Genomic DNA, 144,179 nt, shown 5'->3' with positions numbered 1-144,179 from the left:
TTGTATAAGTTTTGAAAGTCATGTTGCATTTACTGTTATTATTTACTATTTAACTGAGATTGTGATGTAAAAAATAAAATTCCAGTAGGTACTTATGGAACTGATGGTTAAGAAGAAAGATTCTAATTATTGCATAAGGAACAGAATATTTTTTTAAACTTGCATGCAAGTTGCAGCAAAGAAGTATATGGAACCGATCGCTGCTCTTTGTGGCCAATGGGCCATGTGAAGATATTGCTTTTGTAACCTGTACGGGGATATGGCGGGTAGTGCTCGTGAAATCTATCTTTTGAATTATTGTAATATTTATTTTTGTTAATACCTAATTATAGTTTAACATCATTTTTTGTTTTTCGCTTTATTGCCTGCAGAAGTGAATTCTTCAGAGCTGTTGCTTTGCAATTTTTTATTTGCCTGCTCAGACGATCAGCTGATCGGGAACTAAACAAGTAAAAGGAATCGACTCTACGATTGTGGCTGTGATGAAGTCGAGTTTACTTGATTTGTTTGAAGATAATTATTTATTGTTAATTCTAATATAAATTATTATGTATTAATCTCAATAGTGTGTGTCTTAGCTCACCAGAAGTCTTGTAGGATATCGCATTACCATGACAGTTACGCTGACAGGTTAGTTGTTATGTCGGCTAATGTAGTGCTATGTTAGCAGGCCAGTCCTAAGATGCACAACCAAGCTGCTAATTCTGCTAGTTTCCTTTGCGCTGCTATTTGCAATAGTGAGTTATGATGAATCTTTTCTGCATCTTTGGAGTTCATAAATGATATAATTCAATATCATTCTCCCTCAGAGGAGAACTTTTGATGCGTGTCTGTATTTTTTGATCCGGGAAACCACGAACAAATGATTAGAAATTATAATAATTGTTCAAGTGCCAGCGCAATCTCGGCCGCCATCGTAAGAGTAGAGATTAGTTCTTGTGTGTCTAGCTTACGATTATTTTACTTGTATACATTATACCATGACGATGAAAATCACCTTAATTAAGTGAAGATAGATTAATATCACACTCTACTATAAAAACATGCTCCGATATAATATCGACGGAATATTATGACATAAGAATATACATTAATTGCAGGTAACCGTGTATTTATGTTTATGAGCTACCTACTACAATAGGTAGGTAGGATAAACGATGGACATAACCTTGCATTAATCTATACGTCTCCTACGTATTCCTTTCATGTAATGATGAATTTTACATCTTGTTCGTGGTACATTTTTTACATTTTTTATCATGCAAAAACAATAGAACGCATCAGATCCGTCTCTTTTGACTGCAATGCAAAATAATTCCAACGATAAAAGTATTAAATAAGAAATAATTATCAGCCACATATTGTGAGCTCATGCATTACAAAAGTGTTTTGAGCCATCAGAGCTACCAACACACATCTTAGCAGGCTTTTCATTGATCAGCAATTCCTTGTTCGTGAGGTTCTGGCATGCCAACTTGTTTTAATTTACACACGATCGTTATCAATTTTACTCAACTGAACGGTGGATGTTGGGAACAAACTTCCATGAGTGATCATGTAATAACTGATCAAATTACAAAGCATTTAACGTCTTCTATGTGCTTCTTTCATGCTTATTCATATCTAAAACTACTCGCTCGTCGAATCTTACGTGCCATCATGAAATTTTGTCCCCGGCTTGAATCATGCTAGTCTTCAACCACGTATGAATCATGAATCATCGTGAGTTCTTCAAACTCGCATCAACTCATTAGTCTGAGCTCTATTCAAATTCCGAACGAGTCATCGTCAGAATCTTCATCCGAGGACGATGAAATCGTTTCATCAGGTTGTTGGTCTTCAGCGATGTCAGCGATATACGCCAGGAGTATAGTCATCAGGAACAGCCCCACGAACAGATCAAAAGGCAGGAAAAGACGACTCGCAGAACTCAAAGAACGACTTTCAGCCTGTGAAGAAGTTCCGCCAAACACGGTAATTTAAGAATATATAATATTCAGAAGCGGTTAAGATCAGTCAAAAGCATGACAGACATTTTCCTGTTCATAAGAAAATTTGGGCTAGCTGGTCAAATAATAAAATACTTTTTGCTAGCCAACGTGATAATGTTAATTCAATGTAGTTTAAGGACAACGCGCGCTTAGATTTCAATGAGAATTGCGTAAATTTAAAATCATCAACAAGCTAGTACAACTTGAACTGTTAGAATAACTTCGAGTTAATGTCATGACAAATCTAAATCATCTTCAGAATAAAATTACCATAACTGCGAAATATTGTTTTTGTAGAAAATAATAGCTGAAAGCCTTCAAATCTTTTGTATTCTGATTGCAAAAGAAGTCGCTCAAAACTCACTTTCAGTATAGAGATGAAAGAACCCTCGAGAGTGAGCAGCGCAAGCGTTTCATCGTCGGTGATGGAGTAAAGGAGAGTCGACATGGCGAATATGCCAAGCAAAACGAGCGCCAACACCTGAACAGATGGGCAATGCTCAATTGCGCTGCACGGTGCATAGTCCTATATGCCTACGGTCCAAATAAATGTCATTGTAAACGATAATAATAAATAACGCTAATCAGTACTGAACGTCTGCCAGACATGAAGGACCTCAAGGCTCCGTTTCATGAACTTTTTGGCTTGCGGTCATGGCTGACTTCAACCGCGCCTCTTAGATACACCATCAGCCACGTTACCTTGCATCTATACCTGCTGTCTTTATACATGAACGTAAATCTTATCTAGTTATAGACAACCATGAACAATTATGTGCTGCAGCCGGTATAATTCAACATTTTATTGTTTTGAACTGCCCAGTGGACATAGGTACATTCGAATGATTAATTTCACTTTAATATTGAACTCTAAGGCCGGGTTCACAACATACTGCTGGACACGTGCCAGGCATATGCCAGTCCATGGTGAGAATGATTCGATATGAATGCATTAAAGAATATTAGACTGGACCTCGACTGGCAAATGCTTGACAAAGCTGGCAAATACCTTGCATGTGCTCGACAGATGGTGTGAACCCGGGCCAATGTAGCCACTTGCCTGCCACAGCCTCTGCAGCGTGAGCCTCAGGCTCCTGATGAGGGACGTGAGGGTAGAATGCAAGAACGAGGGCATCACGACGCTCTTCGCCATCAGCAGCAACACCTTGAACAACCAAACAAAATTTATAATGATATTATCATCACAACGAAGGTGTCAGAGATCATATAATGAACAGGAACATCATTACAGAAGTAAGCGGATAGAATATCGATACGTCGAGGACAATGTGAAGCAACTTGCAGCAAATTGGGCAGCATTGGTACAAATGCTTTATTATAAATGCTTTATATTATATATTTAATTAAAAGCAATAACGAAAAGCTTGGATGAGTTGTTTAAATTTCATATTTGACATTTTCGAAACAATATCAAAATCTGTAGCGGAAATACGCTAAAATGTAATACGGAATTAATTACCCATCTTCTCCCAACCTTCGTCAAGAAAGAGACGTCAATACCATTACCTGCAATATATAAACTTAAAAACCTGCTTTGAAAAGCGATCGAAAAGAAACAAGCTCATTCGCTAGATGGCAAAACATTTATTAAAAACATTTAAAATATGTGTCTCTGTCATGAGCGACCGTTAGGTTAGTGTTTTCTTCCGAAGTTAGGTAACTACATTAACAAAAAAGTGGAGATGCTTCTGCAAATTGTATCATTTAAGTTTAGATTTTTGATAATTTTTTAATTTTGGAGCAGAACAAAAACCAAATTCAATCACTTAAGCATGCTCATTAACAAGTAAACACACAGGCTTAGTTTGTAACACATACAGTACGTATCGTTTTAACCCTCAACCGCCGTACGTCAATCTCCGTGAACATAACTTTCAACTTAAACGGACGTTTGTACGCAACAGAGAACATTTTAAAGTTGTCGTACGTGGCGGCAAATTATACGTGAACTATTGAGTGTAGCAACCTGAGGACGTTTGTACGCAACAGAGAACATTTTAAAGTTGTCGTACGTGGCGGCAACCATTCGTGCAAGTCTTTTTGCGCTCACTAGAACGTATCCTTTTTGGGAAGTAGGTTTGTGACAATACGGTATAGATCCGGTTACTCATGTCAGGCGGTAGAGGGATAAGACAAAAATTCTTAATTAATTTGACTGGCTGAAAGATAGCTGACGAGGGCCTGAAGTCTTATCTCCACCACCTGCGAGTAACAACAATAGGATGGAGACATCATGGAGTGGGATAGCATATGGGCCTCAAGGGCATTGTTTTCAACACAAAAAAAATTCTTATTTCTACCACCTGGAGGGACAACAGATAGCTGACGAGAGCCTGGCGGTAGAACTGATGTCTGATGTCGTTAGCCATGCTGAAGAGATTCCCTGCCGAGTCCTCGACGGCGTTCCTGAGCTCCCAGCCGAGCAGCATCAATGCCCGCACCACCAAACTCTGCGTCACCGCCAGCATTATGTTGATGAGAAACACTAACTTTCCCGGCGCCCGGAACCTACCAACCAGATAAATAAATGATTGTAAAAGGTAAATTTTCTGCTAAGCAAATATCAGGTGAATGGTTAGGATTTAGGAACGATAAAAAATTAATTTTACGAATTTCATTTTTAAAGAATTTTTAAGGTTTTCATCCCCTAAAGGAGCATGGGAAATTTGGATTTCAAATTTCAATCAGTATCAGACGAATACGGAAAATAAATTTCATAAGGATGCCGTACTAAGAACTGGGAATTGGATTGACTGAGAAATACACTAACAAATATTCATGATTTAACACGTATTTGAGACATTAGACATGCACGACACATAACCGATATGTAAGGCATAACTTATATTTCAGACACAACTCATATGAAATACCGATAAAATATATATGTAAACATAACACACATCGAAGATGAAACGTACCTAACGCCTGTCGTTGACTTTGATTGCCAACTTTTGAAATTGCCATAGAGAACGCCTTTGCCCACTAATTGTACTTGGGTTATATGCCTACAATTGCAACGCATTAATTAAATGTTATGCTGCAAGCTTCAATCAACAATATCATTCGGTATCAAAGTTGTCGAAAATCATTGCCAACGACTCGAGTTTGACTAATGATAGCTTCACCAGAATTTGGGACATGTTTCAACTTCATACAACGCACTCACTTGAAGGAACAAAGTCCTATATGTGGAGTCTCCATCACTGCAAGTATGATATACATCATAAGGAGCAGTATAGAGAGAACGAAGATCTCACTAACGTCATCATCGGTGAAAACGTTGCCAGAAATCCCAGCATTTTGTCCTACGCTGTCTTCATCAACGACTAAAAAGCACGTGGTGACCCGGCTGGTCCGGGCATATACATCGAACCGGAAAGTATTGTCCATAGTTTTGCTGAAAACGGCTTCCAGTTCCGAGAACGTATTGGTGGAAAGTGAATGCACGATACAGTTCAAAGAAACCTCATCCATGATTTGAAAATTGTTCCAGAACTGTGCGTTGCTAGCAAGGAAGTGTTGAATGGTTCTGATTGAGTTTTCCTTTGCATCGAGTGACAGTCGCTCGAGTTCTTCAGATTTTGCGAAGACAGTTACAGTCACCGGCCATAAGAAGGCAAGAGATTTCTTCACGTAAGGTTCAGAATAGGTTGCCATCTCTTTCAATACGGCAGCAACGCTCAGAGGCAGAACGTCGCGGACAAACTGCAAATGTTTATTTCATTTATCAAAATACCCTAAGGGTGATGCATGAATAAGCTGTGGCCTTAAATTACGAAGTTTCATGAGCATTTTAAAGCAAATCAGGTTAGTATTTCAGCATAATTTTTCAGAGCATAAGATAAATCTACAAATAAAACGTTTTCAATAGAGAAATGCTGAATTTTTGTGGAGTTTTCTTCGCTTTTAAATTTCTAGTGAATCTGCGATTCAAGCAAACTAGTGACATTATTACTTGTGTTCGATAAATCTACAATGTTTACTTTCATTCTCTCAAAGTATTACATAATTGAGAGCTTTTTATAATCTTAAATATTCTCACCTCGTCGCCGGGCCATATGTGGTTGCCCATTATAAATTCTTCACCTTCACACCGCTCGAGCTCGTCACATGGACTCAGCAGGAGCACGTCCATGATCAGGTCAAAGGAAATGTCATAAGGAAACTCTGGTTTATGGATTAGGTGGCATTTCCTGAAGAGTATCGTCACACAAGCCCCGAAGCAGAGCGGGAAGATGAACTTTCCGAAGATGTCTACACCAGACTGACGGCGAAACGCTCGTCGGATCCGCGCTATTGGCTGAAATTCGGTAATCATCTTCCAAAATCCAAAGACTGAAAGAGTTCATAAGTGTATTCTACGCAAAATCTTTATTATCTCTGTTCAATTTTTGATAAAACGTCTAGTTTTTGTTATTTATCTGGAACAAACACTTATTTATTGATCCATGTACTTGTAGCGACGGAAGTGACCTTTGTCTACAAATAAATTTTTTATTCTCTGCATAGACGGTTCGAAATTTTGTTTCGAAAATCAATATTTTAGAGTTTCGATCTTATTCATTTTATAAGAAAACATATCTGATAAAGTTCTTATTCAACAACTTGATCGCCATATAACTCGGATATTAGAAACGTACAGACGTCTCAAACATGTGCGTAAAACCTACCTATGTATATTGGAGTCTCGCTCTAACGTTTCACGTTCTCCTTGAGCGTAACGGAAAACATTTTCACCCAAATAATGCGTTGAACTTGGATCATGATAACTCATATACAAGTTTTGAGCAACACAAAGGCAAGCTAATATCACGTATTTAAAGAGAATAACCTATTTATGCTCGAGCTAACAAATTCATAACCAACAATTTTCTCTCTAAAACTAAATCTAGAGTGACTGACAATTTTAATTAGGTATCATGGTTGTAGGCTAACCTGTAATTTTGTCACAATTCTGAACATGAACCGTAGTGCTATATATTTGTCATCAAATGCATATATTTCCAGTTAATCTCCGAATCTACCTTACCTATGATGCTGAATCTGATTCATTTTACTCATGCCTTACTTGCATTTTTGCCCAAGCAAGTAATTAATGATTAAATTTCCTCTTTAAAATATATATTACATAAAAATCAGAATGCATTCGGTAAATATACAATTTACATTTTAGTAACTTTTCCAGATAAAATGGACTCTCAATTTAATCAATGCATATAATTTATTCAATGGCTGTTTTCAACACATTTACTCTGAGATGATAGAATGAAAACAATGCGATTGCGAATGTACGGATGTAACCGCTTTCACCTAAATTACGTTACTCATGGTTAAATTAATATTCAACCAACTTAGGGTTAAATAAATATTCAGTCACGAGTCCAACATGGATAAAACCTAATGCCCCGCCTCGAGCATTTTCAGAATGAATGCAACGATTGCTGCGTTATTAAGAATGTAACATGCCAATTCTTTATAGATGAGCGAAGTCATCGAATTTATTAACTGATTAAGGAGCTGTTGTCCAAAAAAAATTTCATTAAAAATATGGTGGTTATTCGTAGCCTTTTATTTGCTATTAATTCTTACTTAATCGTAATGACTTGCGTAATAATTTGACCTTAATAATCTCAAGTCACGCGCCATGACTTGAGATTATTAAGCCATCATTTTAACTTACACTATCTTATCACTCTAAATCATTAATTTATTTGTCCCAGACCAGAAACGAAACCAGTGAAAATAAGCTTGGACAAAGTCGTAACGATAGCCTCCATTGAACTATAAAGCTACATTGATAAAAGGTACATAATACTTATCTATTTAAGCGAGTCACGGTGATTGTCCTGAACACTGATATCACCTGCACATTGCGTGGTCATTCAAGCAGGTCAGACCTGCACTCAAAGAAATGTGTGAGACAAGCCAAATTGCAATGCCCTTTTTGCCCTTGTTTGGGACATCCGAAACCAGGTTACCGTGAAAAAAGACGAAGCAGTGCTACGTGCAGAAATTTCTTCACTATTTGGATCCCCATTAATTTATCCGAGTGTCGATATCCAAATGAAAGAAATATTTCAGAGTACAATACTTGACCTACACTTTCAACCATTCAAACTTGTATGTTTGTGCACTTTTTCATCTCTACCAATAATTTTTACAGTGTATTTCGCGGAAAGGTAATTTCCAACGAATTTCAGTGACTGATTAAACCAGTAATTTCTTATACGTACATTCATTTTGTTAGTGAATTAACTTTAGTGTTCAAACGTTCGACTGCAAGCACTGTGCGATGCTGATGCTTTGTGATATGTGGCTGGCTCAGACAAGGCACCGTTGATAGCAATCTTAGTACGGCATCTCGCTGAATAAAAAAAAGCCTTGCATTCAGGGTCACACTCTGCAGTGCGGCGCAGAAGCGATCTTAGCAAGCAAATCGCTTCTCAAACTCGTCCCGTAACCGCACAACAACCGGTGAACTGGAATGCTAATCTAGTTTATGTTAATATGCCATTATGTTAATATTGTGGTTAGGACCTAAAACTTGAACTACAGGCAGTAGAATTGTTTTAACGTTTAATTGTGAGGCCCTGGCTTCTTTTTAAAACTCGTGAAATACAACTGTTCGGTTAATTTTTTTGATACCATGACACAGCTCTCAAGGGCGAGGGTCTTAAAATTCTACCCGTGCTGAAACAACTATTGTTAAGTTTTAACATTTTCTGGTGTTATGTTGAATATTCCTGATTACCGGTCGCTCGGCTCCAAAATCCACACAAATAACTCAGTTGTGAGCTCCGCGTAGTGAGGCAAAGTCGACAATCTCAATCCAGACGGCCCCACTGACCTTTGTACCGAGCAATTGGCTTGAAACGGCTAGATAATTGAGGTGCTTTTCATGCAGAATCAGCTCAGTTCAAAAACTCCCAGGCAACAAAATTGCAGTATTATTTTAAAATTCGATTAATCCATTATTAGGAGCTCAAGTTCACTCAGGTTCAATTTACCAGATTTAATAACTTTCAATAAGATTGGTGTCTATTGGGAAATTTCAAGCCAAAAAAATGACCAAAGGATCGCCAGTTGAGTTTGGGTTTCGCTAATGTTGGTGGGTGGAATTTTTAATATGATTGAGTTGGCTAGGTTCTTCCTAATAAAAGGTCCCTACAGTGTGAATTCACTGACATAAATACAGGGTGAATTCAGTTAACTATGATTTTATAAGTTGCACTGTGTTGTTACTAGCCGATCAGAAAATTATCCCTCGTACCACACCACGTCGATTGAGAATACCAGACTTCCAGTTTATCATATAATATTGCCCGTTTAATGCAGACAAATAACTTATGTAGCTACAATCTTTCAGTTACACAATGTCGCTCCCAACCGGCCACAAAATCCTGCCGCTGACGAAGCGTCAGGCTGAGATCGACAAGTTGTTCAAGGGACATCTTGCGGGAGCCCACACCTTGCAGCCCGACGGCTGGTTCTTCCCCACCACGCAGAAGAAATATTGCCAGGAAATTCTGGATTTCGAGGTATACTGTATACATTTAAAATCAGCCTTATTGAAAGAACATAACTTACTTTTATTGTTCGGGCTTGAATATTCTTTGTATAATGTTTCGTTATCGTACATTTTTTAACTCACGTGTATTACGCCTTATTGTAATAACATAACATAACATATTGATTTCGGCGCTTAAGTGTAGGCCTGATGTGGCCTGTCGCCTATTCTTTTCCTTTTCGTGCCTTGTTCACAGAAGATCTAGTATCGTTTCATTTGACCGGATCTTTTCATGACTGACAATAGTTTGAAGTACTACTCGACTTCCACCGAGTTCGATATGGTGCTAGGCATTTCAAATCTGAACATATATTTTTCCATAGCTTTATCTAGTCTGTTCTTGAACGCGTTCATACTTGTGGCGCCAACGATGTCATTGGGGAGGTTGTTCCACATGTCGGTGATTCGAAGCGAGAAGATTTTTTGTCGCGTGGAGAAGTTGCAGCGCAATTTTTAATGAGAAGTGCTTGACGGTAATGATGAAGTTGGGTTATAATTTCTTATTCTACTCCAATAAAAAGGTTTAATTACTTTGATCAGTATGAAGAAAATGACGTGGTCGTGATGACGATGCCCAAGAGCGGCACCACCTGGACCCAGGAGGTCGTATGGACCATGCGCAAGAACCCCAACCTCGACAACCCCGACGCCAACCAACCTCTCCACGTCAGGTCCCCCGTACTCGAGTGAGTCACTGAGATTTGGATTCGAATACTATTTTATTTTTATTTAATCTTCCTCACAGAATTGGTATTTTCTCTTGATTTTGAAAGGAAGAGTTGCACTTCCACTCATTGATGCTGAGTCGCCGGTGCATGTGAAATCACCTTTTAGTTGATCGTAAACCAGCCTTGATACACTTGCTCTCGACCACATGAGACACAAAACGCTAGTCTTTATATTTCCTTCAGTCCACTGCCATCAGTTTGAAGCCGTATATCCCCTCGTTATTTCCTTTGCTCTCATAAGACGTGTTCGATTACCTCAGAGCGGACTTTCTCATTGACGGTCTGGAAGACAAGGGCGGCTTCGCTAATTTAACCAAGGAGCAAGGCAAAGATCCCGACAAAAGCGTCTGGTTGAACTTCGTTCGGTCCGCACACAGACCCAGAATTATTAAGACCCATCTGTCCTTTCCCTTCATCAATGAGACGGCACTTTCCAAAGCCAAGGTGAGACAATATTTTAAGAAGCAGAACTCTATCGTATGCGTTAAACAAAATTTATTGGTAGTTGCAATTCAACAGCTAAATACGGGGCTTATAAGTGAATTAGTTTCTAGTAAGTAACTTAAAACGATTTGATCTCATGAACAAATCATGCTCAAAGAACTTATCGCTTCTGGTAAATAACTGACCAGCACGTAATTTCTCACGAAATCATCAACAACGAATCGGGAAAACTTATTAAATGTTTCGTGTAGCACCACACAATTTGGGATTGTGTATTGAGGAGCCAACTGACGCTTACGGTACTTAACAATAATTTATTTTAAATCGTTCATGTATTTATTTCTTTGTCATAACAGTTGTGAGGTTTTCTCTTTTAGCAATATAACATTTAAAATAAATTCGTGGACAGATCGTTTACACCATCCGAGATCCTCGCGACGTGTGCATCTCCTACCACCACCACTCGCGCCTCTTCAAGTACGAGGGCTTCACGTGCAATTATGCATTTCAATAAGATCTGCATGAGAAACAGGCAGATGAAAGAGCATTATTTCGCAATGTTCACGTAACTGCAATTACGCTTTCCAAAATATAAGAATGTCATTATATTCTCATGAGTTTGCGTGCGACTTTTCAACGTAAATTTGTTATCTTACGATAATAATTATCGCATCCTAATATCCTTCATTTTTAGATCGTCCATTACACAAGCTTCTCGGAGATGAAGAAACGTGACGATCACATCATCAATAAGAGTGACGAAGAGGCCTTCCTGGACACCGCGCTAGCCAAGAACGAAGGGGGCTTCTTCAGATCTGGTAATTGATCATAATTATTTTTTATCTTAATCTCATTCGCTCGAAAGATCATCGAATCTGCCTAAATTATTTTTAGATTGATCAGCTTGGGCAAGGCAAAACTAAAGCAAGTGTCTTTTTTGTGTATACGACATTTCGTCCTGTTTGGCCATGATTTGATTTTCCTCCAAATTTAATCCTTCCACCAAATGAATATAGAACTTAGTTTACAAAAATTTTAATTAAAATGTGATATCAAGAACTTTCGTATTTGTTAAGGGGCTTCCGGTGGATGGAAGAAGGTCTTGACCCAAGAACAGAAGGACAAATTTGAGGCTTGGATCGAGAAGAACTGCCCCGACAAAGAGATCATGGAGACCATCCTCAACCCTTGATGAAGGAGCCCATTGAAACGGTCATGCTGATTATCACAAATATGGTATCATACTTATGAAATTATTGTGATTCGAATTAATACGAAATTTTAGGGCTTTTTTGTGTTTGAGACCAACAAATGTGATTATAATTACACCGAGAAATAGTTTGGCGTTGAATATGTACCTTTTAATTAAGATGTAATCCGCCCGAAGAAGAATTACACCTTAGAACGTGTTCTAGAGAAACGTGTCACAAATAATTACTATTCGATGTTTTTCTAAACGAAACATATGTCCAGAGTTTTATTTGATATTTACACCGCATATTAACATGATATCGACTCATATGATATATACGCCCCGCATCAACATAACATATGACGGAGAAATATAATATAAAGTTGATATATACGCCCCATACAAACAAAATTAATGATGCGATTCTTTCCTGCATTTCATGCAATTGACTGGACGAATGCAATGCTGTGATGAAGCATAGTCCTAACTACAACTATCCGTGTTCTCATATTATTTGCTTCAAACTGATTCTAATTTAAGTATTAGAGACGATTAATTCATTGTGTACTGAATACATATTTGGCCACATGCGAGACTTTTTCCTATCGTATGAAGTCTAATAAAGAAGAGTTTACAATGAGTCTGACTTCACTGTACTTGAATTTATGTTATTCAAGTCTAAATTAGGTAATTCTGAAATCATCTCTTTTCGTAGCTTTCCTCAACTATAAACCCGGACAACAGACCGAACAAAAAACAGAACGAAATTTTCGGTCTGTTTTTTTGGTAGGAAAATAAATTAGCCCTTAATTGACCTACATATCATAAATGATACTAACTAGATTTCTGCTTATAAATGATTTGGTAATCAGGCTATTCGTCTGCAGCGCTCCTTGTATTAAGTACGGTTATTACTACGATATATATATCAAGTAAAACGAGAACGAAACGTGTTACATCGCTGTTGTGTGGCTCGGTAAACATAAACTCCACTGAGCGATTTAATTTTAATGCACCAATGAGATTAAATGCGGGCATTTACGGGTTAAATATCTCCCAATCTGCAGCTATTTCCGGCACTAATGAGGCAATAATGCTTGTTATTTTTAGGGCTCACTGGAAACAAATGCAATACTCCATAATCTACATTACATTGTTATATTTTTAGTTCTTCTATTCACGGTATAACGGTGCACCCCTGAGCGGTCGGTGCACCTGCACTACTTTATCTTTCATCAAATTTGTGGCAAATATTCCCGTTGTTTTTGATTCATACTTAAACTAACATCTGATACTGTGGTCCATATTATATTCAAACGCGTGCGTTAGTTTGAAGCTCCGAAAAAATACAAAACGATATAAATTATAACGTTGCATAAAAAAATAGAAACACCAGCAAGCCAATTCACGGCTGTCACGGCTATTCAAAATCTTAAGTGGTCAGGGCTGCAGATCCCAGTTATAATGGGCACCAGATAGAGGACTGGACATATTGATAACGAAATGAACATGTGGAGCTTGAGGTGCATGTTGAGATCAAGGTAAATGGTCTCATAAAATTAATCATGAAATTTACAGGTAATTTAAAGAATGTTGACAGCCAAATTATTTCAGTTTTTGCTATAATAATCCTGCAGGAGACAAAACTCCCCACTAACTTAGCCAGTACAGGAATTAATTATATCTGAAGTCAATTGAATGAGTCTATTCTGAATGATGAAATCTGACCACCTTATTCAGAACGTGGTAACCAATTGAAATCAAACTACCGTATTGTATCGTATTTTAGATTGAATTTATGAACTATTGTATCATTAACAATTTTAATTGTATCAACTATTGCATTATCAGCTATTTTTTTCAATACTTATTTTAGCTTGATCCTATCAGTAGATTTGCTGTGCTCAGTGCAAGCCACTTGTGGATGACGTGCTCAGTTTACTAAAGCAAACAATGACGCAATAAAAACATGAGACTATAAACGGGACTTGCATCCATTGAGATGAGGGAGGCCTTGTGAAGGCTGGCTGCTAGACCTCGTAGAGGTGATGGATGACATTATAGAAACGGATTTGGGAGTGAGTGATTCGAAAAAAGTACGCTACACTTGTAAACTAGTGATTAAAGTTAAAACCAGCAGTGAAAATGACAGTTTGGAGTGAAATTGAGGAGTACTTTTAAGTAGAGGTGTGGAAATGAGTTTAAAAGAAGGAAATTTGAAAATTGTTTGTATTTCGAAATATCAGAAGCAAATGGCTATTTACAAGTACGATTTGAGAAAGAGGTCATAATTCAGATAAAAATGTAATCTAAGAAGCAACATTTTGAAGGCCGTATCCTGTGCTCCCAAGTGGCAACACTGGCAACACTGCACCACACTTGACATCAGGGAACCGCTATCTAGACCGAGATTGTAAGACTAGTCGTCACCGGGGTCGGACGTAAGGCCGCCTCCTAGTATAAGTAGCGTAGCAGTCTTTTAATGTTGTTTGTGCAGTTAATTATTCTGATATTCTTCCCTTCACAGATAAGAAAAACGCTTGTCATATCGTACGCTCGGGATTACCTTTGAGTGGCAACTATTTGGAGAATAATGTAAAACTTCATTAACATTTATACTGACAAGAAATTTTATCAACACCGAAAGAAAAGTTTGAAATAAATGCTAATGCCTTGCGATATGAGGCTAGCTCAGACAAGGGACTGTTGTTAGTTTATGTAGTGTGCCATATCGCTGTATAAAAGCTTTGCATTCAAAGTCTCACTGTGCAGTGCAGCGCAGGAGCGACCATAGCAAGCAATTCACTTCTCAAACTCGTCCCGTAACCGCACGACAACCGGTGAGTTGGAAATTATATGCGCATCGAGTTAATGCGTAATGTTAATGTAATAGTTAGTCAAGCCCACAAATGAACTATGGACCGCCAACCGAATTTGATTTTGCTAACATTGGCGGGTAGAATCTTCCATATAGTCGAGTTGGCAAGGTTATTTTTTCATTTCATGCAATTTACTGGACGATTCCATTGCTGTGATTATTCATAGTCGGTTTTTCGGTTTTAGATGCTGCTTATCCTGTTGTCGAGCAAAGAGACAAGTAATACATTTTATATGTTTAACTAATCACAATTAAAGGCAAGGCAATTCAGTTAATAGCATTGAAAATATGTACAAAATAAATATTTGACCATACGTGTGCCTTTTTTCTATCGTCTGAAACCAAATGAATAAGATTTTACAACAAGTCTGACTTTATAGAAACTAAATGCGATATCATTCAACTAGAAATGAATAAATTCTGAACTCATTTTCTCTCGTAGCTCTCCTCAACTCCATACCCAACTTGATACTCTAAAAATTTCGCTCAGTTTTTTGCCAAGAAAATATATTATGTATCCCTTGATCTGCAGCTAATTCCGGCACAAATGAGGGTATAATGCTCGTTATTTTTTGCACTCATTGGAAATAAATTGAATACAATATTTTTATAAATTACTTTGTTATTTTTTTTTTTTGTTCTTCTATTGGAGCGCGGGCAGTTCTCAAATCTCTCGTCAAATTTGTGCCAAATACTATGATTGATTTTAATTTAGGCTTGCACTAACATCTGGTATCGTAGTTTATATAATATTCTCGTGAATATTAATTTGAAGCTTCCATTTTTATAACAGATAACATCGACGTACATCACAGATTTCTCTTAGGAGCAGATACTTGTATAACGTCAAAATTCATTCGGCGCTATCGCATTCGAACGGTATTTTCCTAAATTATTTACACATTCTTGGCTTGTTCTTCGCACATTCAGCCCGTTTTTTACAAATTCGTCGTGCAATCTTCTCACAATTTGAATAAATTTTCTGACTTTCTTTAGCCAGTAATTGTGTTCAGTTATTGTGCTCTGAATCATTTTATTCCTTCTCTCTGTCTTTTCAAACTAAAAATCTCTGTCTTTTCAAACTGCCATTGTAACCAACTACTCGATCCACGTAACCTTCCGAGGTACGCTAAGTTAAACTTCCATTATTTTCTTAATTTATATTTACGTAATTGTTTATGCAAGCGGGACATGACAATTTCAACATTCCCTGGTAGGTAATAGCCAAAGAATTTGTCTACCACTGTTCTTTAATTTTATGGATTCACCCTCGAAACCGGGCTATGTCGTACGATAACGATGATCAGATAACAAACTATCAGATTCATCGAAAATAAATTATCGGTATGATTCATTTGAAAATTGAAACACATTACCAGTGTATAGTGAAAGTTCTCTTAATCTGTGTCCGATAAATGTTTAATATAAGTAAAATAATTAGAATAGTCAACCATTATGAAAACGAACACATTTTGTCCGAGACCTTGAGAACCGCTCAAGTGGAGGACAGCCTTGCATTGAAGTGCCTCATGCGGGCTTGTCAAGGGGGAGGGGCGCTCTGGGCGAGACTGGCAGGGATGACTGAGAGACTGTAACGCATATGATCTGCATGTAAAGGACATTCTGTAACGTACACTGTACGGCAGCACAGTCGTGGGATAGATTGTAATGCATACACTCTGTATGTAACGGACATTCTGTAACGTACACTCAACGGCGGCAAAGTCGTATGATAGATTGTAATGTACGCTCTGTGACGTACACTGCCGAAGTGACACAACAACAACAACAACAAAAAAAAGATACTCAGGCAGCAAACTCCGATGGGGCATTGCGTCCTGATAAGGAGACAGTTTTCCCCATCTCAGATATAGAAAAGCATGTCAGCGTGATTATTTTGTGAGTCACTGTGACTGGCGACTATAAAGTCAATATTAATTGATTCTTAAATCGCGTGTTGTTAGGGAATATTGAAGTCATCAGAATCCTTAGGTGCTGGTATAACTGAAATGTCATTGCAGTATCTTTTATCGACCAACTCAATGGAATATACATGATAGCCGTATTATTAATTATATCAGTACGTACAGTGGATGTAGTAAATGTCCTAAATCGATGGAATTACCTTAGTGTAAATCAAACAAATTACGATGCCTAGTTCAGGTCTTGTAAACTACGCAGAATTACGCTAGAGTTACATTAAGACTTAGCGCACTGCATGACTTCATAACTAAATATAATTAGCTTAAGCAATATTAAGACCGTCCCGACTACATACATAAAATTACGATAAACTAAAGACCTTCCTAACTTCTTGGAATTAACTAATTAAGTATATTAACTACTTGGAAAATTAACTAAAGACCAAGCCATTACAAAGGATTGCGCTTGGGTAACATTATAACCTAACCATAAGTAATATTATGACCTTAGATTTACGCTGGAGCAGCCTAATATTAAGACCAAGCCACTAATTCANCAGTCGTCCCGTTCATTTGACTCTTGTTTCGTTCGTGTTAGATCTAGATACGGATGCTTGCTGGACCCAAGGAACTCAGCTATTCGGTTCCTTTGATTTATCTTTAAGTCGATTGATTACCCTGTCCCTGTTTTATCATAATTTCTTATCTTGGTTCAGATATTGTCATAATATCGTGTTTTTCCTTATACAATTTGATGTGCATCTCTAGTCGTTTTTCAGAAACCGTATATGTCTTGAAACATTCATTTCATATTCTGCCTTGGTGGCGCATGGAAGAAAAGTACGAAAAGACTTCCGTCAATTCCGATAATCGAAGCCTTTAAGTCGCCGGCTATTTTATATAAAATACTGAGCCAAATCTTTAAAACGCAATCGAAACAGTTTTGTAGTTATAATGTAGTAATTGAACCTTACATATCGTAGTTCTGACCTGTTTATATGCTTTTTAGTAACGAACTGCGAAATACGTGCATTGTGCAGTGTCTGCTAAGTGGCATTGGTAATTTATTAGATAGTCATTTACAAAAGAGACGTAGAAAACTACTTAGAATTATACTTAAGGGTAATACTTTAGATTAAGTGCATCCAAAAAAGGGTGTTTTTTTCTTTAATTATATGTTTTTTTTGGGGTGTAGATTAAGAATCTGAAATCCGTTTTTGGCGGTCGGCATCGGAAATTTTTAATGCAACCGGTTCCTAACTGGACCTAACCTGCGAGGTTCTCGTTGATTGGCTAGGTTTTTCCGGCCGCCGGACGGACTCCAAACATAGAAAAAACCTAGCCGATCAACGAAAACCTCGCAGGTTAGGTCCAGTTAGGAACAGGTTCCATTAAAAATTTCCGATGCCGACCGCCAAAAACGGATTTTAGATTCTTAATCTACACCCCAAAAAAACGTATAATTAAAGAAAAAAATACCCTTTTTTGGATGCACTTAATCCAAAGTAATACCTACTTGAGTAACAAAGAGGCCTACCTAATAAGCCAACTACACAGAATTGAGCTAAATTAACAAAGCTTGCGACTAGATGCTTAGAATTGCGCTGAAGATATAAATAGACCTAACTAACAACTTAGAATTATGCTATAGCAACTTGGAGACCTTGCTTTTGTGGCTCGTATGCGTTTGCTTACGTATCTCCAATCATCCCCGCAATCGTGTTTTGAATGAGTTACCATGTTTACTGAAGGCACAAGCGAAGACGGTAAATCAGACATCGAGACACACGCACTTAATTGCTGCTTGAATCCATCCATATACAGGCGAGGCCTCGCATAAGTAGGCATCTACTTTGCGGAGTCTGGCAGAGATGTGCTGGTACAAGATACGCATTGAGGGATCTGTAGTGCATCTAAAAAATGATGCGCATTTGTAAGTTCATAGTATCACATTGAGTGAAATTTTTCTCACGATAGTAATCAATTTAATCTGAGATTGTTCTCTTTAGTCATTTTTCTTATTGCCAATTGTTCTTCAGGAGTTTAAAACTAAACCAAGGCAATTGCCTAGATGGGGCGCTAATACCTTCGTCGGTGCTGCGCCGTATCTTAACCAAGTAACCAAGTAAGTATTGCCTAGATGCAGATGAAACTATCGTCAGTCATGAAAATATCCGGTCAAATGAAACGATATTAGATCTTCTGTGAACAAGGCACGAAAAGGAAAAGAATCGGCGACTGGCCACATCAGGCCTACACTTCAGCGCCGAAATCACTATGTTATGTTATGTTTAATTGATGCATACGATCACTCGCCTATTAAAAATTGGAAAATCAAGCGCATTTCGTTGCCAAATAAAAAAAGCGTAGTGCGATGACGATGCGTGACACTGCAGTGCGATATGATGAAAGCCAAGACACGTGTATTTTAATGTCATGCTCGCACGTCATCTCGCTCTACATATAAAAGCCTTATACCCAGGGTCATAATCTTCAGTGCTGAATCAGAGCTTTCATAGTGAAGAAAACTCGTCTCGCTGCTTCGTGAGAATAGAATATAGATTGACTATTCGAACAATCGACTGGAATAAGGCAGAACATTTGTGACATACTGCAATCAAAAATGCAATTCTGAAAGATTTTATTCTGAAGTATCATATCCATTATTTCAGTTGCACTACGGCGCTACTCGCCACTCGGCGTTAAGTTTATTATTCTTCTAGCCACACGTCCTGTTTTTTGAGATTGTCAGACTTGAATTTCAGGGTAATATTGAATGGTTTATTTATAAAATTAATGATGTAACCTCATTATTTCAGTTACACGATGTCACTTCCAACCGGACACAAAATCCTGCCGCTGACGAAGCGTCAGGCTGAGATCGAAAGGTTGTTCAAGGGACATCTTGCGGGGGCCCACACCCTGCACCCCGACGGCTGGTTCTTTACAACCGCGCAGAAGAAATATTGCCAGGAAATACGGGATTTTGAGGTAAGTATGCCAATTTAGTCTCTTCAGGGAAGAATTCATGCAAATGTTTTTCGGGTATCTGGAATTCCGTCGTGAGTTTCAAATTTACAGAAACAGATGAAGCACCAAAGATGATTTCCCTGCTGGGTTTTAGTAAGCATGAAGCTGGATTTCAACATCAAATCAAATTTTTTGTCAAGCACTCACAAAATACATATTTCGATTTGAAAATTCAACAGGATTCGCTATCAACTCAGTTAACATGAATTTGTTGTATATATCATATCGACGCGCATAAGAAATCATGATAGAGAAAATTAATTTTTTACTTGAAACCCGAGGTAAAGATTTTTCTTCTAAGTCTCAGTTTAACGAAAACAGCATGATAGCGATGCTGTAATTTCTAGTTCTTTTATTTTACTTAGTTTGAAGAAAACGAAGTGGTCGTTATGACGATGCCCAAGAGCGGCACCACCTGGACCCAGGAGGTCGTGTGGACTATGCGCAAGAACCCCAACCTCGACAACCCCGACGCCAACCAACCCCTCCACGTCAGATCCCCCATACTCGAGTGAGCCTCCGATGGGATTGATTCTTGTAAAGTTCCTATCAGCTTCTGTTTTCTTAGACCCCGCAGTCTTGAGCCTCTTCAAAAATAATTAAAATGCTTTCACTTGTTAATTTCTCGTCAGGGATTAGAAAGTCGGCAATTTCGGAATGTCAGCGTTAATCCTGTTCCTAAATACTGAAAAAGCGATTCAGCCCTCAAATTTCCTGCATATAAACCCGATTGTTATCATTATCTTGATTTTTCATGATTTCCCTTCTATTAATGACGTGTCGGATACTTCAGAGCTGATTTCGTCGCCGACGGCTTGGAAGACAAGGGCACTTTCGCTAAGTTTACGAAGGAGCAGGGCAAGGACCCCGACAAAGGGGTCTTCCTAGACATTGTGCGCGCTGCAAAAAAGCCTAGAGTTATTAAAACTCATCTGTCCTTCGACTTCCTTAATGAGACGGCACTTTCTAAGGCCAAGGTGGGGCAATGTTCTAAGAAGGTGACGTTTATCGTGTAGGAGTGACCTGATTTCAACCAATTCTATCTTGCACCGCAATTATATATACGATATCTGTTGCTCGAAATATTGTTCCTGCTGTGTCTGCATTCTTTCACACTTTGCAACACATTCCGTACATCACATTCTTGAATGATCGGTTGAATATTTTCTTTGACAGATCGTTTACACCATCCGAGATCCTCGCGACGTGTGCATCTCCTACCACCACCATTCGCGCCTATTCAAGTACGAGGGCTTTACGGGAACCTTCGACGAGTACGTCGATGCTTTCATCGAAGGCGCAGGTAATCACGTACATCTTAGCTTTGTTGACTTGCTCATAATAACTCTTCTGTAAACCTTCAGTGTAAATAAGGGATGAAAGTGAGACGAGGCTAAACGTCACAGTCAACATTAGCTGGAGCTTATCAATTCCCGCTCGTACCTAACTCGTGTAAATTTATACCGGTTTTTGATAGACGTGAGAGCGTCTCATACAGATCTTTGATATCTGTCTTACGTTCCGTAACATGCAAAAATTAATTATTAAATACTATGCCAAAATCATTATCCCGATTGAAACATTTATACCGGAAATATTTTTTCCTTTGTTTCGATATTTTTTCCGGATTACTTATCGTCATGTTATGGTGGTCCGATTCATTTCTTAATAAAACAATTCCGGGACGCAAATCTTCTCAAAACAGACATTCGTCACGCTTGGCTCCAAGCTCTCTTGCAAGCTCTAAAGTAGGGTGAGCATCAATTATTGGTTATCGTTCAGTCCCTATAATTTTGGGCTCCTTGGACTCTTACTTATGAGCTAAGTACAGTAAGTGACAGATTCACGCTCGACGTTTCTAGTAGAAATTTCGCCTCCCATTACGGCCCTTGGAAAATACATTAATTTTGTCCAAATGATAGTTCCCAGAAAAATGGTCAGTCAGCTGATTTAAAAAGTTAAGTTTATTGATATGTGCACAATAATTATTTGGTCACATTTAAGAGATAATATATTTTTAATGACATCGATATTTTCAGTGTTGAACGGTCCGTACTGGGCTCACGTGAAAGCCGCGTGGGATCGCCGCCACCTGCCCAACCTTCACATTCTTTTCTACGAGAAGATGAAGAAAAACCCCAAGGAGGAGTTCACGAAACTCAGCCAATTCCTGGGCGCCAACCTCACCGAACAACAAATTGACAATGTATGCATGGATGATTAATTGAGTATTTGTGCTAATGTATGGGCAAAATAATTCACGCTTAAGATTTGTATGAGCTGGGCAGGGTCGCCCAGTGGTGGGGCAGGGTGGCCCAGTGGTTAAAGTTCAGAGTACCAGGATTGGAGCAGAGAGGCGCGGGTTCGATCCCAGCTCTGTGAGCCAGTTTCTGGTCATAATCGGCGAGGAGGCCGGGCGGTCAAGCACAGCAGAATTGTAGCAGTGAGTTGCGAGTTCGAGACCGCAAAATGCTGGGAATGTTCTGCAATGATAAAAATCGGCGACAGGCCTACGGCCTAATAAACGCTGAAACCACTATTATAATTTATTATGAGATTCTTGAATACTTACTGTAATACAGCTTACATGAAGTGATGCGTATCGTAAGGAAATCTTCCAAAAAATATAACTCTGTACTCACTGCAGTGAGTGACAGAGAGCGCATTTTCTCGTCGACGAAAATTTGAGGTCACGGACAGACGAACGGACAGACGGACAGACTATTGTTGAAGGAATTTCGGACGAAGTAGATTTGTAAAAACTGCTACAACGTACTAGGTCAGTAAATTTATCATGGAGTATTGAGAAAATTGCATCCATACGAGTAGCGAAATTTTTCTGAAGTTAATAGAACTAACCCTCCCGATAGAAAAACGTGTATGACTCAATTGAAAAGTTATGTAGCAAAATTACGATTTAGATGAGACACATATTTTCAAAACAAAAGGGAATCATACGACAATACCTGAAAATTACGTCACACCTCGAACAAAAGTCGATGTAGTCGTTTATTGGATCTAAAAAAAGCATTGTAACCCGAAATTGAAACTCCCATAACTCAGTTCTAATGTAAATTTGGGCAAATGAGTTTTCGAAATGAATTTCCTACACCTAATACAATCTTACGTCAGGCCATGTGAACATTCGTGCGGAAACAGCAATGTAATTCATTACGTCTTCCTATAGACTCTCTTGCAACAATGTACGCCTTCATCGGAACTGTTAGTATTCGGGATTTGCACTCCCCATATTTGCATCTTCATTGATAACTTGTTATTTTTGGCGACGAATATCTACAACATTGAGGTGGATGCAGATATACCTAGTATATCGATCAGTACAGAATATTTTTAACAACTAATATTGATCGCAAAACGGTATACTAGGTGCGTAATTCATGAACATTAATGTGATCAAATTTTCCTCATAATGACTATTGTAATACAAACTATTCTTCGATATTTAACATGCCTTTATAACAAATACATTTCTGCCCAAAATTGAAAAAAATTGAAATGGTATCTTATATACAAGTGGAGTTGGAGCGAACCTACTTAGTGCGAGAAGGATTACATTAGTAGCCAGCCTTTTTAATTCTCGCGGTTATTTGAATTGAGGCCTTAAATTTCAAACCACTTTGGTAAAGTTATTTGATTACTGAAATTCAGAACTGGAGACAACTAGTTCGTTTATCCGATGATAGATCACACGACTTCTTGTATTCCAATTAAAGGCATCCGCCATCGACGATTCTTATGACCAAAAAAGTTGTATAAAAATTAAACATCAGATCGTTCGTTGACGATCGCTTGTTTCGCAAGGAAAAGCTTCGAATTCTACCCACCATGAATGTACAGTTCGATGCAATCTTTAATTGTTGAAGGAATTTCGGACGAAGTAGATTTGTAAAAACTGCTTCAACGCACTAGGTCAGTAAATTTATCATGGAGTATTGAGAAAATTGCATCAATACGAGTAGCAAAATTTTTATAAAATTTATTGAGTTGGAGCGAACCTACTTAGTGCGAGAAGGATTACATTAGTAGCCAGCCTTTTTAATTCTCGCGGTTATTTGAATTGAGGCCTTAAATTTCAAACCACTTTGGTAAAGTTATTTGATTACTGTTATGGTGACAATTTAATTCAGTAAATACCTTAATTAGCTCATTTCAAATAAAATGTCACAGAGGCATTATAAGATAATTTTATTGACATATAACTCAACAATCGCTTTGTATTAACGAGTTTAACATGATCGATCCCATGACTCGGAAGAAAAAATATCGTCCTATTTTAAAATTTTTGCCAAGTCAAAATAATCATGTAATCTTACTTAGGTTTTAGATGTTACGTTCAAGTAATACATAATTCATAATAAAAAATAAATCATAAATCTTGATTGTCACGTTGAATTTATCCTGTCGCTACACATATTTTTATTTGATTTCAGACAGATGAGTGAACAAAAAATATTCAGAGGGAGTCAAGTGCCTTCCTATCTTACGCATGTTATCGAAAAATGACTCGAGTTTTCTTATCAGTTCAGTATTGTCAAAACCATATGCCTCGTATACAAAAATCACGTGATATGTGGTTACTGAGTTTAACTATACCACGTGACGTTTCTTTGCTGAGCCGGGTATAGCTATACAATGTGATGTGTGTACAGAATCTGGTATAACTATACCATGTGATGTTTGTGTACGGAATTTAATATCGCTGTAACAGGTGAAGATTGTGTCCGGAATCTGGTATAACTGTACCAGGTGATGTTTGTGTACGGAGTCTGGTATAATTATACCGTGTGATGTTTATGTACGGAGTCTGAAATAACTATTACATGTGACGTTTGTGTACGGAGTCTGGAATAACTGTACCATGAGAAGTTTGTGTGTTGACGAATGTCGGGTCTCAAAGAGGAGAGTTCGACTGATCCATCGAACAGACGCTACAATCCTGCTGCTGTGGCCTCCACCTGGTTAGCGGCTAGGTTCCATCCGGCCCGTCGAGGATATCTCGTAGTTCACCATAATGTGTATAGAAATCGAGCGTGGCGTTTATTTCTGGTTACGCATTAACTAAAAACAGTAAATGGGCGTGACCGGCCCGCGAAGGTTTCAGAAAGCTTGCTCTTAGCCCTTGGTGAAAAAAGTTTGGTGGCCCCTGAATTCTAAAAGAAAGTCGCCAGAGTTAGCGCAATAGAAGTCGCCACAGAGTCGACGCCCAACGAGGCGACCTTCGAGCGCTGTGGCGTTTGCTGGATAAACTTGAGGGAAGAGGTCATAGAGATGCTTCGGGTGACGTAAGAGTGGAGGAATTCATTGCGGTTTAACAAAATTTCTGCACTGCGAGCGTCGTGAGTCGATGCTCCGTCCTTAACATTTAGGCCATGCCCATTCGAGTGCGTGTATCCAAGAAATCACTTGCGTCACAGCTGACGATGTAATCGCTGCAGTGCGTGAGCTGCCCAACAAGCTGTATGCCTGCAATTCACTGCCTACGTCGTTAATTAAAGGAAGTGTCCTAAGCCTAGCAACTTTTCTGGTCGCCCTTTTCAACTGCTGCTTCACTGACGGTGCTGTTCCAGAAAACTTCAAATCAGCATACATTACGCCTCCATTGAAAAACCAGACCTTGACGCTTCTGATCCCAAATCATATTGAGCCATCTCCAACCAGTCGATTTTGACGAAACTCCTGGAACGCGTTGTGGCCCGCCATCTTCAGCAGTCCGGTCTCATGCTTCGCCACCAGTCTGCATACTGTAACCCCCCACTCGACGGAAACCGCAGTGCTGAAGGTGCTTTCTGATATTTTGTGAGCAGTAAACCACGGCGACCTTGCGACGCTGGCTTTACTCCACACGATGACACACAAATTTATGGCTTCTGGGCACCGGCTGACGATGTCACGATGCATTGACGCCGTTTCAGACGCCGTTTTGACGGCGTCGCTCTAACCGGCTACAGCTCGATACATCATAAACCGACATCAGTCTGTGGCTATAGTCTGTGACTAAGAAACGATGAAGACCAATTTAAAAAAATGCATTGTACTCAGCTAAAAAAAAAAGAAAAAAAACACGATAACAACGAGAAAAAGATCCTCTGCCAGCAAACTCCAGATGGGGTTTTGAGTACTGATATGATATGGAGACAGCTGTCCTCATCTCAGATACAAAAAAGCATGTCAGCGTGATTATTTTAAAAGTCACGATGACTGGCGACAATAAAGTCAATATTAATTGATTCTTTAATCGCATGTTGATTGGGAATGTAGAAGCCATCAGAATCTATAGGTGCTGGCATAACTGAAATGTCATTGCTGTCTCTATTATCACCCAACTCAAGTGAATGTACATGATAGCCGTATTATTAATTATGTTCGTACAGTGAATGCAGTACATATCCAAGGTCGATGGGATTACCTGAATGTCAATCAGACAAATTACGATGCCTAGTTCAGGTCTGGGAAACTACGCAGAATTACGCTAGAGTTTAAGTAAGACTTAGCGCACTGCATGACTTCATAACTAAATATAATTATCTTAAGCAATATTAAGACCGTCCCGACTACATAAAATTACGCTAAACTGTAGACCTTCCTAACTTCTTGGAATTAACTAATTAACTATATTGACTACTTCGAAAATTAAATAAAGACCAAGCCATTGCAAAGAATTACGCTTGAGTAGCATTATGCCCTAACCATAAGTAATATTATTACCTTAGATTCACGCTGGATCAATATTAAGACCAAGCCAATAATTTAGAATTACGATTGAGTAACATTTAAAGTTTAAACCAAGCCGACTACATAGAACTGCGCTACAGTAACAAAGATGTTGCCGCCGCTATTTCAACGTTCTTTTCAGTTACATGTTTAGTGGAATTTGTCCTGCGAGAAAGAGTGCATTCGACGCAGTTCACTTCTCTGACTCCTGTTTCAATTTCATTTGTAATTTGTATAGATCTAGATGCGGATGCCTGCAGTACACGCGGAACTCGGCTTTTCCCGCGCATCTAGACCTGCGGAACTCGACTCAACATCCGTTTTATTATAATTTGTTATCTTGGTTCATGTATTGTCATTATATCGTACCTTTTCCTTATATATTTTTATATGTATTTTCAGTCGTTGTTTTTCAGAAACCGAAAGTCATGAAACATTCATTTCAGATCCTGCCATGGCGGCGCATGAAGAAAAGTGCAAGATCCTAAAAAATTTCGTTACTAACTTCGTTAACTCAGCACTAAAGTCACCGGCCATTTTTTATAAAAACTGAACCACATCTTTCTAACGCAATCGAAACAGTTTTTAGTTACTATGTGGCTTTGTGCAGCGTCTTCAAAATGGCGACTTGTGTAGCATTAAATGTAATTTATTGCGTAGTCATTTACAAAAGAGATCTAGTGAACTGCTTAGAATTATGCTTACGTAAAAAAGGGACCAACCAAGTTTCCAACTACATAGAATTGCACTAAATTAACAAAGCTACCGACTAGATGTTTTGGAATGCGCTTAAGATATAAATAGACTTGACCAAAGACTTGGAATTATGCTATAGCAACTTGGAGACCTTGCTTTTGTGGCTCGTATGCGTTTGCTTACGTATCTCCAATCATCACCGCAATCGTGTTTTGAATGAGTTACCATGTTTACTGAAAGCACAAGAGAAGACGGTAAATCAGACATCGAGACACACTTAATTGCTGCTTGAATCCATCCATATACGGGCGAGGCCTCTCCAAAGTGGGCATCTGAGGGCGTGAGTCTGGCAGAGATGTGCTAGTAGAAAATACGCATTGAGAGATCGGTAATGCATCTAAAAAATGATGCGCATATGTAAGTTCATAGTATTAAATTGAATAAAAATTTTCTTAACATAGGAATCAATTTTTTCAGGGTTTTTTCATCTTACTTCAAACTCGAGTGAATGTTATTCTAACAGTGAACGTAATTGTGATGTATGATGTATCGTTTTAATTTTTTTCGAATTATGAAGCTTAATAATGATTAAACATTGTTAAATTGAAATTCAGTTTATCAAACACTAGTTATTACTACGAAGATCAGCGCAGGCCTTGGGCAGCCTTAACCCTCTACCGCCGGTAACATAACTTTCAAATGAAATTATACGTAAACTATTGGAGAGTAGCAACCTGAGGACGTTTGTACGCAACGGAGAACATTTTAAAGTTGTCGTACGTGGCGGCAACCATCAATGCAAGTCATTTTGCGCTCACTAAAACGTATTCTTTTTGGGAAATAGGCGTGTGACAACAGTGACAATATTGCTCCAGTTACTCGTGTCAGGCGGTAGAGGCGGTAGGTTACTCGTGTCACCAATTTGAAAATATATCCCATTTCCTGGTTTAGATAGAAAATAGTGCTTCAAGTTTGTTCAAGAATACATTGACAGACTATTCGAACAATCGACTGGAATAATGCAGAACATTTGTGACATCCTGCAATCAACCATGGAATTCAGAAAGATTTGATTCACGAGTGTCTTATCCATTATTTCTGTTGCAATACGTCGCTACTCGGCGTTACGTATTTTCTTCTTCTAGCCACATGTCATCTTGTTTGAGGTTGTCAGACTTGAATTTTCGGGTAATATTGCATTGCTTATTTATAAAATTAATGATGTATACTCATTATTTCAGTTACACGATGTCACTACCAACCGGCCACAAAATCCTGCCGCTGACGAAGCGTCAGGCTGAGATCGAAAGGTTGTTCAAGGGACATATTGCGGGGGCCCACACACTGCAGCCCGACGGCTGGTTCTACCCTACCGCGCAGAAGAAATATTGCCAGGAAATTCTGGATTTCGAGGTACTTGGAAAATACCTCCAGGTTTTCTGGGCGACTCATAACTATATTTGTATAGTATCATAATTTCATCGTGAGCATTATGAAGTATTCATATTGCAATTACATCTAACAAATTTTCTTGAAGAGTTTAAGCTTTCCGAAATTATTTTTTGCAATAGTATGCCTTGAAATATACCTACGTAATTTTGTGAGTGAAAAACTTTTATTGCAAGGGACATGCGTGATAAATTTCAGAATTCTTTTCGTCTGCTTCAAACAATAAATCTCATTGAAATTAACAGAGGAGTTCAATGCATCTTCGAAAAGTATTCAACATATTTGAGAAGAAAAGTATACGAGCAAATGATCACTCGAATTCCTCATTTTGTTCTTCATCCTAAGTATTTTTAGTAACAGACAAATCTTAGGCTCTTCACGATCTTTGATGCTATTCCTCTACGCATACATAATTTGTAGTAGATTTGAAAGCGCCTTCAAATCTTGCTGAAACACTTCAACAGTTCAACTACTTCAAGTTACACCAGTGGTTCCCAAACTTTTGCAGGCTTGCGCCCCATTGGCTCCCCAGTGAATTTCCAACGGCCAACCCACAGACGCATATGAATTCCTAGCGCCCCCCAGATTTTGAATATTTTTTTAAAATTTACACTAGAAACCCAAGAGAGGTTCAAAAAACCCAGATCTGGGTGGAAAAACCAATCGCTGGGAGCCGTGTACTGCTCGCTGTGTGTACAAATCGTCGAACAAATGTTCCATCTTCTTACTTCGACTTTGAACTGCCACCCCCCTACCGCCCCCTTCTTCCTCAACCCCCACCCCTCGATCACCCCCCTCTTTGGGAACCACTGAGTTAGACAAACGATTGACATTTAATTAAACGTCATTAAAATCTGACGGAAGATGATCAAGTCCTGTATGATCATCTTCCGTCCTATTTTTTTGCCTACCTAGGTGAAAAACAAGTGAATATAAACATATAATATATAAGCAATAAAGCTATGGTTTTGACTTCTGAACTAATGCGACTTTGCAAAATATAAAAATTTACAGATGTTCTATAGGAATTTTCAATGGAATAGTAATGTAGATAAAGACAAACAGTGAGAGTTTGTGCCCAACTCGGAAGCTCGCTTATTCAAATAAGGCAACTGTGATATCGGGTAACATTCTACTATCAGACACTAGATAACGCATGTGTTTTTATTTCACACACTTGATTCACTCATAAAATAAGTTATTTTCTTCTAGGAGGACGCCAGTGATATTTTTACCTCCAATTCTTAACATGTTCATGCATTTAGACGAAAGAAATTTGCTGGAAATTTACCCATCAGTGAGGGAATATTTCTAGTATTTCTTGGTTCAAATTAACAAAGAAGTATGAATGGTGATAAAGAGGTGGTATAAACCTATTAGCTTTGTTTTATTTTTTAAGCCATTTCTTTCTCTTTGGAAGCTGTCGGGCTTCATTCTAGATTTTTAATTTTGACTCCTCACCTCCAAGCCAGGTTTCTCTTTCGTTATTCACGTACAGTGTTTTGGATTACTCAGAGCGGATTTTCTCGCCGACGGGCTGGAAGACAAAGGCGCTTTCGCGAATTTAACGAAGCAGCAGGGCAAGGACCCCGACAAAGGAGTCTTCCTAGACATCGCTCGCGCTGCAAAAAAACCTAGAGTTATTAAAACTCATCTGTCCTTCGACTTCCTTAATGAGACGGCACTTTCCAAGGCAAAGGTGGGGCCATGTTTTGTGAAAGTGACATTTAGCGTGTGGGATTGACTGTTGATTTCAACCAATACTATATTATTTTTTGATACTGATTAATGATTTGATATCATCATCATCATATACTGCATCTTATTCTTCATTGATCGGTTGAATAATTTCGTGGAAAGATCGTTTACACCATCCGAGATCCTCGCGACGTGTGCATCTCCTACCACCACCACTCGCGCCTCTTCAAGTACGAGGGCTTCACGGGAACCTTCGACGAGTACGTCGATGCCTTCGTTGAAGACTCCGGTGAGCACATAACTGAGATTTGTTGAGTCGAACAAAATATTCGTAGGCGCAATGCAAGGGCAGTTTAACTGTATAATTACTAGTTCGTTTGGAATGAATAAAGACATATATTATTTAACGACATTTTTGTAGATATTCTCGGCGAGTTCTACACTTCGCCCTAGACTTTTTTCGGAAAAAAACTTTCAAATAAGATTAAATAATCGCCTTCATTTTTAATTCTATTTTTAGTGCTCATACCCTTAACTATTTTTTATCATTACAAAAAAGTCCATCGTTATTTGGATATTTGATACATGATACCATCCATTTGAATTTGATGATGCATTTTGCAAATTATGGCTTCGAATTGTCCATGAGGGTTGAAGTATTCATTCATTGCATCACTTAACGGAAAATTTTTTTAGTAGTCTTTTCACTCTCTATATTTTCATTTTTTTTTGTTAGCCTTAAGTTATGGACTCTCTAGCTTGGTAATTAAAGTATATGAAGGCAAATTCATTACTTGCATGGAAAATTTTTCAGTTACGTACGGTCCGTATTGGCCCCACGTGAAAGCCGCGTGGGATCGCCGCCACCTGCCCAACCTTTACATTCTTTTCTACGAGAAGATGAAGAAGAACCCCAAGGAGGAGTTCACGAAACTCAACCAATTCCTGGGCGCCAACCTCACCGAACAACAAATCGACAAAGTACTCATATGCAATTAATTGTGAATGAACATGTGGTCACGTTAAAGCACAGCTTTCCAAGCTGTTACAATATTGAACAAAACAGCTTATGAACAACAGCTTATCTAGTTTCATTCTTCAATTACGCTCATTGTCCATTATAGATTGGATCATGAGAAATATTTCACACGACACCTGAGAATCTGCTTGAAATTGTACTAATCTTTACTGAGCATATTCATTGTGCAGATCGTTCATTACACCAGCTTTTCGGAGATGAAGAAGCGCGATGATCACGTCATCAACAAGGGCGACGAGGAGGTCTTCCTTGATACGGTGCTGGCCAAGAACGAAGGGGGCTTCTTCAAAACAGGTTAGTATTTATGCTCCTTCAGTCCTCTCTTATTTGTGAGCTTCATCGTTGGATATTTCTAAATTAATACTTAATTCCCCTCCAGCATAAATTTTCTGGAACACATTATGCGAAATTTTATGAGCTGTAGGTCTTGATTGGTGTTACATTAAGAAAAAGTCACTGGCATATATATTCATGACGCTTTTCACTCAAAGTTCATGGTTTAAATTCATTTCAATATAAGTTTCGTTTGTGTAAAGGGACATCCGGTGGATGGAAGAAGGTCTTGACCCAGGAACAGAAGGACAAATTTGAGGCTTGGATCGAGAAGAACTGCCCCGACAAAGAGATCATGGAGACCATCCTCAACCCTTGATGACGGAGCCCATTGAAACGGTCATGTTGATAATGACGAATAGGTTTTCATCTCTATTTAGTTTTTGAGATTTGAATTCCTATGATTGATTATATTGTTTGTGGAACGGAGATAATCTGACGTGGTTTTAATTCCTACCCTAAGGATTATTATTCAAATTTTCTAGAAACTGTTATTCATTTTTAGCTTGTGTTTCTTTTGCCGTAAAATGAGGATTGTTATTGTGACGTGATGTGTTATTTCAGCTTATTTCACATTTTATTTGTGAGTTGATTCAGAGCCCATTTCTAACATTTATTTAAATTACTATTCTGCCTACACTAAAAAATATTTGTTTTGATATTTTTAATAGCGGCGTGCTAGGTTATCAACTTAGTCATGATTGACGATTTCCCTCCTTCATTTCTATTTTGTTACTCTAACAGCAAATAGGCAAAATATAATTTAATTAAAAATACGTAAGCCTTATCTAACATATTTATTTTCCTCCGTCCGCCGAGTCTCTGCATGGATGTCATCTCGATTATCTTGGAGATACACAGATAACAGATGCTGAAGATACTTACGCACTCGAACGAGTGGCGTCAGTTTCGAGTGTTTTGGACGACCATTCTACCTTGAGACTTTAATATCAGCTAACAATATCTGTTATCTATTTCTTGATAAATTTTCGTTTATCTGTTTATTCATGAAATTGCCCTATTTCATAGTTTACGTCCAATGATCGAAAGAGGATCCAGGACTGTGTCCTGGATCCTCTTCTTCTATTAAATCTTCTTCTAAACTTCTATTTAATAATAAATTCTTTCGAATAGCCATTTAAATTTCTCTTGAATAATAAATTCCTTTTATTAGCTGGTTTCGATTTCGTAGTCATGTAGGTCATCGTATTCTTTACAAGATTCCGTTGTTAGGTTATGACAAAACATGAGCATACGGGTGACGTGCTAAAAAAAATAGCTTCATTGTATTTGTAAACGTCATATAATGTGACAAGGGGTCCGCCGGGTTAACTCCATTAAATTGCTGAATCAAAATGGTTTTCGGTTACATCAACGAAGCTTCCTGAAGACTTGAAATTAACTTCAATCGTTCTAGGACAAAGTTACTTCATATAAACATACTTTATATTATGTTGTTACGCCAAGTCATTGCACTGGTTGTGAGAATAAGGCTTGTTGAGTGGCCTTGGCTGTAGGACCACAAGTGTGGTATAGGCCACAAGTGTGGTGTAGGCTGCAAGTGTGGTATAGGTCACAAGTGTGGTGTAGGACCACACGTGTGGGGCCCTCGTGGTGACCTTTGATTGCGTCGTCACATGATAATGTAGGCATGCAGAGCTACGCTACCTGCGCAGTTGTAATTTGTTCAAAGCCTGCATATTATGTACCACAAAATATCCGGAACTTTCTTACTCTTGTACTGCGAATTTAATACAGTAATTTGAAGCAATGACACATTAATTGATCTCATTTAATATAATCTTTGCTCGTAGTTATTTCACTTAAAGCAGCTGTTGTCGTGCTTGCGTATCATGCGAAGAATACATAATACATACATTGAGACAGTCTCGTTATAATATTTTAATAAAGTATTGTAACGAAATGCTTATTGTAGATAATATTTAACATCCCAAGCAACGATATAAGTCTAAGACGCGTGAACAATTTTTTAATAATGCGTAATCATTATTGCGTACTTCCAAAATAGATCAGGCAAACGTCTACTAAAAACTTGTAAGAACTGCTTCATGGCTATTCAACTATATTGCTCATGAATTTATTCAAAATTCGAAATTAAATTTGTGAGGCCATCACGATATCCCGCCTCATCATATTTTCGGAATCACGAGAACTTTTTTTGCAAAATGCTATCCTGCAGCAAGCGCAGTGATACAACTTTTTAAATCAAAATTAGCAAGGACTTCGCGAAGAAAAAATTATGCAGAACATTTCTAATCATTTACATGTAGAACCAATGGAACACCTTATCAACTAACAACCAGGGTTGAAATAATCGTCTGTTTCTGATCGAATCGCAACGTAACCTGGGCATTTCAGAATGCGAAACAACGAACAATATATTTAATATTAACATTGTTATATCGTATTGAACGAATAAAGACGGATATTAATTGAAATATAGGCTACAAGCTAAAGTGAGTCGCAGTCAGCGAGACCGGGAGCGTATAAACTGAACTCTATAAAAGATTAGAGGAAGTATTCTTAGATATCAGGTGAGTAGACATAGCTCGATGCAGGGTGTGTTGATAGAACTCTAAAGTTTAAACGATGAACTTTTACTACAATTGTAGTTGTTATGTGCGTAAACACAGCTCGATGCAATGTATGAGGACTTGTCCGAGACATTTGAAAGATATCGTTGAGTGGCCAACCAACCCAGCAACTATGGCCATATCAATAATTATTGGATAGCATTAACAATTCGCACAGATTTTTAACTCTGTAATTGAAAAATATAAATTAATTTATTTTATCTGATCGCTGAAGGCTATTCACACTTGATAAAATGAATGGATCAGGTCACAGAAATATCATTTTCGAATGAAATTCGGTAGTAAATATAATTTCTTCTATAGAGTATAGAAGATAAAAGTTACTTTAAAACGATACGGAACATTGTAAATAAATTAATACACATTAATAAGAAAGTTATAGAGGTTCAATCGGCGGTTAACTATATTGAAACGAATTAACAGTGAGCGACGAACATGCGACGGCTGTTGGTTGAACCTTGTAAATAAGTTTTAAAGCATTTCCCAATTTTATTTTAAATTTATTTTATCGTGTAATTTTTTAGAAGTATTTCAAAGATCTTGAGGTACTTCAAATTGAACAAAACGTAAACCGTAAAAGTAGGTCGGTCGGACCTAGAAGTTACAGCACGTCGGACCCAGTGACTTTAGCTTTGTTTAAAAGTTGTTATGTATTGCGACCTACATTAAGATCACGACCAGCATAAATGCACGGAAGTTATCTTTACAGTTACGTGATGATAACCTGAAAATTATTGCTGGGGAATACGTTCATCTTGGAAATTTTTATCTCGACAGCCCAACGTGTGACGAGAATCACATGCTGAGAAGCGGGAGATGTGGAGCAGTGTGGTCATGCTTATCGCTCGGTAACAGATAACATTTCCGACGAATTTAAATTAAAACAAATTGCCATTACCTTTGACTAGCTGGAAGCGAAATCTTTTACTTCTCCATTGTCTTCAACATAGGCAAAAGATTTGATCACTGCAGTTTATTTAATCCCATAATGAATGATAATTTTTTATTTCATCCATTCCAGCCATTCTCTATAAGTAGTACGTGGTTTATCTTTATTATGACACTGATGATAAAAATGCTGAGAATTCCTACCGAGAATATCCCTTGCAGTGAATAATTCTAAACAAGAAAGTATTTATGCGCTTCATCCTTGAAAAATAAGTAGCCTCAGCATGTAAGTAAAATGAGTTATTATTTTATTTAACATCCCGGCATCATTCATGCTTGTATCCTTAAGCATCTTCCTGCCTGCGTTGAAAAGACAGGCTAGTGGAAATTGAATAATGCGCTAATCAAGGAATGTATTTCATTTATTAACCGCTGAAGCCCCAGTTATGTCAAAAAAGATATTTAGCAAGACGCAATAACAACCTTTCGAAAGCACTGAAAATCTGAATGACGGCACGGCTAGGTGCTGCACTAAGTTTAAGACTTAGGGATGTAGCATTAATTAAAGACAAATGTCTTTAATGGGCTAATGCTCTCTAGGTCCAACGCTAGAGCTAATGCTAGGACAAATTAGGGCTTCCAATAAACTTCAAGTTATTAAATTAACAATGATAGTTCTACCCTCCAATGGAAGGACATGACATCATGCATAAGCGTACGAGCACAGCGCATTAGTCCCGCATCTAAAGTCCAAGATTGCATAAGCAGTTCATTGACGCTGCATGATAGCTGGTCCTCCAATACCGAGAGCCATATGGTATTGCATATCCCGCGCTGACTGGATGTTAAATTTTTTGGGTCCAAGTCCCGAAATCGTAGAACGATATCGACCAGACATCAACTGCAGTACCAGTGTTGCCCGTTGTTGGAAACAAAGTTGCTTGAAGCCATCTTGACGAGTTGAAGTATAAATGTCACCGATAAGATTGGAGAAATGCCAGTGATGACCTGTGTGCTTGCTCAGAGATAATTAGCACTGGACTCCATGCTGAGATTGCGAGAAGTAGACTGCTTGCAGCGTGACGTTGAGCATTAGACCAGTAGGAATGAACTCCTTGCGGACTGCGGATCGAGTGATGGTCAGTGAAAGACTCCTTGCGTAGAGGCGGATAACGATCGATAGACTACCTGCTTGAGAGCGACCACGTGACAGATGATGATGATGATGAAACCACGTGACAGTGGTGATGATGATGATGACGAGACCACGTGACAGTGGTGACAGACTGACAGACTAAGTTTGACAGTGGCAGGCAGGACTTTTCTTTGTAGTCGTTACTCAAGAAAAACAGGGTGAAGCTACGTAACCACTGCTTGTGCTCTTATGAGTGAGAATTAATCGAAGCTAGATTAATAATGACATTCAGTTAGAAAAACAATGGGACGTCCCGTCAGAAATACTAAGGAACTGAATAAACTATAAAAATATCCGGGTGAAGGTAACATGGTATCTTCAGACTTGTACAGCCTGCTATGTAACCGACCACAAAGTAACCGACCTCGGCATAAGATTGGCATCAGGATACACGTATCCTCAGCATGCAATTATTTTCAACAAGCAAGTATCTTTAGCATACCAGTATCCTCACACAAGCATCCATAGCAAGAAAGTAGCATGGCATAAACATGCGAGAGTTCATTAGAGAAAGCAAAATTCAAAACATCAAGTATCCTTGCCTTAATTGCATGTATTCACAGCGACACATTATTCTTAGGGTATAAGTTTTTTCATTGTGTCTAAAACGGTCCTAATATATGAATCGATTCTCATACCCAAAACTGCCGTCATCCCATATGTTGGAGACTTACTATTCATTTGCCCCACTTCACTTCAGTCTCCCACCAATACGGAATCTATAACATTTAATTTAGCCTCCTATTAGAACCGAGAAGGGACCTCGTAATAGTGAATCAGAAATGACCCTGCTCCGCGTGCGAACAGCGAATAAGTAACACGGATCTCTGTATGAGCATCTCTTCATGACCAAAGTACATTTTAGTCAAATTCGGATTAAAAACAACAGGCGAAAAAATCATAGCGATCACGACTGATGCTGGAGAAGGCTTTAAATACCTCAATTTTCTAGTTTGGAGGAACAATTTGTGAGGTAGGAAATGCACGTTGAGAGAATAGTTATCTGAGTAACTGAACAATGCATAATCTTCAAGCCTTATCCTAGTCCTCTTAGTTAAGTCCTTTCCTACTCGTCAAAAGGCTTCCTAAGTCTTTGAAATCCCCTAGTCCTTGAAAGTTTCTACAGACATCTCCTAGTTCTCACAAGTCTCAAGTCATCTCCACGAATATAATTTATTGAAAAATTTGTCCATTTACGACAGTATAGATTTTGGCATTATTTTCATATATTGTTACGTATTGCTGAAGCAATCCTCCTCGGAAACACAATAGGAACCCAGTGAAAAGGCAGCATAGAGTTGCCATCTATTGCATTCAATTATAGACATGCAAGGTCAAAAAAACGATAAAGGATATAACTTGTAGTCATGTTGTCGAAAGAATAAACTCTATGTTAATATGATTTTATTAGGTGAAAATACTTTTCATTGTATTTGATAATGCTTAGTCAGTGTTCATTTGTCTAGTCTATTAACGAACTGGTATCGACTCACGCGCTCGCAAGTTAATTATCCTCGAGAGTTATTCTATCTCACATCAACTTTCATTTACCATTATTTGACCAAAGGAATATATTATGATTCTATTTTATTGTGATATATTATAATTTATAATATATATTTTTTGCATATAGACGCTTTTATCAGCCTATTTCTTGTACATTGTAAACGGGGGTGTTGAGGCAAGCTCATTTTAGCTGAGTTGCCCCTCGCGGGTAAGTTGTGTGTACTCAGTGTTACTGGGTTGGGGGTGCAAATGTTTCGATTGGAATGCAAAGAGCCCGATCTGGGCTTGCAAGAATAATTTCCACCGTATTTCTGGAAATAACTCGTAAAGAGTTCCACTAACTAATATCGGCGTAGGTGGAGTTCTTGGTTAGTTCCAGTTGCTGGTAGCGCTCCGGTACGGCTAGTTCCTGTGACGAGCACTTCTCGTGTTGTGGGGGCTAGCAACTTCTGCACTCGAGTATATTTGTCAGCGTTCTGGTACAGCTTCTGCAGTACCGTTCGCGCCTCTCGTGTCGTGGGAGTTAACACCTTCCGCGCTGGAGATTAATCGGAACTTTGCAGTGCATTAGGGCTAGAACCCCTAGTCTCTGCGGTAGGTTGTCGGCATCTCGGTGCGGTTAGTTCCCGTACCATTTGCTGTTCATCTTTGTGATTCTCGCGGTGCATTAGGGCTAGAACCCCTAGTCTCTGCGGCTGGTTGTTGGCATCTCGGTGCGGCTAGTTCCCGAACCATTTGCTCTCCATTTTGTTATTTTCAGCTGTGTATTGCGTAACCATCTGTGGTTTCTCGGCTGTTTGTATTCCTGGAGTGTCAAGCCTTTTTCCGTGAACTTTTGGACTTAGACGAATAATAAATTGTGCGTCTCGTGTGAAGAACCTTGTAATTTGCCTGAAGTTCCTTGCGTTTATTCCTCCTCTCTCCAACGCAAGGGAATTTAGAGCCGGACCAAAGAGCGACTCTTAGCCCTTGTGTTTAGGATCAGTATTAAATTCTATACTGACTCGGCACGCTACCCGTAATTATTTCAACTTCGTGGCGGTGTTTCCGGTTACACATGTAATCCCTCACCTACCGCGGGTGTTACGTTCCAGAGCTCGGCCGCGATGAGTGAATTCCGTGATGGAATTACAATTTAGAAACTCTTCCCTCCCTCATTCTGCCGATCGAGCTTTGCAGGCTGTTTAAATCAGCCGATCAACTTCCTGAAAACCTCGAACCGGCGAAGAGTCGTCAATGATTCTTCTCATTAATATTTTTTGACAACCTGCGATGCAGTGAAGATGCGGTATATGTGATGTGCGAAATAGCACGGAATTAGAGTACGTATAATCATGACGGGTAAGCAATAACATTGTTGTTGCCAATACCCTGTAAGTTTTACCTGATTAAGTTTCTAAGGAACTGTCGCCTAATTTCTTCTATGCTGGGGTGACAAATTATTCTCCTTGAAATAGCTCAGTGCATCATGGAATTTTTCGAGGTTAACCTAAATTGGTGTTCTGGGTAAATTTCACTTAAATTTCCTGGGTGAGTCCGGTAATTATTTGTTGCAAAATGTTCTCATACTCGATTTCAGCGAAATTCCTGTCAGTTCAGATCAGATCAAAACTGTTCATTTAAAATTTGAGATATTTTCGAGCTGAAGCTAAGGACGAACCCAACTGCAGATTATCTTTCATACCTTGTAAGCTATTTCTGGCAGACTTTTTGTAAATAATGCGATATAATCTACCATATTGCATTTTTGGCTAAAATATAAAAATATTAAATATATCATCAGCATGATTTCTCGACCAGCGCTTCAACACTGAAGAACTGTACGTACCATCTTGAGATATACGCTTATACTTATCTCTGATCGACGTTCTACTTATCTATTTACTGCGTGAGAGAGCTATGGCTCCCAATGTTAACCTATTTAACTGTAGCCATGCTAATACATCTCTATCAGTTGTTCAGTATCTACCATTATAGTTACCTGTCCTCACAGCGTTGCCTTTATTATTTAACCTGAAAATTCGATAAAAAAAGATTGCCATTTTTATGTAAAACTTCTTTACTGATTATTATTAATGAGTATGTGATGCCACTTTACTTTTTTCGAGTAAGTCACTCGTAAATCCTCGCATTTATAGTCAGGAACTGCTTCAAATCTTCGAAAATATACGCAATACTCAATTGCCCGAAACATTTTATGTCTAATCCATATCGTGAAGATTTTTAATTCATTTATCGCAGTTCGAAATCACTAAGGAATCAAATAGTTTTAATGATGACTGGCAGGGTGGCAGGTGGCAGAGTGGCCCAGTGGTGGGGCAGGGTGGCCCAGTGGGTACAGTTCAGAGTACCAAGATTGGTGCAGAGAGGCGCGGGTTCGATCCCAGCTCTGTGCGCCAGTTTCTGATCAGAATCGGCAAGGAGGCCGGGCGGATAAGCACAGCATAATTGTTGCAGTGAGTTGCGAGTTCGAGACCGCAACAAGCTGTGAATGTTCTGCGATGTAAGGAATCGGCGACATGCCTGCGGCCTAATAACGCTGAAACCGCTATTATATTATGACTAGATTTCTGAAGTCAACTCATTTTGAAAGTTATTCTTGCTGTGAATGTTCTGCGATGTAAGGAATCGGCGACAGGCCTGCGGCCTAATAACGCTGAAACCGCTACTATATTATGACTAGATTTCTGAAGTCAACTCATTTTGAAAGTTATTCTTTCTATGTGAGGCGCTAATTTGATATTTGTTTCAGAATAAACAAACCAGAATATTTAGAATGTCAATCGTGTCAAATCACAATGTAGTGAAGATGTCCCCAAGAGTGGAGGATCTTGCCAAACTGTTCAAGGGGAAGCCTGGCATGATCCAGCTCCAGCCCAAGGGCTGGGCACTTCCCCTTGCTTTCGAGCGCTACTCCAAAGACATCAAAGAATTTCCTGTAAGCTGAGATACGAATGTATTCATGAAAAAATGAACAATTATTCTGTGATGCATTACTCATCCGCGTGAGAATTTTCTTTTTAACTATGTTGAACTATATTAAAATAATTTATGCCATCGAACAACATGAAATAAATTAAGCCGACAGTCAAAAAGTAATTTAAATAAGTATCCATTAAGTTTGCAAGTGAAAAAACACGCATGAATTGAGGAACATGTGTTAAATAAGCACTTTTCATTATAGTTGAAAAAAAAAACATTAATTAGTTTAAGATTAAATGAACTGTTCAGAAATTATATTCGATGTAAATCTTCGCTTTCCCATTGACAAATATTCCTTTTACAGAAGGTCTTATAAATCTTTATAAATCAGTATTTCGTAACAGGAACCACAAGTCGGATTATTAAAGTTTTAGCAAGAGAAACTTTCAAATTTAAACCATATTACTTTCCTACGATTGTCAAACGAATGAGTCGATTGAAGAGTTCAACCACCATAACCTCAGTTCGAAAAACGATACTTATTCTCATCCACACAGTGTTCTTTCTTGGCTAAGTATATAAGTGATATTTCAGATAAATGATGCTTCCGTTAAATAAACTTCAAATGAAATTATTTAATTCAGTTATTGCTTAAGAATAATTCTATTAGCAGCATTAAATTTTAGTTACGTTACGAATGGGCAGCATTCGTCATCCATAACATGAATTTGTGCCTCATTGCGCAGTTGGCCCGAATTCCGAACATTGTTAATGAAATATTCTATTGCAGTTCTACGAGGATGATACCATCTTGATGACGATGCCCAAAAGCGGCACCACCTGGATCCAGGAAATCTTATGGACCATGAAAAATAATGCTAAACTCGACCACCCCATGGCAAGCGTTCCGCTCAACCGCCGATCTCCCTTTCTAGAGTGAGAACTTCAACAAATTATATATATATTATTTAGAACGGTATTGAAAGAAGACATTGGTTTGAATATAATGTAATTGGAGTAGTTAAAATTTCTTACATGGTTATTATTCTTTTATTCGAAATTTACCTAGTCAATCAGAGCAGTGAAAATTTGGATGCCATGTTGAATCTGAGATCGGCCATTTTTCAGAGGAAGGTGATCCTCTTATCGACGGATACCTAAACAGACTTTAATGTTATACGTATTTAAATGGCTTGTAATTATAGTCACAATGAGAAGCAAAAAATGCTGAGTTCCATTACTCACCAGCACATTTTGTGTCAGAATGGGAGCTCCAGATCTAGTCTGGTAATTATTGAGTTACCATCAGAAGTAAAAGAGTCGAGTTCCGCTACTTGAAAGCACGTTTCGTTTCAGAGTGGACATTCTGGTTGAGCAGATACAGCACAGAGGCACGATTGCAGAGATGTTCTCGCAGCAGTACCCCGACTTCGACCAATCCTACGGAATGGGCCTGCACGTGGCGCGTAAAGCCCCTCGACCTCGCGTCATCAAGACCCACTTGTCCTTCTCTCTCATCTCCGACTCAGCTCTCTCCAATACCAAAGTTCTGATCGATAAGATGAGGAAGTCGAATCAGTTAACTAACTCATAAAGCTTAGCGTTTTTCCTCTTGAATTTTTTTAGGGATGGATATGGATAGTCACTAATTACATTCAAATTAATCAATATCTATGAGAAGAAGTCTTCACTCCCTCTCACAAGGCAGAGCAGTCAACTCTATTCTACATATTCGTGAATCGAATTGGTACACGTGATCGGTTTAATCGCAGTACAAGCTCAAAATGCTAGTACAAGCTAGATATAAATTTCAAATCTGGGGCATCGCAAGGATATTGGACGCAATGAAAGATTACTTTTATTTACGTTATAATGCGCACGATGCCGCACAATATTTTATCCCGAAGGAAAATTTCTTCGCAATTGAGTTCTGGATTGTGTTTTAAGAGACATTATTTTTAATGTTTCTCCAGATTGTGTACGTGATACGCGACCCCAGGGACGTGTGTATCTCCTACCATCATCATTGCAGAATTTTCAAGTACGAAGATTTCCAGGGCACCTTTGACCAGTTCGTTGACGCTTTCATTGAAGGAGCAGGTTTGGCAAGTGAATGAGTTATGTGGAACAGAATTATAAAAGCTTCCAAAATATTACATACACGGTGTTAAATGATTAAAACTGTGCATAAAACTTTGTTTCGATCTAGCGAAAATTATATTTTCACTACAGTGACCTACGCCCCCTACTGGGCACACGTGAAAGCCGCTTGGGAGCGGCGCAACCACCCCAACCTGCACATTCTGTTCTACGAGAAGATGAAGAAAAACACAAAAGAAGAGTTTATGAAACTCAGCAAGTTTCTCGGTCTTGATATTTCTGATGCCCAAATGGATAAGGTCCGACATCTTATATATGATTCAATTGATATATCGTTTACTGATCAATTCATCAAGAAATCAAAATATTTATAGATAACATTACCTTTTTAAATAACAGTAATTGGATTGGTAAGAATGATCGTTAGAGGACAAGCTTATTTTGAACAATAGAATAATTGAAACACATCGAGTTTGTACCATGAAATATCTGTTCCCAATTGAAATAAATTACATATTCGCTGAAACTCGCTTATTCTGTGGCACTTAATAAACATAATTTTTAGATCATCGAGTACACGAGTTTCTCAGAGATGAAGAAGCGGGACATCCACGTGATCTCTCCACGCGACGCCCACGTGATGCTTAACCTCGTGCGCGCGAATGAAGAAGGAGGCTTCTTCCGACAAGGTCTTTCTTTATTCCTACCTATTAATATATTTATTTATATATAATTATGTTGTCTTCATTGTCTGATTACAAGAACTAGCCATTCATATATGCCAAAAATCCCATACTACTATTATTAAACAGTTAATATTCTTTAAAATTTTCGAAATTGGGGCTTAAGTGATACTTTACCAGTCGGTATAACATTCAATTGTTTCATGATGCAGCTTCACGCAATATTATTTAACAGGGACATCTGGTAGCTGGAAATCCACGCTCAATGAAGATCAAAAAGAAAAATTCAATGTTTGGATCGAAAAGAACTGCTTCGACAAGGTTATCATGGAGAACATAACGAATTTATGAAATATCAACATATTTGGCTCAATCATCGATAGTCAGTATGTTTTTTTAGGATTTATGCGATTGACTGACATTTCTGATCAATTTTGAACGATTCGTGTAATGTAGAGATGTAATGTAATGTTAATGGCATCGTTGATGGGAGAAACTATTACTTTTGTAGTAACATACATTTGTCACAATCTGTATTGGTGAACCTAGGTCCCGATTATTTATTAAACATTAGACGTGGTTTAATAAGTTCTTGCCATTAACCACAATCTTGAATGTTGGATGAAAATCTAAATGGTCTAAGTTGTCTGAACGGTCCCTCCTATTCTATTATGTACATATTTGAGTGCGAATCATTTGTCAACCGTCCATCAAATTGTGATTCGAGCTATTAAGTTCGATTTATTAATTAATTTCTCTAACAATTGCGCTAATCGAAAAAATTATTTCAAGATTCCACGCGTGAGCGGCAGAATAGTTTCATAAAATACCTTCGCATTTGTTTATAAAACGCACTAAAGCCTTATATCCAAAAGGGATAATAAAACACTCAGAAACTAATTTCCATTTTTAAAACGTGTACAGCACGTGTAACATTCATGCAAGTACCGCCGTTATTCTTAGTTCAAAGTACATTATCAGTCGGAACGATCAGACGAGGCTTTTTCACAACAGGAAAAATTTGGAAAGAAGTGATGTAGTGTACCAAATACATTTTATTTTATTCTCATTTCTCCATTTCATTCAGACGAATCAGAAAGGAATTTAATCTTGCCAACAATATTCAGGTTAAACGTTTTTCCAGACGTAGTGACTACCGCTTTACCCTTCAACATTCTCGATCAATGTCGTTGCATCCATCAAGGCTAGTTCTTTGGGTGACTTGCGCAATTTTAACGCATTCACCAAGTTGAAAATTTATCCTCTCAAAATTGCCGCTTGTTGGCTAAAAGTTTCATCACAGAAATTAGTATCGAACGAAAATAGAAACTTGAGTTTCAGAATGAGGCTTTCGACAAAACTAATATTGAAGCCAGCGCTGCCGTCCAATTTTTCTAGGAGTTCAGTTGCGAGTTCCTCATCGAACGGGTGGTCCGCTCCTGGACATGAGATCCATTCAAACTGAAACTTCCTTATGGATCCAAAAAACTAACGAGGAAACGTTAATGCATTATCGATAGCGGCAATTTTTATTGTAAACTGTTCTGTGCCTTTGCGCTCGAATTTGTCAAGGAGATGTGAATAAATGCTGCTGCTGATTTCGAGCGGGCGCAGTTTTGACTAATGTGTAACTTTAACCAACCAATTCTCTCCGTGCCGATCGCAATTTCTGGTGATGAAGTCTAGCACGACCATTCTTTGAAATTCTGTCCGGTATTGACGATAAACCACTTCATCGATCAATAAAATTTCTGCATTCGATATAAACTTGGTCGCACTCACGTAATCATTCAGGAATAACTGGAAGGATCCAACTTTAGATCGAGTTGGTCGCGAACATTCGTCTTCATGTATTGTTAACTAAGCAATGCAAGTAGCGGGTACTACACCAAGATCAAGGAAGCGATCTACGGTATAAGATGCGATCTCATTAAGGTGACTCTGGGTCCACACCACACAGCCTTTCCTCCAACTCTCTGGTACAAAATGGCGCATTAAGAAACTCACAAACTTGGGATTATTTTCGCCGTACGCATGCTCATCATAAGGTTTGAAAATCCCGACAACTTGGCCGAGTGAGTCGCAAGTTGTGTAAGCCCCAGAACATCCTTCATCAACTAGTTTCACCGGAGATCCTGCAACGATTGCTTGCCGCACATCTTGAACCAAGTTGAAGAGAGACTCGTCCTCACTAAGCACCAGACCTCCGTTCAAATCAGATAGCATTGAAGCTTTTGTGAGCGAATTTTGTACACTCATCGTCTCCTTTCTCAGAAAATTGCATACAGGAATAGTTGTCAATGCCCAGTGCGGCATTTTCCATCAATATTATTATCCACTATGAGATCTGAGAATCATTTATTCATTACTATTTTTTCAGATAACTGATTTCGAAGGATTTTATATCTTTTGCGAATTTACAATATCAGTGTATCGTGTATCTTGAATACGGCCCCACGAGATTTTTCAATGATTCATTCTTGCTCTCGTACAATTCTTAACAAGAAATTATGTTGTTAGGTGCTGACGTGATGTTGCTGCGAAACAGAGCTATATTAATTTTGAACACACGATTCAAGTTGGGAAGTAAGCAAGTTATCACGCGAGCTTAAGGCATGGCAAAATCGACTAACACTGCAGAACCTTGCACTGTCTCCAGATTCATCTATTACGGCTACACTACACTGAGCACAACTGAAGACAAGGGCAATCCTATAAAGGCAATGTTTCTAAGTTAGGGAGCTTGCCACGATCCTACAGGAGCGGCTGCGCTCCCGGCTGCTGGAATAGAGGTGAGCTCTGATTTGGAAGAAGTGAGCTGTGATAGACCTACTGGGAATGAATATTGCTTACGGAAGCAGTGATTCACTAGCATGAATTCTCTCTAAACTATTTTCTTAAATATGTAGTGAGATCTGCTACACATTGACAAACTAATGACAATATATGTAGGTATATTTAACTTTGGGTATGATAGGTTAACACGTAGCACTTATCTCCGCTGTGAGTCGTTGTTCTGCGGGCTGCCAGTCATTCTGCTGTATTACAACGGTTTTGATTCGTCGTCGCCTCATTCTAAAAGTAACCGTAGTGCCACCTGATTTTCGATTGACTTCATATGTCTCTTCTTTTCTTAGTTCAAGATCTTTGAAATCTGAATGCTATCTATGTTGAAATTTTAAAGGTTTGAACGCTGGACCTTGAATCGTTAGGCTTGAAGTGAACTAGGTTAGAGTTTTAATACTATTTTAACTTTGGATTGGGAAGTAATTATAGCAGCAATTAAGTGTGTATCGTAACGACTCATGCATGAACGTGCAAGGCATTAGTTTAGAAAATTTGTAGGATGAATGTAATACAGCTCGACTGCATGAGATTTGTACGGCGCAGTTACAGCGCTAATAGAAGTAATTGTTTTTTAGCGATATTCTTCACTTCAGGTTGCTGCGGACGGCATTGTGACTAAAATTGTCAACTCTTGTAGGTGGCCACTTACTAGTAGGAATTTTTCTTGAGAATGTGGCGCTACTGATAGTCTTGGCGCTACTGATAGACATCTATACCAATCGCGCTCACCTGTGTTAGGTTTCTTAATGTGTTACGACCTTCATAATCGTAGCTCAGTGATCATTTCTTGATATAAATACTCGTCATTCGTCTTTAGGATCCTGGCGAATAAATGTATTGCTAGTGGTCACTCGTCAGGTCGTTGATGATCACCTGAAACGAATGAAAGTCGTAGTCTTGATTGAAATACAGCCTCTCTTATATTTCGCCTTCTAATGCATGATGTCGGTTGACTCCTGTCTTGGATTAGCATCTGAACTGACGAGAGAGTACTTCTCTACACTATGCCGCTAATAGCGCTCAATGGACTTGAAGCATTTTTACAGCATGCACTGAGCAAAATTGAATATATTCAAGCAAATAACCATTTTTCGGAACCTCGGCGAGAGGGTGACATTTTTGCTACAAAGCCGATCGTCTGTTCAAGAAAGAACTTCTTCACGATTTGACTTCAGCCTGCAACTGTACAAGAGGTGCAGCTCCACAATCTAAAAAATTGTCAGTCAGACTGACAATTGACCCAGTCGACTGGGTCTTGTTGGGGTTAGTTCATATCTTCGTTTTGGCACGGCTAAAGCCCCTCAAAATGGTCCTAATGCGCCAAAACCTAATGTCGTCACTGGCATAAAAACGTTGTAACGTGTTCCTGGAAAGGTATAAAAATTTATTCAAATACCACTATAACAATTTGCTCTCATATATAGGTGCACATGACTTCCTTATTCGCTTCGCTCTGGGTAATCGTGTGTTTATTAAGATCATCAGCCGCGAATCAGCAAGTTTGAAGCCTTTAGCAAACTTAAAGTTTTGGTCGAAATCGATGACGTGACAGCAGCCACCGCATTAAATTTCAGTGATGTTCAAAAACGGCGACAGGACTGATGACATAATCTTCAACGCTGCCACCTCGAATATCACTTGTTTACTTATCGAAATGAATATTATCCGTTTATGTTTTTTTTTTATCAGTGGGCTTCGCTCCACCAATAAAATTTTTCAATTATGCTAAGAACGTTATCAAGTTGAACGAATGCATTCACTTTATGCAAAACAATATCGTATGTGATGAATGCAAAATTGCAAACCGTTGCGGAAGAATAAAAATCTCTAGTCAAAATATTGTATATTGCCAGGCCTGTGGCGGACGTTAAAAACCTATTTGTATTGGGAGCGCTGCCGGTGCCGACTGCCGGGCCTCCAAACAAACACCGGGCAGCACTAGCAAAGTAGCTAGTGAGTAGTGAGGCGCAATTCAAGTACGGTAACCCAATTTGCCCAAGCCCAAGAATCTCATATTTTTGGGACCGTGTCCAGTAAGAGTAAATGAATAATCAAATTTATTTGTCCTTATTAATATTATCGTCATTATTATACACGCATAAAGTTTTGAACTTCTTAAAGGTCGAATTTTAATCCTGCTGTGAAGTGTGATCTTGTCTTCACACTTCACAGCGATCTTGTCGTTATGAATTGTGTTTAGTGAAGAGTTATAGACTGACTTTCCTAGTCAGTCACAGTGTTAGTTCTTTGGGAAAATAAAGACCTACTAAGACTTAGTGACAAACCAGAGATTTTTTAGAATCAGTTCATTTTTAATTTCCTCATTTACCCAAGATTTAAATCAATTTCTTATGTATTATGATGCTAGTATCCAGGATACTTTACTGGTCTACTTATAGTACTCAAAAATGAACTTGAGGGAGAGTCTAAAAAACTCTCTGCTTTGCCACTATAACCTACTTTCAGTTTTTGCTTTTACCATCTACCATTGCCAACAAAAAATATTGTTTTAACTTTTAACTCTGAAAATAAGAAATTTGTTTATAAGACCCCTTCTCTGGTCTTGGTCTAAGAAATAATGTAAATAGCTGATATGGGTTGGCCTTGCCGGCTAAATACCTGGCTTGATAAGATACCTATTCCTATAATCTTAATCGTATGTGAGCTACCAGCTACCTATGTCATGAATATTGATGCTTGTAGAATCATAGAATGTAATGCCATTATTATTTACTGTCCTTGTAGGCATAGTGCCATAGTCATGATAGGTGTCCCGTGTCATCACTGTCTGACTGTCATGTGTGCCAAGGCAGCCAAGCCTGCCAACTGCCAACCCTCTAGAAGTAGAACATAGTGGTAAAGCAGAGAGTTTTTTAGACTCTCCCTCAAGGCTCAAGTTCAGTTTTGAGTCCTATAAGTAGACCAGTAAAGTATCCCGGATACCATCATCATCATACTACTGCATACATAATAAATTGGTTTAAATCTTGGGTAAATGGGGAATTAAAAATGAACTGATTCCAAAAAATCTCTGGTTTGTCACTATGCTCTAGAATTCTACACACTTGAAGTTGTCACTCTGTCTTTATTCTCTCACTATATGGACACTGGAGACTGGACTCAGTGGACTCTGGACTGTCACAGTGTCACTGTATCCTGCATTTTTATTTGTTAGTGTGATAGTGTCGNAACTTTTAACTCTGAAAATGAGAAATTTGTTTATAAGACCCCTTTTCTGGTCTTGGTCTAAGAAATAATGTAAATAGCTGATATGGGTTGGCCTTGCCGGCTAAATACCTGGCTTGATAAGATACCTATTCCTATAATCTTAATCGTATGTGAGCTACCAGCTACCTATGTCATGAATATTGATGCTTGTAGAATCATAGAATGTAATGCCATTATTATTTACTGGCATAGTGGCATACTGGCATTGATTAGGTACTGCCATAGTAAGCTGATACTAATAGGTGAATGGTGATAGCCTAGACTAGGTCGGACTGACTGTAACTACCGTAGCCTTGTAGGCATAGTGCCATTATTTACTGCCATAGTGATAGTGGTGTCATGTGTGCCAAGCAACAAGCCTGCCAACTGCCAAAGCCAAACCTCTAGAATTGAGAATTCCACACACTTGAAGTTGTCACTCTCAGTCTCAGACTCAGTCTCTACTCTCTCACTATTTGGACACTGGAGACTGGACTCAGACACTCAGTGGACTGTCACTCTCACTGTATCGGCACTATCGGGTATCCTGCATTTTTATTTGTTAGTGTGATAGTGTCGTTACTGTCATAGTGTGTTATTGACTTATTGGCCAATGGCCAAAGAAAGAACAATAAAAATCCTCATACTTTTACTTGCAGCTCTCTAAGAGACTAAGCCTAAGGTGACACCGTCACTGTCACAGTGCCCCAGTCATTGTACCCAGGCATGGATGATGGAATATATCTTCTAGGCAAGCCACAGCTGGATTTTTCAAGCTGTGGTTTTATGAGCTTTCCAGCCGTGATTCCATTTCTTTGAGCCATGATACCATTCTTTAAGCTGTGAATTTACAAGCCTCAAACTTATTTTCAAAGTCCTATGCACGGTTTACCTCAAATCTCTAATTTTACTCCAAAGACAGTCATCAAATAGCAACACTAACATTTGTCTTCACATAAGTGTCAACTGAACACATGATATTGCAATCTGACCGCTCTGACGTGACTGTAACTATGCAATCTTCAAGGAAACATTTTGGATGTTGAAATGACATGTTTGCAAAGTGCAAACTGCGATTTTTTTCAATCAAGTAAAAATACATGACATTAGAGCCGCAAGATTTCATACCTACTGGAAATTTTTTTATGATATTAGAGCTGTAATATTAAAAAAATAGGACATTTCCCACCCTGACTGGACCTGCTCAGCTGCTCCCACTGTCCCATGGAGCACAGACCATGAGGGCTAAGGAATGAGAATTTGTGATGTGAGTAGAAGTGTTGAATTACCAATACCATACTATTCAACTATAGCCTCAAATAAGCCTGCAAGGGCAGGATTCTCATGCTATTTGCTATTTAAATCCAAACAAGAAAAATAAGGCAGAATCCACCTGACACCTGTTAATGAGACAAAAATGCTTGTGACTGTAACTCACAGTGTCTGTGTCTCTGTGAGGTTCAGAGGTTGTGCTTGACTGCTTGTAGTCCATTTTTCCCAACCCTATGGTTGTGTGGAATTCTAGAGGGATATTAAATTAACCATTACAGGTAGCATATTGGAAAGTAGGATCTGAAAGCTTGGAAAGGGCGAAAGGCCAGGAATTTTCCAATTTCAGTCCATTATATGATGGACTGCCACACTCCTCATCAACATCGCCTGCAACTATCAGAAACCGAAAAAGCCAGCGCGACCAAACTTTCTCAAAGCAGACTACAGCCGGATGAGGGAGGACCTCAACCGCATTATCTGGGATGAGGAGCTGGGAGAGAAGGATGTAAACAAGGCATGGACTGTTTTCAGGACCCACCTGGAAAACATGATCGAGAGATTTGAACCAAAAGTCCGAAACTCGGGGGTACAGAAGAAGAAATGGCTTGACTGTGGAACCTTGACCTCTGTCCGCAAAAAAAAAACACAAGTTGTACTCGAGTTTTACCGTGTTGAGCAAAACCGCGCTAATCAAACTTGAGAATATATGGGAATAATTATAATGAATCCTCAAAAATAGCAAAGTTACATAATAATTTTTTTTCACTAAAATTCATCATCTCGGGAAACCCTAGGTCTTCACCGATCTTTGTTTTCGTTTCACCATTATCAAAACACTTAATTATTTCAAGCTTAGTCTCCAAAGTGATATTTTTACGTTTAAGCGTTCCCTTTTTGTCCATACAGTAATTATGACGGGAATTTATCAAGGAAAATTATGTAGTTTGATAAAAGTGAGCAGTAGATATGGCAGCGATCTTGACCAGTTGAAGGCTAACGAGTAACTACTGTAGAGCGCCGGCATGGCGCACTTACTGGCGAACGTTGCCGAACTCGACCATTCGAGTTATGAACGAGACAAGACGCGGTTAAACCGACTCTGTAGTCAGCACAAGTGCCTACGGAACGGGACCTTATTTAAAGAATTATTGGCTGAAATTCATAAAGTAACAACATTTGGCGAATTTTTCCAAAAGTCGTAACAAAAGTAACAACATAAGATCTAATAAGCAAAAAGTAACACTTTTGTTATGACTTACGAATGTAACACCTCTGGCTAGAGGCGGGAAAATGATGCGTTGTGAAAAAAAGTCGCGCTAATCAAAACTGGCACCGCGTAGATTAAGGGTAGGTCGCAACATTTTTTTCCGCGTTAATCAAAACCGCAGTATTCAAAACCGTGCTAATCAAGGGATTGCTGTAGATGAGTACGCTCTGCATGCTTCAAATGTTTTAATATGAAGTTTTATTCCAAGTGTCCCGAGTAGCCCCGTCGAACGGGGCTACTCGTGACATTCTTTTTTTTGCTTCTGGCACCCTACAAATAGCATATGGAATTTTTTTGACAATGCCATTCGATAGCCCTCGCAAAGAGCTATAAAATGAGCCTAAACTTGTTTATGAAATATTTCATTGTAAGAAGTTATTAACAAAAAAACGCTCAAAACTGTCCCGAGTAGCCCCGGCTGACAGCAATGACATACTTTCCAGCTGTGATTGATTGATGGGATTGCAATGTCATCCTTTCCAGCTGTGATTGGTTGATGGGATTGTGATGTCATCCTTTCCAGCTGTGTTGTGCCCAAAAGCCCCGCTATTAAATATGGTTAGCTCACTTAGCTGAACCACTGATTAACTTAATACTTAGACTTACTTGACTTAATACTTAACTTGCTTAATCATTATTCATTACTGTATAAACAAAGGGCCTGGAAAAATGTTTGAAAAATACATTAAATAAGAGAAGAATAAAATATAGTAATCAAGCAAGGGACACCTAAACAATTCAATGACAAGTCTGATGTACCTGGCACTACACAATTGAAACAATTTGCCAACTTTTGATCCTCCCTTTCCTTTATAGTCAGTCACCTACCACCTGGCAGAGCGATGTATCTAAGGAAAGCTTTCCATCTTGGGTGAAAAGCTTTTTTATAAGTGAACTTCCTTCTTAGAATTTGTCCTGCCTATTGCTCTTGGCTAATTTTTCGAACTAAATTCTAACAATGTAAACCAGAAACCAGGCAAAAAATGTCTCGTTTATTACATATATTATAAATATTTACTAAAGAAATGGATTAAATTATCTGCCTGCATTGCAGTTTTAAATAGTTTATATTTTCTTGAAAAATCTTTCCAATTACAAAAAAAATGTTTTGTATGTATTTTTATAATGTTCATTATGCTATCTTAATAAAAAATTATTTTCATGCTTTTCTGGTTTTCAAGGTGATTTGCAAGACCTGTAAATGCCAAGATAACTGTTCTAAACATTTCACCTGACTGACTTGAGAGCGTAAATTTTAAAATTGCCATCATCAATTTGCCAATAAAATTAGCTAATGCACAATAATGGTTGGTAAACGGAAGAAAATAAGCCAGCCAGACAGTATTATGGAAGGATCAAGCTCAGATATATGCACTTTTTATTTGAACCACAAGAAACGATTCTGCAGGATGCTTGCATCCAAAGGCAAGAAATATTGCGGACAACACATGGTAGCAGAGTCATCTCCTGATGTAAGTTGCTTGGATGTTCCCAGTCACAATATATATATATATATATATAGTAGTTGTTGTTTTGCCTTTTTCAAAAAGGAATAATTTCTCATGTTATTTGTCAACTGCATTTATATATATGCTATTATACTTCTTGGATGTGTAGCCCAGGATGTTAGAAATTGGGATGTAGGTATTTTTCATAGCTCTAATTATTTTTCCTAAATGATAGACAGTGATTTCAAATCTTGCTATGACTTCTAAAAGTTCTAAAGAAGTAAAATTTTTCTATTTTCCCTCACAGGAAGAAGGACGAATACGAGTACCTTGTCCATTGGATCCCAAGCAGTAAGTTTAATACTATAAGATATGGAATTTTGTGAAACTCATCATTTCTGGTTGTAGAATTTAAATTCTTTAGATTAGTTACCTAACCTCACCTGATGGCTCTTCAAGATATTTATGTATATAATTATGTATCACTTCATGTTTAGGAAATGTTTATAAATTGTGCCTGTCTGAAGTCTTAATACAATGATTATAATATAATAATAATATAATGAATGAACATGTAGGTAACTCTAATGTGATGTTAATCAATATATATGTAGTGAGATTCATGTGATTTCTTCAATTGTCATTTTGAATTATTGAATCAGTTTAGGACTATTGAACTAATTTCTTTATTTTCATGTCAATTGTGAGAGTAATTTATTCATGATTTGCAGCTCTGTATACTCTCATATCATGGACCAACACCTTAAAGTCTGCAATGCCCGAGCTCCTGTTGACCTCCCTTACTACTGTAAAGATGTTAATGCCCAGCCTCCTGATGTGGATAATGAAAATTATACAAATGCAGCTGAAAATCCTGAAGCAATAAAACAACATATCTCCTTAGGTGGCAGAACTCTGGCTGAGCTTAGTGATGCAGAGCTCATGCAGCTCATTGCACATGTTAAGAATCATGCTCAAAGTAAGTGAATATAAAATTTATAGATAAAACATATCTATTATATATTTATATTTCTTGTTTGGTTCTAATTATTTCAGCATCATCGGGCTGATTTATTCAGTAATTTTTTGAGATTGTTATACATGTCCATAATTGCCATTAAAAAATTCCCTTGTGCATGTTGCATCATTCTGGGTGATAAAATGTTGAAATTATATCACAAAATACTCGTAGTCATTATTATTTTGTACCTTCAAGTGGTTAAGACAGTTTTGTCAGACATTTTTTTTTCACTTTAATGGAATCATAGTTCTCTTAGTTAGTTTATGATAGCAAAAAATTTTTTATTTATTCTAATGAGTGCATTCTTTGAGTTGTCAAAGTTTTTCTTCTTATCATAAGCTATTGCTTTGTCAATACTGTTTGTGTTTAATTCAAACTTAATTTCATTGTTGTTGTACAGGCCATGCAGATCCAGTGCAAGATGCTGACCTAAGTCACTCATCTGTAGTTCCTGAGACTGAGATCTCTCCTCTGAGTGGACCAAGCTACCAGAAGCATTTCCTACAGAATAGGTCCTTGGTGGCTCGTCTTGGTGCCATTGGTGGTCTGGGTGGTTCCAAACAGCTCGGTGCTGAGGCTCCTAATGGCGTGGAGAGAATGGTTGATGGAAGCTTGCCCCAGCATGACAAAATGGGCTCACAGTTGTGCTTCTTGGAGTTTGGTGCTGGCAGAGGTGATGATATGGTCTTGACATCTTTAAAAGCATCCATACCATCGTATCAGGCATTTGTACAATCTTATTAGGCATCCATGCCATCTTATAATGCTTCTTTGCCATCTCTAGTACCCTAGTCCTGCCCCTGCCTATTGATCATAGGTGCAGACTCCATGTATCATTCCACTATTAAAGGGATTTCTAGGAATAAACACTTGCTCTTTCTATATTTCTAGAAGAAAAACCGTCCTCTATAACTACGAGTTTTTCCCCTAACATCACTTGTTTCAATCAGGAAAGTCATGACACTTTGCTAGGTATGTTATTTTCCTGCCACCTAATATTAGATTGTTTTACAGGTGAATTGTCACATCATGTGGTGAGGGCGTGTGACAGCTCACAGCAGGTCCAGGTGGTGCTCATAGACCGCGGTGCTCAGCGCTACAAGTTTGATACCAAAATAAGAGAAGGGTTGGTTATTTTTTATAGTTACTATTTTCTTTTGAAGTGTGCTATATATATTATCAAGAACCATGCTTTTATTGAGTGATGCATGCTTGAATGGTTCTCAGCTATGATCTTGCCAGCATGGCCATGACCTCATTGATGAGAAAATAAGATAGTTTATTTATTGCTTTCATACAATCAATTTCTTTTGGCCCTTTGAAACATTTATAACCTAAATTTGTATTGATAGTGTATTTATACAAGTTACTCTCATATGATCAGGAGTAACGTGAGCACAAAGCGCCTGCGCCTTGACATTGCTGACCTAGCCCTGGAGCGTGTGCCAGGGCTGATGCTGGGAGGGAGAGTGTATGCAGGGGGCAAGCATCTCTGTGGAGCTGCTACTGGTAAGGTATTGGTACTGTAATCACCTTTGTAGTGGTACTTTCACCACATTCTTGGTGGTGCAAAGATGGTACCTATCTACTACGTATTTCCCTATTGTTACATTACTTATGCTTGTCAAGGCTACAAATAAGCGATAAAACTGTAAATAACCAATATACTCTCTTACATCAAAAGAAAACTGACTATTATTTTATAATTTTGGCAGTAGTATTTCTACCCTCACACTTAGAATTTTAGCATCAATTAATGGTACATTTAAAACTAATAATAATATTTTTGTTATAATTATTTTTATGAGCTAAGAATGCTCTTCGCCCTCTACTGAAATCATGAAAATTGTGTAATCAAGTTAAAAGTTTTATCTTTCACTGCCTTTTACTCACACAAAGTGTACCAACATCAAATCAAATAACCTAGAGACAAGATATTGTCTGTTTTTTTCAGATTTGACTCTGCGCTGCCTCAATCGGCTGCAACTTTTCCAAGCAAGAAGTCAAAATGATGCTCAAGACCAAAAAAACTTGGCTCACCAGAACATTAATTCAACTACATTTAGCGGAAACTGCAATGCTCAAGAAATCCATAACTTAAAGGTTGATATAAGTGGTTCAAATTCAGTTTCTAATCTTGTCATTAAATCTGACCAACATTTTGCAGACAATCTTGCGAGCAGTAGTCTATTTGAACTCCATGACAATGCATTATCTATTGACCAGACCTCTACTCGTGAAGTTACAAGTAAGGCATCTGATATGGAAATGAAATGCCTGTGTAGGAAAAATAATTGGGAAGCTCCAGAGAACGAAAATTTATCAAGCCATTGTTGTTGTAAAGACAGCCTTGCTAATGCGTCTGTTGCATCTTGTGGTCTGGTCATCGCTCTCTGCTGTCATCACAAATGCTCTTGGCAGCACTACACTGGGAAACGTTTCTTCAAGGTGAGCGCAGGAAAAAAAAACAATATTTTATGGAGTGATTCTGTTAAACTCACGTAAAGCCTTTTGCCATTCACAAAATAACAGCAGGCCAACTATATTTGCATAGGTATTAGTGGTATCTCACTAACTTCGTTTTTTTCATGATTAGGATATTGGGATTTGATAACCAAATCATCTGATTCAGTTTTTAAGGTTTTAAATTATTGTCTTCTATGCAAATTTTGCGGAATAGCGAAATTGATGCTTGTATTTATTTTCTTTGAGGACATTTTTTTTTTCATGTTACATTGGCTATAATTCCTGTATTATATTTCAAAATATCATCTTCCTTTTTATGTTTCATCAACAATGCAGTTAAAGCTTACCTTATTAATATGATACATGAAAATTAATGTTGTCTTCTTGCTGCATGTGCACTTATTGAGTGAAATATTCCAGAGAATTGGGCTAAGTGGAGCAGAATTTACTGCCGTGATGGGCCTCACCAGCTGGGCCGTGTGTGCTGCTCGTCCTCCTGCAGCAGATTCTTCAGTTCCTGCAGCTACAGCAGATGCCAATAGAGTGCATGTCGATAGTTCAGACGTTTATTACAAAGCCTCTTTTGCAACAATGGACGCCGACGAAGTAACTGTAGTTAGTTCAGACGTTAATAGCAAAGTCTCTTATATGCTACTGGATGATATAAAAGTGCACCATGATTGTCAAAACATTAAAAACAAAGCCTCTTCCACACCAACATACGAAGAGCACGACGCCGTGACTGAAGGGTCTGGCGCTCGCAACCGCTACGAGAGGCTGGGTCTTAGCATTGGGGAGCGTGAAGCAATTGGCCGCGCTGCTAAGCTCCTAATAGACCACGGCAGGGTCGAGTTCTTGCGAGAATGTGGTCTGCAGGCCAAGCTAGTGCGCTACGTAGACCAGCAAGTTACGCTCGAAAATGTAGCACTTGTAGCGTACCTCCCATTATAAATAGGGTTGTATTTTTTTAATTCAATTTTTTTTCACGAAATAATATAATAATAGCTTATGGTTTTTTATTAACCAATAGGATCTGGGAGTATTGGAGTATTTTTTTTTTTCAGAAAATAATATAATAATAGCTTATTGGTTTTTAAAAATAAATACCGTAGGATCTGGGAGTATGAGAAATAATCCACATCCAGTGGCATTGGAAAGAGAAGTAAGAGGGGATGAAATGCTACATATTGATTGCCAGAGTACCTCATGTTTTGACTGTTAGCTCTGTTTCTTCCTGTTATGAGATTTGTTATCAAAATGTAGCCTAAATTAGGCTGGTTCATTTTCCACTATAAATATTTTTAAAAATTTTAACCTATTTGAACATTATATGCGCAATGATGATCTCTGTAATTATTCTGCAATCTCCATCGATTTCTATGAGCTTAAATTATTAGTCACGATCACTGGTTGCATGATTATCTGTAATACTGTAATATTTTCACATGACTCGATGTTTTCAATGCAAGTGCAAGGTCTATGTAATTTTTATGAACTTCTGACTGTTAATTACCAATATTCTAACATCATTCATGGTGACAACTTACCAAAATGATTACAGATCATCTGTCGAATGCTTCCCTCATGGTTACAGCAACCTTCCTCTCGCTCCTCCCGTGCTGGCTTTGTTCACATTTACTTTATATTTTGTGTTAACATTTACTACATTACTTTGAAGTTTACATTACAAACTTACATTTTCAGGGAAGTGTTCTAGTTTGTTGAAGAAATTTATCTTGTGCACTTTTGACATTATAGCTTTTTGTCTTTTAATGAAATGTTCTATAATTTTTCAGATACTCTTAAGAAATCTTCAATAGTTTCCTTGATGCTAAATGGTGACCGAGAGGAAGGTTGAAAGGATGTGCAATCCTTGCCGCTGGAGCTTCAGTTTCATTTAATTTAATTGCAAGTTATTGAATACTTTTACTATTGAAACTCAAATAACACGAGTTTTTAAATACTTGATACTGTGTTTAAAGAAATTTATTTTTACTCAGAACCATAACACTTTAATTTAGAAGCGCATCTTTTGATGGGATTTCAAGTTGTACATATGACGCATTAAACCTTATTCAATATCACTATATATTTTATCTGCTTGATCACTTACATTGAATTTATTGTGACCCACATCGTTCTCAAGTGTGGGTCTGAATCATGACTTGAGCAGGATAAGTAATATGTGAATATTACTATTATCTCTCGCATGAACTATAATAACTATATAACAACACAAATAATTGTAATCTTATTTAACACCTATTTATTATCTTAGCGTGAACATTGTTATCATAATTCTTGATCCACTATAAATATTATTGTCCCCCTTTCAAGGTAATATGCATGCAAAATAGCAATCAATCAAACTGAAGTATCCTAGTACAGTAGCGGTGTAGGAATGCACAGCTGTTGGCTGAGTGCATAGCCATATTAGAGCACAGCAGCTGGAACTGAGCCGTACAGCAGCTGGAACTGAGCTGCACAGCAGCTGTACAGGATGCGTGGCATGGTGCTGCTGTACGCTGTGGCTGCGCTGTTGCGGCTGTGGCTCATGAACAGTGCCACGCTCGCCACAGCCATCAGTAGCCGTGTGGAGGTGTCCACGCCACTCAACAGCTGGCTGAGAGGTGAACATGCTGTGCTGCACAGCTGGCTTACAGATTTGAAATTCCAACAGAAATGTTGAATTTCATTCAATTCGATTGAAATTCTATTTATTTTTCTTCTAAAAGTTTAGTTTGACTGTATTGAAATAAGTTGAAGTGTTGAGCTGTGCTGTGGTTGATCACTGTGCGCTGTGCAGTGAAGGAGGGAGTGTACCTGCAGAGTCAGGGCGTGGCCGTGTACAGCGGCGGCGTCTTCCACGAGTCCCCCATAACTCTCTTCCTTGGGGGCATCTTCATCAGGTGCCTTCACCTCTTATTCTTCTTGAAAATGTCTCAATTTAATGTCTTGAACATTGAAAATGTGTACTAATTTCTTTGCAGCTTTTTCAATTCAAATCGTAATTAAAATAAGAATTTCCCCCTATCATATTGTTTTAATACATCTAAAGTTGTAACAGTTGTAAAAAAAATTTTCTGTAATAGATGAATTTCCAATTTAATTGTGTAACTGAAATAAATCAGAATATGTCCATACCTCAACATGAAGTTTGTTTTATTTGGTTTGAAGTTTGCTAGAATGTTAAGATACTAGCTCATTCATAACTCAATTACCATAATAGTGTGATAACGTAGGTGTGCATTAGTATGCAAAAAGCGTACTGTAATTGTGCTAATCGTGCCCTGAAATTTTGTGCAATTGTGCATTGGTCTGATGTAGGTAGCCTGCAGGTCGTGGGGCTGGTGGGTTCAGGTCGTGGGGCTGATGGGTTCAGGTCGTGGGGCTGATGGGTTCAGGTCGTGGGGCTGGTGGGTTCAGGTCGTGAGGCTGGTGGGTGCAGGTCGTGGGGCTGGTGGGTGCAGGTCGTGGGACTGCAGGGTGCAGGTCGTGGGACTGCAGGGTGCAGGTCGTGGGCCTGGTTGGTGCAGGTCGTGCTCATAACTTGTAACGTGCAGGTCGTGTTCATAACTTGTAACTTGCAGGTCGTGGGGCTGGTGGGTGCAGGTCGTGCTCATAACTTGTAACTTGCAAGTCGTGGGGCTGGAGGGTGCAGGTCGTGTTCATAACTTGTAACGTGCAGGTCGTGGGGCTGGAGGGTGCAGGTCGTGCTCATAACTTGTAACGTGCAGGTCGTGTTCATAACCTGTAACTTGCAGGTCGTGGGGCTGGTGGGTGCAGGTCGTCTTCATAACTTGTGATCTGCTCACGGTGGGGCTGGTGGGTGCAGGTCGTCTTCATAACTTGTGATCTGCTCACGGCCTTCCTGCTAAGTCGGGCTGCTATGGCCTACGCTAATAAGTTGGTGGGTCAATTATACTAATTACACCTGAGTTATGTAACTTATACAGGGTGGGGTAGAACCGATTGGGCAGTGTTGAGGCGAAATAAAAGAGTAATGGAGAAACATAATAAAGAAAGTTTATTTTCCTCAAGGTTAGCATAACATACCATTTAAATTACTTATGTTTTGACTTTTGAAAATAATATCAGGAAGATGGTGTCCGTTAGCTGCAACACACTGTTGGAGTCGTTCTCGGAAGTTCCCTACAGCACGTTCACGCACATGGCGAGGTATGGCCATAACCTCTGCTGCAATAATCCATCCCCTTAGCTGTGGTAGGGTGTGGGGGCGACTTCTGAACGCCTTCTCTTTTAGATGTCCCCAAAGAAAGAAATCGCAAATGCTCAAATCAGGTGACCTCGCAGGCCACTGTAAATCACCCCTCAGAGACACCAGACGTCCGGGAAACATGCGTTTCAAAACATTCAGTGACATTCGGGCTATGTGAGCTGTAGCCCCATCCTGCTGCAACCAGAAGTCGCCCTCACACCCTACCGCAGCTAAGGGAACGGATTATTGCAGAGGTTATGGCCATACCTCGCCATATGTGTGAACGTGCTGTAGGAAACTTCCGAGAACGACTCCAACAGTGTGTTGCAGCTAACGGCCACCATCTTCCTGATAATGTTTTCAAAACCTAAGTATTCTAAATGGTATGTTATGCAAACCTCGAGGAGAATAAACTTTCTTCTTTATGTACCTCCATTTCTCTTTTATTTTGCCTCAAAACTGCCCAATCGGTTCTGCCCCACCCTGTATTTACCTGTACTTATATTTTCTTACTTATATTCACCACTAGTGAGACTTCTAAAGAGTATTTATACACACACATCGGTTCTTCCATTTGGTTTTCGTTATCTATGACTTCCTGATTATTAGTCATTTCTTCCGACCTTAATTCTATTAAGTGGTAATGATGCTATTTTCGTGCTGGCTTCAATGCTTGGGCAAACCTTATCTTTATTTAAATTTGCTGTTTACGGTTTCTAGAGTATAGGTTGATGAAGCACTGTTAGATTTGTCTACCTAAAACAATCATCATTCAACTTGATTATATGAATTATGATCATCATAGCTGAAATTGGGAACAGCACTCATCCAGTGCTTTATAATTATATTATTATACATTACTCATGAACTGCTAAATGTGTGGTGAGGAAACTATGTGTGCTAATTCACCTTCACATTTGTTAGTAGCAAACGCTACCAGTTGTTGTTAGAATTAATTGTGGAGTTCAAAATATTATTGTGTGTAATTATGTAAAGTTTGTTGGTGACTTTAAAACCAATGAAATCTTAGTGACCTACGAACCACTGTCATTGTAGTGACCTAAGAACCACTGACATCATAGTGACCAAACAGCTACCAATATTCTAGTGACCCAACAGCTACCAATATAGTAGTAACCTAACAGCTACCAATACACTAGTAACCTAACAGCTACCAATATACTAGTAACCTAGCAGCTACCAATACACTAGTAACCTAACAGCTACCAGTATACTAGTAACCTAACAGCTACCAGTACACTAGTAACCTAACAGCTACCAATACACTAGTAACCTAACAGCTACCAATACAATAGTAACCTAACAGCTACCAGTACACGAGTAACCTAACAGCTACCAGTACACTAGTAACCTAAGTCCCGCTGTGCAGTTGGGGGAGCAGCACACTGAGGCCCCGCGCTACGCCCCAGACTCGCGTCCGCTGCTGCTGAGCGCCGCGTCGCTCGCCGGCGCCACCAAGGACGTGGCGGCGGCCTACCTCCTCTGCCCCTACACGGTGCTGTCCTGCACTGCCCTCACCACCACAACCTTGCACAACCTTGTACTGGCCAGCCTACTGCTCGCTATGCTTAAAGGTACGTAGTCCTTACCACCACAACCTTGTACTAGCCAGCCTGCTGCTCGCTATGCTTAAAGTTACGTAGTCCTTACCACCACAACCTTGCACAACCTTGTACTAGCCAGCCTACTGCTCGCTATGCTTAAATGTAGGTAGTCTTTACCACCACAAACTGGCTCTTACCACCACAACCTCAACCTCAACACCACAACCTTGCATGTCCCCCGCTGTAACAGTAATTATGATTTTGATTTATCTGACTATCTAATTCCTGTTTTGAATATCTGACTATTTTTGAAAGGTAATTATAAAAATTACTAATAAATTACCCACTAATTACATTGTGTGTTCAGGCCGGGCCGTGCTGTTCGGTGCCCTGGTAGCACTTGCTACCTACCAAGCTGTGTACCCCGTGGTGCTGCTGGTGCCTGGTCTCATAGCGCTCTACCAGTACCATGCCGACCCCTACCATCACAACTGCGCCTCTGCTCCTCCACTACCTGGTCAGACATTTACTTCTTCTTTTCTTGACTTCAAATTTACTTTTAATTAATTAATTTAATTTAATTTTAATCATTTTTAATATTCTATTCTATTTTTTTTTTTATTCATCCAAGTATTTTTTCAGATTGGCAATATGTACGCCACTCGCAATTTGGTGTGCTGTTGTCTCATTTTTTATGTGCTACCTGTTTTAATTTCTTCATTAATTCAGGTCAAGGTTGCAGTATGTCATGTTTTGTTTATAAGGCTAGTGTATAGCATGTGTAGCAACACACGTACACAACGCACGGTCCTCACACAAATGTTTTTTTGTATAACGGTAACCGAGTTGTTTTCTTCCTTCTCTCATTCATATATTGAATTAATTTTTTATATATTCTGAAGCTAATAAGCATCCAAAATTGTTACTGCTGACCCCGGCAAGGAAATAGTGATATTTTTTACCTAGTGCAATTTATATTACTTTAATATTTGACATCAAATTATTTAAATGATAATTCATGTTCTGGAATTCTTTACACAGACTCCAGCAAGGAGGTGAGGTCGGGGGCACTGCGCCCCGCGTTACAGGACCATTGCGTCAGGATCCTGTGCAGGAGCCTTGTGTCCTTCGTCGTCACCGCCGCCCTCCTGCTGCTCGTGTCTGCTGAGATCGCAGGAGGCTGGGACTTCCTTGAGGCCACCTACGGCTTTATGTGCGTTATTTGTAGCTTTGAAACAAAGAGATAAACTTGATAAATGACCTGCAAATTGAATATTTGTAGTAATACATATATAACGTGCAATTAAATATTTGTAGTAATAAATGACTTGCAAGCAAAGCTATAAATTTATAGTAACTTGCATGTGTGGTCATCATTACTAAAAAATTTTGGTCAAATAAAATTAATGTGCAGCATTGAAATAAATTATTTGCAGGGTTTATCTTTTACTTGGTCAACTCTGATGATGTTACGATGTGGTAGCTAGATACTTGACCCTGCCTATTAATTTGCGTCAACTAAATTCTTTGGTTTATTTAGTTATTTGTTTAATAATTGTGTTAATTGCTATCATGAATTATTTCTGTGCAGATTATCAGCCCCAGACCTGACCCCGAACATCGGGCTTTTCTGGTACTTCTTCACCGAGATGTTCGAACACTTCCGCCTCTTCTTCCTGGCCGTGTTCCAGCTCAACGCTGTGGTCAGAACTTGTCAACTGCCTACCCATGATAATACAAACTATGTTCACCTCCAATGCTTTCATATTTTTTATTAGTTCTCATTTATCTTCGTAATTTCTTGCCGTGTTCCAGCGCAACGCTGTGGTCAGAACACCTCAACTGCCAACCCATGATGCTACAAACTATATTCATCTCCAATGATTTCATATTTTTTATTAGTTTTTATTTATATTTATAATTCCTGGACTTGTTCCAACTAAACTCTGTGGTCTCGTCAAGCACATACAATACATGCAAAAAGTGACATGTATTCGCCTCCTAAATATTTCGTTTATTTTTTTATTCTTCCAATTTGATCTTAGCAATTCGGTCTTGTATCTCATCCTTTTAATTATTATTATAATGAATATTTTTTGTTATCCCTTCAAATAATTATTTGCTTCCGATTTCCAGTATCATTTATCTCATATCAAGTACAAAATTCCTCTTAAATTAAAGGATTGATTTCTGTAATTTCAATCCTTAGTCACTTGACATTAACAAATAACAATACTTAGTAATAATTACTAATTTTCCTGAAAAATAATGTATTTGATCCTATTTTTGCAACAATGTCATAATACTTTTAGTCTTATAAGTGGCCTAATCAACGTATCAATTTTCCTCTATTTCTACTATTCTTTATATCACTCGTGTGTACTCTGGTCTTCTCAGGTGTAATCCATCACTCATGTATACTCTGTGTTGCTCAGATATTCCAAAGTATCTACCCATGTCACGCACCCACCCATGTCACGCACCCACCCATGTCACGCACCTACCCATGTCACGCACCCTTCCATGTCACGCACCCACCCATGTCACGCACCTACCCATGTCACGCACCTACCCATGACACACAGCTACCCATGTCACGCACTCTTTATTCACTTCGCCCGTGTACCTACATAACTTACATCTTTTTTTAATTTTATTCACTAGTGTACACTTTTTTTAGCTTATTTTCGAGACTACTTGCATATTTTGCCCACGCATTTTAATATGCACTGGAACTTCGGAGGAAATTTTTGTATGCTACATAGCGCCTCAAATTTATGCTACATTAACACGTTGACTCCGAAGTGGTACATATGCGTACCACGAAATGTATTTCTCCAGGACGTAGTGGTACATAATTCAAGCTGCCTAAAATCGGCCAAATCCGAGAACAAAAAAGGGCGATGACTCAATATGTACTAGTTTATTTGTAGGTTCCGTTATAAAAATTTTATTTATTTTCTTTTTGCAGTATTTAAAATTTAATTAGGAAGCACCCCTATCATAAATTTTAGCAAGCCAACGCAATTGAGAAAAACTAAATAACGGAATTTGTCCGGAAAAAATGACCGTCTGGCAACCCTGTTTAAAAACAGTACAAAAAATGAAATAATTGTACAAGATGAAGCAATCGTAGGCAACGTGTTAACTTCAGGTTATTCTTCATTTTGCTCATACTCTCTTTATTGTCTACAACTACCTGCAGGGTCTGCAATAAAAACAACTTGCTTAATTATACGCTGCGGCCTAAGTGCAAATAGTGGCCTAAGTACTCGCAGTGGCCAATTTATCGTATGAGATTGGTGGGTATAACTTAAAAAGCCGTGTCCATTATTGGCTGACTGAGTTACGAACACGTAACTACTTTTGATAGTGTGGACCCTGGCATCTAATATAATGTAATATTGTGCGCAGTTCTTAGACAAAGCTTCCTGGTGGGGTGCATGCTGGTGGCCTCATCGGTGCTGGGGCCCATCATGTACAACCAGTGGATCTTCAGTGGCGCTGCCAACGCTAATTTTTACTTCGCAGTCACCCTCGCCTTCAATACTGCACAGGTTGACTTTACTCTTGCTATTTCCACCTGTTGACATATCCTAGAACTTAGCATCTGCGTACCTTCTGAAGACACTCGTTAACGATTGATGTACGACCAGGAACACGACCAGTGGGCGCGACATTAAACTGCCTCCTAAACGCACGCTGGGTTGCAACGATAGACCGGCCACTAGAAAAGTACACAGAGACTGCGAACGCGCGCTCCTCTCTCGACCACTGCATGGTCGCAACTGAACTGAGTGGACGAAAAACTTCATAGCCCGCGCACCATATTGCGCGTGGCGCCACCTTCCTAGGACTAATGGCCGCCACGTGGCGCGCAATTCAAATAAGTAAGTTCCCGCGCCGCACCCTGTATTTTCATCTCCATGCATTACCTGCTTGCCTGAGATCGGTATTAGAGCTGTTCTCTTACAAAATGTGAACTTAATTTTTGCTTTCCAGTGAATTTTTATGGCATTTCTTTATTTGAAACCGAAATAAAGCTAAAAAATATTACTCAAATTAAACAAAAACTGTGAGCTGTAATTGCGATGTTAACTTCATGAAAAAAATAGAAAATTATTGATGGATATTTGGTACTGCTCTCAGCCTTTCCTCTCGTCAAAGTTCGACTTAGACTTTATAATATATACTAGGCTCGTGTTGGTTTGCTGAGCTAATATTGGGCGTGTGTGTGCAGATTTTCCTGGTGACAGACCTGCTTTTTGGGCACGTCAAGCGTCAGCATCTCCTCTACAATGGCTCTTCAATGACGATCGAGGGCAAACCCGCTAGATTGACCCTAGAGTAAACACTTCCGTTAATGACGCTAACTTTGCCACAGCACTTATGTCGCCGGCCTTCGAAAGAAGCTATCTGTTTTGTTAACAAAATTGAGACTTAACTTTTCAGCGCATTCGTAAAAGCTTCTTATTTAATAGGTGAAGATTAAACCCTACAAATGATGATGGCGACAAGCATTATACGGTTGTTATTGACGGGCGGCGAGTTTGGTGTAGTAGCTGCTTTGTGGCGACTTGTGTGTCATTGACGCTAGTGCTCCTACATCATTGAGTGGTAATGCTTGGATTATAGAAATCTTTACTCAATTAATCATTTTCACAGAGTGTGAACGCTGTTCGCTCGAGTCACGTTGTATTATCGGTAGCTTGCTTTTTATTATTGCGCACCGGAGCTCCTCGTGAATTCCACTGTTCATCTAAACCAGTGAAGATTTTATCGTCGAATTTTCTATCTTTTGAGTTCTTTTATACACAGCCTATTGCTGGTGCCTTTGCAGAACAGGAATGGTCACAAATATAAAGACTGGATAAGATTGGAAAACAACACACCTCTATTTCTCTCACGAGTGCGAAAATCACAATATTTGAGCCTAATATAGAGTTTTGAATGGAGAATAGTTTCCCATTTTTTAAGAATCCTTTCATTGTATGCAGATCGAACCGTCGTTGATCTCAAGACTGGCTATTTTTAAATTAAACTATACTTTTTCTTTTAGTTGCAGCTGTAAGTGTAATGTAATTCAAACTTGGTTTAGAAATACTTTGTTTTTAGATTACAAATTTCTTTGATTGTTAAATACTAAAGTGATCACTAAAGCTGATGCTCAATTTTTGTGTTCGGTGCAGCTCTTAACACTTGTTCAAGTTGAAGCTGGATGCGGAGCTGAGCTGTTTGCTGTAACGATCTTACTGTATTTTTAGTCATTTTGTTGTACAAAAATTAATGAATTTGTATAAGCACTATGTGTGAATTTGAATTGCGTGTAAATTTTTAATGCAATAATGTTTTTTGCGACATTCATTGGTGTCCAGGGTTGTTCCAGATCAATTTTAAATTTGATTAAAGTTTCAAGCTATCTTGATGATGATGAAACTAAGCGTTTCAAGTCTGTTTGAGTTACTATTTTAACTTGTGTAGTCATTTCAATGCTGGTTGTGATACCTTCATTTTTTTCATCTTAATTCAATGGTTCAAATTATTTGCGACTTTCCCCTCGCGTGCCGTCACCTGTACCGTAGCTATACCAGTAAGCGTTAGTGTGTTAGGGATGATGTATCAACTGTCACTATCTTATTATTATATTAATACAACATTCCATGCTCAAGCTCGCCATATGTTTTGGGCATCAAATAAACTAATCATACCGAGCATGATTATTTTTGTGCTCCCATTTGTACAAAGCAAAATTTCAAGACATTTTTTGATTGTACACCGAGATCTTTCAAATTGTCAGTTCATTTCTATTTCGTTTATTGTATTATCACAGAAAATGCATGTGAGCACCTTCAAGTGTGTTTCACCTTATTGCCTCTGTGCCTTTTTATCATATGTTCAGGAAAAACAGATTTGATAAACTATGAAATACAAAATTATTATTTATTTATTATTATAACGAATTATTAACAAAATTTGCTGCGGAATATTGAAGTTTTCCTGGAATATTGGCCCATTTTCTTTTTACACTAGAGACGTCTGCCACTTGTCATTGGTTGAGAATAAATTTAGTTAAAACCTTGTAAATTTTTGAAACATTCATTTAATCACTGAATGACAAATTTGAATGACAATTTACAGCTGTTTTTTATATTTTTTAATTCTTCTTGCTTACGGGCGGTGGAGTGGTAGAAATGCTCATTATATTTATCAAACGAACTCTTCGATCAGTTGTTTATATCAGAGAGTAACTTCAATAACCTTGATCTCATTGTTGACGTTTGTAAAATGAATTAAATTTGACCAATTCTTATCAGCGCTTGACTGAGCACCTAATCTTTGTTATGCAGCCTACATTCAATAACCCTTCGTTATTCTTGGCTTATCTTGGAGCCTTCTTCAGTGATGCTATCTTATCTCTGGTGCTCCTGCTTGATGAAATAAATGGAGTTTCAGTCCGTATCTTATTGTGCAATGAAATGGAGAATTTTGTGGCATTTCATTCCAATTATATTCAAATAATCTTCATGCAGATCACTTGGGCTATTCAAAATTTTTGCATAGTTTTTCTCCTCCTTTGGACTGATTTGTTGTAAAACTTTAGGGTTTTGCTTGTTACTATCTAGGTAGATCAATTCCACCATTTCCTGGCCTCTCATGCGTTCCGTATCAACACAGTTGAATTTGTGTTTCTACTCAACCACGGTTGATAAATATTTAATTTCCATTGTCTTGTTATTTGTGGTTTTTATTAACCATAGCGGTTCGCGTGCTACAGTTTTTTAATCAATTGTTTAATAGGTTACAGAAAGATACGCCTCCTTGGCAGGAAGTATTATTTTATTATATAAAATTATGGGATCAATCGTGACCTTTTGTCATGTTTAGCCGATAGCCTATTCTTGAAATCGCCTTTTTCAGTGTGTTGGAAGTTTGGAACCTGCGAATCACTGCTCCAACCACTCGTTTTTCTGACTAAAATTTTTACATCTAGATCAGACCTGAACTTGCAACTCGCTCTCTCTACTCCAATATGGCAACTTATTCACTGATACACCTCACCTAACATTCATTTCTATTTTGAAGGGGAAGTTGAATTTAAGTTATGCACAGAATTGTGAAAATAGAAACTTTTTACATCATTATATTAATTTGAAGCTTGTAAATAGCCCTTTCTCTAGATTTTTCGGCGAAACATTTAACATTAGGGCTTCATATGGTCTGCAACCACGTGCTGTAAGGACTTTACAATATTACCTAATTCTGCTGAAAATCCTGTGTTATTTCGGTTTATACGCGCAATTGATCTGCATTGAAATTACAATTTCTATCATTCAGTCATACGTATATATCAGTATCCATATATAGAACGTTGACCTTGAATTTTGTGGAGCTAGAATCCACAAATCCCCGCTGAGTTTATGATTGCATTGCAAGATTCGATGAGGATCGTTTTGTGAAAATTTTCAGTAATATTGAATATTATGAATTAAAACATTAAGTAATATTTATTGATACTAAAGCCTTCCTTATTTATTACTGTTCCAGTTATGATAGTCGAATTTATCCCATAATGAATGCGTTTTCACAAATATAATATGGTAAATATTTCAATTAACATACATCGAGTATTAATAAAAAAGTTGTGTGCTTTATGTTATTCTAAGAAAAAGAAGTAAAATATAGGCATTTGTTTCCGAGATAAATCTTCATGACGTTTATAGTTGTGTGTTGATATGGCCTAACAACACGAGGTGGTGAAAATTTTTTAAAATGGACTGAAAAGGATTTACCTCAACACACAACTATCTAGCAAGGTACTGGTATCATTGTTATTTTTCTTAGTACTAAAAATTTTACTTCATTTTCAGTAATGGTATTTTGAGTTTTATTTTTAATAGCGGATCATGCTCTTTTCAACGTAACCTGTTATTCAAGATTTCTTATTAAAACTAAAAGGGCTTCTTTTCATGGTTTTTCTTCAATCTTCATTATATGACATAGTTAATTTGTTATCATAGACTATCATATATGATATGCCTATGACAGCTGAAAGGTTTTCTAAGCCTGTTTGTTGAATTATCAAAGAATTCCTCAAAATTCAAGTGTTACTTCTGAGGAATTCTTTATTAAACTAATTAAAGGATAATTATTAGAGTAAAGTTAAGTTTGAGTACCTACCTATATTCATTATTCTGATAAGCCTACTACCTATTTGGTCCTTGCAGGTTCTTACTGACTTCCATCAAAAATTCAAAATGATCAAATAAATTTTACTTGAGTAATTACCCTCTTAAATTTCTACTTCTCTAAAATTTTTAGAACATCGTGCAATTATTTGCAATACATCATACATGGATGATAGCAGATGAAAAATTCATTTCCATTCTATATGCAAGATCAAAGTAAATTTCAATGCTCTAAACATTATTTAATAGGGTAAACGCGGTATATTCTGACATCGTAGGTAATTCCGTCACCTCTCCAGCTTGAGTTGGATTGAGAACTAAAGAAATATGATAATTAGTAAAGAGAGACATGAAGGTTGGGCTACACAGTAGCCTAATTTAACCTCCGGTAACAACGCGCACTGTCTCTCTTTGGATCTCAACATTTTCCCGCCAGACGACCCAGACCTAGTAGTTTGGCAATAGTATGGCGTGCAATAGTATGACGTCACTCTGTCAACCATCAAGGAATGAATGCGTGTAGCAAAGACAAAGCTTAATATAAAGGAAAAAAGTTGAGAAGTGTCGGAATTACCCACGATGTTGGAATATACCGCGTTTACCCTACCTACATGGATAATGGCAGATGGAAAAATTCATTTCTATTCTATTTGCAAGATCAAAGTAAATTTAAATGAGCACTCTAAACATTATTTAATATCTCACTATCTCTATCTGTTGATTCTGTTGGGATTTCCTTTCTGTTTTGAGAACATCTGCAATGATCTGCCAATCAGCATTGGGAAATCAAACCTCTTCTGAAATAGGTGTAGCTTTAAAGTTTAATATAACATTTTGGTAGGTATGATTATAGTATGAAATTTCATGGGTGATTAGTCATTTATTTTAGTTTGATAGAAAAATGTACTTCCTGAATATGTTATGTCATTATTTTCATGAAATTTTGAATCCATCAAACAGGTAATATGGGACGGGCAGGGTAATAAGGGATAGTCCTCTAACATTTTGTAGAAATGTAGCAGCAGCTAAGCTGCTAAACTAATTAAAATATTGCAAAACTAAAAATAGTGGTGTATAGTTCAACATTTTTACTATCTATGCAGCATAAGGCAAGTTGAGAAATCATACATTTATTACCTCTAAAAAATCCCTGAAAAGAAGTGGGAAAAGTGATATTTTGGAAAAGTACCTCTGCTAAGGTCTGTAGCAGAAAAAATATTTGTCATATTGAAAAATTTTACTTGCATAAAAGTTGTACACTAGTGTTGGCTTAAAAACGTGATTGACAGAATTTGCACATCTCATTCCAAGAAAAAATGGTGGCAATTCTGCAAAACGGGGTAATAAGGGACACACCCCCAGGTTAGAAAGGGATACCCCTAAAATTGTATTTTCAGTAGAACTTTGGTTAGCAGACTCCAGTTAATGAAAAAATCAATCAACAACAAAGAATTTTGATTACATTCACCTCGCTCATTGAAAAAAATTTCACTTAACAAAAAATTACTGCATCAGTCATCACAAAATTATGCATAGAATGTCACAGATAGAATTGAGCACTGGGCAACAATGAATGAAAAGTAATTAACCTAAACTATGATTTATTACTCCAAAAAATATGATGGTTGTCACTAAAATATTCCTTCCTGTTTCAGGTATGTTCTTTACAATCTTTTTTGTTATAGTGAAATCACTTGACTTAATTAAAATTGTGCAAAATTACAAACCATCATGTAAGCTTACAGATACAGAAGAAATGCTACATGGCTGCTGATATGAAGCTTGCAGTTGACAAGGTCATTGTCAATGCTCAATGGCATGTCCATGGATACAGTAAAATCATATTAATAATATGGTAATGTATGGATAAGGTAATATTATATCGATGAAAAAAAAACAAGTAAAAATCATAGAAAATTTTATTTATTCTACATTTACATCATCTACAAAGGAAGAAGAGGACTTCAGAGTGCTCTGCCTGCTTCAAATGTCTACAATTTAGTTTTATTTCAAGTGTCCCTTTTTATTTTCCTCATTTCCAGCTTAATTCAGGAGCCTGTTATATTATGTCTAGCACCTTACAAATAGCATATGGAATTTTTTTTAAGATGCCATACGATAGCCCTTGCAAAGACCTTTAAAATGAACCTAAACTTGTTTATGAAATGTTTCATGGTAAGAAGTTATTAACAAAAATGCTCAAAACCCTGTTTAACTTTTTACCTTGTTTGATGGTACAGTTAATGAGTTATGGTCCCATCAGATTATTATATTATAACTGCATTGTGTCTTTAAAAACATGTAAACACATGCTTGGATTTTCTTTTTTTTTTAACAAAAATATTCTTGAAGTTGCCACTCACCACTTCCAGAGCAAAATTAGCAATTTGTCATAATGTGTGTGCATGGCTTGACAAATAACCTTGCTATTTGGCAAATGAGTTTGAAGCCCAGAAATATCTTTCCATAGCCAGGAAAAGAATTTACAGCTGAAAAACATGGGCTCCTGGCTTGAAAATATGTGAATTCACAGTTCATAAAATTCAGTTGCATCTTAGAGAGTAGATGTTTGCCAATGCCAATTCACAAGAGTTTGTGGAATTTAGGTTTATTATAGAAAGTTTTGGACCAAAATGAGCTATTTAGAACCATTTGACCATGCAATTTTGGTACAAGATAACATTCTTTGTTAGTTTTCATAGACAATTGCCAAAGTAGAATACTGGCAGAAGGCACCTGTGGGCTGTGAACCATTCTGAGGAAGATGAAGGTTTTTAGAAATTTTATCATGCAGAATGAGCATCCTGAAACCTGAAGACCATGCAGTTTTAGCAGAAAAATCTCACTCTGATCAACCAGTGCAGATGGCTGGTCAGAATGGGCTATGACAGCTGGCATTGAATGCAGGCTGCAGCAATGTTCACTAATAAACAGAAAGGCATTGCAGCAAGGCACAAGAGTATGAATTCATCATTAGACAGCAATTGCTGACACCAGCAATGGGCATTTAAGAAGAGGGTCTTGCCCAAAGTTGGAAAAAAGGCTTTTCTGGTTTCTGATCTCTTATTGTAGCTGTGGAAGAAGGGCATCTAAAGCAGCAAACTGTTTGTGTGCATGCTTTAGGTTGTGCATAGGCATGCTCTAACATGTAAAAAATGAACATTTTCTCACAATGCAAACAAAGAATTTTTGGAAGAGGTGTATTTTTAAATTATTATTTGCATTAAGCTGTGCAACAATGTCATGTAGATCATGATAGTACCATCAATACAAGTAGATAGGCAATAAGAAAGCTGGAGGTGCATACAGTAACAAGTATGATGCTTTTTTTTAAATGTATTTTCAAGTCACAATTTCATTTTTTTTCTGAGTAATTATTTCATGCTGTATTCTATGAGACTATTTTTATTTTTCAGGGAAAAGTTGGCGGTGGCACGGAAATGCTTAGAGTTGGCAGCAAGTTTGACACATTTGAAGAATTGTCTCAACGATTGGAAGAGTTTCAGAAAGCTGAACGTGTTCAGCTGTGGGTCCGTGATTCGAGAACAGTGATCGCTGCGGCTAAGAGAGCCCGGCGCAAAAGTTTAAATCCTGCACTAAAGTATGCTGAGCTGACCTACTCCTGTGTTTTTGGAGGAAGGAGACCATCTGATACTACTAAGATCCACAATCAGTAAGCCTTTATTTTAAACTGTAATTATTATGAATTGCTGTTACTTTTGCTTTTGATATATTTTGACTCATATTGTATCCTTCTGGATGGCTCTTGTGTCTTAGCTCCTGGGGGAAAAAAAGACCAGCAATTAAGAAAGAACTTTTTGTCTTGAGGTGCTGGTGAATAATTCCCCATCTTCCTTAACTGAACATTGTTGTTCAATATATAATAGACCCATAAAGAGTTACCTCCAATCTTAGTCATCACTGTTGATAAAAGAAGCAGAAGATCAGTATTTTAAATTTGCTTTCATGTCATGTACTGCATTACTCCTGATTGTTTTTTTCAAATTCTGATGTTGAAATTGGCACTTCATATTATTGAAGTGTTATCTCAATGCAGAGTACTAGGTATTTTTAGTGTTGTCTAAATTCAGTCTTCATATTTTATTGAACAGCATTCAGGATAGTTTACTTCAGGATTGAGATATGCTGTCAGTACAGATTTTCCCGTATTAGAACTTAGAAATCTGTTCCTTGAACCTGGGATAATGGGATTAGGTAATTTAATTAATGTTTAAATGAGATTAACAGGAATAAGGTCAAAATACAAAGATTTAATTTGTGACAGAATGTTGTACATAATAACTCATGGCTTTGATATTGCTCCATTATAAGGCAAATTCAAGAATTAAATAAATGGAACCTGGAGCTTATCTTTGATTTCCTGCAGGACATCGGCTGGTGGTTGTCCGTTCAAGGTCCGTCTATCCACTTCAGGAGATGGCCAAGCCCTTCTTGTTAAGGAGATCAACAATAGCCACAACCATGAGCCCGGCAAGGTATATATTACTTCTCATATTTTGTGAGCCCGGCAAGGTATATATTGCTTCTCATATTTTGTGAGCCCGGCAAGGTATATATTGCTTCTCATATTTTGTGAGCCCGGCAAGGTATATATTGCTTCTCATATTTTGTGAGCTGCCATAAAGTAAGATAAGTTGCAAGGTTATCAAAACTACGATGCTTAGTTCAAATGTACAGAATGATGTTGAGTGCAAATTTTGTGTGTCAAATTTTTAGAATATGCTTGAAATTAGTTTGGTTTTTACGTTTTAAGTAGTAAGTATCATAAGTTAATTTTCACCAGAAATTGCACGATGAACCCCGGCGGCTGTTTAAGAAGACCCAGAGTCGCTTTAATCAAGACTCTGTGGAAGGCGCGACCACCTTCAGCATCATGTCAGGTGCAACAAACTCTGCTGTCAACATGTCATCTACGCACAAACAACCCATCAAGCTGATAGTGGGCAAAAACCGGCTCAACAGCACTTTGTCACCATTTGCTAACCTTCAACAATTTCAGCACCAGCATTCACACCAGCAACTGAATCCTGCATCTCCTCAGCTTCTCAAGCTCCATGTTGCTCTACCCGAGCAAGCACAGCGATGTTTTATTAAGAAGCAAGATCCTGAGCTTGTAAGTTTTTAGACTGAGTGATGGAAGCCATTGTGTTCTGTCACACATTATTAATTTCACATAACATGTCAATGTGTCACATATAATACCTATACAGCGCTGCATTTAATGTGGTTCCAATTTAGCTTTGAAATTGTGAAAGTCAGTTTTGTTTGGAATGAGTTTTACATGTTTAGGCCTAAAGTTTTGTGGACATGAATTTTCTAAAAAATTGTCTTTCTTTTATTATTGACGATTTATTTCACTTTACTATCCACGATATATTTTTTTTCTATTATTTGTATTTGATATTTTATAATCTTTTGAGGTCACTAGCTTACTCTTGATGTATTCTAATTTGAATTCTAATTTGTCACTATGACAGTGTAATAATATTTCAAATCTTGTCAATTTTTCAGTTTGCTGAACCCAGCGTGATCACTCCAGACTCACTGGATACTACTGACAGCCTCTACAGTTTCCCGGACTTCAGTCAACACCAGAACTTTCAACTGTACAACACTCTGAACCTGAACACCCCCAGCAACAGCAGCATCAGTGACACCCCTGAGAGCAGCGAGAACAGCAGTCCCGACAACAGCATGTCCAACACTCCTAATAACAGCCCTAATAACAGCCCCAATAACAGCCCCAATAACAGCCCCACTAACAGCCTCTCGTCCGGTGTCGAGGAATCTGTTATGAGCTTCAGCCTTCCTTTGTCTCCCACCTCGCCCACGTAAGTATAAGTTTTAGGTTCTGCTAAGTTTTTATGCTTTGCTAATCAATTTTTCAGGAATAATGCATTTCTTAACTGGAAATAGTGAGTCTTAAATACTCAGGAACAACAATGGACGTTATAATTCCCCTGTTTTATATTCAAGGCTTACCTTACGAAACCAAAATTGTGTGAATCAACTCACTAAAAAAATGTGAACAATGAATAACGTATTAGTGAAAGAATGTTTCTGTGCAGCGCGCTGACTGTGGTATGCACAAAGCCTCGTGAGGACGAAGACCGTCCTCTTGAGCCTCTGTTTGAGCTTGGTGAGGCCCTGGAGGACGGGCTGGCTAGGCTGCCTACCATCGAGACAGATGAGTTACCACAGATGTCTAATGCTCTTCTTAAATTCACTAGCAGCTGCAAGAAACATGAGAAGTTCACACCTAAGAAGACGGGGCAGCAACTCCAGAGCTCAACCAGCATAGGATGCAAAGCTAACGCAGGCAGCAATGGGCTGAAGAATAACATCACAGGAGCTGTGACTCACTTTCCTTTGGTGCGCACTCTGACTTCTTCAAGCAACTCCATCAGGGTTGGGTTCCCTACCAACGCCAGCTTATGTCGCCCTCGTACCATCAACACATCTAATGGTAGCTACTATATCAACTCAGAAACTGGTCTTGTGAAGACTGTAAAAGCCAGTGGTGCTTGTGGCGGCCAAAATGGCAATAACGGTGCACAAGATCAATCGGCTGGCCAGACCACCAGTATTCAGTACAATCTCGTGTCCAGCAAAGTGACTGCGGGTCTGGGCAATGGTGCAAAAAATGCTGGAAAGATTACCATCCAGCACTACATGTCCAGCAGCACACTAGCTGGCATGGGCGCAAACCTTAACGCAGTTTCCAAGCCATCAAACATTAACACTGACACTAGTTTACCAAGAGCTGTGCCAGTCCTTGTTGGCATTGCTGCCAACGCTAAGAGCCTCCAGCCTGTTGAGGGCAACATCGACAGTGGCAACTCCTCGGCAGCTGGTCCCATAAAGAATTATCGCGCTAAAATTGCTAAAAAACCATATCCTCCTGGGGCCATTTTCAAAGTTGTTAAGAGCGACAATATTTCTAGTTCTGTTGAAACATTTGACAGGCTCATTAATACTGTAACTCCAGACAAAATTAAAATCGGCTTAAACTATTACAACTCAACGAAGAGCGAGTGCAGTCCGGTTGCCAGTGCACCAAAGCTGCTCTCTTCTCATGAACGCCACTTCACTGACTTAATTGTGCCGTCCTTAGACATGGATCGAGTGATAAGTGGCATGACTTCGGACGTTAAGCCCGAAATTGACCAAGTCTGGTGTCGAGGAATCTGTTATGAGCTTCAGCCTTCCTTTGTCTCCCACCTCGCCCACGTAAGTATAAGTTTTAGGTTCTGCTAAGTTTTTATGCTTTGCTAATCAATTTTTCAGGAATAATGCATTTCTTAACTGGAAATAGTGAGTCTTAAATACTCAGGAACAACAATGGACGTTATAATTCCCCTGTTTTATATTCAAGGCTTACCTTACGAAACCAAAATTGTGTGAATCAACTCACTAAAAAAATGTGAACAATGAATAACGTATTAGTGAAAGAATGTTTCTGTGCAGCGCGCTGACTGTGGTATGCACAAAGCCTCGTGAGGACGAAGACCGTCCTCTTGAGCCTCTGTTTGAGCTTGGTGAGGCCCTGGAGGACGGGCTGGCTAGGCTGCCTACCATCGAGACAGATGAGTTACCACAGATGTCTAATGCTCTTCTTAAATTCACTAGCAGCTGCAAGAAACATGAGAAGTTCACACCTAAGAAGACGGGGCAGCAACTCCAGAGCTCAACCAGCATAGGATGCAAAGCTAACGCAGTGAGCAATGGGCTGAAGAATAACATCACAGGAGCTGTGACTCACTTCCCCTTGGTGCGCACTCTGACTTCTTCAAGCAACTCCATCAGGGTTGGGTTCCCTACCAACGCCAGCTTATGTCGCCCTCGTACCATCAACACATCTAATGGTAGCTACTATATCAACTCAGAAACTGGTCTTGTGAAGACTGTAAAAGCCAGTGGTGCTTGTGGCGGGCAAAATGGCAATAACGGTGCACAAGATCAATCGGCTGGCCAGACCACCAGTATTCAGTACAATCTCGTGTCCAGCAAAGTGACTGCGGGTCTGGGCAATGGTGCAAAAAATGCTGGAAAGATTACCATCCAGCACTACATGTCCAGCAGCACACTAGCTGGCATGGGCGCAAACCTTAACGCAGTTTCCAAGCCATCAAACATTAACACTGACACTAGTTTACCAAGAGCTGTGCCAGTCCTTGTTGGCATTGCTGCCAACGCTAAGAGCCTCCAGCCTGTTGAGGGCAACATCGACAGTGGCAACTCCTCGGCAGCTGGTCCCATAAAGAATTATCGCGCTAAAATTGCTAAAAAACCTTATCCTCCTGGGGCCATTTTCAAAGTTGTTAAGAGCGACAATATTTCTAGTTCTGTTGAAACATTTGACAGGCTCATTAATACTGTAACTCCAGACAAAATTAAGATCGGCTTAAACTGTTACAACTCAACGAAGAGCGAGTGCAGTCCGGTTGCCAATGCACCAAAGCTGCTCTCCTCTCATGAACGCCACTTCACTGACGTAATTGTGCCGTCCTTAGACATGGATCGAGTGATAAGTGGCATGACTTCGGACGTTAAGCCCGAAATTGACCAAGTCATCACTGGCACCTCGCTTGATATCAAGTCTGAAGAACTCTGCTCTGACACGATCAACCCTGTTAATAAAATGGATCAAGTCATAAGTGGCGGTCTGGAGGCTGATATCAAAACAAGGAATGACCTGGTGATGGACGATTATGGGGACTTGTGTGATGTAACCGTGAAACAGGAGATTGAAGACATATGCGATCAAGGTAATGGGCGCGAATCACTGTTTGTGGTCGATGGTTTGGAACCTTCGTTGGGGGATGACATTCCACTGTCTCCCGATGCTTTTTTTAACGTGGCAGACCTTGAAAAATTTGATTTTTGTTTCTTCTAGCAAAGAGAAGCGCAGTGCTTAGTCCAGATGGGGTGTCAGGCGACAGCGTCGGAATAATATGTTAGATATGTTCATCAGCGCAAAATTCCTCTTGTGCTTATCCTGTTAAAGTTTTTATGCGTCAAGGAGAACTCGAGCAGCAATAATAAGGAACAAAAAATTGAAATGAATTCGTGGTGCTTAGTGTTAGGGTATTGTTAAGCCTGGCCTTCAGTGCGTAGCTGCATAGATTAAAATAACCGTAGTCCAAGTTAGATGTTAGCCTGTGCATAGTCGTGAAATAGAGCCTGTTGTTTGATAACCTTGTTCGATGAATGACTTCTTATTTTAATGTCAGTTACCAACCGCATATATCAATTATCACCGTCAATATTACTATATTTCTGCAATTGAATGGTATCTTGAACCAGCAAGTCTCTAGTTTTCCGAGTACTGTCTACAGTGAAAACGGTCCCATAGTTCCTAAATAGTTGTTGATTTATCAAATGTTATCGGTGGTACAGCTTCATTTGAACGCGCTGCCAGTGAAGCAACAACCGTACGACACTGACAACGCGTTCAAAGCGTGTGAATTCAGCGCGAAGCTTCCAAATGCTTCTTAGATCGCTAGTTATACTTGTAAAATTTGAGTTTCAATGACAACACCAAGTGAATTTATATTCATTTTGACTGTCATAAAAACTCGCATCTGACAAACTAATCTGCCTCTTCGTTTGCTTATTGCTTGACTTCCCCTGCTAGTAGAGATACAAATTTGATACGGAACATGTATTTTGCTTTGCTTGAAATGAGCAGTCACTTTTCAGTCATCTTGAGTTGTCCTGCGTAGTTTTATTACTATCAACTTTCAATGGGAGAAATCGTACACAGTATCGTGAAGATAAAGAAGTAGCATTGCTCGGTTGCTCAGAATTCCGCTGCGGTCGCCTGGCATAACGATGGTTTAGATTTTTTTTTTCATCTTCCAATCCAATTCCATCTTTAAAATGTTAGGCTCATCACAGTAGAAACTATTTCGAAATTTTTTAGTATGAAGACTCGCGCATGGATCGTGTAAGGATAGGAATTCGCTCGTTCCCTAGATTTGCGACTTCGAAAGTGAAAAAAAGGCTTAGCGCAATTTGTGTGTCAGCTACGCTTGACAAGCGAAGAGGAGATTAGTTTGTCAACTTAGGTTAAATTATCCGAAGGCTTGTCCGCACCTTGTCAATTTTGATCAGGGCCACCGAAAAGTAATGATTTCATCATGATCTCGAAAGTGGGGCTCAGCATGTGGACATGCCTTGGATCCACTATTCGGTGCCGTAGCATGTTGTAGTTATAACTAATAATGCAATATTACGAGGTTCTTGCATGAGGTCATGAACTAATGACCTCGGCTTGTTCGAATGTGCAAAAAAAATATCTAAAAAGTAGGAATTTTGTAGCTGATGTTGAGAAATACCAGGTTGTAAATAATGAGAGCCAATTACTCGGTACGGTGTGGGCTCGTTCAGTTGGCGTGCCGACATTTAACTCACAGTATGGAAGGCTGAACAATTCGCGAAGACTTATCTTGATATAAGAGAATATTCTTTCTTTCATAAAGTTATATTTTTCTTGATTAAAATTGTATTGTATTGACGTGTTTCTATTGATTATGATACATTGATCTCGATTTTCAGTACATCGTTGTTGTTTCTCTAATACTAATATTCTTCTTGTACTAATGTGACTTAATTTCTTCAGCAAGAGCGCATATTGTTACTGATATTTCTACAATACTAACTGAACGATTTTGATATCGTTCACCTAGGTCCTAGAGTGCCGTTTACTGTCACAAGGTTTCGTGTTTGCTCCAACGATTCCTGGCTAATAGTTGAGATGTATTAATGACTTCTCATCTTAAGAGGTTATCTGAACTGTCTATCTTACGAGTTGGAATACAATAATATACAGTCAATAGTAATATTAATGCAATCAATTACGCAAGTTGCGTCACGGATCTATCTTGCCTAACCTGATGTTGAATCATTGTCATCATCACAGTCAAAAGCTGATCATTATCAGTCATAAGCTGATCGTTATCAGTCATAAGCTGATCGGAATCATTAATTGGAACTTTGTTCCTTTTTGTCGATGATTCAGTCAGTTGTCGATCTCGAAATTGAAGCGTCGTCTCTTTGTACCTATCGATGTGATTATTGTTTGGCTAAATTTTAAAATCGTATTCAGAGTAATTTGAATTCTTGATTGATATGCTTAGGCTCTGGTGCTGTTCAGTAATTTGACTCTAGTACTGTATCATTTAATTGCTTTAATCGCAAATTAACCAGGAATTTTGAAGCGGAAAAAAATCGCTATAGTTGCTCGACATTTTTCTTTGCTTCTATATTCTTGGCAATTTGACTAAAATCGCAGTTTCGAAATGTAACAATTCTAACTGGTCCAGCAATTCATGTTTTTGAAGATTTTCTTGCATTTCTGTTTTTGCTGAAACGTCGCCATGGTTCCCGAGAAGTTTGTACCTGATTTATTAAAGATTTTGGCTGCAAATTATCTATAATGAAGCGCAGGGAAGATGGCGTACAGTCTTTTTTGTCGTAATGACCGGAATTGGAGAAATACTACTTATTTTTCGTTATGTTGAATACTCATCGAATACTCGTTCTCTCTATGCCAATCCTCTTTATGACTCCTTTCAATATTTTGAATCACTAATGGTGAAAGCACCATTAATAATGAACTTTTTCGCATTAACTTAGCTCGTTCGGAGTGACAAAACTTTAAGTTAGGAAATGTCCATCGTAAACCTCGGCACTCGTAAACTTTTTTTTTAGGTCGCCGTGTGTCATCTCATGACTTTGAGGTAATGAATTAGTTATTATCGCCATTATTCGTGTTCCTTTAACTTTTACTTCATTTTGTGATGATATTGCTAGTCGGTTTTCATGGAAAATTTCCTGGCTACCTACATCAGCATCTTAATAATTCTACTCGGTAATATGGTAACCCTGTAAGGTGATAATGTTCATACCATTCGTCCCTCGAATATTTCTTCATCGATATCGATGTTCACAACGAGCGTTCAAAACCTGGAAGTGCTTTCCTGGGTACAAGTTTATTGATATTAGTTCTCGTAGTGAAGAATTCTGCGAGATACTTGAAACCGTGTGTTCAGTTCACGTGCTTGGCGAACTTATTCCTTGCGACAAGAGCAGGTGATTACAATGAACAACTCGTGTAATAATACACTCTTCTTTCTTTCTCTCACTCCATGCTTCCAGTCATGCGCTTGTAAGAACAGTAACAACAGCACCCATTGTTATGTCCTAAATGCTTACATTAAATGTCGTGTAGTTGATTTCTTCTCGATTTAGCTCTGCATGAGAATATTACCTTAAACTTACATACTATGTCGTTGTGCTTCTAATTCCATTTCGTACCTTCTCGCATTTGTTTTCATAATTTCATGATGTATGTTCATGCACTAACTTGACTACTCATGCCTTCTTGCACGAGTACATGTCATTGCGCCGTATTTTACCGTATCTGGTTATGCTCAAAATAAACGGATTTTTTTTAGAAACAGTTTGACGGAGTTACCACTTTGTTATAGTTAATTCTTTGAAAATGTTCCACGATATAAGATGTTACCTGCATCATGAAATATTCTTCAACATATTCTGCTTCATATCCTTTGTGTTATTGTTGTATTAACTGGTAGTCAAAGGACAAACTCGTATTGATATTGTAAGGAACACAAAGTCTAGCAAATGTGATTTATTCATTACTAAGTTGTTCATGAATTTAGCCACTTGCTACCTGTGATCATCGGCATGGCTATTGTTAGCGCTGTAAAGCTGTGATTGTTCTCTTGTATTGTTATTGTTACTAGCACAACTATGTTTTACCTGTTATCTCTTGGCACCTGCCTGTGACTCTAATATGTGCCACTATTGAACACAAACTTTAACAGTAAGACAAATGAAAGGGTTACATTGTACAAAAAGCGACGCACTTCCTGCCCATAGCACTGGTAAGGCCACTCACCAGGACTCAGGCCTAAACGGGTCAAGACAACCACAAGAAGAAAAGTGCATCGCTATTTGCACAGCGAATCGTTCATTTCTCTGAGAGTTCAAGCAATCTCGGGCTCGTTATATCACTTGATTTTCTGCAGAGATTTCTCAGCAGCATTTCCTATGAATGTTCATGTTCACTGTCATATTTTGGTGTCGTAAAAACTCGTGTTCTCAGCTAAAATGTCACATTCGTTCAATTTCAACTAGGAATGCTATGGCCGGTGAGATGAAACCTTTTCTTCTATTTTACCAATTTTCTTGTCTTTGTTTTATCACATTGACACTTCGATTTTTAACTATCTTTTGCTTTGTTGAATTAACATCAGCTATTTAATTTGTTGTGATCATTTCAGCGCTTATGGTTTTTCCGCAATTAGTTCTTCTCCCTCAGTTGTTTCAATAAATCCATCAGATTGCAACTTTTATTCTGTTGGAATTTATTGCCAAACTTACAAGTGAAAGATAAGGCCATTAATCTCTTTGTAATCGCAAGAAGGCGCGGACTTTAATTCGAATTTAATACCTGAGCTATTATTCACTTAGACCTTACTAGAATTTCTTAATTGGTTCTCAGTAAACGCACTGCTAAATTTTTTACCTTTGAACTTGCATGAAATTTCACGAAGAAATCATATGTCAATCACCTGAACATCGTGGTCCTCTATTGTGGCTGCCCATATATTGAGCTGCCTCTATTTATTCCCAGTTCATATTATTGTTTTGTTATTGATATCTATCGCCTTATGCCTTGTTATTGTTGTACTGCTCAAATTCCTAAGTCAATAAATAACTATTGTTCACTTCATTAACTATGATTTAAAGTACTATTATGTTACTTAAAGATTGTTTGATATTATTGTCATTGTTACTTCTCTTAATGTTTCTCAATTTAATGCCAGTAACGTTATTAGCTTGGATTGAGCCTACAACCCGGCGAAATTTTTTTTCTTTTCTAAGTCCCGTAAAAGACGTTACCCACCAGGCAAATGACGTTTAATTAACGTTAATTCTATCAGAAAACGTTTAATTGTACGTTGATTCAATGTCAGATGTCTAGTGTATTATGAGGGATAAGCTGAAGACCGCTGTGCGCCTTGTGATCACGGATGTACATATTGTTCACTTGAGCGCATTGATCTTGTTGTTATTGTTTGATCTCGCGCTCATGTGGATTATTTACCCACTGATCACAGGCACTTGTGCATATCACTCATTTGCGCGGTACCAACAACTGATGTGTGACTTTGGCCAACGTTTATGACGCATAACCACGCAGCGAAACGCATTATGTAACAGTCTATCATAAACGTTGGCACATGCCTTTTAAATAGTCTATAACCACGTGTATCATAAATCATGTAATAGTCTATCATAAACGTTGGCCAAAGTCACCCCTGTTGACGACGGTACTTGCATCGTTGCTGTTTTGTGAGGTCATTAAGTACGAATGCTGCTCGATGTGTGTGCTGACCGACTGATCGTAAGAATGGAAGTGATCACTGCTGTATATCTACACTCAAAGAAATGAGTGAGTTCGTGTCCATAAAGAGATGCCCTTGTCTTGGTCATTATGACCCAGTTTAGGGCGTATCAGTGCTACGTTCAGTCCTACGTGTAGGAACTATTACAATTGGACAATTTGACTCAACCATTTTTCTGAGTGTAGTGTCGACAAATTAATAGTGATAATAAATTCGGTGAACTCGGCATAGACGTTCTTAATACGGTCATTACCTTATAAGGAGGCAAGAAAAGTGTTGGACTTGAACTGGGGTCAATTCTGTACGTCAGGTTGGGTTGAGGGGCTATATGCTATGCTTTTCTTGTGCATCTTGCGGCTGAATGAAGGAGATATTTGGGTTTTTAGGTAATTTTTTGACGAGTTGTTGAAATGAAATGTACTTATTTCGTCGTTGTCCATCGTGGCTTTCGATTGCATTTATTCAATTTACAAAATCGTATCAATATTTCATCTGCTAGGATGTCGTTGTTTGTTAATCAGGAAAATATATGAGAATCGCTGTTATATTTTTTGAAAATAACTTATTTCGTGTTGTGTATATTGTTCACAAATCATTGTCACTTCTAGGAAATTTGTAAGTGTTTCGTTTTTGAAAAGAACCTTTTGTTTGCGTAAATACTGCAGTGATATATTCCTGCACATCGGAGTTGTTTGTCAATTATTTAAATATTTCCATGTGCCGTGCGCTGGTATGAGTAAATCGTGCCTTGCAAAAATAATTGCTCATCAATTCAATGTACTTCACTAAATTTATTCATAACCAGCGTGGATGATGGAGTAAGCCCGTTCTGTAATTACGATGTTTTCATAAAGCTCCGTTAATTTATCCTGGGCCAAGGATTGGCATGCCAGACGCTGCGCCATTCTGAATCTAAAATCAATTTTGCCTTAAAATCGGACTGACTTTCTGATACGTCGATAAAACGACTTGCTAGTTTCTGCGCTCCTGTATAATGTGCATTAGCAGCCCACTAAACATTATAGTAACCTAATATGCTATATTTTTTCGATAAATGTATACATCCGTGCGACCTGCGTGTCATAATATGTTCAAATTTTTATGCAGTCAAACGTATGTTCATGAAAGTTGGGTCGTCCGTATTATAACAATTTGTATTTAATTATTTTGTTTTCATATTTGTTATCAATGTAAAAGGAATCCTGAAATTGAGGTTAAATTTCGGCTCACTAAATTGCTACTGAGTTCCCATTGTACAAGTTTTGTGTTTAGCTCCTTGCGAGACACGGAGGGTAGACATTTGGTGTAGAGTATCCTTTGCTTCGTCTTAGAATTAGAAGGGCTTGTAGTGCCGTGAGGATAAATTTGTTGTCCTTGCAAACACTAGATGATTAGACGCTTCTCTGAAGGCCAGAGGAGTGAACACGTTGTTGATCGCTGCCTATATACCTTGTTAGAGGTGAACGTTCATTGCTGACTGTTGGAGCGGAACAAATTCTGAAGTTCGGGATGTTGCTGCCATGGTGAAGCCTTTTGATTTGTTAGATTATGTATTCCGACGCATGTTGTCCTCTAGTTAACTGAACTGGACTAAGTGCAGCTCACTTCATCTACATGAGGTGGGCTATAGGTGGAACCTACCTTAAGTAGGATGGTTAATAACGCGGGTTAATGGTAGTGAGCTTGATGGTTTGAATCAGTGGCACATGTGTTTGTGGTAGGTTATGGTTGTGGGACGTTTCAGCTCTTCTCAATTCATTCATCCACATCCCTTGCAACTTGATATCTGAAGCGCAAGAATTTTTTCGAACAAATGATTGTTTTTAAATATGAATTAATTCTTGAAGCGTCTGCGAGTTTAACCTTTCGTTTCTGGTATTTCGCTCAAATGTTTCTGATACACGAGAAATTTCAATGTCCTAATTTAAAATTAGTCTGGATATAACTGAATTTTCCGTGATGTTTTGTGGTGCAAATTTCCCTTGAAATACAACAATAGGAGCAATACTTCGGAGCGGGATGCGTAGCGTCCGTGTTACTCGTCGCAGATGTAAGAATCATGTTTTAATTAAGAAGTTTTCACTGCCAGCTTGTGATTGTTATTTGAACCATGTTTCTTACTTGCAATCGTTGTTATTGTTGTTGATTATTGTTGGCTTAAATAGGCCGTCTTGATCGTTATAGAATTAATAGGTATTAAAAGTACATATATCGCCTTGACTCGTATCCCGCTCTGAAGTTTATCTCCTTGCGTCACAAACGAATCTTTACGCTGGCTTCTTACCTCTGCTACTTGATAAGCGGACTAGCTATCTGCATTGTATTCATTTTCATATTCGGCATCATCCGTATTTTTTTGTTTCGCTAATTTAAGTCTTATTTGAATATCATGTTGATTAGTGCAGTTTCATCCCACAGCTCTGACTCGCCTCTAACCGTGCCGCTGTTGTGTATAAAAACCTCGTAGAGAAAACTTTTGCCACTTGTAAAATAGCTCTATTTTGTTAACATGAAAAGTGGAGGGACTTGTTTCCCTCCCTTATGTGTTGTCAAGTGAATCTTGATGCTGTAGTCAACTGTAAAATGCCGCTAGTAGCTTGCTGATGAAAAAAATGTTCCTCCCATTTGTAAAGATATATCCCTCAAACTTTATTAAAATCCAGCAAGCTGCAGGCTTTTACAATACAAATGATTTGGAGACTGGACAGTCTCTGTGGAAGATCCACTCGTTTTATTACACCTGCTTTGTTTCCTTATTTATTTCATTGCGCTTAGCACGCCTTCTGAGACATCTCCGTTACCTCGCGGATCACATACAACATGCGCGTTATTCTAGCAATCTGAAAATAAATTTTTGTTCTAAAAAAAGTTCAGTTATTCATTGCTCATTAAGTCGTAATACTCCGTTTATTTAGTGCAGTATTGAAACAGTTGCCTTATAGATTTGCTGGGTAAGAAATGATTAGTTTAGTGGGAACTAAAGACTGTGGTCTTGCGACGAGGCATGGACGATGCTTACTAATAATTTAGGAGTAATTTTTTAATAGAGATATGGCGAGTTTCTGTGTAATTTTAGTTCTTTTACATATCTAGTAAATTTTTGATTCAAAGTAAACTAGTTAGATTAATACATGTCTAATGATACTTGTGCCGTATGAGTAGGTATTGAGTTAGGATGTAGGTAGTAGGTATCGAGGTAGGATTAATACTACGTGTACGGTATGAGTACGTATTGAGGTTGGATGTACCCCCAGGAGGTAACCCTGATGATCAGGGTTGCTTGGGGACGTGGCGCTCCCCGGGGTGTCCCGAGCCCTTCATGTAAATGGGAATAAATTGCGTGCACTCAAAGAAATGACGGAGACATGTTTCAAACTGTGATGCACTTTTGTCTTGGTCGTCCTGACCCAGTTTAGCCTGGCAAAAGAGCGCTTCAGAAAGTGTCATTGTTAGGACACAAAACTACCCACTCATTTTCCTGAGTGGGTAGATCACTCGTGTAAAAGCCATCCATTCTATGGTATATAATACATGATATAATGTCCATCTATGGTGTATAAAACATCTCCGACCATTCGTATACGCTATGCAATCCGTCATGCTTCGATGTAACGATGTTGATGAATAAAGTAACGTATTTACAGAGGCTAGGGTACCCACACAGTGAAAGCAGGTTTGCCCGTGCGGGCAACCTGCTCTAACCTGCCACAAGAATGAACATAAGATAATAATGAAAGTGTTCACAGTGAAAACCTGTACGAATAGGCCAGCGCCAGGCCTATTTATTTCAATTTCAGGCGCCAGCCTCAGCAGGTAACCAGCATGCTGGCAACCTGCTTTCCCTTGCGCAAGGTGAAGTTAAGATGATTTGATGGATAGAATTCTCGGTGTATTAAATTCATGCTCAGAGTTTAATTGTTCAAGTGATATTCAACTACAAGGTCTGTGTGAGAATCTTTTTTAAGTATTTAGTTAAAAAATTGTTTAAATCTGAAGTTGATCGCACTTAGTTCAAGGAGAAGCGACAATGTAACTATAATCTGCCTCGCGTTAATTTCACGGAGCTTCTGATTTTCCGGTATATAACTATTGATTTAATCACTTAACTTGGGAATTGAAAACCTTTTTCTCAATTTCAGACAATATTATTTCTAGTTTTGTTATTAGTATTTGAGCAATCATAACAAAGTCGGTAGGGAATTATAATCAAATAGAATAAGTCTTAGCAAAAATGCACCATGCACCAGTCATATGCATTTCATGCTATATACCTATTTAATATGAGTGACCCCTCAGGGGGGACTTCTGACGGGTGTCTGTGCTCGTCAGAAGTCCTATGGGATTTCGCGCTCCTAGGGGGATTGTTCCTGAGCGCCCCACCGCTGAGCTCGCGGTGTCTGACTGTAGGTCTCAGTTGTGGGGTTAAGNTTAATATGATTATCAGTTATTCATGTATTGTGATTATCAGTTATTCATTTATTATGATTATCAGTTATTCATTTATTATGATTATTAGTTATTCATTCATTATGATTATCAGTTATTCATTTATTATGATTACAAGTTGTTCGTTCATTATCATAATAACTTCATTCATTCATTGTTTTGTATACCGACGCGTAAAAACGTGTCAGTCAAATTATCTCTATTACTATTTAAGTGTTTCATTCGTTACCATTTTATTTTATTCAATTGTCCGCCGACGCGAATAAACGAGTTGATGAAGTATTCTATTATCCATCATAAGGGTTTGATTTGTTCATTATCATTACAAAGTTATTCATCAATTATTGTGCGTCAGCCGATGCCAAAGAAAGTGTTAGTCAAATTAACATAATTGCTCTCTTATAGGTTTCATTCATTACTACTATATCCTATTGTTGCGCTCTGCAATTGTGGTAGAATTCAATTTCGTTGCATGATATAGTATGGTTTTATTATTTATAAGATTACACGGAATTGTCTTATTACCAGTGGCACTTACCGAGTTAGTCAGGAATAATTAGTATAACGTGTCATTTATAACAAATATAACTTGTATAACTGATTCCTGGTTTCATCGATAGTTATGCTAGTGTAGAGTGAACAAGTTAAGTGATGAAAGTTGTTAGTTTAGTTAACTTTCTTTCAGTATTGATTAGTTTAACGTGCCACTTATAACTAATATAATATAACTTACACAACTAATCTCTGATACAAGTAATAGTTATGTTAGTGTAGGGTATGGTGTACATGTTAAGTAGTAATGGAGATTGTTAGTTAACTGTCTGTAAGGAATGATTAGTTTAACGTGCCACATATAACTAATACAATATAACTTACACAACTAATCTCTGATATAAGTAATAGGTAGTTATGTTAGTGTATACTGTATAGTGTACATGTTAAGTGATTGAGATTGTTAGTTTACTGTCTGCCAGGAATGATTAGTTTAGCGTGTCACTTATAGGTAATATAATATAAACTTACACAACTAATATCTGTTATAATTAATAGTTATGTTAGTGCATGGTGTACATGTTAAGTGATATAGTTTGTTCATATTCAGACAGCTACACCGGCCGAGGAGGCAGCTGCCATACGCAGCGCTAAGCAGCTACACGTCTACAAGCCAGGCATTATATTCGTGCCTGGCGCCAAACTTCAGGTCCAGGAGACCATCGACAACAACTGGTTAGTCTCTACCAATCCTTCATTTGTTCTCATTATTAAGCTTAAATTGTTGTATCTGTGACTTCTGGTCAGCAACCAATCCTTCATATGTTCTCATTATTAAGCTTTAATTGTTGTATCTGTGACTTCTGGTAAGCAAGCAATCCTTCATTTGTTCTCATTCTTAAGCTTTAAGTGTTACGGTATATCTGTGACTTCTGGTCAGCAAACAATCTTTCATGTGTTCTCATTATAAAGCTTTAATTGTTGTATCTGTGACTTCTGGTCAGCAACCAATCCTTCATTTGTTCTCATTATAAAGCTTTAATTGTTATATCTGTGACTTCATTAGTCTCCATCATTATCATTAATTAGTATATTATTGACTTCTGGTAATTGTCTTCCAATGCGTTATTCGTCGTCATTATTAACATCAATAACATGACGACTTATTTGTCGTCATTAATTGATGGCTTACAGCATCATACTAAAAAGTCGTTCGTCAAATAAAATTAGAGCCTGTGAAGGCTGTCTGAGTTTAATTGGAATACCAGCGTGATCAAACTTGGTTAACTAGTAGTTGAGATCATTCTAGATTTTAATGAAACAAATTTAATTGCACTGATGTGATTGTTCAGTCGTCAAATTAACTATAACTATTGTGTCATGGTATAGTAATTATTTTACGACGAGCGCAGGGAGAGTGTTTACGAATTAACTGTGATTCAAGTCTTTCTCATCCGTCAATTTTGACTGTTTCTCATCCGTCAATTTTGACTGAATCAGATCTGTTGGCGATACTAGGTAAAAATGTAGTGAAAGAAGTTCATCATATGTTAATGGGTTCACAATGTATTGGGTTGTAACTGTCTTTTTTTTTTTATCTCGGAATAAAGTCAAATCTTTGTTTCTTCAACAATACCGGAGGGTAAACAATGGCTTTAATTATAAACCAGTTTGCTTGTGCCGACAGCACAAGCAAACAATTAGACATTAACAAACTTGTGTTGGAAATAACCTATTTTATGATTGCAAATAAACTGGTTTGATTATACCGACATCACAAGCAAACAATTAACAATTAGCTTGTGTTGGAAATGGGCTATTTTATTATTGCAAATAAACTGGATTGCTTGTGCAGGTATGACTGCAAAGTGGTCGAGGTGGACTGGGGGGAGCTGGACATCTTGGTGCATTACCTGCGCTGGAGCGACCGCTTCGATGAGTGGCTCAAGATGGACTCGAAGCGCATCAGGGCCGTGCCTGCAACGTCAGTCTTGTGCTCATAAATGTCTGATAATTCCTTGAGAAATGATAACTGCTTGATAAATGTATGACATTTGATTGCAAACCGCAAGACGGGTGGCATTCAAATATACACCCACACAGAACCAAATATACACGACACTGATGTGTGCGCGTCCTTCCTTTGATTCATAACTACATGACAACTGCTTGGCAATTACATGAAAACTGCTTGACTATGACAATTGATTGCAAACTACAAGACAACTGCTTGAAAACTACATGACAATTACGCGACAACTGTATGATAACTTTTTGATATCGGTTATACCTGGGCCCATACTTTCAAAAAAGTTAAGAGATCGTAAGTTCATCAGCCAATCATTGACAGCCTTTCAGGCAAAATCCACCGATCATAGACAAGAAAATAGAGCGTAAGTACTTACGTTCACTTGGCGAGTTTTGAAAGTTGGCCCCTGTTCTTTGAAAATTTAAGTAAATCGTGAAGTAATATTTAAAATGTAATCCATCGTGAAGTAATTTAGATATGGATCGTTGTGCAGGTCCGTGGATGAGTGTCCCTTCAGTGTGGGCGAGATGGTCCTGGCGCTGTGGTCGGTCGACCAGCGCTACTATCCCGCCACTGTCATGCGTGTCATCAACCCGCGTGAGTTAACAGATTCCATGACTTTTAATTAATTAATTAATTTCATTACTAATTGGAATTTCATTCTTAATTGGAATTACAATTGCATCTCCGAATGCATGTGGGAAATGACATACCTTTGGTGTGCTATTTTCCTGCTCACGCACCTAGCGAATAGTAGTGTAAATTAAAAGTACTGAGCCGAAGAAATGTGGAATTAGTTTTTTTAAGGAATGTATTGCTGTTTCCATGACCCGCTAAGATGTATGAGAACGTTTGTAAAGTGTGCTTATTTTCTTCCTTGTATCGAATATCAAGTAACTTTCTATTAATTTATAAAATCATAAATTAGCACACCAAGAAAGTATTTAAAATTTGAAAACTGTGCGGAAATTTTATTCATTTATAAATATCTCGTGGAAATTTGGCTCTGATGCCCTTGCTTGTTCGAGCTTGAATCGTTTACGTTGTTTTTTTTTTTTTAATTTTGTATGCTTACTTCCGCTTCATCTACCACTTCAATTAGTCTACTTCCTGCAGCCAAGCTGCAAGCGCCTCGTCTACTCAGCCGCTTGGTTCTTATGCCTGAAAATGCTCAGTGATGAGCGAAATGCAGTGACGGATTTATAAACCTTTCACTTGGAGAAATTTTAGGACTTGTTAACCCTGCTATTGTACCTATTATTAGACAGCTAAAGAAACAAGACTCTAAAGAAGTTCTAAATGAAAATGGCATCCTTTTTAACCAAACTTGACCATAGTATAGTATGTATTTTTTTTAATATAATGTATAGCTTTTCCTAGAGACATCGGGGGAAAAGCATTTTCGAGAAGAAAGAAAGATTGATCAGTATCAGCACTGTATTCTACATAAATCCTGGAACTTTTTATTTATAGTACCGACCTGCATTTACTTCATCCCAATTGTTTTTTTTTTTCAGAACAATGCGAGGTGAAATTCCGAGATGACAACATCAGCAAGATTCTACGCTGCTCACAGATCAACAAAATCACAGGCAGGGTAAGCATTTACCTGCAGTTGAACTCTGATCCAATATTTGGTGCAGAATATTTCACATGAACATCATTTATGAGGTTTTCAAAGCTCTACGGACATTGTTAACTTTCCATTTGCAACGTTGTTAAGCGTTTTATCGTCACCACAATCTTATTCTATGAACCCGAATTATTAGCTCTTCAATCTTGAATAATTCTTGACTGAAAAATCCCGCTCATCTATTAATAAAATATTATTTCAAAGTATCAAATCACCGTGTGAAAAATTAAATAGATTAAAACTATTTAATTTTGATTGATGTTTTCTTAAACTTTTTCTGTGCGTGCAGATGCCTCCGATTCTACCTCCTCCTTCTGCTGCACCTGCTGCCGTTGCAGCTGCAGCTGCCGCTACGTCTCATGAAACTCCAACATCTGCTGCCCCAACATCAGCACCAGCTGCCTCTACACCTGGTAAGATATGCCTAATACTAAGAAATTTGTTCTTATGCAGGCTAATTCAACCGGGTTGTATACTGATATCGCAAGCAGGAATGTATATACAAGCTACGATTGAACGAATAGTGCAACTTCCAACGATAAATCTGAATTAAAAAATATAAAAATTTTCGTATTATTACGTTAATTAATATATTAAGTATTACTTATATTCATGCTTTCTCTCACGTGAATTTCCTTTAATTGTCTGGTATTTGAGGTGTAATTTAAGCATGTATGTATAACATGCACATTTTTTATCAGAGCAGTTTAAAAGTATGTTAAATTATATGTGAGTGTAATAACAAGATAAATATTTAGAAATATTTCTTTGCAATTGTTGCTGTGTTGGAAACCAGATGCCAATTTTCAGGTCACAATACTTTACTTTTTACCTTACATCTCATTTCGAAGCGTGCATGAATAATGTGATTATAATTAATATTATGAGAATAACATATGAATAATTCGAGTCTTTTGTACTGATTTATTTGTTCACTAAAGGAACTAGCAAGAAGAGTATCTTTGATGTCGACATATGCGAGGAAAAACGAAAACCGAAAAGGAAGGCCGAGTTTGTCGAAATGTTCGACTCCATCCGCAAGAGAAGATCAATTCAAGTGAGCTACTGTACATGTACTGAAATTAAGTCATCTGATTATAAATAGATAAATTTCACATTTATTCTTGGCAAAAGTTAGACTTTGAATAAGGCACAATTTTTCTGAATCACTAATAATGTATTTTTTTTAAGAATTGTAATCATATCTGTTGAGTTTGTTTCTGAACAAGAAATTCCACAAGTATCAACGTTTCTTCTTAATTGTTGAAGCAACCATTAGATTTGGTAATCGTCTACCGAGATCCCATACAAGAAGTAATGTTTTGTGGAAATGAGTGTTCATCATAACTAATTATTTCAAAACACAGGGTCCATTGGCAACCCGATCAACTCGGCTGCTGTCAGAAACCACTCCATCTCCATTTGTCTACCATGAGTCGTCGCCCTCAACTACATCAACAAAAACGTCCACTACCAGAGTTACGCCTTCCAGTACTACTTCTACTCCCCTGACGCCCACTTCTGCTCCTGTACCTCGAAATAGTTCTGCTTCTGAGTCCACTAAGACCATTGCCTCTAATGCCACAGTTGATGAAGTCCCTGGTACTGTTGTTATTGGTGACTCTGATGCTACTTCTCCTGTCAATGCTACGAAAGAATATCCAAGCCCGCATTCCGGCTTGTCAAATTTTGGGCCAAGCCAGCTTATGTGTGAAAATCCGCCACAATCTCTGTTGCCGAAAGTCACCCGTCATCGTGTATTAGATGACATTGACTTGACTTCCTCTCCAGACAAGATTAGTAACGTTAGTCCCAGTATTCTTGATCCTTCAAATTTGGTTAAAGGGCACAAAATTGCTAACACGACTCCCAAGGTTTCTTCCACTTCATCTCACGCTCATCCATCAGTTCCCGCGACATTAAAATCAAAAATTCCTGATCAACCAGATCTTCAGAAGAAGAAAATACAAGCTGTAGAATTTGAGACCCCAAATCAAGAATTTTCGAAACAGCAGACGTCATTGCAGCCTCCCAGCACTACAAACACCAACTCTGAACTGGCCCAATCACTCTTGACTCCTCCAGTGAAGATGTCAGTAAAGAAGGCCAAACCCAGCAAGACTTCTGTGACACCAAAACCAAGCTTGCTGGCAAATCTCTCAACGACTCGTCGTGCGCCCGTGGCCGACGACTGCATGTTGTCTTGGGAGAAACACGGTGCGTCATTGATGACAATTATCTCCGTAATTGCCTGCTTGCCATAACGTACAAAGGCGTTATAATGTCTACTTTACAAATTTATTAAATTTCAAATTAGAGTCCTGATTGTATTTTACTCATTAACGCGTTTGCAAAATTGTACCGAAAGTTGAGCCGTTGGGCGGAAGAGCATGGTTTGTTGTCTGTCATAGTGTCTCATACTCTCATGAAAGCATTTTCAATACTGTTTTTATTATAACAACTATCACAAGTACGAAATAGTGGTTTGTTCATAATGACTGAATTATTAATCAGTGAAATTTTAAATTTTATTCGAAAACAAATTTAACCTGATCCAACTCAAGTTTATTTGGGTTGTACATGTGAAATAAACGTATCAGAACAATGGGGGGAATGCTTAAAATATCATACCCAATAAAACTTGAATTTCGTTAAATCTTCTCTCCCTACAAGTTGGTCTCTCTTAAACCAAGCATATCCGAATCGAACATGAGCTTTGTCAGTGTTTACCTCAAAGATTTTTTGACCAAATTGTTGCACCTGGATTTTGGTCACCATCTTTACCCCAGCTATGATCTGAACAGGCTGCAACGTTGTCAAAGAAAACTCTTTTCCCGGCTGGCGGAAACAATACAGCCGTCGTCTGCCGTACACCGGTCTGGACAGCTGGGACGTAGCATACTTTGCGTGAGTCAATCTAGTGAAGTCTTCCATTTCCAGCCAGGATCTGTGGCTTCTGCGCTGACAATTTGCACTATCAATTGTTTTGTTTGCACTTGAAACCAAATTTTTCTTATATGGATTTCCTAAGCAAATCTATATATTATTTTTTTAACCAAACAAACAAATCTAATGTGTAATGGTGTGTTGTACAGACCAGATGGGAGTGTCATCCGAAATAAACGCGACCTTTCCGCGTACGCAGAGAATAACACCTTACCTTGCCTTGTCGCCAGCTTTGACTTCACTGCTGCCGGCGTTAAAGGTAATATATACAACTAAAATGGACCAAAGACACTTAGGTCACAAGCCTAATTTACTACGATGTTGAGAATTATTCGATACCGAAAGAAACTCTGAGCTACTTTTTAAAGCATTTGTGAGACATTGCTGAATGATGAAGTTTATATGATGTTAGATGTGTTCATCAAAATAGAATTGGAAATTCATTATTTCCTTTAAACCGTTTAAATTGGATATGATTAGTTAATGCAAGTAGAGGTTTACTCATAGGTTTATTTGACATATATGTTTTATGTATCAATAAGGTAAACTTTCATTGTAGTATCTTCATTAAATTATATAAATAATCTCGTGTAATGTGGTTATTCTTCTACCCATCACAGACGCAATGCTTGAGCACATGAAGGTGTGTTCAGTGGGCACGGCTAAAGTAGGCGTGAGCAGAACAATTGCTTTGCCATCCACGTTAGTGTCTCCTGCTCCTGTCAACCCCGTCCCTCTCACACCGTCCATGAAGACGCGTTCTTCGGGAGCCTCGCACAAGAAAACTGGGGACAGTCCCGCACAGAATACCGCTGAAACGCCCACACAAATGAGAGGTTTCTTGTGGCCAAAAATATCAAGCAGTGTACAACCAATCTCTGTTACCAATCCTCCTTCGTCCGAGCAGCTTGACTTGAGCGTTAAAGAAACAACACGATCGTCTGAGCAAGTGTTAAGACCTAAAAAGAAAACACCAGTTCTTGCCAACGACGAGATAAGTAATGAAAAAAGTAAACGACGAACGGACGTTAGTCCTGTAACGCGGCCTTCATCTCTTACTTTGGCGGAATCGTCTCAAGACTCTGCATCCTCTTCAACCTCGTCTGCAGCCAACAGCGCTGCTGTTGTCCCTTCGTCCGCTGCTGTTATCCCTTCGTCCGCTGCTGTTATCCCTTCGTCCGCTGCTGTTATCCCTTCGTCCGCTGCTGTTATCCCTTCGTCCGCTGCTGTTATCCCTTCGTCTGCTGCTGTTGTCCCTTCGTCCGCTGCTGTTATCCCTTCGTCTGCTGCTGTTGTCCCTTCGTCCACTGCTGCTGTGTCTTCGTCTTCTTTAATCCTTGATGACGAGGAGCATGAAATGGGAGTGTGTAGTAGCGACAGCGATGACGATGAACTAGACGTGCTTTCGCCTCAATCTCAGCCCAATAAAACTATACACGTTAGTATACAATGCATGAACTTTTTTATTTACATATATATTCTGAGGATTTTTTGAGGCAGGATTTTTTAATGCTACATTGGTGTTCTCACTTACTTGTGTGTACGTGTTGCTCTCATTTGCCCTCTTGCCTGTATACCAGAGTATTTGTTGAATAAGGTATAACGTCATTTTTGTATTAAATGAATTCCTATCATCGAAAAGCTTTGATGTAACGTTCACCGAACTTCTCTCCGCCAGGGCCGAATTGACTCCAAAAGCAACACTTCTAGTCATAATCTAGCCTCTCGCGCCTCCCTGCCTTGTCGTATAAAAATAGAAATCCCCATCGCGGTTGGTCGCGAAGTCCGCGGAGAAAACTCGCCTCTGCTCGAATCGCCAGTCAAACGCTCGCCATTGGTGGAGGCTCCTGCCTCTCCTTTGAAAGCACGACCTGCTCCTCCGCTCAGAGAAACTAGTAAGCAGAGCATCTCTTCATTATAATTCAAATGTCATGAAAGTCCTTACAGAGAAAGGTGTAGGTAATATTGTTGCCTTCATACGGTATCTAAACTGCAACCTCCCTTTTCGGTGCTGAAAAACTTATAAAAAAAGACAATTGTCAGTTATTCAGCAGCAAAAAAAAAGCACTGCTTCGTACGGTAAAGATTTTTTTTATACCGCACTATTAATATTTTAAACTACGGCTAGAAAACTTGAAAAAAACATTGAATTTGCTATTATAGGATTTTTGCTATGAAGATTTTTTCTCCTTTAAGGAACAGCTAGAGAATAAACAAAGAAGCGATCTGGCAGAATATGTAAAATTCGTATTTCGTAGCCAGTGTACTCCTGTGATGAAATTCAGCATAACCATCGTGACAAACACTCACTGTAGATTAGAAAGACTAGTTCGAGCTCATTTTTGTTAAAAAAATTTATGTATCATTTTTTGCAATGAAACATGGAAATAGTGCTTTAAAGATGTACCGGTATGGTGCCTTCTCTTATCATTTCATACTACAGCCAGTTATTTTATAAAATAAAATAGTTCCATTTATAATTAGTTGAGGCTCAAATAAGGAATATTAACATAGATATTAATTGGTATTACAGATAGCCCAGGTGTGTCAGTGGGAGAACATGTCTGCGTCGTGAAGAACTGCAACAAAATATTCAGAAATGACAATCTTTTGCAGGTAAGTACTTATTAAATAACCTAACATTCCTGCTATACTGGTGTTGCGCGGCCAAATATTCCCTTCTTAGCTACTGTAGTTGTTTCATCTTTTTCTGTTTAGTGAAAGATATTTAAAATATTCTAAACTAAATTCAGAAGATATTGAAATCTAAAGATCTAACAGATCTAAACTAATTCAGAAGAAGCCCCTAAAGCTCATGAAGGCTGCCATATGAATTGACCCAAGCAACAATTGCCAGTGGTGGACACAATGTTAACTAGGGAACTAGGAAACTTTTGGAACTTTGGAATTTAGGAAACTTTGGAACTTAAGCATGGCATTCTTCGTGTTAGCGACATTAGGTTGCTAGGCTAACGCCACGCATCGTAGGTAATTTACAAAGACAATATTTGCTTTCATTGTGGTTCTATTGACTTACTGCACTGTCAGGTTATGTAGCATCAAGCTTTATGTCTTTTATTTTTACAATGTCTTTTCCTGCCTTCTGATACCTATTCTAGCCCGCCCATCCGAAATTGCTGGCTTTAGTAAAAGATATTAAACTAATTGTATAATACGATTTGTCTAATATTATATTTTCTTAGATGCATATCAAGCACTACCATCCAGAGTCAAGTTATCGCCTTGGGTCCTCCGCTCCTAATGTGGCTGACCTCGCCTATGCCAGAACTGTGGAGGGACTCCTGGAGGCCGACAAGAGAGGAGCTGGTGTATGTATTCCACTTGTGTGTCATTGATGCCAAACCCGAAATTAATTGAGCTAATTCTAATATTTCTTTGCCTGATATACCTATATATCTTGTGTCTTTTAAGATTGAATACTTATTTTTACCGTGTTATATTTAAGCACTTAGGATGAGGGGCTTTGTGCATCAGTTTATTTTAAACCGAATATTTTTCAAAATATCTTTGCGTCTAAATTATTAACGATTTCGTTATTTCGTGTTGAAAACTAATTTTGACATTAATGAGTATGAAATTAAATTTGCAAAACAGGATCGACGTCGCAAACGCCACAGTCTTGGAGCCGTTCCTGAGGGCAAGCGCCGGCGGCTGGAGCCTTCCAAGGACTACAACCGTCGCAAGGTTCGCCATCAACATAATAAATTTCACAATTAGATTATTGGAATGCATAAATAGATTTTTCACTGTTCTGAAAATTTCAAGCATAATTGGTGAAAATGTTCAATTGAAAAATTCTAGAATTTTGAGCATAAGAATTGGTTTCAGATAAGACTTTTGAATGATTTTTTTTCGGCCTACTCCCCTTTGTTCTTATCGGCCTGCCTCTTAAACGACTTAAGGTTTGCTCAGTCCACAGCTGTTGTGAACGTCATGGACGATTCTGACTCTGTAGACACCGATTCCGTGGACTTGCGTCGTCCAGATCCAGCCCACAACTCCGACTGGACGGCTGATCAAGACTCCACGACAGGCGACGCTGCGTCCACTGCTAATGACAACATCTGTACGTTTGCCTACCAAAGTGTTACATGGCTTATACAAATTAAGCTACAATTTTAGAACATCTACCCGATAGTTTGCTCTACATTCCATGATTATATTAGATACTGAAAGTTAATTTCTTAATTCGCGAAAATTGCCACTTTGAATAGGAACATTTGCATTGACATTTGACTGACAATTGTTTAACCCGCACAGTGCTGCAGACCGACAGTGATGAAGAGAGCGACTTCGTGGGCTTCCCTTCGGTGCCTACTGGAAAAAAACGTTCCGTCTTGGTGTCAAACAAACTTCAGAACATGGGTCAGCATTGAAACTGCATTTTTCCAATGCATGCCTCGTATACAAATTTTCGCCGTGTGGTTGTGCACTTACATATTTTTCAGGTTTTTTGTATGTCTAGCCCACAATGTAGCCCAATAGTTGATATTCCTATATTACCACTAGCATTTTTACATACTCGGTTATTAATTTTTTCTCTGTCAGTAAACACTTGGAGAGAATTCCTATAAATATCATCGAAATTTCGGTCTATTCAAAATGCAGAACTTCTCATGCATTCAGACTCATTATGCAGAACTTTTCCTACATTCATATTTACATTGCGGGATTTTTTCTGTATTCACATTCAAAACGCTGGACTTTATATGCATTCAAATTCATAAAACAGAACTTTTTATGCATTCAAGTTCATGATGTAGAAATATCACAACGCCTTTTTCAATTATATTCTTGCAATTTCAGACACTGAAACGGTCGCCAGTGCGGACGATGATACGAGCGAGGCAGAAGCCACGGACGACGCGCATGAGGACGACAAGGATGACGATGAATTTGGCCATCGCCACATCATCAACTGCTGCTGTGGTTCCTCCGAGGAGGATGGGCTCATGCTCCAATGTGATGTTTGCATGTGCTGGCAACATGCACAGTGCTATTCTATTGGTGAGTCTTTCATTGTTGTGCATGTGCTGGCAACATGCACAGTGCTATTCCATTGGTGAGTCTTTCATTGTTGTGCATGTGCTGGCAACATGCACAGTGCTATTCCATTGGTGATTCTTTCATTTTTCGTTTCTATACCAAAGGTGCTGTGGGGATTCATTGATAAAATCATTCTACTCTCTCAAAGAAGTTATTATCCCGTAACAAATTTTCATGATCCAGTTTTGGGGGTTCATTATTAGAATTAAGCTTAAGCTAAGTAGTAGACTGAATCTTTAAAAAAAACTCGAGATTTCCTGAAAGATCGTTTGATTTAGCCTGTCATTAACCTCTACTGCTATAATTTACTAGACGGGCCATATGATAAATAAGTTTCCCATCACTGCTAACATTACCTCTGGGAGGCTGGGGAAGTTTATAATTAATGGCCCTCCCTATTTTAGGTCATATTCTATTTTCTTATTCTGATTACCTTATTTCATCTGCTGTAAATAATCATGTAAAAAAACTAGTGAATGATTTCTTATGTTAGTGGGATTTTGACTGATTTATTTTGATCAGGCAAAGAAGCAGTGCCCGAGAAGTATGTGTGCTCCATGTGTACAAACCCCGTGCGTGTACGTAGCAGTCATCGCTTCGACCATCAGATCCGCAATTGGCTTAAGGACGGAACAATACCCAAGTAAGACACGTTCAATCCCTAGCAGGGTTGGCGATTTTTTTTTATTTTTTTAAAAAAATCAAAAAAATCAAAAATCAATGATTTTTTTGATTTTTTCATGATTTTTTTGATTTTTTTGATTTTTTTGATTTTTTCAGCTTTTTTGTATTTGTGAGGTGTTATTTTTTATGTTGCAATTAGCCTACTAACAATAACAGTATATGGATCATAATGGATGGCTAATAAGGGCTCTTATTGCCTTCAATAATGGCCAACAGGCCAAGGTGGTGTTCACCATTTAGGGATTTTCGGGAAAACAATTAGTGATAAGTCTATTCATTAGCTTTGTAAAGTTTGTATGGAGCAAGGTAATGAGCTAAATATTGACCATTTAACTGGCTTCAACATACAAAAACAGTTCAGGAATGCAGATCTCCTAAACATTGAAGTCACATATCAGATAGGTAGCTGATTGCACAGTGCACAGCACTATCAATAGATCTACTAGTTTTATGTCCTATAAATCTAGCAGACTCTACCTCTTAAGGACGGAACAATACCCAAGTAAGACACGTTCAATTCCTAGCACAAGATTAATGTTTTTTATATTTTCAGTCTGCTTATATCGCAAGTTCACAAGGAATTTAAAAGCAAAGAAAACACTAATAATGCGTTTAGTGCATATAATCTAGTAATAGTGAATCGCTAGGCTTTTATATTCTTTTCGTGAACCCTAGGACTAAGTTGTTCCAATCGAGTTCTGTTTTTTTTTTTCGATATACCGTAATGTTAGGTTTTGTTAAGGTTTTATGTCTGTCTTAGAATTTTGGTATAATAATATGATTTTATTAATTTTTAGTTTTTCGAACTGATGATGGAGCTGGACTCCGAAACGTTTTCAATATCGATATGGTGAATTTGCTTGGTGTTTTCTTTGCTTTTAAGATAAATGTTTTGTATTATAATGTTGTTATTAGTTCTGTAGATGAATATCATAGGAAATATTTATTATTTACGAGTCCCGAAATACGTTTTTTAATGAACTTATCTCGATACTATATGAATACGGTCCGTGTCATAATTAGCTTTATAGTTCTTTTGGGTCAGCATAGCAGTAATATTTTTACATTTAAATTATCTTTAAGCTAGCTAGTGTTAACTGATTCACGCGTTATTTCCCTTTAATTTAAATAAAAAGACCGTGCGTCCACCGGTCCATTTCATTTGCTAAATCATGAACTCTGCACTGTAAGTCTTTAACCTCCTCTTAAATTTTTCTATACTTGTGGCTGGTTTTTGTTTTCTATTAATTTCTTTTACATTCAAATAAAGAGACTGTTGGTCTACAAGTCCACTTCAGTTACGGAATCATTTTCTCTGCTGTTTCATCCACCTAAATAGTTTATATTTCGGTCAGGTTTTCGTTTTCTTCTGACGACGATGGACGGAGCAAGAGACTGGAGATGGCCATACAGCGTGGCCATGAACTTTCTGCCTGTCTGCTCCAGCAGCGACGTGTTCTGCATGCTCTAAACGTCACACTTGCCATCGCCAAGTTAGGATCTCTTGCACGTTTTTATTACACTTGCTACAAAATGAGTATAACGTATTGCATCACAATATGAATGAATAATATGACCTTGACATATGGCCAGTAAGAGGTAGATCTGGTTCGTAGTGCATTATCTTGATTTTGTTGTAGGAAACCGGATCATCCGAAGCTTGTGATGTGGCATAAGAAGTGGGCTGATCCCAGGCCGCCTGGCTCTATACCGTCCATACTGCCATTGTTGCCATCAACGTTTCCTCTGATACCTGTCACCGCCTTTCAATCTTATTTGCCTCAAATACCAGGGACGTTGTTTTCACACTCAACATTACCATCATCGACTTCCCTAACTCAAGATGATGCAGCTCTCATCCGCGACATAATCGACATGGAGCCTCTCATGCCTGCTGACAAAATCCTGATGCAAACTAACACTGTTTTCGAGGAAGTGTCGTCCCTTATGCCGAACTCTTCGTGTATCATGGATCCTGCTCCTTTACTCAATCCTTCACACCAAGTGTCGGTGCCATCACACTTTGAAGATATGTCATTGTCTCTTACTTCTGTACCTTCGGCGCCTGTGGCTGCTTCCCCATTCGTATCATCAGAAGATGTTACTGTAAATAACATGACCAACTTTATGCAACCTCAAGTGCAGCAACTTGCTGTTTCGTTGCAATCTTCTTTGATAGTTGACAGCCCTTTCGAAGGTCAGGACAATATGGGGCCCTCTGGTAATGAAAACTTCCTAGCTCCTGTTTTTGCCTCGAGTGTCACTTCTTCAATGTTGGATACAGTTTCATTGGTCAGCAGTCCTCTGGATCTTCCGTCTCACCTCTCGAATATTTTGCAATGCACAGTTGCTAGTTCGGGACCTTACAATGTGTCTACCGGCATTACTGCTGATCTTTCAATGTTACCTTCTTCCTGCACTTCAAGCATGTCTGCACTTCAGTTTCAAGTATCACAGTGCCTACCTTCTGTACACTCCTTGGTTCCATTACCCTTTTCGAATGGAACTAGCATGGACACTATGGCCCATGTAGCTTCCTCAAATAACCTGGCTAATAATTCAATTCTAAAGGATCTTGGGGCTACCATCGACATTAATTCATTGCCAATGGTGTCGGAAGCCATTGGCCCCGCAATTACTTCGAATCATTCATTATCACTTTCTACACAGCAAGTTTCATCTTTAGCCACACCAATTACTGCCGCAACCATAGTTTCAGTAAGCTCATCTATTTTGGGAGTGTCAACGCATACGATTGCAACATTGCCTGTAACTGGTTTGGAATCTAATAGTCTTGCTTCAATGTCAGATGAAGTCGGTGCTGCAGCTATGTCTGTTCCTCCTGAATCTTGTCCTTCTCTGGATGCTACAAATGAAACTCGGGCTGATAATAGTGAGAAAACCGCACATTGTTTGCGAGAGGCCGAAAATTCAGAGGATTCGGGCACGAACAATGACCACATCGAAAACTTGATTTTAAAATCAAGCAAAATATTTGTTGGGGAATCTAAGGATGGCGACGAATTTGCAAGTCACGTGTATGATACTGAGCACGGGGACGATTCGTGTGTTCAGCAAAATTCTCATTTCCGTCGAGAAGATATTGACAATACAACGATTGCACACGGCAGCATTGAAACTAAAGCCACGAAGGAAATAACTGTTAGTGGCCAGCATTCCGACTTTTCTAGTGCTCATCTTGGTTCAAACGCTAATCAAGACCTGAATAGTGGCTCTGAAACAACAGGGGAATGCAGTGTTGACAATAAGAATGATTCTAATTTCGATCTTCAACTGAGTATTTCCACTTCTGAAAAATCTAAGGAATCGTCACTTTTAGTGGGAAACCTGAATAAGGACAAACCAGATGTTCTTCCCACTGAGAAAAATTATAACCTCGATGTTCTTTTCCCTGGCGATCAAACAGGCACGTCTATTTCCACACAAACGCCAACGAATCGTGATGGCGCTGTCAGTGATCAAGTAATGGACTTCGCTCAGACGACAACAACTTCTATTTTACCGGACGAGTTGACTACAAATAATGAAAATACTTCATCAAGTGGTGAAGTAGGCTTTGCAGTGCCATCCGAATCTTCAATGTATAAAATCGAAGTAGTTAGCGTCCGCAATTCAATTTCAGGTCATGTTCAACTTCAAACAAGTGAAAGCCAAGGATCCAACACTGCAGCTACGTCCTTTGGGGATGGTGTTCAAGAATCACGATTGATAGAATCTCCCACTTCCGTACCGGAAACAACCACTTCCACCCTCGATGTTCCCACTTCCGTGCCGGATGCCTCCATTTTTGTGTCGGATGCACCCACTTCCGCGCCGGAAGTAAGCACTTCCGCACCGGAAGCAAACACTTTCGCACCAGAAGCAATCATTTCCGTACCGGAGGCAACCATTTTCGTACCGGAAGCAAACACTTCCGCACCGGAAGCAACCGTTTCCATTTCGGAAGTAAACACTTCCGTACCAGAAGCATCTACTTCGGTGCTTGCGGCAAACACGTCCATGTTGGAGGCAAACACTTCCGTGCTGGAAACAACCACTTCCATGCCGGAAGCATCCACTTCCGTGCCGAAAGCAACCACTTTCGTGTCGGAAGCAACCACTTCCTTGTCGGAAGCAACCACTTCCGTGTCGGAAGCAACCACTTCCGTGTCGGAAGCAACCACTTCCGTGTCGGAAGCAACTACTTCCGTGTCGGAATCAACCACTTCCGTGTCGGAAGCAACCACTTCCGTGTCGGACCACTTCCGTGTCGGAAGCAACCACTTCCGTGTCGGAAGCAACCACTTCCGTGTCGGAAGCAACTACTTCCGTGTCGGAAGCAACTACTTCCGTGTCGGAATCAACCACTTCCGTGTCGGAAGCAACCACTTCCGTGTCGGAGGCACCCACTTCCGTGTCGGAAGCAACCACTTCCGTGTCGGAAGCAACCACTGCCGTGCCGGAGGCAACTACTTCCATGCCGGAAGCTGCCACTTCCCTCATGGATGTACCCGCCTCCCTTTCGAATGTAATCGCTGGTCTTCATGATGCAGCCCTACCAGACGTACCTACCTGCCTTCTAGCTGTATCTGCATCTTTCCCGCATGCGCCTACATCCCTCTCGACAGCACCCTCATCCATTACGAATATAAATGATATTACAACCATTTATCCATCACCTGTGAATAATGAAGTCGGTTACACGGCTGAAAATTCAGGATCAACACCTGACGGAAATGACGCTTTGGATTTAGGTGACAATGCTGACTTGGACACGTCAGACTTGGCGTTGGATTTGAACGAAATTTTACTGGGAAACAACGCACCTTCGCTGGACCATTTCGTCCTCCCAACCTTATCTGCGAACCAAACAGCACAAAGCACAAGTATGTAATGATTGACCGAGGCCAAGTTTTACTATAATAACATGTAGCCATCCAATTTTAGCTGCTTGGTATAATTTATTTTATTATTGGTGTTTATGGGTTTCGAAGAATTTAATTTAGACGGAACTAATTCTTGTTTTAACATTTTCACTTTTGCTAAGATGTGAAACTTTTTTTTGTTCAGGCTCCAACGTCTCATTCCCTGAAGCTGAGCGCATTGAACCTGTGAAGTGTAAACTAAATTTACTAAGTCACGTACAAGCGGTGCAAGACACGCTGGAACGAGCCTACGACGCTATTGAGGCAGAAATTTCAAGTAAGTTTCGGCTGCAAACATAAGAATAGTTTAATATTTTCGGCCTGTCGATGACTCGTGTACTTTTCGTGACTTATTCACAGGCGATCTAAAAACTGGCCTTTTTTGAGATCTTATCGATACAGACGTGGCATCATAAGATAAACTTTATTTATTCCTAATGATTTACAGAAAATACTTCATGTAACTTGAACAAAAATATATATATTTATTTCATACATTCAATGCAAGGAACATTTTTTTAAATGCAATTGAAAATTCGTAGAAAAAAGTTACACAGAGTTTGGAGAAATTGGGGTTCATGTGGACACGAAGGAAATGTATATGCTACCCTTATGAAGAAATGTGGAGTGTCAATTCCATGTCTGTCACTGTAAAACTCAATTTATCGACTTTCTTTCAGATTGCAATGAACATTCTATCGAGTCATGATAATTCATCACATTTCTTTTCTAGATCCTTGAGCATTTTCAAGTATTTTGGTTGATTTTATTTGTCTGCTTCAAGAGCTGCTTACATGTTATCGACAAATTTTAATACATTCTCTGTGATTCATCAGAGCTCGAGGAAGAAATGGGCATCACAGATGACCTGGAGAATGACCCTGCAACGGACGCCTCGAGCAGACAGCTGATGCAGATGGTTCTCGCTGACATTAACGTACTCGAACGACTTGCCCTCCATTCTAACTGACTTCAAATTTGCGATTTAAATGAGAGCGTTTAAAGAATTCATTAATTGAATTTGTGTGTGAAGGAATATAATATAATTAGGAAATATTAACAATATCAATGCCGGCTTGAAGTTCATTTGTGAAAATTTCCCTAGACTTAGCATACTGTTAAAATTTATAGGAAATTGCCGGCAATTTAGCAACTATGCGTGTGGGAGTCTCCCGCTGATTTAACTACGAATAGATTGTTTCAATTTATTTTTTTGCAATCTCATTATTATGTAATTTTTGTTAAATTTGTGACAGTTGTATCGGTAGAGTAGAATAAACATGAAGTGTTAACTTCATGCTTTTTTATATCGTATATGTTTTCGTATCGCATTCGCTATGAGCAGCTCTGATACTGAAAAGACTACAAATCATCAAATGTATAATCGTAATTTGCTATAATTTCGACGAGTTCTTATATAAACGGTAAAATTGCATCATGTTTACGTGCCTGAGAATTGCTGAACCAGCGCAGGCTGCCATGCATCACCACATAATGTAGCTATTATCTGAAGAAAAGCCAACTTTTAGGTAACAGATCAAGAGTGTTAATTTGATTTGAATAATTTATTAAAAGACAAAACTGCACTGTAGACGACGCCGTCCTACTCGCTGGCGATAAATCTTGAGATTAGCCTTCAAAATTCAGAGGTTCTCAATCTATAATAAATAAGATGGATATACGCCTTGAAGACTATCACGAGTTTTCTCCGCAAGCTCACAACGCGCTCTTTCATGAACACCAAGTAATTCCCTTTATTATGAAACATGTCCAGCCGCTCTGAAATAGTATTCGCTACGGTACCTACTAAAACATGAAATCCTCGTGAAACGGCGAGAGCAACGCTATATCACTCCAGTAATATATAAATCAAGTAAGCTAATACTCAGGTAGTTCTAAAACAGAAGCGGGAGTGGCTGAACAGGTAATTTGCTACTTGATCAGTAATATTTAGCACTGAGAACCCAAAACTCCATCTCTCGCTTAGAAAATGAAATGCATGGATACAGCCGACTGTTAAAATAAGCATACGATATTGATTGAAAAGAAAAACATTACGTCGTAAGAATCTGCGCAATCCGAGAATATATGATTATCAGCCCAGGAAAATCGAAAGACTACTGCGGCAAGCGCGGTACAAAAAGAAACCGATGCGAAAGAGAGCCACAATAACATCAAAGTGAGAACTAAACAAATAAATTGCCATCCCTATCGAGTAAACGCAGATGAAAAATTCATTTTAAAAAATGCAGCGCTTACAAACATAAATCATTACCCTTGAACGACCGCCCAAGATACCAGAAACAATGTGAAACCATCGAATGGTTAAAAAATTAAAATAATTGAAGGCAATATTTATCATCAACGCGCAGAAAATCTTCAGATATTTGTTAAAATATAGCAAATAATCCGTTCACTCAATCTCTTTTCGAACAATGGACTAGAAAATCACAAAACAGCACGCACTTCACGTACGTAAGTTCTCTCGAAAACTACATCAAGAAAACCAAAGGAAGAACCCAAGAGTAATATTTTATGCAGCGACTGTACGGACTAAGCAAGGGAATCATTTATACACAACAATGTACACAAGCCGCTCTTTACACTTCACAAATGGCTGTACAGATACACGAGTAAAGATTGGAGAAAATATCTCTCAAGACCAACTACTATTCCTTTAGCTAAACATTAAATAGTTGGAAGATTCCGTAGTAAGCTGAAATAATAGCAAATTACAAGCGCCCGCTACGAAATTAAGAAAAAACATAAGACGTTCTTTTGGAGGCTATGGTCGACACATTTCAACCATTGAGAGGCAGTACTTATTTGTACATTGGCCACTACTACAACGAACAGCTCAAAATTTGTACAGAAATATACAGACCAATACAAGAAGAATCCGGCGACTTTCTAAGAAGTAAACACTCATTCCTATGAGAAGCTCGCAGTGTTGCAAAATGTCTGCGAACATTCAAAACACGAATAGTAATATCTTTATTTAGCAACGTTTCGCTCGCACATCTATTCCTAGTCAAGCACAGTAGAATTATGAAAAGAAAGTGGGTAAGCTCAGCCCTCGTTTAGTTACATCACTAACACGAATTAGTTTACTCCGTGCTACTCATCCACAAATGCAAGCGGTGCCGGTGCACACATCTCGAGATTACAGTGAGTAACGTTTATCACTGTGTGCTACTAATGCCCTCTATATGTTAAACTCGCCAGCCGAGTTAAGACTAGTTTACACTCGCCGAACCTGAGGCATCAAGTCTTGGAAACGTGCAAAGTTTTGCGACAACACTTCAAACGCTAAGCAGTCAAGACAATGCAGAAAACGAGTTAGATACGGCACGCGTTAGCTTGAAATACATTTAAATATCTTAGCATCGATTTACAGCAGGCAAGGACACTGTAGCAAAGTAACTCGAAATGTAGAACATCTTTGAGAATCAATTATATATAACCGTATCGAGACGATCTTTACGCAAAGACCTGCAAGAGACAAGTGCAAAAGACATGGGTCCTATAATACTTTGTGACATAATTGTGATCTAGCTATCAATGCTTATTCGCTGAGTTAAAGCTATCACAACTACTGAACATGCTAGACCATTAAGTAGTCTAACTCAACACCTGGCAAATAAACTTCAGAAGTTATTTTTTCATAAAATCCCTGCTGAGAAGATAGCCTCCAGCTATAGTCTCAATCGCAAGATCTTTCCGAGGAAAACAATTACCTAAACATTTTGCTTGACAGAGCGTCAGATAACGAAAAAATGTTGAAAAATACACCTGATTTAGCTCATAACTGGATTTTTGAGAACACTTCCTAAGTACTTCAACACAGCAAAATTTAAGCTTGAAGAGTTCTGAATAATTCCAGATGCAGATCCGGTCAATCTTTTACAAACGATAAAAATTCGGTCCGTCATAAACAAAAATCCAAAAGGAAAAACCAACAGAAAATTCGCACGAGTGATATCCGAAATTTTCATCGGAGAAAATCACTTTTCATAAATATTTATAATTCGTGCTCTCATAGTTTGAACTATAACTACGTGATCACCCATGCAATCTACGAGAGTGGCGGGTGGGGTGCTCGTTAAACGTCACGACCACGAGCACAAAAGCTGATTGCGAATGCATCAGACAAATCATTCAGGATGAATTGGATGCTTTCAACAATGGCGCTTTTGCTAATATTTATATATAAAAGAGTAGGTCATAGACCGTTAGACACATTTAATCGAGTAGATCATAGACAAACTTGTACATGAATTGCTCGAAAAATAAGGTTTTTCGAGATTTTCTCATTATTAATTGTTGTAAAATATGAAGAGAGATACAAAATCACGTCACAAAGGTAAAGACAAGATCATTTTTATTAGAATATTAGAGTTCTAGGAATAAATTAAATTAATTGTAGCAAATGGAGAACCACGAGGTTCTTAAAAAATTACACGGCACTTAACACACGACTTACTGTAGAATACAATAAACTAAATGAAAATCTTAATGTTACAATAAATCTAATGAATACATTAACGTAACTCGATGAAAATGAAGAAGGACGGTGAGTAATGATGAAATAAGACCATGAGATAACGAAGAAATAGCGAATCCTTCGTCATACGAATAATAATCTCTCCTTTGAAATGTGAACTTCCTCCCGCTAGTCTAGGCGTTTACGAATTTGCAGACTAACGAAATGCAAAAATACATTTTGTAAAGGTTGAAATACGTGAGGCGCAAGGAGTAGTAGATGACGTTGCTGGATAAATGCCTGGACTTGCAAGAACTTGCAGCAAAACAAAGTTAACATTAATTAATTTAGCGAATGGTGATACAGCTATATTAAACGATTTTGTAGCGGCAAATTACAATTCGTACGCTTGCGGTGAAACAGAAAGACTTGTCATTTATATCGCGACATAGAAAATCATTAGCAGTAAGATGAATAGTATAAATAAATACAATTACGATGAAGATGAAAGAGAGAGTGGTGTTTAAATACAGGCGGGAAATTAATACAACACTCAAAGTGGCATAAACTAGTAAGAAATAACAAAAAAAAGTGTAGTGAAAAAAGTGGCTCATAAACTCATGAACAACCAAACAAAGAAACAAATTCCATAAAAATCACGAGGAAACAAAAACGGAGAATAACAATAAGGAGCCAAATCGTCAGACGAGGGCCGTCAGACGAATATTACTAACGCAATGGTAACCCATGAGCGGTCGCCAAAAAACAAGATTATTCCACTGGCGAGAGCGCAACACAAATGCGGCGCACCGCATCGCTCAAAATATACATAAAAACAAAATACGTAATGATGGTCGTATAAACTTCACCCTCAAATACTTCCTCTCAAAAATTTCCGATTAAACGATTTCAGCTCTCACTATAAGAAACAGAAGAAACTCGCGAAACGTTTGAACCATAACAAACAAAGCGTTTCGACTAATCACAAACCAATTTATATTAGCGAGTAAAAATGAGAAACGCGTGAGAACTTTCGAATTTTACTAATATTTTGTTTAAATTAACAAATTACTATCCTGCACTTGTAGTGAGAAATTCTGTGAAACATGACGTTAATGCACGGAATTTGCAAATACCACCAAGTTCATGAAGTTTTGAAATAGTTTAAATTTAGAATTTCCAATACCGCCAATCCACTGGACTGAAGGGATGCTCACTGCAAACTGGCACCAATAAATGTTATTAACATTGTTCTGATTTCTCAACTCGCAAGAAAAAATTAATCGAGGCATGAGAAATTTTCAAAAAAATTCCCATTGTGACAGTGAAACGTGGAGAAAAATTACTAAAGGGAATGGCGCGAGGACGGACAAACTGTTTAATATTGAAACCATATGGAAACTGTCCAACCAAGACATATTTAGGCAACATATGTAAGAAGCAACAGGTAACGAAACGGTCTGGCATATAGTATTAACTTAATTAAACGAGCGTGAAGTCATTAAGCTAGCGTCAGCACCACGAGGAGGTACAAAACAATACATTCGATCTCGAGTCCATTGAAATTAATAAACATTCTACAATGATTCTACGATCATCACCTGCGCTTATCGTTGACTTTGGTATCAGCACCATCAGTAATTTTATTCATACGAGCACTCGTTCGCCGACCAAAATTTGCGTTACCCTTCTTTTGACTAACTGGTGGTAGGCTCGATGATTGGCAGACAACATCTCCAGGGGGCGAACTTGAGCTCTGAGGTATCGAAGATGAAGTAGAATGAGACTTTGACTTGGACGAAGATGGACTTTGGGTACTCGTCCCTTCAGAGGTCTCGGCAGTGGCCGACGAGGTTGGAGGTTCGCATTCGTGGTTACTTGCTAAACGAAAAGATGCATTAACGGAGCCGGAAACAGGATGACTTCCTCCGGCTCCAGAACAGCATGAGCATCTTTGTTTCTTGGCGTGGTCTCTATTGGACGCCCGTCGGGTTGTCATGCCTCCAACTGGGGATGGAGACTGACAAGGCAATGAGCTTTCCAGTCGTGAATTAGATGTTAATTGTAAAGGTGCAGCCGGGATATTCGAATCCAGTGGTGTGTTTGAGGAATCAGGGTTGCCAGTAGCGTTCACTTCAGAGCCGCACCGACGACGTTTAACACTGGGCGTAACACGACTCTCACGCAGTAAAACTTTCTGAGACGGAGAGTTCACCGAACTTTCACAGCCGTTATCAGAATTGCTGCCTGTCTCACGTGATTGAGTGAGTAACGATGCCACTGACGCGTGAACATCGCTCGCTGCTACATCAGAGCTTGAAGCGATGCTCTCCGAAGCAAGTTCATCTTTTTCCTCTTTCAGGCGTTTAAACTCGCCTTCGTGTTCAAGATCAGAGTTCATCTGATCGCTAGGTCGCTTGCGACCCAAGGATCTCTTACCTCTTCCGGTGAAGGTTTTATCATCTTCAATCTTAGGTGCAACATCGTTTAATTTACGTTCTTCTTCCACATTCGTGTCAGACAATTTCGACTCTGAAACTTCTTCAGACTTAACTTCTGTTTGAACAGTTTCATTAAGAACTTCTTCAGATTCTAAGCTCTTTTCTAGCGAGACATACACGAGATTTTCTTCCATTTCCGGCTGAGGTTCCGCAGCATTTGACTGATTCTCATAGTGATGATTATTTTCTACATTTTGTGGAGAAACGTCGACGTCGTTGGCGTTTCCCGCTTCGTTTAAATTATCGTACGAGGGAGGGGCATCATTCTCGTCTTCCGAGTTGCCGCTGTTGAGAAGGGCACATCGGGGAGGTGATGAACCAACGTTCGTAACATTACTCACTAAAACGCTTTCAAACCTCCACGGAGTTTCACGAATTGGCTCAGTAATGCTGTTGGAGAGATATTCACTGCAGGAGATATTGCAAATATTCGAACTAGAATACGTGGAAGATCTGTTAATGCCACGCTTACTGCCTCCAATGGTTAAACTATAATCTTGTCCAACAGGACTCGGGCATGTGGAGGATATGTTCCCAATGTGATCTCTAGTTGAAAACGACACTCGCTCTTGAAGCGAATCAGCGGCGGAACTAGCGTCAGGAGATGGTGAGTCGTCACCTTGTTCAAGTCCTCCATGTTGTCGACTACCCGTCTGAAATGGCGAGTCTTCACTGGCACTCGAAGAAACGCTTGCACCGTCACCCTCCATTGAGAATAGCACAGGAAAAGGCGTAGATGAATCACACAAAGTGTCAGAAGAATGCGGCACATCCAGTCCCATGTTAGCAGATAAAGTGTCATGTATAGTTGGACTTTGTGCCATCATGGAGTCGGCCGACCGTGGGGACCAGGGCAACAACGTGCCTGTGGTAACCAAATCACTTAGAGCTGGGGAATGAACTCGTCCTTCCATCCCCGCTACGAGGGGCATAGTGTCGAGACTGTTGAGTGCAGGCCCCGACCCGTCTAAATACACGTCCCCAGACGGACTCTGAATGAGAACAGACCTGTTTGCGGCACCGTGTTCGACACCGCAAGTCGCGTTAACCCCACCACTTACACATGATGGGGAGCTGGAGCCATGCGGTGACTGGTAAACTGACGGGGAGAGCGGGAAATGCATGTCTTGCGACACAGTAGGAGACTCAGACGACTGTTGTTGGGGGTCAGAACCATCTGGTCCTGATATTAGTCCGTGAGGTCGCTGCATGCGATGCTTTGCAATATCTTGTGCATCTGTTTCTCCCCGATCAGAGAGCGACATTTCGTGAGGCAAAGATATAGACGTGGTTAGGTGGTGGAGCTGATGTTGCTGTTGCACCAAAGAAGGTGAGAGGGCAGCGTCAGTCATGTAGGCGTTTTGCAGCTGTTTGGTTAGCGTCGAGGGACTAGGAGGAACCTGTACCTCTTCACCACCTGCGATTAATTAAATTTGAGTCAAATTATATAGAATATTGATCTAAAATTTAAACCTATGACGAAGTGCAAAAAAAAAACAAATTTGAGCTTACTGTGACAAGCATGAAAAAAAACACGAATAAATTTGCTGCATTTTATTGGCGTATATAACAATCATTAACGTGCAGTCATCGAGATCCATACGAGCATAAAATAAGCAAGAAATAGGACTCACTTAAATCACTTTTGAGCGAGTCGAGGGAGCTGGTGCGGCCATCAGAAGAGACAAGCATGGCGCTCCGCTCGTTGCGATCGTCTCGTTGATTTGATTCGCTGTTATCGAGGGCGGATCTCTCCGCCGAGTACACTAGAGTGTCCTCAACAGTCCCGCGGTAAACAGTCGCGCAGTCTTCCGAGACGGCTCTGTATAGCCCACCGCCTTCTTCTGCAATGCTGCTCTGGAATGAACCGCGACTGTCTTCATTGGCACCAGCTTGAACCGATGTTGAGGGACTTGGAGCTGATGATCCACCTGAAGTCGTGGTGACAATTCCAGTACTAGCATCCAATGTATAGAGGGTAACGTTGTTAATGGAGTTCTTGGACTGATTTGCCAACGACACGGCAGCGGCAACAACAGCGGCGGTTTCAGAAGCAACATTGCCTGGTTTCCTGCCACCGGATGTCCCGCTCGCGCCTATGCCAGATTTTGCACCTCCAAGAAATGGTTTTGCGAGAGTGAAGAATGGAGGCAATGATACTCCATCACTACTTTGGTCCGAGTCGCAGGCATCCTCGTGAGTGATGGTGCTGTCTAATGTACGAGCCACCGTACGTTTGATAACTCCAGGACTGAGAATGTTTGCATGCTGTGGTTGTTGCTGAACTACAATAGCTTGTTGCTGAGGGATTACCAGATGACTGCTTCCTTCTGCTCCTCCGTGAGATGCTCGATGAATGATGGTTGAACTGCCAGGCATAATTGTGTGAAGGGTTGCATCACTTCCGCTTGTTTGAATCACCTTACATGAACCACTCTGAACAATTGTGTGCATCGTAGATTCCCCCGAGGTTACACTGCTAGTGTTGCCTGATGTCATTCCGGTTTGTTGCACACCTTGCGACCCACCCGACAAAAGGGCACTTGATGCACCCAGTTGCACGACTTGACCAGTGGCTGTGTGAATAACTTGTTGTCCAGGCTGTAGGTGAACGAGTGCTGTCCCGCTAGTGGAATGCACCACCTGCTGTCCCCCGCCAATAGATTGAATTACCTGAGTAGCGCCGCCGCTGCCTCCAGTCCCGCTGATTTGGTTCGCTTGAACGAGTTGACCAGAGTGAGTTTGCAACAGGACTGTCCCACCGCTCTCGCTCGTGCCTATTTTCTTCCCCACGATAGACGATTGAGGGTTGCCACTGAGAAGAGAGGCAAGATGACTTTCCATGATATTAGACATGTTGATGTGGCCTTGAATGGTAACATTAGGGGGCGGTCCACCAGAGTGGCTGCTGCTAAGACCGTGTTTCGTCTTGTACAACGGCTGGCGGGAGGTGATGGCCGTCACTTTACTACCAGTGCGGATGAATTGCACTATCCGGCCTCCGGTAGCGATGGTCTGAGGCAAAGTTTGTACACTACCAACTGACCCAACAGGTGCGCTCTTTTCCGTCTTGACATTGGACACAACAACGCAGGGTGAAAGACTATCTTTCTTTAAAATAATATTTACTTTTTCGTCTGCATTGCCACTATAAGCTGGACTGACGAGACCGCCTGTACTCTGAATGAAGGAGTCTCCAGAAGCCAGACCCTCAGCCACCAAATTACCAGGCGTGGAGGTAGCCGAAGTCGCGGGGCTAGGAGAGGCACTAGTCCCAGGATCACTGGCAACAGGGCTGTTAGTAGAAGATCCGTCAATTTTCTTTCCACTTGACGAGTTTTTCTTCTTTCCGGGCGACTTAGAATCGCTGCGAGAAGGAGGGCAATTTTTTCTATTGCGTGGAGCTGGTTGCTGCTGCGGAGTTTCCGCTAACTGCATTTTATATGCATCCAAAATTTCCTGGACGCGCGCTCGAATTTCGGCGTTGTCCTCCACTTGGGGCTTGGCCACTTGAGGTTTAGGCGGGGCTTTCGGAGGGGGAGGCGTTTTTGGATTAGTAACTGAAGAACTCGACGGTGTTGAAGTAACAGTTGGGATAGACGTGGACCCAGCATGGGATGCAGTTGCAATGGGAGTTGGGACAACATTAGAGGCCCCAGAAGTCCCAGCAGCAGCAGCAGCTCCACCCGGAGGGACCACAGTAGTATTCGGCACAATTTTAGGCTTTGAGACAGCTTGGGGTTTCTTCTTGCTTGGAGTAGAAGATGGAGATGAAGCAACGGACGAGTGAGATGATGTGGTTGAGAGAGCGGGAGAAGCAGGAGGCTGAGGGTGTTGAGGTATATGGTGAGGAGAATTGGCAGGTCCAGTGTTAGGATTTGCCGTCACCACGCTGGGACTGTTGACGACAATGAGCGTACCACCGTGCGTTGTAGTCGGTAGTGATATGTATCCTGTAGATGAGCTAGAAGAAGGTAACGAATAAACGTAACTTTGAGTACTCCTGACGGGAGTTTCATTTGCCATGCTCAGCAATTGAGCAGCGATCATGGATTCTTCAGAAGAACCTGTAGTTGTGGCGGCGACCGGCGTCATAACAACTGGGAAAGACTCGACGGTTGGGACAACTTCATCGTCATCTTTGGTAGATTTGTTCGATACTTTTTCAAAAACCGATTCAAATTCTCTCAACTGTTCGAGTGTTTCCGAGCTGACAGCGCTTGAATGTTGTAGAGGAAGAGCACCCAGAGACGAGTCTTGAGACGTGCTCGCTGAAGCCACAGAAAGAACGGCAGTAGTAGGTAAAGACGACACAGTTGCTGTACCACCCAAGTTGTTCATTACTACTTGACTCACAAGTTGTCCGGCCGTATTTTTTACGGCCGTGGTCTGTGTTTGAGTGCCCACGCTCTGCACAGTTGTAGAGGCATTCAATTGTCCAGCAGTTTTCAGGTAATGCCGGTTTAGTCGCTCAGCAAGCCCTTCGTCGGTAGGTGCTCGATTGCTACGTATTTGAATATGGGCGCGATCTGGAACATCAACTCGGCGCTCACGCGATGCTTTCTCCTGCATTATAGCATCTACGGCGGAGCCATGGCCCGGCTGCGGTGGCCTAACAGTGCGTATTACAAGACCACAAGGCGCGCCAATTGATCGAGCCGTGCCAGACTTAGAAGTCGTTACTTTAAGAGGTAATGGCTCTGTTGTTAGACCGGTATTTACACCACCGCCACTAATTGTAAGTAATTGGGTTCCTTGCGGCTGAGATCCTATTCCTTGCAAGGTTACTGAATTCGGTACTACAAGAGTGCGCACTATTTGTCTATTCTGCACAATCTTAACATTTTGTAATAGATTGACGTGACGAGCAGGAGAACCGAGGGAAGATGTCGCAACAACGGCAGTGTTAGTCCCAGAAGTACCAGGTCGACAAACAGTGCCTCCTGTGAGTGAACTTGACCCACTGGATTTGATTACTCGCGTGCCAGCAGGAAGTCTAATATCCAAAGCTGTCGAATGCACAAGACCCAAGCCAGTGGTACCGTCGCTTGTTTGAACATGAATCAGTTGAGCGGGCACTAAGACCTGTTGCAGACTGGACGCAACATCGGATGTGGCACTACCAGGACTGAGAAGGACGCCATTACTTGTTGCAGACGACCCAGATGTCAGAAGTACATTGTTCGACAGAGTACCTCCTGAGCTCAGTAGTACGCTGCTGCTTGCCGATCCTCCGATCATCACCGTACCTCCTCCACTGCCGACACGGGCAACCCCAGTATCAATTAGAGATGCATTCGCTGTGTAGAGAGTTTCGCCGCTGTTATGACTGCTCACAAAAACATTTTCCCCTCCTCTCATTAAAAACGCCGAATTCTCAGTGTTACTGGCTTCTGAGAACGCCAGCCCTATATTTGATTCCCCAGCACTTGATGAATGACTGTGCATGGCCGGAGAAGAAGCAGCGAGTCGAACCTGACTACCCGAGGTGATGACAGTACCAGAGCTGAGTAAGCTGGCAAGGGGAGAGCTGGTAGAAACCAAATTAGTGCCAGTGTTATTCACATCACTGCAGGTATTCGTGGTTGTTGTTGGTACGTTATTGTTCTCCATAGCGGAAGGTCCGCCCGTACTGGAGACTCGGATGTTTATGGTTCCAGAAGGTCGTTTGGCATGACTATCCCTCAGGAGCGTCTCAAGCATACTCGTGCCGCTAACCAATCCTCCATTCGAATGACCTCTGCTTACGGTTGATGACGTTCCTGCACTGTTTTCACCTCGAGTTTGGTCAGAAGAAATAACCAGGTCTCCATCAGAGGAACTATTGGAGCAGCCACTGCCGGTACTGGCAATACTGGAAGTAGACGTAACAAAAACCGTAGATAAAGCCACATTGCTTGCAGCCGCAGACGAGGTAATCAGCACAGATGTACTCGAAGGAGAAAGGTCATTTGCAACAGTAACACAAGAGCCCCCGAGTAAACGGACGCCACTTACCCCCGATGCAGCCAGCACCCGGCCAAGCAAACCTCCTCCTCCACTTATTAAGCTGCCCCCATGTCGAGTTGCGGCATTGGCAGATGTGGTCACATTGATTGACGAGCTCATGGATTCGTCAGCGTTACTAGAGTTCAATAAGTGAATTTCTGTATTAGATGAGTGGTCCCTCGGTTGGGATGCCACGGTGGAGGCGGTTGAGTGAGAATTCTCCCTCTCATCACCAGGTGCCCTTCCGAGGGTTCTACCAATGTTAAGGGCACCTCCAACCAACGTGGCATAATCTAAAGGGGCCGGCAAAGCTTGGGACGCAGCATTTCCATCACTGTTAGACGCTATGCTTTGCTCTAAAAAATGTGATGAGCTCATGGAAGTGTTGGGAAAATTTGATAAGTTCGGTGAAGCTTCACCAGACGATGCAAGTTCTAAGACAGATGAAGCATCTAAAAGACTTGCAATGGTAGGAGTGATATTATTATTGCCGGAGTGGTTGCTCGTAGAACCCAGCGAGCCTTGACTGTTGGATCTTCCAGCAGCCCCTGAGACAGAAATACTTTCCTGATCGAGGTAAACTTCTCTGGATCCCCCGCTGTTGCTAGCGTCAGAATGGGTAAATACTTGATTGCCGATACCGGAAGACAAGATGATGCCGTCGCGGTCATTTCCTATAGGAACCATAGAGGCATTAGCCTGACCGAGGTTTGAATTGCTAGTGATAACAAAGGTGGCAGTTGGAGATGACATGGAGCGATATGACGAGGTGGCGCGACCAGAACTTCTGATGATGCTGTTGGCATAACTCGCTGAGCTGATCATAGCTGAAGGCGTAGAAGCAAGAGGATGTGCAGAAGACATGGAAAGTTGAGATGCATTGCTGCTCACAGACATCTGAGCAACTGAAGAATTCGCCGAATGAATGACTGAAGATGTAGTTGAAGAAACATTTTGCGCACTATAGCGAGAAGGTCCAGTGATTGAGGTTCCACGAGAAGCTAAAGCCCCTCTAGGTCGTACAACGTCGGCGCGATTAGAATTATTTATACCGCCACCATTGTTCATCCCACTCGGGCCAGCCCCGGCATGAGAGGAATCGTTTTGATTTTTGCGTACAACAGTAGTTCCCTTAGGCAATACACGTCCCAGTCCAGCACCATTCTTGTCGGGGACAATATTAGGAGTGGTGTGAGTGACAGGCATGGCCCGGATAGGTGGACGGATGGCGGCACTCAGAGAACTAAATCCGTTGTCATGAGACATAATTCTATTCAACACATTTTTTTGAGCACTGGCCAAAGGTTGTCGGTTGTCAAAAGGATAACCAGTAATCTTTCTTTTATCGAGAACATCTTCGACTGGAAGTTGTTTCCTTGTTATAGTCACGCTAGAATTTTTGAAGAAAGCTTTCGTTGCTGCCAATGCACTGCCATTTTCTTCTTGTCCCATGAGAAGTTCTGCAATAGCTTCAGCAGTGAGAGGATTTTGTGATGTCACTGAATTTTTTCGGGAAGTGTTATTATTACCAACACTTTTAGAGAGACTCGCAGATAGAGAAGAGTGATTTCTCACAGCAGGATTAACAGCATGATTGATTGTTCCATCGTTGCGCGTGCTGTTACTTCCAAAACCGGAATTGTTTCCATGGTTGTTCGTTCGTCTGCTATCACCGTCGCGTGCACTCTGGTAACCATGCCCTCCTGTTAGAGAAATCAAAGGGATAACTCGGCCATCATTGGTTTTGTACGTGCACCGAGCAGTCGAGGCACTAACGCGGGCATTAGAGTTGTGAGATGCATACAAGCATCCTGAATAGCGATAATTATTGCTGTCAGGAGAATGCATCGCGGAGCTGGGGTTCGACGAGGCGACCGAGTATTCTGAAGTGTAGTTATATCTTGCATCAGTGTTCGGTTTGTACAGAGAACATGAAGAGCTTGATACAGACGATGTCGGAAGTTGACAGTGTTCCACAGGAGAGATGCTTGGATTGGTAACACTTCGTGCTGTCTTAGTCTGGATATTCTGATGTGGTGCTGGAAAATGTTGCTGTTGTATTGGAACTCTAGAGCTTGAACATTTCCCGTCATCCATCTTTTCTTGCTTGAAATTTTGCTGAAAATTTTGAAAAGTAAAGAGCTTCTCGAGCCGAAGACGTTCTGATAGGGCCCGATCTCTCTGAATATGCTGAGGACTTTTGATTCTTTTAGAACTGTACATGGCAGACTTGATTGTGCGGACAGAATGAATGGCGTCTCGAGGCTTCAATAATTCAACAATTTCAGGTGATTCTGGTCTTCTATTCGAGGTATTTGATGACGACTGCAAGGGGTTGTGGCCAACTAAACTTTGAGAAGAATTCAAACCAACAGATGATATGGCCCGTTGTGCAGGAAATCTGACAGGGGTTGAAGCTTGAATAGATTTCCCTCTAGGTTTTCCAGAAAGAGAGCTGATGTTCATCATTGCACATCGAGAGCCAGTCACTAGAGATTTCGGTATTACGCTTGATAATCCGGCACTGGGAGGAACACCATTACATTTTTTAACCTTATCTTGGGATCCTAGCTGAGGTGCTTGACCGTGTTTTCGGAAAAACCTCAAGCTGTTCGGGACGTATTTTTTCATCATTAGCGAACGAGAAGAGTTTATATTTACACCTTTTGTTTGAGCTTTTAAATTTATCATTTGACTACCAATGCCAGGTCCCTTGCACGATATCATTACGACGTCAGGAGCAATATCAGGCTTGTTATCATTGCTTTCAACAATGTCAGCTACGTCGCTGTCTCCAGTGTAATTGTCTTGACTATCCTCGTTAGTGCTGCTGTTGCCAAGGCTTCTGGCATCCTGATGGAGCCTCGAAATAACTGTCTCGATAGTTTGATCGATTCTCAGTCGTTTTCTGCGATCCTTGTGACTCATCTTTACAGCTCTTTGTTTTCCATCGCTAGTGTTCACCCAACCGCCGTCCGAGGCTCGTCCTGACCGATTCTTAATGACACGAGTTGAACCTTCACAGTCTGAATCAGAATCAGCACTGCGAAATTTTTGAAATCCTCCTGAATCATAATCAGAATCGGAATCATAATAAGACGACTTGACCTTGCCTCTACCTCTGCGTGATCGAACATCACTGAAATTACGATTTGAAAGAACCATAGTTTGGCCGGTTTCGGTGACGTGGATTTCTGAGTCTTCATCATACATAAACTGTTCATAGCCTTTTTCTATACCACTGAATTCGTCTATTTCAATCGAAGGCAAATGTCTGAACTGTGTGTAGTCAAGGTCGAGATACTTAAGCTCTGTGGTCAAGTTCTTGACAGCATTGGAATCGACAATATACTGTTGGCAAAGAGGACCCAAATGCCTCCAACCATACACCCAAGACAGACCCTGCCATCGAGGGCTACTCAAAACTACGGCCAAGTCATCACATAATTCCTTAGGAAGACCAAGTTTGCTTTCTTCTAGAACTTCTCCAGGGTTGGTTAGAATGTCACAGTTAGCAGCGAGAGTTGAAGTTGCAGGTATCAGGGAATGTGAGATTGGATCGTCTTCAGAAGTATCTTTATCCTGCTCATTTGAAGTGGTTGTTGCCGCATCTTCAGGAGTATTAGGGACGTCAGTTGACACGCACGGATCAGTGTCGATACCTCCGTCAGCAGCTTCTTTTCTTGGAACCAGAGTATTATGAAGGGAAGTTTGAGAATCAGCAGTTTTTAATGCTAACAAGTTCGAAGCTGCACAAGTAGAATCTTCAGGCGTAGGTAGCACGGCAGTTGCTTCAGTGGAAGCTTCACTCCCCGGGGTGGTTACTGACTTACACTCGATAGTGGAGGAATTTTCACCTGAAACAGATGGGCAGTCTTGACTTGAAGCACAGAAGCCGATTTCTTTTTCATTTCGTTCCTGGTCTTTGCTCACCATTTCAGAGGAAGTAGCACATTCGGCTAGCTCAGGGATTTTTTCCACATTGGAGGTGGAGACTGCAACTATATTAGGTGTAGGGGTTGTGGATCTCAAAGTGCTCGATTCAGAACATGGTTCAAGAGAATCATTGGCAGAACAATCCTGCACTAGTTTGGTAGTAATGCTTTCATTCTCTTCCCACTTTTCTTCTCCGACGAATTGACGCTTGCTCGCATCACTTAGAAATTCATCATGAACATCATTTGGATCTGTCTTGGTTGTCTGCACACTCTCAGTAGGAGGCTGACCGGTGTCCACAACAATATTTACACAACCTACTTCCTGAGGTGCTACATCGAGATCTGGGCTGCTGCATTCTACACTCTGAGAAAGGTTTCTGGTGATTGGGGTTTCTTTAGGGGGAGAAAGTCTTTCCTCGACACTGCCATCACCAGGAGTATCTCCATCATCTGCACAGGAGGATAAGCGAGCAGGACTTGTGTATCCAGGAGAAACACAACCAGGAGAAGAATGGTTTGCAGACTCTAATCCCGTGCGCGATATTGAGGGTGTGATGAGTGCAGTGGGATATTCGCCTCCTTTAGCTGTCAAGTTGTCTTCATGTGCTGACGAGCTCAAGCCTGCTTGGAGAGAAGGAGATACAGCAGCAATTTTAGTAGGACTACATTCGGGATTCTCAGCATCAGTGAAAAGCTGTCTTTTTGTAGCACTAGAGCGTTGGGCTTCTTCTTCAGACTCATTTTTCTTTTCCGGAGTAAGTTCGAGGAGAGAAGGACCTGTGACTATTAGTTTATTTGGACTAGATGATAGCTCTTGCTCAGCAAACTGCTGCAACTTGAGCAGTATTTCCTCGGTAGGGTGCAAACTGAAAGCTGTTAACACACATTCTCTGGAAACCACGGCATGCTTTTCAAAAACACTTGCAAGTTCCAGGAAACCCATGCTCATACGCTGCTCAACGTCGGACACTTCTTTGCTGTTGTCATCCTCAGTGAGACCAAGTTTCAGCGTCTCCAATTGATTCATGTCCAATGTCAGGCCTCTTATGAGCAGCTCTATTACTAAGCTCTGTAGTTGATCTCCACACTGTCAACAAGAATACTTCATTAATAAAGAATTTAGCATTCGACAATAGTCATACTCTTTTACAATAATGTTAGCATAGTTTCTTCAACGTGTATCAGTTTGGAACAACTGTTATACTTATATCAACTATGTTTCCTTTTTAATAATCTACCAGTAATATGGAGCCTTTGAACATTTATTTGTGTGGAACGTAAAATTTTCTTCAAATTCTCCAGCTTTTAGAAGACCAAATCCAAAATTCGAACTAAAATGCATGTTAAATGAAGCATGATGTATTCAACTGTAAATGACAAAATCTTTCACTATATTGCGAGCTAGATTACATAAAAAATAATTTAAATAAAAAAATTACCGGCATTGCAATACAGTTGTACATTTTAGGGCCATAGGGTCAGTTCAATATCTTACATTATTAAATATTATGGCAAACTACGGATGTGGTCCAGAGGAATCTATGAAAGAAAGCCTACAGAAAATGCCGACCTTGTAGTGGAGTATGGAACTCATGGTGTAAAGATGCTGCTGTGAGAACGCAAGATTGATGTAGGTGCGGACCATCTCTTCTAACTTGATGTGGCTCACACCCAGACTCAGCTCGACGCTACACCACTCGCTGAACACATGCCTGCAATCAAAGTTGAAAAACAATTGTATTATATGGAAGAACATGGCATTCAATGGACTTCAAACCTATGACAACAAATATTTCGTAATTAAAGATAGAACTCTTAGAGTAAATAGATTCTTAGATTAGACTATGACAATTATAAAAGTAATAAAACCAATAGGAAAATAAATAAAAACCTGTAGAAAACTAAATGAAAGTAAAGCAGTTATCAAGAGCATACCTATAAAGCACAACATAAAAAATACATATACATACATATTTTTCGCTATAATTAGACAAGGTCAAAATAATGCACATCCAATACTAGAAATGAAACTAAGAATTTAAAAGCAAAGAAAATAGCTTGTATTATAGGTACCTATTGAACTTTTGAAGTGACGAAGGAGCTGGGCTCTGAAACGATTTCATTCTTAAGAAATGGTGAATTTTTTTGGCCGTTTACTTTGCTTTTAAATTCTTGATTAACTTGCGATTTAAGCAATCAAGTGATTTTAATAGAAATGAAACAAACTGAAATCCTTCCCAGTTAATTTTTCCACAGTCATAAGCTGAAAATTGTTTTCTCAAGTGAAGAAGAGGGTAAGGTAAAATTAGAACAATTTCATTGACATCAGCTGACTTGCATTTGAATCATTCAAACCTTAACAGAAGGGCTTACCAAAAAATGCCTGCATATTCTTTGACAATAGTTGTGGCTAGGAAGATCTTGCTGCAAATGTCACCGATCTTGAGTCTGTTCTTCCAAACACGGGAAGTGACATCGGTCCGGTGCAGTAAACGTTGAACGAATGCCACACCTTCCTCAACAGGAATATGCTTCACCTGTAAAAAAGGGTCCACATGAAAAAAACTTTTATTTTGGATTAACAATGCGTTGACACTGTGCTTTTCACTGCAGGAGTGCCTCCTCACTCGGGTAAAAAAAGCTTTTCTTTGGCTAACTTTTGGCAATTGAAATAATTATTCAGTTAAACGTACCTCACTAAGGAAAGCATTTCTGTCAAACTTGAAGAGAAGGACAAAATAGAGGTCAGTGAAGTGTTCCTGGTCACTGCTCTCTACCGGCGGTAGCGGAGAATCAGGGTCTTGCAAATGCCTGCAAACAAGTAGCTTCATTGAGAATATAATTCGTTATATATTGATGTTTTCTAGTTGACAGTATAGAGGTCAACACCTATAATGGATATGGTATACCCGGTATTCATAAACTACATATAATTGTTCAAAAATAATTTAAATTAGATAAAAGACAGGAATGAAGATAACAGAACACTTAGCTAACTTAGTTGAATCAGTGGAACACTTAGTTACCTTAGTTAAATCATCACTTAGTTAAATCAGTGTATTGTATTGCTTGTAAGCAGACAGGCTGAACTTGCATTGCTTGAACAAGAATGCAGCAACACTGAGACAGACGTCAAGCAAATGAATTTCCAAGTTGGGAAGTTAAGAATTGAACAATGGTAAATGCATGTCTAAGCACAATAACCTTTATATATATTCAAGTTTATCACCTGTAGCAAACGACAAGAACTCTGTAGGCCAACTGCTCACAGCGAGCTTCCAGCAGCGCATCGACACGCATGCGCACAACGTCCCATGGCTCGCACATTAAATAAGCTAGTCCTGAAAACACCAGAGTTAATTTAGTGCCATAAAAAAAATAATTTTAATTTATGAATCACTCAATTTCACATGAGAATGAAATTTTCTCCTTAAATATATACCAAGCCAAGTAAAGAATACGTAACATACATAACAGAAACTGAAGTAGCTTGGAAACCATACTCGTGTAACAAAAATCATAGGTAATATTTCTGTATGAAAATTGATATCTTATGTCAGTTCAAACGAACCATTTTAGTGGCCAACAAGAGATTTTTATATGCCATTTCATCCCAATTTCCTGATCTACTTCAAGATTTTGTTCAATCTGTTATGTATGTTAATGCTGTTCACCAAGACACTTACTGGTCAACTCACACTACTCAACAAAAAAGTCTCATTTGCCACTATGCTCACCATCTTCAGAAGACACAGAGTCTGAGTCAAGGACAAGCTTGAGTTGAGGCGCCTCCCATGGGTTGGAGACAAGGGGCAGGAGAGATTTGACAAAGACTGCTAAAGGCGAGTCCTGTGAGCAGCGTTGCAGGCTTGTTGTGAGTCGTGTCTTCAGAATACGCTTCAGATCAATCCATTCACCTTGAAGCACTAACTTTAATGTCCACCTGAGCAGCAGAACAAATCTTTAGTCATTACCATACATCCAATGTAGCAGATTATTGACTAAAGACTTACTTATATTAGAGAATTATCAATTGAAAAACAGATAAAAGCCTTAGAAATGTCACAAGATGATAGTTTGGCATAATTAAATTTCTATATAACACCTAGTTCTACTTGAAGTACATTAGTAGACTTCATCCTTTGATAAAAAAAATCACCTGAGTATATTCTATATTTTTAATTGAAACCTATATGGCCACAAGGCTAGAAATAAGTTTTATAATATACATTTGAAAACTCTACAACAAAATTCATCAACAACTTATGTTAAATATCATTATTGGAAATGCAACGTAGACATTTCTAAAAAAAATGAACATACTTGTAAAGAAAATGAGCAAAGGAGATCATATGAGAAGCAGATGAGTGGACATTGCTGGTAATGCATTCCCATCCTTTAAGAACTGCAAGGACTTTGTCGCAGTAAGAGGCATTCACACGGTTCACTTGACTCTCCACCTCCTGGCAATGAGAAAAATAAAAAATGTTCAAGTGCTGAAAATTATTAGTTTAACACAATGGAACTAAATGTATAATTTCTGAGATGCATGCAGTTTCCCATAGCCTCCATCAAACAAAAACCATGTTCCATCTTTCTGAATAAAAACTTTATTTTCAGATCATGTTGGTCAATTCTTTGACATTTATAATTTTACTTAAGCCAACAAGACATGACAAATCCCGTTCTCACTAATAGTATAACAGTAGCCAAGCACTGCAGTCTCAATGCAAATATCAGTTAACCCTACAGAAGGCAAGGGAAAAACCAAATAAGCTTGGAAATTTAACCACAAATGGCCTCCAACATCCAGCAGTTAGTGTTGAATGATGCAGTATTAAGATGCTGCAGATCATCATTAATTTTTCTATAGTATCATACATAACACTACCCATCACAATGCTTAAAAATTGAAAAAAGAGCATTGGATAATAAGCAATATGTATCGTCAACCGGGGCTACTCTGCCCCGGTTGACGGTAGTTAAAGCATGAAAATTTGTGCTTTATTGTTCTTATACAACATGGTATCATGGAAGTAGCAGTATCTTCAAAAGAAACATGATATTGCAGAACATTAAAGCTAGACAATTATTCTCCCTCTCCTTAAAAATTATATTTTAGAAAAGCTAAAATTATGTCCATCTTAACATAATAATTCATGAAATGCAATTTGCAACTTTAGTAGAAAAATCTAAAAATAATATTCAATTCTGCAGATGATGTGAAAGCAATTACATATTTTAACAAGTTTGTTGCTACACTGAAGTGACAACAACCTTGCTGATTTGAAACACATTCATGGTATAAATAAAAATGCTAAATTTACTAACATAACCTCTTTCATAAGTTAGGATTACACAAAAATTCTATTTGCCTGCAAACAACAATAGCATTGGACTCCAAGCACCTTCATGTGATATACCGTCAAACGGGGTAATAAGGGATGGGTAGGGTAAATCAGGATGCGCGTCCCACATTTCGTAGAAATGTTGCAGCAGCTAAACTAATCAAAATATTACAAAACTAAAAATAGTGGCAAAAACTTCAATATTTTTACTATCTATTATGTATAAAGCTAATTGAGAAATCATACATTTACTATCTCTAAAAAAACGCTGAAAAAAGTGAAAAGTGTGATTTTGGAAAAGTACCTCTACTAAGGTCTGAAGCAAAAAAAAATATTGGCTGTATTAAAAAATTTTACTTGCATAAAAGTTGCACACAGGTGTCAGCTTGAAAACAAAATTGACAGAATTTGCCTATCTCATTCAAAAAAAAAAAAATGGCAGCCATTTCCGCGTGACGGCGTAATAAGGGACCCCCCCCTGGGTAATAAGGTACACACACCCCTAAAAACGCATTTACAGTTTAACCTCGGTTAGCAAAGGCTCCAGTCAACAAAAAAATCTATTAACAACAAAGAATTTATATTAGATTTACCTTGCTCAGCGAAAAAAATTTCACTCATCAAAAAATTAATGCATCATCGGTCATCGCAAAATTGTGCACAGAATGTCATATACAGGTTTGATTGAAGACCAGAGCATACTTTTTATTAACAATTTTCTTATTGTTTTTTCGATGAGCCGAATGAAATTTCTTGCAGGTGCTTGGAGATCAAAAAGCAGATTACCAAATGACATTTTACTGGAATGCGACGTTTCAAATATATCAATATTTATTATCAAGCAAGTGAAGAGTTATTACAATGCTTAAAATTGAAATTTGGACTTAAGGTACACACACCCCTAAAAACGCATTTACAGTTTAACCTCGGTTAGCAAAGGCTCCAGTCAACAAAAAAATCTATTAACAACAAAGAATTTATATTAGATTTACCTTGCTCAGCAAAAAAAATTTCACTTATCAAAAAATTAATGCCTCATTGGTCATCACAAAATTGTGCACAGAATGTCATATACAGGTTTGATTGAAGACCAGAGCGTACTTTTTATTTATTTTTTTTATTTTTATTTATTATTAATTTTTTATTTTCTTATTGTTTTTTTCGATGAGCCGAATGAAATTTCTTGCAGGTGCTTGGAGATCAAAAAGCAGATTACCAAATGACATTATACTGGAATGCGACGTTTCAAATATATCAATATTTATTATCAAGCAAGTGAAGAGTTATTACAATGCTTAAAATTGAAATTTGGACATGACATAAGTTCATACAGAAAGTATTGTAGATACGATTTAAAATCAAAAATCAAATTAATCTGAGAATAATTCCAACGTCCTGACAAATCCGGTGCTTTGCAAATTGATAGCAGGAGATTCGTCTTTGATAATGAGAGCCTCCGCTTTCGACAGTCTTGTGATGTTGGGGCACCGCATGTCTCGTAATGTTGGGGTACCTCCAACAGTCTCGCAATGTCGGGGCACCTCCAATGTGGCACGGGTGATGGTCTCGTTGTGGGCCTCCTGCATATGATTCTTTGGTCCTCCAGCTTGCAGATGGCAAGTGAGTCTGCGGCTCAATGTCGTGCTTGTCAAACCGATTTAATTGACATTTTGTTTTGAAGAAGTCTACAACCTTCTTTCAAGCTGGAAAATTTGTAAATGACATTGGTTTCTTACAGTGGTCCAGACTTTTTGCATGGATGTTTTCTTCATGATTATTTGTTCCATGTTTTTTTTCCCTTGTTTTTCATGATTAAATTCTTGACTTTTTTGTTTCTGTAGTAAATCAAAAGTTGTATTTGGCCAGTTACTGTTGTGCAGCTGATGTTATTTTGCACAATTGAATTGAGGACTTGTTTGCCAGTCTTATGACATCTTTCATTTGATTTTGATAGTAAATTCTGGTTACGCAACCTCTTGATGTGGATTCATCTGTTCGGTTTTGTCGTGCTCTGATATTTGAAATTTCTCTGTCAAATTTTTTTCCTTTTTGACATTCACTTGCGAATTCGGACAAAATCACATGTTGCCTCTTCTGGACATACTGGTGCAAGATGATAATAATTCATTTGTCACTGAAGTTTATCCGAAACCTACAAAATCAGCACCATACGCGCCCTCATACATCAAGTGTTCAAGACTTGTACATCCACTCATGACTTAAAAACTGAACTCTGGACCTGCAAACAAATTCTTGTCAACAATGGTTATGCAAACAAAACAATTGACAAAGAAATTTCAAATATCAGAGCACAACTAAACTGAACAGATGAATCCACATCAAGAGGTTGTGTAACCAGAATTTACTATCAAAATCAAATTAACGGTGGTCATAGGACTGATGAATGAGTCCTCAATTCAATTGTGCAAAATAACATCAGCCGCACAACAGTAACTGACCGAATACAACTTTTGATCTACTGCAGAAACAAAAAGGTCAAGAATTTAATCATGAAAAATAATCCATGCAAAAAATCCAGACTGCTGCAAGAAACCAATGTCATTTACAAATTTTCCTGCTTGAAAGAAGGTTGTAGACTTCTCCAAAATGTAAATTACATCGGTTTGACAAGCATGACATTGAGCCGCAGACTCACATGCCATCTGCAAGCTGGAGGACCAAAGAATCATATGCGGGAGGCCCACAAGACCATCACCCATGCCACGTTGGAGGCCTGCACCAGCATCATCATGCGGTGCCCCGACACTAAGAGACTATCAATAGCAGAGGCTCTCATTATATATAGTCAGATGGGGGAAGACAGGACCAAAATCACTAACAAGCATGTAGCACCTATACCATGAATAAATGAAAAACCTTGAACCTACCAAATGATATGTTGGTGCAATGGACTTTTATCCCCCAACGCAGACTTTTTGAAAATTGAACCTTTTTTGTACAAAGCAAAAGAAGTGGACTGGTCCCATCTTACCCCACTGGGGTAAGATGGGACCGTGTTGGGGTAAGACAGGACCAGCCTCTAACTTCAAGATTTTTAGGTTTTTAATCAAATTAAGGACTTGATATTTAATATTATTCATCTAGAAACATATTAGATAATGAAACGACAAAGAAATTACTTTTTTTTAATATAAAACTTGTGCTTACAGTATATAAGTAATAATATTACTTGTTTGCTTGAATCGCAAATTCACTAAAAACTTAAAAGCAAAGAAAACTCCACAAAAATTCATAGTATCTTTAAAGAAAACGGGCTCATGCCGAGCAGTGCGATGTTCCAGAGTCTGACAGTGACTTCAAAGTTTTAGCTTCCAGTTCCGGAGTTTCTGATTTGCGGATTTTAGAATCATTGTATATTTTTAAAAAGGGGCCTAGTTTGAATTTAGCTTTTAGCTCTTACCCACTTGAAATTGTAAATAGATAGGTTTTACAGCTTAGGTTTTTTGTTGCAATCATGACTGTACTAATTACTGATTTATCTGTGTTCTAGAATTTATGAACTGACGATGGAGCTGGACTCTGAAGCGTTTTCTTTAAAGATACTATGAATTTTTGTGGAGTTTTCTTTGCTTCTAAGTTTTTTGTGCTTACAGATTAAGATAATTTACTGCAGGCCTTGTGTCAGGGCAGGGTGGCCCAGTGGTTAAAGTTCAGAGTACCAAGACTGGCGCAGAGAGGCGCGGGTTCGATCCCAGCTCTGTGTGCCAGTTTCTGGTCAGAATTGGCGAGGAGGCCGGGCGGTTAAGCACAGCAGAATTGTAGCAGTAAGTTACGAGTTCGAGACCGCAAAATGCTCTGAGTGTTCTGCGATGTTAAGAATCGGCAACAGGCCTACAGCCTACTAAACGCTGAAACCGCTATTATTATATTATTATTATTGTGTCTGTCACCATATATATATATGTATTTCATTACCAAGTCCTTCAGTCAGTCCATTACCAAGTCCATGGTTGCTGGTCTAATCTTGGCGCAACCTTTTTTCTTTGATTTTTTTAAGAATGGCTGTTGCCTCTACATCAGGAAACTGAAAAAATTTATTTATGAAATTTAGGCATACTGGGCCAAAGAGCACACATTCAATGCTTATAATTTGTATCACCTTCTGCTGTCCCAGGTCCAGCTAGAAATGCTAGATGGGTCACTTGTTATTGCTTTTTTTTGTTGTTGTATTGTTTTGTTTGTTATTGTTTAGAATGTATAGCTCTTTATTCCTGTGAAAAGGAAGGTGATGAGTAACACTGCATGCATATATGAGCTCTGTTTTGGCCTCCACAAAGTTACTTTATGAACATGAAAATTTGTTATTTAGAGCAGCAGATACAAATTTTTTTTAATATTCCCTATATATGTCTGTTGAATTATTTTAATCTATGAGGCAAGATAGGACCATTTGGAGGTAAGACAGGACCACTTGTGGATGAAACTGAACCATTTGGTGGTCCCATCTTACCCCATGTCCAGTTCTTTTTTACCCCATTTTAGAATGCACATCAGGCAGCAAGGGTAACTGGTAGGAATGTCTGGTATGGCTCAAAAGTTACTTCTTACTCAAGGTTACCTGAATACATCCACAAACCTGGCAAAAATATTATGTCATTAGACAGAGCTTATTTCCCAAATAAGGTTAACTATTTTCTAATCTATCTCCACATAGGTTTTTTCAAAAAATTGCCTAGAATTCCTTATTTGCAGTACATTGTTGAAACAAATGCTAAAATGACAGGAAATAGTTGCTCTAACAGATTCTTATATCAAATTGAACTCAGTGCAATCAGTATGCATGTCATAGACTGGTCCTTTCTTACCCCATGAAGGCTGTGATCCCGTCTTACCCCATCTGACTATATCAAAGACAAGTCTTCTGCTATCAATTTGCAAAGTGCCGTATTCATCAGGATGTTGAAATCATTCTTGGATTAATTTGATTTTCGATTTTGAACCATATCTACGATACCGTAAAATGGAGTAACTTTGACCACTTTTTTTTCAAAATGATGCCATTTTTTCTACTAGCTAAGTTAAATTTAAATTGAAACATGCAAAATACAGGTCTATACTCTAGCTTTACTCACCATAAATTGCTGGCTCCTGCCTCTCATACTTTTGATGTAATTTCAAAAAAAGTGATGGTCTTTGTTACCCCAGCTCTTGGGGTTTCTTTGACCGGGTGGTAAAATCAATTTTATTTTTNTTACAAATGCATATGGAATATTTTTTGGAGAAGCCATGTGATAGTAATTGCAAAGAGCTTTGAAATGAGCCTAAACTTGTTGATGAAATGTTTCATGGCAAGAAGTTATGAATGAAAAACGTTCAAAATCGTCCCGAGTAGCCCCGGTTGACGGAACTCTTTTAGTTACATATGCAAATGACAAATTTGAGAAAGTGTCATAGTTTGCAAATGGGGGGTGCTGCCCCTGAATGGGGTAACTTAGACCACCTAATGTCAGCCCTGACGAGGTAACATGAACTGGCTTGGAAATTAATTTAAAATTACCATATATAACATATTTTATGTTTGATACACCTATTAATGTTTTTTCTCTTTGTTTTAGACTCTACAGATATATGGTAATTTTAACTTTATTTCCAAGCCGGTCAATATTACCCAGGCACGGCTGACATTAGGTGGCCTAAGTTCCCCATTCGGGGGCAGTGCCCCCATTTGCAAACTACGACACTTTCCTCAAATTTGTCATTTGCATGTGTAACTAAATGAGTTCTACTACAATGCACCAAAACCTGGAGTTATTTGGAGTTATTTGGAGTTATTTTACCAAAAATATAATTGATTTTACCACCCAGTCTAAGATACCCCAAGAGCTGGGGTAACAAAGACCATCACTTTTTTTGAAATTACATCAAAACAATGAGAGGCAGGAGCCAGCCATTTATGGTGAGTGAACCTAGTGTAGAGTATAGACCTGTATTTTGCACGTTTTAATTTAAGTTTAATTTAGCTAGTAAAAAAATGGCATCATTAAAAAAAAGTAGTCTAAGACTCTAAGTTACCCATTTTATGGTAATTCAAAATAGATTTAAAATATAATTTTTCAATTTTGCATTATTTAGCTACATAGGGCAATCGAGAACACGTTTTCTTTTTAGGGTAAACATCCCATTTCTGAACGCAAATTAAGCCTATGCATTGCAGACTAAATTTATGAACGCGAATGTTAAACAATCATAATTCAATTCATTAAAATCAGTTAACAAAAAATTTTAGTTTTTACGCACCATACACCTCTGACTCATATGCTAGTAGAATCGAGGCAGACGACAGTGCATGACTGGAAGCACATGCATGGACAACCATACGTGGCGCCAGTTCAAAACGCACTGCTGGCTGGCTGCAGCTGGCAACACATATATCGACAACACGCATAAAGCTATGATTGGCCGTTCGGACTAGTTCATATTTAGCTTACATTCTCTCGTTCAGAAAAGAAATAACTGGCGCGTTTGTCATTTGAACGAGTGAAGTGATTAAAAGTGAATGAGTCCAAATAGAGGTTTCCCCAATTCCTAGATTGCCACCATCAACCATGTTTACTTTAGCTAACTACAGCAATCCCTTGATTAGCACGGTTTTGAATACCGCGGTTTTGATTAACGCGGAAAAAAAAATTGCGACCTACCCTTAAGGGGAGCGTCTCCCGAAAAATCAAAAATTTTCACTTTTTGGGCTTTTACACTCATTTTAAAGCTTAGAAAATTACGCTTCTAACGAGACTAAACTTGTCTCTCTACGTCGTCTGGTTCTCGTACACCAGCCAACAGAAGCAAGCCGNTTGGCAATCCAGTACCTGTCTCTTATACACATCTAGATGTGTATAAGAGACAGAATCAAGGGATTGCTGTAGTTAAAACAATTTGCCATATAAGCCAGAAAATTTTTGAGCATGTGAAAATAAGGGAAAAAGCAGAGGCCTAAAACTAAAAGTTTGGTACAAACTTAAAACTTCAAAGTTCAAACTTTCAAAGTGTCCATTTCTTCATCATCTTGAAATATTAGACAAAAATATCCTAAAATTGCAGCTATCAGACAGCTATCGCTATGTCTGAGTACCTACCTGGGTACAAGTAAGTATAAGAAAGGAGAGAATTTTAACACAACTACCTAAGTTATTGTCAGGGCTCAGGCTAAGTTTTTTAATATCACCCACAATAGTTGAAGGCCTGACCAAATTTGAGCACCAAATCACTGACTAAAGATCAAAACACCTTTGACATAGAACTCTATATTTATTCACATTAGTCATTAGCCACTCACACCGTCACACGAACAAGTGATAGCTTTGTGCTATTACTGCTATTGTTATCAATCAACAAATCATAATAATAATAGAGGTTGACTGTCATGCACAAAATTAACGGGTTTTGAAATTTTCTTTGCTTATACGAAAACTCGTACAGGTCATTCTTAATTCTAATTCGCAAATAGAAGTTGGAAAGAACTTACTTGCTGCATGACTGAAATAGATCTACTACAACTTGTTTCTGATTTATGGTCATTTTTATTATCACTTTGGCTGCCGCCTTCATCAACGGCAGCCATCTTGCTTTACGATGACGTCACAAGCTTCACTACAACACATGCTTCACAAAGAAAAAAAATCTGCTAGACATGCAGTACCTGAGACATTTTTTCATATATCGCAAAAACTTTACGATGTACTTACAAAAACCGTAATTTCATATATTCATGAATCGTAGGTGGAGTTTTCAACATATCAGTCATCATTTAGCAAATATATGAAATCTATATATGCAAGCCGAACAACTTATATGTTTTTATTTATATAAAATTTTTTAAATTATATATAATCAGGATTCAAGTTGTTTTTGTTCTATATACAACAAAATATATAAATGCTACAGTATTTTTTCAACCTTCTTTACGTTTTAATGTGCTCCCAAGCGGACGCATTTTTCAACATAGTAAAACTTTTAAGTTTAATGCTCAACAACGAACTCAACTAATTCAGAATCGATAAGCATTGTTAAATTTCGTATTAATTCCTCGTCAGCACTCGCAGATTCAGGTGCAAAAAATTTATTCTAGGACTTGCCTTCTACAATCAGTCATGGTTACATTAATAACTATTAAATAACATAACATAGTGATGTAGGTAGGCGCTAAAGAGTAAAGGTGCTTGTACACGGGAACAGTACTGGCGGCCAGTCCACCTTGACAAGAATAATGAACAGCAAGATTACAGTATGAGAAGACACGGTTGCAACGACAGAGTGATGATGTCGAAGTCGACAACGAAAAAAGATTTAGGAGTTTATATCGAAAGTGAGTTGAAATTTTCTCAGCATATTGAAGGTCAAGTTAATAAAGCCAATAAGCGACTTGGACTGATTAGACGCTCTTTCGAGTTCCTAGATGCAGAAACGATGAAGCAGTTGTTTGTTGCTGTCGTGCGCACGAACCTAGAGTTTGGAAACCCGTATGGTCACCGAAATTTGAAAGGGACATCCCTTGTGAATCAAGTCACGAAAAGTTCAAGAATCGGCAACAGGCCATGGGCCTATTTCTTCAACGCCGACACTTCTATTCTATTCTAACACTTTGGTTGAACTTGAACCATAGCCTAATAGGGACGCTACAGGTGCACTCGAAAATAGTGACAGTAGGTACGCTCCGACCAAGTGACATCAATCGAATGAGACGAACTAACCCGGGCTTCTGGAAAGAAACGCTGACGTTCTAGACTTATTTTTACTGACATTTATTCGTCTTCGTTACAATATTATTATTTTTGTCGCTGGAGATAGAAATGCGCTATTCACATTCACCGAGCATCTTATTTATTTACATTATTCGAGGGTTGATCTCAGTATAGACGAATTTAGACAATCAAACGATATTCATCAATGGCATCGCATAAAAATTTGGCAATCCAGTACCGTACTTAATTGTGAATCAAATATTTTTCAAACTAAAGTGTATGTTTTGTCCAAATTTGTACTCATTACATCATTGAAAAGTTTTATGCTAATGTCACTCAATCACTTACGATGATGATGGTCATGCGGTTACTCGAAGTTGGTGCAGTAAAAGTTTCTCGTCCAAATATGATATGCTGAATTGAAATAGGTGTCCACTGCGTCTGTGAATTCACTGACTGATATGAATAAATGTCTAGTATTATTCATATTGTCTATACCGACGTAATATACATGTCTGCTGACGCCGAGAGTTCTACCGGTGCTCGTGTTATATGTCAACGTTAGGGCTCAACTTTGATATTATGTGTTCAGTAATTGTTTGGAGGAAACCTAATATAATTAAAATTAGTTCATTTCTCGAAATGAAATGAGGGTTAGGGAAAACCTTGGGAGCATCAGCTCCGTACAAGTATCATGACGTACTTCTGGATAAACTGATAGGTGAAACACCAGCTCGTTGTTATTTGAAGTCGATTAAGCTGTTATGAATTATTACGTAATAGTAAATTTATGAAATACATTAATAACCCCTCTGCCTACTGGTGGTATGTGTAGGCTACAGGCCTCTTGGTACGAATAGCATTGACTACGGTTGATGAATCCATAGAAAAGGCTTTTGAACGCATGCACGGGCAGGCAAATTTGCGAGCATCTCGGCAACGCTATTCTTCAGTTATTAACGCAACCGCTTTCTGTCTAAAGGCCGGTCCACACGCTCAGTTTTCATAACGATTTGTCTGCGCAGTTTTAAGTCGGAATGAAATCGTTGCAATTTTTAGAGCGTCCACACGGTACCGACTTATCTGAGTAGTTTGCTCAGTTTTGCGCGATCTCGCCATGGAGACGTCTCGGACAAATTTTACGGCCGGTCTCCCCAAATTCGGNCACATCTAGATGTGTATAAGAGACAGGCGTACAGAGGATGCAGGTGCGACGAACTCGTCGCCCACTCGCACAAGGTTTGCTGGAAGCTGATGTTGGCGACGAGCGGTCGCGAACCAAATAAATTCGGTTTTCGATGCATTGAGCTGGAGCCGGTTGGAACGCATCCAGTCTGAAACGGCGCCCATGCAAGCAGACATCCGGTCTTGCAGCGCTGCAGCGTCCGCCGGCGCACAGTAGCCATAGATTTGGGTGTCGTCGGCAAACATGTGCGGATTCAAGCTGTGTGAATCAATTATGTGCAACACGTCGGCAGTATACAGCAGGAAGAGTATTGGGCCGAGAACCGAGCCCCGCGGTACACCGCAGGTGACCGTCGATGGTGTAGAAGAGGAGAGCCCGCGACGAACACATTGGAGTCTATTGTCGAGGTAAGACTCGAACCACCGCAGCACCGTACCACGCAGGCCATTCTTAGATGGTAATAACTTACCAACTTGGTTTAGGACGTCCCAATCGCTCTATAAACAATTCGTGGGGAACTGCTTATGCCCTAATTACCGATAAGTTACCGAATGACATACATAACAATTATGTAACAGAAAACATGGCAAACTAAACAATTTTTAGGGCCCTCTTAGGCTCTTAGTCATCCTCAAATATTTGAATATAATTTTTTAGTCTTTTTCGATCAAGAAAATATGAAATTAAGAATCAAGTTAGATATGCATCGCGCAAATTATTATTCTTAACATACAATTAGACTTTTTCGTTATCAATATGCATTCAATACCGATGAGCGTGAACCTATTTGCAATTGCCATATAAACTCGATGTCATTTCGACGGTGATCCGATGCTTGGTCAGTATAAGTCGCTCGCTCCATGACTGTGCGTTGAGAATGGAAAAATGCTAACCTTTATGTTAATTAAATTTCTGAACACACTGTCCTGCAAAAGTCATTTTTTAGAATGATTAATTATATTTGTGTTGACACGATATACAAGTTTGCTGATGCCGCGAGCTCATTTGGCTTTTAATGTTAATAGCATAGTTACCACTTTTAATACGCATCGAATCTTCAGTAGATACAGATTAGTTACCAATCATATTCAAGCTTAAATTTGGAATTTGCAGCTGCATGAGTATTTATTTTTGAGATGTCACCCTCGCTGTGGCGCTAAAAAGAGGGACTTCCACTGTGGCTGATGGTACGGATTGAACTAATTAGTAAATATAGTAAGAAATGTCCTTGTTCGTTTGGCCATCTATTTTATGGTTCATTTTCTTCTTAGCTAATATTAAGTAGGGATCTATATGGAGCGCCGGATGAATAAGTAGGATCTGTGATCTCTGAACAGTTCAGAAGGTTCTTGATGGTGAACACGACGATTTATTTTGGACATGCTGTGCCAGTCTTGTTATTTGCAGCCATACCTTCTTAAAATTCCATTCCTTGTTTGAGTGATCATTCTCAGTTTTCGTCGTGTCTATTTATACTTAAAGTGCATGTTTGCTCCTGCTTTCCTTTAAAGGCTCCGAATGGCTCTTAGGCTTTGCCTTTTACTGTGGAGTGACAAACAGGTCGTTGGCTTTCGAGTTTCATTGAACCCCTAAAATAAGTGCGATACATTCAATCATTTACAATTGTGTGTTCCAAAAATGTATACCTTGTTTCGTTATTTTTTATTTTAAGGTATAAATTTTATTTGCTTACACTTATCTTGTCCCGGATCATCAGTCTATTATGACAAATCTGATCTAATGACGAAGCGCAAAATCCTGTATTATCAACCCGATTCCTTCGTTCATTTATGAGGTGCAGGTTCTTCTATAAGTCTGTGCAATCCTGCGTAGGAAAGCATAGAGCACTCCACTTCTTCTTGATTTCATCGTTTGATTTTATATATTGATAGGTCTTACCTCACTAATGATGGAATTATTGAAGGAACGAATGAATATAGTTTCTTCATCTTTCGCGCTCTACGCAGCTAGAGAAATGGTGATGTGATCTCGTTCAGTGATTTTCATCACATGAGTCAACTGAACACTTGCGTTGCATGACATGTCGTGCGTATAGTGAACAATGATTTTATCAGTAACTAATTTAAATGATTCAACACGATACGGTGTTGAATTTTGAAAGTGTTTTCGAGTGATACTTATTGTGATAGATGGAAAAACGACAGTTGTGATAGAGAATTTAAAGTTTTATCTGACGTAAGATAATAAAAATCTGGGAAATATGCAAGTGAGATTTTAATACAATTATTACTTAATTATTTAAAAGAACGTGCCCCATTATAAGTCAACCTTTTAAACAATAAATAAAACAGCCATAAAAAACATCGTTCACCGCAGTTACGGACGGCCATTTAAGTTGCTCTCTCAACAGCGCCGCATAATGCGAGTGACCGCGCGAGTCCCGCTCTGATGGATGAGAAACTTGCTTTACCATAAATAATTTAACCTGAATAAACTTGATTGTTTAACTGTACCTGGCAGGCCTTTCAATAATAAAAAATGGCAGTTATTTTTTTCCATATGAGTATGTAACTGGCCATTTACTTGTACACTGTTACTGAAAAAAATATAAAAAATGTGAGCACAAACCTAATATGTAGCTTGGACGTCATTTTACGAGACTAGTTTCTAATAATATACTATAATAAGACGCCCAAACTATAATATATAGCTTGGGCCGTTGGGCGTCTATACCAGACTTGTATAGCATCGCTAGACAGACAACATAAATAATTCTAAACACTCCACCATGCAGGGAAGTGAGCTGAGAGATGCAGTGAACAGCTTACTTCAGTTCATCGTAATCAAATGTTTTTCACCGAGCAAATCCTGGTTAACCGTATGACCACAAAGATATTGAATGACATTGTCATTAGCGAACAAGTTGAAGTACACGTCAGGAATGAAAAATCAAGTCGTGTTTGATGGACTTGCCCATTTGTGATAGATAAACGTTACAGAATTATTAAAATCATGTGCGAAGAGAAGGTGAGTAACGTTCGGTTCAATAAATTGGTATGTACTGGAGTCAGCCCTCAAATGATGCAGATAAAACTGTGAGGAATTCGGATTTCCGCACACAATCGGACAAACAAAGCCAGATATCAAATCAATTTTAATTTATTGTAAAACATTCAAATCGTGACGTTGAAATACTTTGTTAGGAGCAGGCTGATCTGAAAGAAAATTATAACTGGAGGAATTACTGCTGCTACTTTGAAGCTGATGAATAGTTGTTGGAATAATGAATATTGAAATTAATAATATTATTTGCAAAATGGCTGTTGCCTTGAGCTACAGTCAAGATGCGTAGTACAAATTGATTTAATGTGGGTAAACGAATGCAAGTTGAAGAATGAACCAACTCTGACTAAATGTACATACTCCCTACTTCTTACATACATCAACACTCTGAATACAACTTGAACGAAATGGCTAAAAACAATCAGAATTAATAAGAACAAAAATAATAGGGTCAATTTCTCACAAAGCATTGTTTCAGTTGACTTCATGAAAATCTATTATTCTCTTCCAGATATTCCAGGGAAATCGATTATTCCTGCTAGTGGACACATTTATACCGAATAGAACATCATCACTCAACCTCCAGCAACTCGACCGTAACGTATTTACGACGAAGATTTTACCTGCCTTTTTTAACGTACATGTAGTAGATGAAATTTGGTGCTCTAATAGATCTTACTGAACAATCATTTCAATTTTTGAACCATAACTACGCTATTCACATTGACCTTTGGTTGAGCACTTGGCATCGGCAGACTTAGAATAGAATAGAAATGTCGGCACTGAAGAAATAGGCCCATGGCCTGTTGCCGATTCTTGAATTTTTTGTGACTTGATTCACAAGGGATCCGGCCTTTGGAACCCGATCTTTCCATAGCTGACGATTGATTGAGATATCTGCTGGACTTATTGCCTGGTCCGTAATTTACTAGGCATTTTAAGACTGAACATATGCTCCTGCATAGCTTCGTCTAGTCTGTTCTTAATTGAAGGCGTTCATACTCGGAGCGTCAACGATACTATCGGGGAGGCTGTTCCACATGTCGGTGACTCGAAGCGAGAAGAAATGTTGTCGCATGTATGTGTTACAACGCAGTTTTTTTAGTTTATAGCTGTGGCCCCTGGTGTTGGTTCTTGTTTCAAATTCTAGTAATCCTTCTGAAACTTTGTATAAGCCATGAGTGAAAACTTTCAACAC

At 39.0% G+C, this 144,179-nt stretch overlaps 10 protein-coding genes and 1 long non-coding RNA gene across 15 annotated transcripts in view; 9 read left to right on the top strand and 2 right to left on the bottom strand.

Moving 5' to 3' along the window:
• Positions 1-213, top strand: part of LOC108682232 — a gene marked incomplete at its 5' end in the record, with an annotated part of 4,618 nt that extends 4,405 nt beyond the window's left edge. Inside the window, 1 exon segment of the mRNA XM_018171362.2 lies at positions 1-213. This exon segment is cut by the window's left edge and continues 418 nt beyond it.
• Positions 214-901: 688 nt separating this feature from the next.
• On the bottom strand, positions 902-6,268 carry LOC108682233. The gene is made up of 6 exons (XM_018171363.2): positions 6,058-6,268; positions 5,182-5,720; positions 4,316-4,520; positions 3,052-3,156; positions 2,356-2,472; positions 902-1,949 (listed from the first exon to the last, which is right to left on the bottom strand). The coding sequence occupies exons 1-6, from the start codon at positions 6,148-6,150 to the stop codon at positions 1,767-1,769; spliced, it is 1,242 nt and encodes a 413-aa protein (XP_018026852.2). The 5' UTR covers positions 6,151-6,268; the 3' UTR covers positions 902-1,766.
• Positions 6,269-8,270: 2,002 nt separating this feature from the next.
• Positions 8,271-22,067, top strand: LOC108682228. Its single transcript, XM_047884726.1, has 10 exons — positions 8,271-8,489; positions 9,382-9,553; positions 10,123-10,268; positions 10,571-10,754; positions 11,164-11,246; positions 19,566-19,737; positions 20,142-20,287; positions 20,570-20,753; positions 20,953-21,079; positions 21,816-22,067. Exons 2-10 carry the CDS (start codon positions 9,389-9,391, stop codon positions 21,998-22,000), a joined length of 1,392 nt encoding a protein of 463 aa, XP_047740682.1. The 5' UTR covers positions 8,271-8,489; positions 9,382-9,388; the 3' UTR covers positions 22,001-22,067.
• On the top strand, positions 11,455-12,586 carry LOC108682231. Its single transcript, XR_001931556.1, has 2 exons — positions 11,455-11,572; positions 11,831-12,586. It is a non-coding gene; the product is annotated as an uncharacterized LOC108682231 (long non-coding RNA).
• Positions 22,068-28,452: 6,385 nt separating the features above from the next.
• On the top strand, positions 28,453-32,042 carry LOC108682227 (sulfotransferase 1C4). The gene is made up of 6 exons (XM_018171357.1): positions 28,453-28,514; positions 30,169-30,352; positions 30,514-30,640; positions 31,166-31,332; positions 31,561-31,684; positions 31,927-32,042. Exons 1-6 carry the CDS (start codon positions 28,453-28,455, stop codon positions 32,040-32,042), a joined length of 780 nt encoding a protein of 259 aa, XP_018026846.1.
• Positions 32,043-40,679: 8,637 nt separating this feature from the next.
• Positions 40,680-44,697, top strand: LOC108682225 (sulfotransferase 1A1). Its single transcript, XM_047884725.1, has 8 exons — positions 40,680-40,865; positions 41,640-41,785; positions 42,206-42,427; positions 42,622-42,626; positions 42,797-42,949; positions 43,082-43,248; positions 43,515-43,638; positions 43,868-44,697. Exons 1-8 carry the CDS (start codon positions 40,704-40,706, stop codon positions 43,981-43,983), a joined length of 1,095 nt encoding a protein of 364 aa, XP_047740681.1. The 5' UTR covers positions 40,680-40,703; the 3' UTR covers positions 43,984-44,697.
• Positions 44,698-53,403: 8,706 nt separating this feature from the next.
• LOC108682221 (tRNA:m(4)X modification enzyme TRM13 homolog) lies at positions 53,404-58,656 on the top strand. Its single transcript, XM_018171351.2, has 8 exons — positions 53,404-53,697; positions 53,981-54,024; positions 54,405-54,652; positions 55,095-55,367; positions 55,709-55,820; positions 56,079-56,203; positions 56,649-57,142; positions 57,581-58,656. The coding sequence occupies exons 1-8, from the start codon at positions 53,530-53,532 to the stop codon at positions 58,109-58,111; spliced, it is 1,995 nt and encodes a 664-aa protein (XP_018026840.1). The 5' UTR covers positions 53,404-53,529; the 3' UTR covers positions 58,112-58,656.
• A 635-nt stretch (positions 58,657-59,291) lies between these two features.
• LOC108682224 (phosphatidylinositol glycan anchor biosynthesis class U protein) lies at positions 59,292-68,656 on the top strand. Its single transcript, XM_018171355.2, has 11 exons — positions 59,292-59,790; positions 59,967-60,069; positions 60,609-60,630; positions 60,996-61,070; positions 62,770-62,974; positions 63,312-63,461; positions 63,986-64,157; positions 64,536-64,647; positions 65,380-65,503; positions 66,359-66,501; positions 67,185-68,656. The coding sequence occupies exons 1-11, from the start codon at positions 59,661-59,663 to the stop codon at positions 67,293-67,295; spliced, it is 1,347 nt and encodes a 448-aa protein (XP_018026844.1). The 5' UTR covers positions 59,292-59,660; the 3' UTR covers positions 67,296-68,656.
• Positions 68,657-70,033: 1,377 nt separating this feature from the next.
• On the top strand, positions 70,034-84,536 carry LOC108682229 (myosin-G heavy chain-like). 5 transcript variants are annotated; one of them, XM_047884731.1, is made up of 7 exons: positions 70,034-70,758; positions 74,547-74,803; positions 75,518-75,626; positions 75,935-76,264; positions 76,663-76,922; positions 78,322-78,381; positions 78,781-84,536. In XM_047884731.1, the coding sequence occupies exons 2-7, from the start codon at positions 74,571-74,573 to the stop codon at positions 80,045-80,047; spliced, it is 2,259 nt and encodes a 752-aa protein (XP_047740687.1). In that variant the 5' UTR covers positions 70,034-70,758; positions 74,547-74,570; the 3' UTR covers positions 80,048-84,536. The 5 variants fall into 5 exon arrangements, with proteins under 5 accessions (XP_047740687.1, XP_047740685.1, XP_047740688.1 ...); XM_047884729.1 differs by having other exon boundaries at positions 78,619-84,536; XM_047884732.1 differs by lacking the exon at positions 78,322-78,381 and adding an exon at positions 77,382-78,312 and having other exon boundaries at positions 76,663-76,982; positions 79,712-84,536.
• A 6,301-nt stretch (positions 84,537-90,837) lies between these two features.
• LOC108682223 (mucin-5AC) lies at positions 90,838-108,784 on the top strand. Its single transcript, XM_018171354.1, has 23 exons — positions 90,838-90,846; positions 91,141-91,265; positions 92,386-92,514; positions 93,053-93,156; positions 94,077-94,156; positions 94,482-94,605; positions 95,134-95,249; positions 95,560-96,409; positions 96,997-97,099; positions 97,288-97,397; positions 97,759-98,576; positions 98,817-99,033; positions 99,672-99,754; positions 100,342-100,467; positions 100,754-100,843; positions 101,072-101,225; positions 101,420-101,524; positions 101,966-102,166; positions 102,728-102,848; positions 104,245-104,382; positions 104,530-107,396; positions 107,960-108,091; positions 108,651-108,784. The coding sequence occupies exons 1-23, from the start codon at positions 90,838-90,840 to the stop codon at positions 108,782-108,784; spliced, it is 6,936 nt and encodes a 2,311-aa protein (XP_018026843.1).
• A 580-nt stretch (positions 108,785-109,364) lies between these two features.
• On the bottom strand, positions 109,365-137,637 carry LOC108682222 (mucin-17). The gene is made up of 9 exons (XM_047884728.1): positions 137,556-137,637; positions 129,048-129,187; positions 128,462-128,667; positions 127,954-128,065; positions 127,418-127,535; positions 127,098-127,261; positions 126,295-126,436; positions 116,433-125,811; positions 109,365-116,215 (listed from the first exon to the last, which is right to left on the bottom strand). The coding sequence occupies exons 1-9, from the start codon at positions 137,562-137,564 to the stop codon at positions 113,895-113,897; spliced, it is 12,591 nt and encodes a 4,196-aa protein (XP_047740684.1). The 5' UTR covers positions 137,565-137,637; the 3' UTR covers positions 109,365-113,894.
• Positions 137,638-144,179: the final 6,542 nt, after the last annotated feature.

Source organism: Hyalella azteca, unplaced genomic scaffold, assembly GCF_000764305.2.
Source record: "Hyalella azteca isolate HAZT.00-mixed unplaced genomic scaffold, Hazt_2.0.2 contig16068, whole genome shotgun sequence".
NCBI classification, from domain to species: Eukaryota; Metazoa; Arthropoda; class Malacostraca; order Amphipoda; family Hyalellidae; genus Hyalella; species Hyalella azteca.
Note: the sequence above shows the minus strand (reverse complement) of the source record. Positions and strands in the feature narration are given on the sequence as shown.

What these genes read in the sequence shown, in the direction of transcription:
- LOC108682222 (XM_047884728.1), bottom strand. An exon ending in GTTCTTGTCGTTTGCTACAG is followed by an intron (nt 127,536 to 127,953) that starts GTGATAAACTTG and finishes ACTTGTTTGCAG; the next exon opens with GCATTTGCAAGACCCTGATT. An exon ending in CTCGCTCAAAAGTGATTTAA is followed by an intron (nt 116,216 to 116,432) that starts GTGAGTCCTATT and finishes AATTAATCGCAG; the next exon opens with GTGGTGAAGAGGTACAGGTT.
- LOC108682224 (XM_018171355.2), top strand. Translation starts at nt 59,661, where the DNA reads ATGCGTGGCATGGTGCTGCTGTACGCTGTGGCTGCGCTGTTGCGGCTG. An exon ending in CTTGGGGGCATCTTCATCAG is followed by an intron (nt 60,070 to 60,608) that starts GTGCCTTCACCT and finishes TGGTGGGTGCAG; the next exon opens with GTCGTGGGGCTGGTGGGTGC. An exon ending in TCGCCTTCAATACTGCACAG is followed by an intron (nt 66,502 to 67,184) that starts GTTGACTTTACT and finishes GTGTGTGTGCAG; the next exon opens with ATTTTCCTGGTGACAGACCT.
- LOC108682228 (XM_047884726.1), top strand. Translation starts at nt 9,389, where the DNA reads ATGTCGCTCCCAACCGGCCACAAAATCCTGCCGCTGACGAAGCGTCAG. An exon ending in AGGAAATTCTGGATTTCGAG is followed by an intron (nt 9,554 to 10,122) that starts GTATACTGTATA and finishes TACTTTGATCAG; the next exon opens with TATGAAGAAAATGACGTGGT. An exon ending in AGGAAATACGGGATTTTGAG is followed by an intron (nt 19,738 to 20,141) that starts GTAAGTATGCCA and finishes TATTTTACTTAG; the next exon opens with TTTGAAGAAAACGAAGTGGT.
- LOC108682225 (XM_047884725.1), top strand. Translation starts at nt 40,704, where the DNA reads ATGTCAATCGTGTCAAATCACAATGTAGTGAAGATGTCCCCAAGAGTG. An exon ending in CGCTTTCATTGAAGGAGCAG is followed by an intron (nt 42,950 to 43,081) that starts GTTTGGCAAGTG and finishes TTTTCACTACAG; the next exon opens with TGACCTACGCCCCCTACTGG. An exon ending in AGGAGGCTTCTTCCGACAAG is followed by an intron (nt 43,639 to 43,867) that starts GTCTTTCTTTAT and finishes ATTATTTAACAG; the next exon opens with GGACATCTGGTAGCTGGAAA.
- LOC108682221 (XM_018171351.2), top strand. Translation starts at nt 53,530, where the DNA reads ATGGTTGGTAAACGGAAGAAAATAAGCCAGCCAGACAGTATTATGGAA. An exon ending in TGTTAAGAATCATGCTCAAA is followed by an intron (nt 54,653 to 55,094) that starts GTAAGTGAATAT and finishes GTTGTTGTACAG; the next exon opens with GCCATGCAGATCCAGTGCAA. An exon ending in TCTCTGTGGAGCTGCTACTG is followed by an intron (nt 56,204 to 56,648) that starts GTAAGGTATTGG and finishes TGTTTTTTTCAG; the next exon opens with ATTTGACTCTGCGCTGCCTC.
- LOC108682233 (XM_018171363.2), bottom strand. Translation starts at nt 6,150, where the DNA reads ATGGACGTGCTCCTGCTGAGTCCATGTGACGAGCTCGAGCGGTGTGAA. An exon ending in ATAGGACTTTGTTCCTTCAA is followed by an intron (nt 4,521 to 5,181) that starts GTGAGTGCGTTG and finishes TCTGGTTGGTAG; the next exon opens with GTTCCGGGCGCCGGGAAAGT. An exon ending in CTTTCATCTCTATACTGAAA is followed by an intron (nt 1,950 to 2,355) that starts GTGAGTTTTGAG and finishes ACTTCTTCACAG; the next exon opens with GCTGAAAGTCGTTCTTTGAG.
- LOC108682229 (XM_047884729.1), top strand. Translation starts at nt 74,571, where the DNA reads ATGCTTAGAGTTGGCAGCAAGTTTGACACATTTGAAGAATTGTCTCAA. An exon ending in AGAAGCAAGATCCTGAGCTT is followed by an intron (nt 76,265 to 76,662) that starts GTAAGTTTTTAG and finishes TCAATTTTTCAG; the next exon opens with TTTGCTGAACCCAGCGTGAT. An exon ending in AGCCCCACTAACAGCCTCTC is followed by an intron (nt 76,923 to 78,321) that starts GTCCGGTGTCGA and finishes GAAATTGACCAA; the next exon opens with GTCTGGTGTCGAGGAATCTG.
- LOC108682227 (XM_018171357.1), top strand. Translation starts at nt 28,453, where the DNA reads ATGTCACTACCAACCGGCCACAAAATCCTGCCGCTGACGAAGCGTCAG. An exon ending in CGTCAGGCTGAGATCGAAAG is followed by an intron (nt 28,515 to 30,168) that starts GTTGTTCAAGGG and finishes TGGATTACTCAG; the next exon opens with AGCGGATTTTCTCGCCGACG. An exon ending in CCGAACAACAAATCGACAAA is followed by an intron (nt 31,333 to 31,560) that starts GTACTCATATGC and finishes TTCATTGTGCAG; the next exon opens with ATCGTTCATTACACCAGCTT.
- LOC108682223 (XM_018171354.1), top strand. An exon ending in TCAACAAAATCACAGGCAGG is followed by an intron (nt 94,157 to 94,481) that starts GTAAGCATTTAC and finishes CTGTGCGTGCAG; the next exon opens with ATGCCTCCGATTCTACCTCC. An exon ending in GTCACACTTGCCATCGCCAA is followed by an intron (nt 104,383 to 104,529) that starts GTTAGGATCTCT and finishes ATTTTGTTGTAG; the next exon opens with GAAACCGGATCATCCGAAGC.